Source organism: Passer domesticus, chromosome 9, assembly GCF_036417665.1.
Source record: "Passer domesticus isolate bPasDom1 chromosome 9, bPasDom1.hap1, whole genome shotgun sequence".
Lineage (NCBI taxonomy): Eukaryota > Metazoa > Chordata > Aves > Passeriformes > Passeridae > Passer > Passer domesticus.
Genome location: NC_087482.1, coordinates 30,477,248 through 30,579,523, shown reverse-complemented (window position 1 = coordinate 30,579,523; position 102,276 = coordinate 30,477,248). Strand labels below are relative to the sequence as shown.

The window sequence follows — 102,276 nt, the reverse complement described above, 5'->3', positions numbered from 1 at the left end:
AGATGCCTATAGTCTTGACAACTCAGTTGCTGAGTGAGAGGTTAGAAGATGTTGTTGGCATACTATTAAAGAGAGACAAATAAGGGGAAGAGGTAATTAAGAGTGAGCAAATGATACCAGCTAATGCACATCCTGACTTCAGAAGTTTGCTCTTATTCCAGCTTCTTAAACACTGAGCTCCTCAGCTAATGATGTGTAGTGTTACTTGATGCCAGATGTCATTGTTTCAGAAATAGCAGAAAAGAATACACTTAACATTGATAAAAGCAAAAGAAGTAGTTGTTGCACTTACCACAAGTCATGGAAAGCCACATGGAAATTATTTTCAAAACCCCAAGAAACAAGGAAACAGCATCATGGGTATTTGCAGAGTTTTTGATGTAGAGCAAATAAAAACCTGCAAGTAAGAGCAAAGAGTTGTTCTGTGGATACTAATATGGACAGGAATGGGAAAGAGCACAGGGACAAGGTTAAAACTATTCCAAAATCCTTTCCCAGCTATCTCCATGGGGCACCATGTTCAAGGGCCCTTGCTGGCCTGACATTACAGAGTCCACAAAGTGTACATTTAGAGAAGCACACAGGTACTTTGCCTAAATTTTGCCAAGTCAAAGTCTTGATCTGAGTCCATGACTGGAATCAATTCCTTCAGCACCATCATTTTGTACAATACACCTTTTCTAGACAGTCTATGAAGTACATGCACTTCATGTCAAACTGGCAAGTCTCACAATTACTCTAGGTGATATTCACTTTACAGCAGCCTTAGGCATGACTGGAAGCCTACTCTGGAACTGTAATTGGGATTTGCCTGTTGACTTAACAATTTTTTTTCTTTTTACCATTAGTACAGAGGTGCAAAGTCCAATCCAGGATTGCAGAATTTTCCAGCTCTGTAAAGACGCAGCCTCAATACCTAAGGGCTGATGAATGGCTTGTAAAATGGAGTACAGCCCCACAATCACTTTGGAGGCTGCTGGGACAGCTGAGGACAGAGTTTTCTTCTGGCTTTTACCAGTACCTGTGCAGAAAATAGACCTTGTGTGGCAAAAAATAAAAATGTGAGCATGCATTCAGTCAGTCAATTTAACTCAAGCCCAAGTCACCTGCTGTTGGATCATTTATCTTGGGGATCCAAATGATACTTCTGCACAATGTGAGGGTCAAATAGCTGAGGTCAGCATTGTAACAAGTCACACAGCATTGCACTCAGTTACCTAATGTAGTCACAACTCACTATTGCTTTAATTTAAAACATGGTTACTGCACAACAGGAATCAACACTTGTTTCAGAGTTCAGTACAGGAGATACTCAACCTTGACCCATATTGAACATGAGATGGGTTTTTTTTTTCATTTAGTTGGACAATGATTTAGGATTGTCATCATATTAAGTGCTTCTACAGTGCTCAGCACAGAGATTAATACTGTTCCCCCAGCATTTTACAGGGGAGGAATATGTATTTGTGGTGGATATACACTCATGGTAGTTCCTTCTTGGAGGTGAGCACCTGTGAAACAAAGGACTGAATGACATGCCCAAGGACATGCCAGAAATCTGTGACATACGAGGAGTGAACCCTGGTTTCCAAAAAACTGAGCCCTAAAAACTGTCAACTCCCCAGGGCCTTGCTCTGTGATTGGGACCTGTAAATGCTTCTTCAAAGTAAATACATTTTTCTTATTATTAAATTCAGAAGAAGACCTAAAGGTGATTTGATTAGATATATAAGTACCTTTATCCCAAGAACACAGGGGGTTTTAAAGGGTTTCTTAATCTACTGCAAAAAGATATATTACAAGTGCCAGTGGCTGGAATTTAAAGCCCAAATATTCAAATTAGAAACAAGGTACAGAACTGAGGGATTTCTAACTGTAAGGGTGATTAAATACTGGAAAGACTATCCAGGAATTATTTGCCTTTTGAATTTCTCACATCAAGAGTAGATGTCTCTCTGGAAGATCCAATTTTGTCAAACACAAGTTACTGGGCTCAACACAAGGGTAACTGGATGAAATGTCTGGTTTTTGCTAAGCAGGAGGTCGGATTAGATCATCTTATCATCCTTTACAATCTTAAATTCTATGAATCTATGAATAGTAATGACCATCATTGTACGTTACAGCTTGTAAAACAGCAAAGAGCATGCTGCAACATAGCTGGGAGACAGAATAAAGAAGCACGTTGTAAAAAAAGCACTTTGCTCTGGAACTAAACTTGTGACTGGTAATTATTTAAACTCCATCCATGTGTTTCCAAATTTTTCCCCCAAACAATATTTTAATTAGATTTCAATTATAGGAAAAAAATAATAATCTGATAATCAAATAGGCTCTATGCACTCAGAACAGCATCACCAACATTCCTGCATAATGTTTAAAAGCCCAATTGATACAGAAATAGCTGCCAATTTGCAGGAATTATACATAGGAAATCTGTGAAGGAGGGCTTTTCTATAAAAGGTTTTATAGGTCTGAGCCTGGGATTCCTCTATTATATTTGAGTAGCTATAAAAGATCATAACATTCTGTAGTTGTGAATGCAACAGATTTTACGGAAAATCTGTTTTAGCAATGTCTCAGGGAGTTTTTCAAATAAAGACATTGGCGCTGCTCTGTGCTTCTTTGCCCATAAAGCCAATTCTTTTACTGCCACACTACAGCCTTCATTCTAAACTTCTACATCGTTTTAAAGACCCACTCAGAAATCAGGACTTGTGTCTCCTCCCTTGGGGTTGTGGATGTGATACTTGTTTGCCACATATGGGTCTGAAAAAATCTCCATGAAGTGGGATCTGGAGGCCTCCAGTTTGCATATTTGCCTAACGTTCATCTCCACACCATAACGTCTGAGCTCTCACATCTCTAACAGATTTATCTTCCCACCACTTCCGAGACAACATGAAGTGCAATTCCCACGTTACAGTTAGGAAGCTGGGATGTGGGGCACCTAAGCAATTTTCCGAACATCAAACATCAGTAGCAAAGGAGGGGCTGTACAAAGGTCTTGCAGTTCTGAGGAGGTGTGCCTCATATTCCAGACTGTCTTCTCCCTTCTGCATTTGGCTGGAATGAAAATGATTGAAAGAAAAGCAACAGAAAAAAATCTACCTAGACATGCAAATTTTCCCTACAAAGTCCTGCTTTATTGATGGGGGGAAGGTAGGAGATGGTATGCTTCACAAAATTCCAAAAATTTCGGCTAATATCTTTGTTAAGAATTTCAGTCCTTGATTGGCGTGTGAATTTTGGAAGGAAACACACACACAGACATACACACACAGAAGTCCTTCTTTTGGAACAAGAGCTAAAACTATAAAAGCAACAAAATGTGGAAAGCAGGCCTGCAGCAGTGTGGGTTGATATTCTGTCTTTAAATCATTCTGGCACTTGTTTTTTTCCCCTCGAGGTAGAAGTGGTAAGCATCAAGGCAGAACTGCAGTAGCCCTAAATCAGAACATGCCTCTGTTCCTGGGTTTACAAAGCAGACTCTTTGCATTCCCAAACAGAGGTCTTGGTGGTTCTCTATAGTGCTACAAAGACAGTTTCTGCACAGCTGTTCCCCAGTACAAGCCAGCTTGCTTTCTTTCTCACCATGCATATTTTAGTACCAGTGACACATTCTAACATGGCCATGGCTGTCTTTTCTGGCCACATGCAGGTGGCCCCTAAACATCCAGTGTTTGAATGATCCAAATTCTATCATGCTGCTTATTCTGTAGAAGTCAAAACAGTATAATCCTCCTGACACTGTGATGTAAACTAAACTTTGTGAATTCATTTGTGGTTTAAGATACTTTTTTCTTATGCTTTTCTTTTTTTCTCTGCAGGTGTATCCTTACCCTCTGCATCCTCCATCCAATTACTCATTTTTCTTTCTCTTTTTCACCTCTATCCAATTACTTGTCTTTCTCTTTTCTCACCTGCCCTATTGAGCTCTTTAGTCCAAAGATGTGGTGACAGTGCTGTCTTTCCTCAAATCCCCATGATCTTTCCTGCAGTCTACCTGATTCTATCAAGCCAAATTCTCTCTCCTTTTTTCTCTCTCCTCCCCAATGTTGCATTTCTCCCCTCCTCTCTGTTCCTCCATCTAAAATACTCCCTTAAAGCAAGATTCTCTGTCTCTTGTGTCATTTTGATCTTCCCAGTGCTACCAATCAGGCTATTCCAAAATGACAGGAAAATATCTCTGGCCTGTTAATCCCAGTTAGTGTTAGAGCAAAAGCAGGCAGCTGCAGCAAACACTGAAAAATCAAAAAGAGATCGAGGAGCACCCTACTTCCAAGCTAAAGGATGATGAATCATAGTGTGTGCAGCTACGACATCTTGCCATGATGTTCCATGTTAATATTCCAAGGAGAATACTGAAAATTGGTCAGGTCACCTCTGCAGCACACCTTGAAATGTGGGCTAAGCAGGGAGCCCACAAAGGGGTGCTTCCCAGATGATGTGTTCTCTGAAGATGCTGGACATTGTTACAGCTGGAGGAGAGGCACTGCACATGTCTCTAAGGCAATTCTATGCATCTCCCAAGGTTAATTCTTCCATGGGCTGTGGGTGGCTGTGACATTTTTCCAGAAGACAGGCATCTGCCACAGCTCCTGGAATTACGGCCAAGGTAGCTCATGATTCATGCATGCCCATAGGCTTAATGTAGCAAGTGCTTGGCAGGACAGAAGTGTCAAGTATAGCAAAAAGGGCAGTGAGAACAGTGGTGGATCAGGCCCTCCCCCCGTGTCCTGGGGAAGGGGGTCATAAAAGAGAAAAGAAAAACCCAAACACAGATTATCAACACACAGTGGTGAATGTATTCTGCATTTAACCACCTCAGGTACTTTTTTTGCCCCCTAAACACGTTCCACCTTTTGCTGGGTGTCACCCCACCACTGAAAGCAGAGCACCCAAGTGATATTCACTGAAAAACAAGCACAGCCCAATTACATCTTCCCTCTCCAGTGCTCCTGCCACCCACAACCAGCCATGGTCTATGCATCAAACTGACGGGAGAGCCTGCGTGCTGGACACAGGCAAAATTAAGGAATGATGCTGGCAATATAAGGAAAGGTCATGGACATGGAAAAATTTGAAACAAAAAATAAGCATTCAGGTGAGAATATATTTACTACTTTCCTTTAGACAGCTAATTATTTTCTTTCTTTGCCAAATTTCTCTGGCCAGATTCATAGTTTAGTGAAAGCTGTAGGGGTTTCTGTACTGGTAGCAATCTTTTTTGCAGAATCCAGACCATTTTCCTGTGTCATGTGCCAGATCATTCCTGCTTGGGGTTCAGGGAAGCAGAGTGGAGTTTTCAGTGTGATTGGCATATTTTTGCCTTCAAACCAGCCTGAGCTCCCTTTGGCTTGTACTGCAATGGAGGGGGAAAACACAGGATTTGAAAAAGATAAAGGATCTCAATTTCCATTCCATCCTTGATCCTTTAGAGAAGGAACTGGAAGAGACACTCTAGATAGGTGAAGAATAAGATTAAGCTCTGGAAGTGCTCTTTTAGGAAGAATGGGTGTAGCAGTTCGGGTGTGATTATTTTCTCTACACTAGGCTATGAGAGATAATAGGTCTAATGGTTAAGCTAGGAGTATCAGGAGACTTTATTTCTAGCCCTAATTATATCAGAAATTATCTGTCTTTCCTTAGGCAAATCCCTTGGTTACATAGTGCCACAATTTTCCAGTCAGTAAAATATTTAGACACCTCCAAAGCACTGAGATGCACAGATGAAAAACATTACTGTCATTACATGTGTGATTCACAAATGGAAGTTCACATATGTGAAGTTTCTGGCCAAAGTTGATGGCCAAAGTTTGAAAGGCTTTATTATATCCTGAGTTGCCTCTTTATTAGTTCAACCACAATATCTGGGAACACTCCATTTTATACACCCCGTGATACTTTCTGTTGGTATTGGCTTACAGTTTCTCAAGTCTATCAAAGTTTGTAAGTATGTTTATCACAAAATGAAAATCAATAAGGAGGGCTTTTTTCAAAAAATGGCAGTATTATATGCTTAGATAGAAGGGCAGGAATCCTGTGCATCTGAACTGCTTTTAGAACTACCTGACAATGAGGTTTCATCTTTGGCACAGAAATTGAGCTGTTCCACAGGTACCTTGTTTGGGCTACATGCAGTGTGAATCTGTTCCCCCAATCAACCCTCACCCCGGGTCTGTTTGCTGACTGTGGCTATCACCATAGTATTGCAAAGAAAAGGGAATCCAGATATCAACATGATTCAAGAGCCTGGGAGACTGCAAGAGAGAAAAAGGGTATTTTCCGAATCAGTTCCCCATGAAATCACTGGAACTAGCGTTGTCCTGGGGGATAATAGAATGGATCATTAGGTGCCTTAAAAAGTTCACATTGGATTTTGAAGCCACCCTGCAAGATGAAAAATCAGTAGTTTAGGCAAATAAATAAAAGTCAGTGAATCCTCTTTAAGCTATTGAACACAGGGGCAAAAGGGTTGTAAGAAGAAAGAGATTCCACTCTTCACAAATTATTTGCTTTAAAACTCCCCCCTTCTATCTCAAATCCTTTTTTCTCTTCCCTGGTGATTTAATCACATGAGGTACTGTAAATCAAATTGCTTCCTTTTCTCCTCAAGTATGAGTTAGCTCTTAATTAGGCTATTGGGCAAAAATGAAATGCATCCTATTAATAGCTTGGGATATCCTTTGTGTTAATGTAAAGGTTAAAACCTATCTTTGCAATGTTTCTGGAGTGGGATTTTGCTCTTGCAGACAGATGATTTACCTATTGCTGAATTCACTGGAATTCATTCTGATTTACATACTCATAAAAGAGTAATTTGGCCCATGGTATTTAATTTTTCTGTTTCAAGCTTCTGTTCAGATAGGAGAAGAAGATATATGGGATTGAATGCCAAGGTGAGCAATCATTTGGGCTCAATTATTTTAATTCTGTGCCTCCCACGTGTACATCAGAGTGTATAATCTAACATCTATATCCAGGTGAGTCTCAAACCTGACAGAAGGATGCAGTCTACATATGGAGATAGTAGACATTGTCCTGAGATACTGCTCCATCTGATAAACAGGCATTGCTCAGCCACATCCTGAATTAATGTCATCGTGCCAGCACCAGGTGACATGATGACACTACACGGTGCTGTGGTGGCATCTCCTTACAAGAAGAACCTTCCCTGCTCCTTCACTCAGGTCACCAGTCAGAGGAGCAGAGCCTGCTGCAGCTTCCAGCTGACACCAGACTGTGTTGGCTGCCTTGGCTGTGCAGGGTCTTGGATGAGACCCCTGGCATACATCTAAGGCAGACGTGGAACTGATGGGAACTGACTGGATCTGATGAAGCCAGTATCTGAGTGGAACTTGTCCCAAGCTGGCCTGGGATAATGGGAATTTATGTCTTCATTTAACAGCTGATGAAATAAATGCAGAGTTACGGTCAGTATCCAGAAATACAAGCTAAGTATTGGTGCCTCTAGACAATGCTGACTAATATTTACTAGGACATATTTACCAAGATTCATACAAGTCTCAGTTATGAAAACTTCTTCCCAGTCAGAATTTTTCATAGAATGAGTGAAGATGTCTAGGGGAAAGGTGTAAACTTTGCAGATTTCTTTCACAACACAGATTTGGATTGCTTAGTCTTCTGTATCCTGTTTCAAATCAATCACTGCAGTTTAGGTTAACTCTTTGCAATGAAAAGTCAAGCCCTGTCTGAGATAATCTACTACTACAAACTCCCAACAGAGCAAAGTACACCTATCATTTATGCTCAGAAATAGATCCTTTTCCATTGCTAGCTGTTTTTCATGTGAGCAGTATAAAGCAAAATGGAAATGATTCCTGCACTAGCTAGTGTGACTTGGCTTATAACATCAAACAGGATCTCAGAGAACAAAACATTAGTTTCGTGCTAGCTACAGTAAACAACATTAGGCTGCCTGAGAGCTGTAGTCAGGTCCCAGGCAAAACAGGGTCTTTGCTAAACAACATCAACACAGTAACTAAAATGTGAATAACTAAATCATACACTGTGCAAGCTGAACTACCAAATGAAAGTAAAGCGCTGAATTATTTGAATGCTCTTCAAACCTAATTTAAATTTCACCCACTACTGAGACCTCCATTTACTGGCATCATAACTAATAATGGGAATGCTGTTGAAACGTCAGTTTCAGCAAGAAGCCCATTAAGAGAATGAGAAAAAAAAGGAGACATCATACAAGAAAACCAGCCATTTACAACATGGCATATAAGCTCCTTGCATAGAAATACAAAATAGCTGGAAATAAAGCCCAGGCAGTAAACTGTCCTTTTCCCAACACATTCAGCAATCACATCCATCCAGAGCTTCATACAGGAAGCTCTGAATATAAATATTATACAGCAGATGCTGCACTGGTATTAAAGTTCCCTTTTGGGGGGACTGGATGATTCAAAGGCTGTAGAAAACCTGTACGCCTTTAAGATATACTGTTCTGAAACCAGACCAGGTTAATTTTGCTATGAAAGTCAATTCCATCTGAGAGGATATTTTAGCCATCTGGAAATGAACTAGAGGTCTGCTACATCCCAGTCTCATCTGGCAGCTCTACAGAGACACTGATATATCAGAGACACTAATCTGTTCCTAAATCTTACCCAGGTTTGTGACTTGTATAAGAATGGAGTGGGTTAGAAAGCAGACATTCTTCTTCAATGCTGTGCATGCATGCTCTTACTCCAAATTAAAGGTTATGGAGACTAAACAAACCCCTGCATGTCTGAGTTGTATGCACATTCCTATTCTCTGCCCCCAGCTGCAAGATAAAATATGCCAGCAGAAGTCACCAGCAAGAGAAAAGCTGGTGCCACAGAATCAAGTGGCACATGGGTGTTTGCACACGCCCTCTTAGCCAGGGAAAATTATCCCTTTTGCTCTCAATGTCCAAGTTTTCTCAATCATTGAACCAAAGTGAGTATGAAAGGTTGCACACAAGGCTAAGATTAGGCTTCACAACATCATGGCTGAACATTTATATAAATATGTTTTCTTCTTTTCTTGAGCTGTTCTAGTTCCTGCCAACAAGAATCCCAAGAGAGAGCTGGAACACTCTAAACACTGCCATCTGTGTGATCTCAGGGTTTTTAAGGATTCCATTTCACCTTTTCCCATTTTACCCCCCATCAATAATTTTCTAGCCCATTCCCCTCACATATGTCATGTTTTTTGAAGGAATTACCTAGCAGGTTCTTTGAAAGTAGCAGTATTTTTTATATAAGTATCAGAAAACCCACTGTTTCTTTGCATGCAGCCTTGCTCTTAGTCACTGGGAGCTGGGAAACTGTGCTGAGGATCTTGCCAAGTGACCTACCCCTGTAAGAACCTGGTGGCCACAAGAACAACCTCCTCATTGCTCGTCTCTGCTCAACACACAAGCAGCTTGAGCAGCCAAAGAGTCCAACCTTTTGAAAGGGGATTTTTTTTATCAGCAGCTTTCAAATGTCTAAACAGATAGAAATGTCATCCACATTCATTTTATCAGCTCTCTAACTGACCTCACCATAGGGAGCAATTAGGTTAGTTTGGTCTGGGCTGTTTTATGTACAGTTGTCTTGATTCTGTTTTATTTATAAATCTTGCTATTTCAGCTTATTCCATCAAACTGTCTTTTTTAATAGGCTCCACAGGGCTCAGCTCTCATCTCACAGAAGTGGAAGTCAGGAATGTTTGTATTCAGTGAATGCTGCCACCCTGGTTTGAAGCCGTGGTCCTATTGATTAGTCAGTCCTCATAATTTTATCAAATACTGAAACTAAACTAAATGTGTGATTCTTACATGGTTGGTAAATGTTGGTTTTGATTTTTTTAAGCTGGTTTCACATTAGATAGCTTCTAACAGGAAAAGTTGCAAGCAACAAAACCTTACGCTCACACTGGCTGGTCTGGTGCTCCTCATCTACTGTGTGCCTAAAAATATGCCACATTTCACACAATGTGCTTATTAACACAGTTAAGAGCCATGAGAAAGAACTAGAAGAAGTCTTGTTAAAAGGCCTGATGATATAAAAAATTCTGGTGTCACTCAAGAAATGGAAATACTCTGTTGTAGATAACACAAAGAGACTGGGCTTACTCCCATTAGTGATACTGCAGGAAGGAAGAATTTGGTATCAGCATCCAGCAAATTGGGAGCTTCTTTACCCCACTGGCATGCAAATTATTTGAACCTGGTAATTTATTAGGTCCACATTTTTTAAACATAGTCAGCATGAAACTGATTTCTCAGCTTGTAAACTCATCAGGGCAAGGACAGCCTGCAGAGCTGAGTTCAGGGCATCCTGATCCCAACCGGTGTTACTGAACAACAATGAAAAGCTGGTGACACCTTCATCCACCATGCATCTTTGTAGCTTATTTGTTTAGTGAATATCACCATCCTCCTTAAGAAAACTTTACTCAGTTTCTGCCTCTCATACAGTGATCCTTCTTGCACCAAAAAAACTTCCACAGATTCCCTCCAATGGGGCTATGGCATTTTTCTGCATATTCTCAGTTACAGGGTTTTTATCGATTAACTGTACTTGCACAATTCTACATTTATGAATGGCTGACAAGAGGAGGCTACACTCTGCTCTGCTTCAGCTGTGTGAGCAGCAATGCTGGAGATGAGTGAAGAGATTAGCTTAAAGCTGGGTGGGGATGCTCATCCTGAATAAAATCAAAGACACAAAGCATTGTCTCTCTGGATGTGGCTTGGCAGGCTGAGGTTAAGGTACAAAACTTACACTGGGGTTCTCTCCAGGGACATGAGGACATCTCACTCCAGAGCTCTGTGAACTGTGCACGGCTCACAGACAGCAGTTGGCCTCTGTCTGCAAATTAGCTCAGACCCATCAGTTTCCTTCTTCCCCGCTTCCCTGACAAAACTCTACTCAAACAGTAATTAACAGGTGTCATTACTGCTCACTCTCTCTTAAACTGTTGGAAAATTATCTGTTCTTTGGCAATTATTTTATTGGTCTGTCAATGACTTCCTACAGGAACATGGCCTGCATGGAGGCAGCCCTCTGGGAGCTGGATATGGACAAGGCTTGGCAGGAAGCAGAGAGACCTTTAGTGCTTGCATCCTGGGATTTGAAAGTCTGAAGAAAACAAATGTGCGCATGGAGGAATGACATGAGAAAGATCTTAGCTGGAGGGTCACTCTCATGTCACTCTTCTGGGCCACCTCTCTTGGCAGGGAAAAAACAGCCACAGTGATGGATAAATATACTTTGGTTTTGGGATTCAAACCTCTTTGGTTTTACTGCCTTCACAGGGGAATACTGGCATGAGAAAATCTGCCTTAAACCTGTCAGGTGGGTGCTCAGAACACTTCCACAGGCATGCAGAGATCACTGTGTTCTGACCACTTGATAAATTGTGAAGGGAAGTTTGATGAGGCAAAACCCTCACAGTCATTTTGGTAGATGTTAGATACAAAAACTTACATCTCTTTACCACTTCACTGGCATGGATCTCAAGAGGTTTGCTTTACACACCAACAGTAGTGGTAATTTTTCTTGTATTTATTGAGGTATCTAGAGACTCCGGGAAAAATAGAATTTCATTGTCTTCAGGGTTCCTATGCAGTCATGTGAACTGGTTAGTTTCATAACCCAGAAGGCAAACCTGAAGAAATGGGGATTTGTCATTTTTAACTCAAGCTGCTGAAAATCAGAGCTCTAACATTATTTGTATAGCTAGACTTCATGATATTACTTGATTTAGCTTCTTGATATACACCTAAGAAATGTAAATAATATTATGCAATGTTCATTGCTGTAAAAACTCAAGGAAGCTCCCATTGTAAAGTCACTGACATTACTGAGTCTTGAAAAGTAAAACTGGAAGAGAACTTGGGAGATCATCTGGCATATTCCCTCACCCCAAAGCAGGAATAGTCATGTCTAAACCTAATCTTCTCCAGTCACTAACTCTAACTGAGACTGTTTTAATGATGGCTTGGACAGAGTAGTTTTGGATAGCAGTTTTCTTATGTAAAAGAAGCCAGTATTTATAATCAGGTGAAATTATAACATACATAATATATGCTATAAAATGTTAATAGGATCCACACTGCCCAACTATTAATGTTCTGATCTAACCTTAGACTATACTTTTATTCCTTCAGTATTTATTAGAGTTTATTTTCTTAGCAAATGTGCTCTTCTTTTATTCTACTTGGCATTGAAAGAGTGTTAGTCTGCTACTTCTGTGTGCACTCCTGGCACTGTGAAGGAGACTGTTCCTTTTTCTAGTGAGAAGCAACCTGAATATGCTTCAATGCCTGCCCCAATGCTCTGCCCACAGACTGACTGCTTCAATTAAATCTCAAGTAGTAACTTGAAGCAAAAAGAAGTAGACAAATGCTGGACAGCAGTATGAGAGACTGAAATACTAAAGGCCAGTATAAATTCTGCTAACTATGTAAAATTAGTTATTTAAATAAAAGGGGTTCCCCTTCTCAGAGATGAGTAAAAATACCTGCATGTTTCTGTTCACTCTCACCAGATCCATCTGCAATTTAATGAAAACTGCACTGTCTCAATGGGTTTGTATGACATATATTGTTGTCCAGTCTGCAGTAATCAGAACTCATATCTAAATTTTCTGCTATCCTTACTGATATTTTCTACAGAGAAGTAAGGAAAGCACACAGACCAGGTCCTTGTGCAGCTGAGTTGGTCTCTCTATTTTTATATAAGCAGAACATGTGCAGTTTATGTTATTTATACCCATTCAGTGAACTATCCAAAGTGTATTGCCCACATCTTTCCTGAGTAAAAAACTGCTTATGACTGCAGTCAAAAAACCCCCAACAAACAAACCCAGAGTATCCCTGCCCTGGTGGATTATACTCTCCTACTGACAGAAATAATTTGATTCAATCCTCATTCTTGCATTCCTAAGAAAAAGAGGCTTCAGAGTGTGTGGGAATCTGGCCCAGTAGTTAAAACATAAGTTTTAGAGACATACAAAAGCTAAAATCTCTGCTTTGCTTAGCTATTATATTCTCTGTGATGCTTCCTTTCCCTGGAATGGTTCAGCTCTGCCCTATTTTTCGTCTGGCCACCATGGCTCTAATGTAGTAGTCCTAAAAAAAGCAACACAGTAGGTACAGCGACTGCAGGCTCATCTTTGCTCAGCAGTGCAATAGTTTCTTGGAAGCCAGCAGAGGTGCAAAATATAACTAACTACCTTTCCTATCAAAATCAGCAGGAGAAGCCAAAGCTAGAGTGTCATCCCACTTAACGCAGATGAGTCCTGGAGCAACACCCTCCTGCAGCAGTGTGATCAGCACTGCTGTCTCTGCCTCAGAACACTGAAAAAGCTGAGGACCTTGACACTGAGTGATCAGTCCAGGATACAACAGGAGTCTGTATCACACCTGGATTAGAGAGTTCTCAGAACCCAGTCTTTTGGTCAGAGCACATCTTGTTCTTTATGTTCTTTGACTACATAACAGTAAGGTAAAAAATAACCCTCTAAAATCACAGTATAGTAGTCACAGAGAAATTAGAAGCATTTTCTGGAAGAAAACAAATAATGTATGCCTGTTCAATAAGAAAGGGCCCACAATAGAGTTCTTTTGAGGGGTTTGGATAGGACTGCACAAAAATGGCATCCAATCTGCCTGCATCATGCTGTGATTTATTTTTGTCTTTGTTGTTTGTTTTTTCCCCCTACAGCATTTGCCTCTTATTCAATACATCTTCTATTTCCTTATCATCAGATTAAACTTTTCAGTTATTTAATGTCCCATAATCTTTAGATCTAATTCTTCTGAAAGAATATTTTTATGCCTAAATTAAATATTAATATGTATTACTGGTAGCAATGCCCACCATTATGGTTGCTCAGCTCTGTCTCATGTAATACACTGCGAATGGGAATCTTTTGTCATCTTCAGGAGAAAATATAGCAAAGTTATAGAAGGGACCAAAATTAGAGTGAGGAACTAAAAAAGCACAAAGAGGGTGGGAGGAAGAGTCCCAGGACTAGCAGAGAGCGCAGAGGGAAGAAGTCAGATTATAGGCCAAGCAGATGGCAGAAGATGAGGTTTGTAGGATCAAAAGAAGGCTCTGAGGGAAAGAAAGCAGAGGGTGATTATAAACTGAAAGGAAAGGAGATGGAAATTTGGAAGAGTGAGTTGGAACTGATGAAACTTTGCTTGTTGATGGAATAAGTGAAAAAAAGAGATCAGGAGAAAAGCTGGGGGGTGGAGAGTGAAAACTCAGGAAGAGAAACAACTGACCAAGAGCAAGAGAACGACAGCACAGACTTGAAACTGAGCCCACCCCTCCTGCATCATCTCTTACCAGCTAGGATTAAAAAACTTCCTGACAGTGTGCATCTGGTTATTTCTTTATTCTGTATCCTTTAATGTCAGGATCTCATGACATATAGCAGTATAACAATGTACCCAGCTAGCTGAAGTGATAGAAATCTATGCTGCAGATCTGAACAAAGCAACATTAAACCCTTGATACAAGAGCTCCTACAAGCCTTGCTACACTGTGGATCTAAACATCAAAATCTTGCTGACTGGAGAAAACCATCTCTTTGCTCTAATGAAGATAATTACACTACAAAAGGTTTTAAAGGCTGTTAATTCTGCAACACCAGTGATTGTTAAGATGTGTGTCAATTAGGTCCCAAAGATTAAAAAAAGAGGACAAGTTTGTCCAACAGACTATGGCTGAGACCTGAACGCATGCACATGTCCATAAAAGTAGAGACAGAGGCATGGGTGCTATTCTGAGGTCTGCCAAAAGAATGGCATGACCTTGAGCAATGTATTAACCTTTCCACACCTCAACCTCCCCATCTATATAACAGGGTGAGAATGACATTTTTTGCACTTGACAGGTTTGTAGATCACTAAGACCTACGAGATACACCCAAGGGTAGCTCACATTAACTGGCTGGTCCTGCATCTCTTGGTGGCAGAGCCGCTGTTGCCATTTTATGCGGCACCCATTGCAGTCAGAATTATGGTCAGAAGTCATCTCCTGTGGTCCATTAATACACACCCTGGCATCCCTCAATGCAGCAGTCGAGAACTAATCTGCCTCCAGTCTCGACTAATTGGAAAAGGTTTTTTTCCTCTCTGTTATGTGGATTTCCAAAGTTAAATCTTGAGTGATAGACAGTGCTGTCACAGCAGCATTAAGTGTTTAGAGAGTGATTATTCTTGAAAGACTTCCATTTTTCAAACTTGTGCTTTCAGAAAAAGCCGTGGAAATAAATGAGAACACCAAGGGCTAAACAACACTTTGAGCTTTACAACAATGATCTCCAGAAAGGAGATGCAATAGCCCAAAGCCTTGCCTATTGCATTTACAATTACAAGAATCTGCAGGTTTCCTCATATCACTGTAGGCATTTAGGGGCTTGCATCATGTGAAATCCTATTCATAACAGTCAATGTGCTCCTGGGAAGAATCACTCTCAAAACGTCAATATACTTTTTTGTAACCTTTCTATTTAATAAAAAAGAGACAGCTTCAATTAGTGAGGAATGTTCCATATAAATTAGATTATTTTAAAAGTTCCAGCAATATTAAAAGATGTTTTCAGTAAATGAACACTTGTCACTTCAACAATATTTGTAGCCTTTTAGTTTTTCCTTTGTTTTTTCTTTAATTTTTATACCTGGTCACTTATTCTGTATGAGTCAAACCCACACTCATAATTTCTCACTGCACTAACAGAAACTATGCCTGCTGAGAAGATGAATAAGAAGCTGTGTGGAGGCTTAAACTTGCCCCACAGAGTCCATACGTTGTTGATCCCCAGATCAGTATAAACAGGAGTGACTCCATGGAAGGGCAGAGAAAGGCTCAGTTTAGAAAGACAATTCACCTCACTGTCTTGCCAGAGGAAATCAGCACATTGTTCCCTGGTGATGCACAGACAGCCCATGCTCCAAGAACTGAATGGCCAGCCCAGCCAGGATGAACCGTGCTACCTGTTTGGGGATGAAATCCCAAACCTTGCTGTCAGCAGAGAAGGAAAAGCAGATTCTTTCCTAGAAGCTTCCTCTCCTCTTCCATTCTCCTGGCCTCCAATCAGTACCAGGACATGAACATTTCCTTTCCTCTTTTTCCCTAAAGGAATATTTAACTTGCATTTTAGCAAAAAGCTTTTATTATTAATATTATTATTATATACAGATTTATCAGTGAAGCTCTTCAGGGGGAAAGCTTTTGTCATCCGTGAAAGTGCAGCACAAAGAAACCTGCCCTTATCTTACTAATTACTCCAGTGTCTCCCCAAATCCTATCAAGCTGCTTGTTATTAATCAGTCAGAACAGTGTTGCCTGCATGGCAATATGATATATGCCAGGATGAGATCTGTTTACAGAACTGCAGCTTTGGCACTCAGCAGGGAGGTGCTGATGCCAAGAGAAGCAGGCTTGCTAGAGTCTATCAGCCAGATCAGGGCCCAGCAGACACCTGAGATTTCAGGCCTTGGATCCAGAGGGCTGTGGATGTCTTGGCCACATCTACCTTTCCCACATTGTCCCTAAAATAACAGCATATTTTGAATAGAAGAAAAGGCTTTGGGATAGATGTGGGTATAAGTCTCTTGGAGGTATCAAACACTATGGTGCATACTTAATATCACAAGAAAAGAAAGAGGCTCTTCTACCTGCACCCTGACTTCATGCTTGTATCCCAGCATGCAGCAAAACTGAGAAAATCTTATCACCAAGCTCTTTTACTGTCACCACTCTGAAGTATCTCCATGACAATATATGGACAATGTATGGGACAAAAGTTATTCAGTCAACCCTATTCAACCAGCATCTTCTCTGGTGGAAGCTGAGAAATTCACTGAAGAACTTACTGATCCAAGGCACACATTACTGCTAATGCAGTAACCAGGGGCATGGCCGCCCTTCTCAGAGGAGTATGAGCAAGATCCTCTCAGATGGGTTAGTGCCAGGGTCTTGACTTAACTCTTCAAGAAACTCCTGCTTAAGGCAAGTGAGAATTTTGCTCTGAGAAAAGCTGCTGCAATGAAAACAGAGAGCAAAGCAAATCTGCATCATTCCTCTGAAAGTCAAGTGTCTACTAAGGAAAAAGCTGCACACATTGATGAAGAAAGTTGAATGATAAAGTTTTGCTACAAAGTAATTGTGATTTTTTTTGCCAAGGATAAAAATAACAGTCTAAACCCGAACTGCTTTCTTGGGGTGCAGGTGAGGAGATATATAAGAAACAAGAGAAGTGTTATGTGATCTTTCTCTTGAGACATCCTTCTACTTTGTGGCAATCAGCAGCTCTGAGTGAAGATGCAGCTGAACCTATTCCTCTTTCCACAAGAATGTCAAAACACTCTGTTAACTGTGGCAGGTCAAGTTTCATAGCCAGGCTGAAAAACAGCAAATTATTACTATTGCTCTTTACAGGCCATGAAACTGAGACACAGAGAGATGAAAGAACTTGCCTACAGTCTATTAGGGGCAACACTGAGGAGGAAATCCAGGAAACCTTGTGGCTCATCATCTGCTTTGTGCATCATTTCATTTTCTTTCCCCAAAAGGCAATGCAGTGTTACAGGTACACTGCACTTAATGAATACGTTTCAAGCAATAGCCCACAGTAATCTCACCACAGTCTTTGGCCTTATTTTCTTCAATGATCAACATTGCCTCTTTCATTTTATACATTACTCCTTTCCCATTTTAGCTTCAGTATTTCCAGTCTGAAAAGATACTGATTTTCGAAGAAAAAAAAAATAGAAGTAATTCTGCTGACTTCAAATACAAGCTGGTCTGAGTCTATTTCAATGAAGGAATACTATTGGCTAGATATGTAGATTTATCCTCTATTCAAGGTGTGCTGTGGGATCTTAAATATCCATCTGGACAGGACGTGGAGAGAGCAGATGGGATTTCAGTTTAGCATTTATTCTAGCAGCAGCATTCAGGGAGGCAGTGAGATTCTGAGTCCAAGCCCCAGCCCTAGCTTACTAAAACCTAAGCTGACCTTCTAGCCAAGGAGCAAAAGTACTGTTGAGTCAGCTGTATAACAATGCAGAGGGAGATGGCAATGGCTCATAAACCTGTTTTGTATTTTAGCATGCCATTAAACTGCTCATAATTAGGACAAAGCACAGGATGAAACCCTAGGCAGGCACTGATGCTGCCCTCATTACCTGTGGATTGATTCTCCTCTCACTCATGCTGGCGTTACATCCGTGATTTGCTGGTTCCTCTGGTTTACTTTGCTGCAGTGAGGGTATGAATCCAGCCCAGAGCTCTAATATCCGTTCTAATTTAATTCGTGTCTCTGTCTCCACATGGGAATTCTCATCTAGACACAGCCCCCTCTGGGCCCTGTGCTATTTCCAAATATAGGACCCTTTCCCATTTGTGCTGGATTGGGTGGGAAACCCACCTACCTCTATTCATTCACATGACTTGCATTATGTTTTAAGGTTAGATTGAAGATCTTTCCTCTGCCCACAGTTAATGTTAGGTACACTGCATGTTTTATTATTTTGTGTAGTTTTCTTGCACATAAATAAATATATGATGAAGCTAAGCACTTTTACACTTGCTAAAGGCATTGTGCAGACATTAACTCTTCTAGGCCCCTGGAGGTGAGTAAAATAGAGAGCATTACTTGCTTCTCTATCTAGGTCTATCGAGTGCATTCCACAGACAAATAGGTACACATTGGATTTTACAAACAGACAAAATGAGTCTGGAAGATTAAAGGGCAAACTCTACTAGGACAAGGAAGAATATGACCCAGAGAAATCTGCATGCACTTCTTGCAGCTGAAAAGTGCAGAGAGCCCACACCCCTGTGTATCATGAAACTGAGCTCTCAGCATCCAACTTTGGATACAAGTTAGATGCAGAGCCAAGGCAAATGGATTTATGATCCATGATGATCACTTCCTAATTTTACCCCACCAGGGATATGCCTTCAGAAGGCAGACAGCTCAGAAGATTTATGGAGATGATTGCTTTTCTTTGGGGCCTATGCCAAATGTTCTGGTATGTGAGGCTAGAGATGGAGATGTAGTGATTTGCCCAAGGTAAAGCAACAGAATGGGCCAAGGAACTGCATCCCAGAGGTGCTCCAAGTGCAATTCTGCAGGGCAGCACTATTGCAGTGGTGTTCTCAGCTACAATCTGATTGACAGATTCACCTCATGTATGTCCTTAAACTCCAGAAACTAAAAACCTCTGAAATGAACCATTCCAGCAACCCCAGCTGTCACAGATGATACCCCAGAACATCATTCCATGAGTAAACAGCTTGGAATATCTAAGGAACAGCCCTGTGGGGGAAGGAGGAAACAAAGGGTCATGGCATAACCTTGGGTGAGCGTTTGTCACCAAACCCTTTTGTGCCCTGCCAGAGAGCATGGGTTTGCTAGAGCCTGAAGCTCGCTGTTGTTAATTCCAGAGAACCAAGCTCAGTCCCTGCTGTGTTGGCCAGGATGGAGGCCAATCACAACACAAGGCAAATCCTTTTAATATGCTGCATATTATTGCAGTAATCCAAGACAAATCTCAGAAAATAATGTGACTTTTGCAAGAGTATTTTTGTCAGTGTGAAAATTAGTCCAGCAAAGAAACAGCAAAATTATCTTAGCAGCATTGAAGTTGCCTGTCAGCCTTGGAGTGAGAATCCCCGAACAGGAGTCTGAGGAGGTCACAGTATCCACGTGGATTCCAAGGAGTGCTGCAGATCCTGCTGTCTTTTGCACACAAAGGCAGACAACTACAACTACACCACTCAACATCAATGCAGAGTTTACTTTTCTGTTCCAGGAGACCAACTCCATTTGTTGTAAAACCCTTACACACATGTGTGCACACACCACAGCTTCTTTATAGCTCCATCTGACTTCTAAGGTCTAATGGCACATGCTGAAATTGTGTGCAAGCTTTTCATTTTGCTATCATCAAGTTTAGAAATACACTCTCTTAAAACATAAAAGCTGAGGTTCAAATTACTCCAGATTATACCAATTCAAGAAAAACATTAAATACTTCCAGGCATAATAAAATGCAGTTTGGTGACAAGAAGAAGTCCCTGCAGCATTACCACTAAGGGCAGAATGACTGGAAGGTGGCCTAGTGGGAAAAAACCAGGGAGTGCTGGGTGACAGTAGCTGAACATGAGCCCAGGTGTGCCCAGGTGGCCAAGAAGGCCAATGGCATCCAAGAGTGTATCATAAACAGTGCTGCTAGCAGGACCAAGGAAGTGATAACCCTCTGTAAATGGCACTGGTGAACCCTCTGCCACACCTTGAGCCCTGCGTCCAGTTCTGGGCCCCGTACTGTAAGAAAGATATCAAGGTGCTGGAGCCTGTCCAGAGAAGTGCAAAGGAACTGGGGAAGAGTTTAGAGAGTAAGTCTTACAAGGAGCAGGTGAGGGAGATGGGGTGTTTAGTCTGGAGAAAAGGAGGCTTTGGGGGGGCTCTCTACAACTCCCTCAAAAGAAGTTGTAGCCAGGTGGGAGTTGGCCTCTTCTCCCTGGTAACAAGCAACAGGAGCAGGGACCATGGCCTCAAGCTGTTGCCAGGGGAGGTCCAGGCTGGACATCAGGAAGAACTTCTTCACAGGAAGGGTTGTCAGGTATTGGAAAGGGCTGCCTAGAGATGGAGCCACCATCCCTGGAGGTGGTCAAGAAACAAGTGGATGTGGCAGTTTGTGACATGGTGATTGGTCATGAGGTGATTGGTCAAAGGTCAGACTTGATGACCTTGGAGGTCTTTCCTAACCTAAATGACTTTGTGATTCTGTGTGAAAATTTGAGAAGTCAATGATTATGACTGCTCGTTCAATAACTTACACCAAATCCTGACTCAGTTGCCAAGAAAGTGCTATAGATACAATCAGAAATTTCCACTTACCTAGTGAAGGTAGGAGAATCAGCCCTCTTTCACCTGGGAATCCACACCATTCTCGGGGTTTCTCCATTTCCATTACACAGCAGAGGACTATTCCAATGGAATAGGTAGATTCTGGCTCCTTTAAACGTGCTCTCAGGGTATTAAAGTTCAAAAGCTGGGGGAAAAAAGTGATTTAAAAACATACTAAATAAAATGCTGCTTGCAAAAATCTCTGAATTAGAAGAATGTCTTACACAATGAAAATATGCAGATGAAATCTGTAATGAACAAAAAGTAATTTAAATTGTTCCCTGAGGAAAATAACCCAAAGCATATCTACTTAAAACAGCAAAGAAATTCCCAGAAACAAAGAACAATTTACCTTTTTCTCTTTTTTTGGAAAACAAAACTGCAATTCACACACTGTAGAATGGTTTACTCTGTAAGCCACTCTGGAAAATAAAAACAGTGCTTGATACAGAATCTGAAGTTACCAGTACAGCCCTAATTTCTAATGTCCAATCTTTTATCTTTTGTAATTCTAAATGAAAAGTTTGAACACCCTTAATAGTATCTAACACTTCTACAACAGTTTTCACCATTAAGTCTTAAAATACCTTACAAAGGTTGGAGATGTTATTTCCATTTTAAGAAAAGGTAAACAAGCATGGAGAGCCCAGACCCACCAAGCAGACTGGGAGCAGACACAGAGCAATGATCCATCCTCCTGTGTGTTCTAGTCCTGAGGAAATTAGCATTCCCTCTAATTGCATTTTTATTTCCTTTTATAGAGCACATAGGAATATCTGGAAATTTAGCAGCAATTTTTAAAAGTGCTTTTGGGGAAAAGGAAGATTTTAGTCACTCATTATGTGACTAAATTAATGCACATAGAAGCACACTCTTATGAATATAAAACATGGCATACATCCACATTCTAGGCTATTTAATATTTGCTCTGAAACTCTGAATCAGATCAAATCCCTCAACTCAGTATTGTTTACAATTTATTTCAACTTCAATTTATGAGACAACACAGAGGTTCTCTTATGTTTATAAGTGGCTGTGCCATGCTGATGCCACCTTCAACACAACTTTTGTAGTCCTCTGCCACACAAAGCTCCTGATACTTTCTGAATATGAGTACCAACCATCCCAGCTCTGAAGGGATAGCTGAATCAGTTTCACAGTATGTTTCAAGGCATGTATTTAACACAACAATAATTTCAGAGCTTTTCCTTACCACTTTAATTCTGTCTCAAGCTTAATTCAGGAACTTAACAACACCCATTGATTATCTGGTTACAGAGTCACTTTCCATACATTCATATATGCAGGTGTTATTATATACATATTGAGCTACAAATCAATTTCACAAACATTTCTAGGCTTAGAACATAAACTCTCCTGCGAATTAGAAAGAACTTTGGTCATCTTGATAAGGCAATGTTGAAGGAGAAGACTACTCATCACACGAATTAAAATTGCCCACAGCTAATTGACCCTTCTATTTCCCATTGAGTCACAGACATGGGAAACACATGCTCCCTGAAACATTCCCAGCTTGAGCACTGGCACGTTACTGACAAGGGAAACAGCTAACCCATGTATTAGTGTCTGGGGTAATAGTAGATATTTAACACCTCGTACCAGAAGAAAACAAAAACATTTTACCAGGTGGGAGAGCTGGGGTAGGTAGACGAGGTATAATTATACTCACTGGAACTTAGCCAGAAAACTTGATCAAATACATGCAACTGCCTCATTACAGCTTTAAACAATTGCAGGCACTTTACTTTTTGGTCTTAAGTAAAGACAGTGCCTTGTCTGTGTGTATATTAACACATCAACGGGGTCACTGCAGCTTTCAGGGGAGTTTTTAGGGTGTTTTATAGGTATAAGTATACACTTACCAATATTTGAAGCCAGAGCATCAGTAGAATCTACTTAACACACATTTGCATAAATATACATCCATTTGCATCAGATTATACAAACACATGGTCATTTTCCCTGAGCATTCAGTGCTTGGGCCTCACATCTCATCTCTCCCCAGGGCTCTTCCTTCTCCATCAGCCCAGCGGGAATGGCCCTCGGAGGAGGGGAGAGCTGCACCGTGAAGCAGGCAGCCCCTCAGAGAGGGGAAGAGGGTCCCGGCACTGTGAGGGGAGCAGAGCCCCTCAGAGATGGCAAAAGGGTCCCAGCACTGTGAGGGGAGCAGAGCTCCTCAGAGATGGCGAAAGGGTCCCGGCACTGTGAGGGGAGCAGAGCTCCTCAGAGAGGGGAAGAGGGTCCCGGCACTGTGAGGGGAGCAGAGCCCCTCAGAGATGGCGAAAGGGTCCCAGCACTGTGAGGGGAGCAGAGCCCCTCAGAGATGGCGAAAGGGTCCCGGCACTGTGAGGGGAGCAGAGCCCCTCAGAGATGGCGAAAGGGTCCCGGCACTGTGAGGGGAGCTGAGCCCCTCAGAGATGGCAAAAGGGTCCCGGCACTGTGAGGGGAGCTGAGCCTCTCAGAAACAGAGTCCTGGCACTGTCAGGGGAGCAGCCCCTGAGATGGTGAGTCTTGGCACCATGAGGGGAACAGAGCCTGAGGGGAGTCAGTCCCAAGAGCATGAGGGGAAAGGCTCTTGAAGGGGGAGAGCCCCAAGGCTGCAAGTACAGTAGGTTCTCAGAGCAGGATCTCTGAGGTAAGCAGGTTTCAGTCCTGTAAAGAGCAACTGCCCTGGGACCATCCGAAGAGAAGATGGAGTGGAGGTACCTGTGGTAGAAGGGGAGTTGGTCAGACTTGTTTGGGTTTTGCAGTGCTGGGAGGAAGAAGGGCCAGAGAAGGGCAGGTAGCACAGCCAGGGTGCCCTTTTGGAAGAGCAGGGAGCATATCCAGGTGTAGTCCTTGGAAGGGCAGCCCCATATCCTCAGGTGGCGCTTTTCAAGGCTCCTTTTCAGGGCCTTTGGAAGTGGAAAGGCAGGGATCTGCCTGAGGGAAGGAACGACAGTGCACCCCTCCTGAGGGGTAGCTCCACATTTCTCCTGTGGAATTTGACAGCAATCCCACCACAGTGTCTGCTGAGGTTGTCACCTGCAGACAAGCCAGCTACTCTGTGAACCCTGCCCTGCCTGAGGGTGTTCCTGTAGCCCAGGTGGCCAAGTCATGCTCTGTCTGGTCTAACTCTGGGTTTGTGGGGCAGGTGGGAGGTCAAGAGAGGCCTTGCCATGCACCTGGATCTCAGGGCAAGTACCTGTCACTGAGAAGCATTCCTGTTCGAAATACAGGGCCAGTGAGAAATCCCAGCACTTTGCTCCTGAGAAAGCTGTTCTGGAGGCCAGCAGATGGGAAATGTCATGACCAAGAGGAAAATGAATGAGGTAGGCTGTGGTCAGCAGGATGCTGATCATTCTGAGCAAAATTATCTTTAGGACTACAGCGGTATCTCTGGGGATGCTGCACTGAGACAATAAAGTAGTTCTGGGCTTGTTCCAGTGTGATTAAGATCTAAATCTCAAAAACAATGGTTTTGTGGTTAAGGCATGGGACAGTGGCTCAGCAACTGTGGCTTCAATCTTTTCTCCCTGATTGGCACTTTAGACAAACTGGAGCAAGTCTGTTAATTTATCTGTGTTTGACTTGCATATCTGCAATTTTTTTTACTATGCCAGTTAAATCAGTGATGTTTCTTCCTTTCTAATTGTACAGCACCCAGTGCAGTGTTGTTCAGCTGTTCTCAGTGTGCTTCCAAGGGGGCTAAATATCCTGAGAAAAGTCACTTGGGCAAACAAGGCTTTATGAATTATAATTTTGTTTAATTGTAAATGTTTATGGTATAAGAGATGAAGGTGAGAAAATGGGAAAAATATACATATATAGAAATTCTTAAAATTGAAAGGTTCCCAAAACCTTGTACTAGGGGCAATAGATGTTTAAATGGCACTGTTGAGTAATATTAAAAATAGTTTCAGTACTCATGGCTTGTAGAAGTCTCTCACGACCCTGCAAATGATTTCTCTCTGTACTGATTTTGTCCTTTTCCCATTCACTGAGCAATGATTATTTCCCATGCTTTTAAATGGAGCTGAAATTAGCTTGGTTATTTTTGTTTAACAACAACAACCTCAATGCATGTTGTGCTTTTTATCCTGCTAAAAGAGCTTTGTTTGTTCCCTGGCATTGGAGATGATGTCAGCAAAGCTCCTGGAAGAGCAACTGCTGTTTGCTAATTGCTGTCTGCTTCACAACTAGCAAAGGTAGGAATAAAGCCAAGGAACCTTTGTGGCCCCACAGAATGTAACCTGTGTTTACATTCAGTGGTGTGACTTCATCACAATGGAGTAGCATGAAGTAGGCATGAGTACTTAAGATAGTTTTCAGAATTAAGTTATTCTTCTGCTCAGTAATAATAGTAGTAATACGGAGGCAATTCCTGCTTTTTGTGTTCAGAGGTCCAACTTTTGAGTAAAATGGGAATATCTGAAAGGATAAGCTCATTTACACAGTCTGGCAGGGGTTTGCACTTGGGGTTGATTTTTTTTCACTTCACATAAGGGCAAGAAACTGCATCTTTGTTTGTTTTGTTGGGAGCATCATTCATCCATTTAGGACATTATCAATCCGATACATACATCCCATTTCTACTAAAATCAATGAGACAGGGCCTGAGAAATGAGGGCAGAAGATAAATACTGTGAAGACAGAAGAAAATGTCTTCTTTAATTCCTGCTGGCAGCAGTTCATTGTGTCATGCAGAGTGCTAAGGTCTAATTGCATAGAGATGGGCAGCCCTCATACAGGAGTTTATCTCTTTTGGCAGATGAGTAACTGGGAGAACGGTGACTCCTCAACCCTGCAGTCCCATGAGCCAAAGGGTTAATTTTTATTCCTGCTGTGGATTCTCAGGCTCTCTCCTTTGATGGAATCCGCATTCAGATTCTCCAGCAGTGAAGAAGAGGGCAGGTTTTTCCCTTCCAGGCTTTCATTATGTTGCAGTTTTCATGATTTTCCAGGGCTGCTGGGTTCATGAAAATTAATGCAATTCTGCTAGACTGTTTCCTTCGCTTGTGATGTGCCCTGATGCATTATGAAACCATTCAAGGGACTGAAATTTCCCTTCCACTGAGTTCGAACCAGCAGCATTTGATTTGTGCTGTTTCTGGAGACTTCCTTATGACTCTGGTATTCTTCTACGGAACCCAAGAGAATGATTTGGAGAAGCCTTCTATGTTTGGGACCCTCCCCTCCAAAGCTTCTTCCCATTTGATGGCATCAGTTTACTTTGCTGGGATGTGTTGCATGTACTCAACAGGCAGATTTTGCAGATACCTCCGTTCTGTAAGATTTCAAAACCATATGTTGTCCTTTCTCTTGCTGGGTAAGGAGATGGCAACAGACAGTGAACAGGGAATACTCACCAGACTGGAGTTTTCAAAGGCAACCAGAGACAAAGGTAATTGGTGCAATGATAACAGAACAGTTTCTTCTCTGATGAGTACTGTTAAGTCCTCCAGTGATGGTACCTTAGCTGATGCTAAGCTCAATTTTAGCTGGAGGAATTTCCACTGAAGGCATGGGTTTACTCTAGTGCTTTATTGATTGCTATAAAGTAGTTCTGTATTTCAGAGAAAATCTTCTGTCAGGCACCTAGAGTTTGGATTTCTTGATTATGTCATGCCTGTGTCTCATAGAAAAAAGTAAACCTTGAGGAAGAGAGAAGTTGACTTTGAATGTAAAGGAACATGAAAAATCAGGATGGAGTTTGATCACATTTACTAGAGAGGAATAGAAGTTTCACTCAGAGCTGGCAGGTAAACCCATGTGAAGAGATGTTCATCCTTAATAGGAGGGTGATTGGGAGCTGTGAGCTATTTTCAAAATGAGCCAGTGTCTATGTATATGTATGGCAAGCCAGGATGACCAATCCTGGAGGGCCAAATGAGCATGATGACAAGGTTTTATTTTTAGAATTTCAATGTATGCTTTGAATATATGGGCTCCATCCAGAATTCCTTCCCTGCCTTGTGACAGTGGTGTCTAGGTGTTCAACCAGATGGCAGTAAAAATGGGGGTACAATGCTTTTCACAGGGGCTCCTGTCTTTAATAAATAAAGATATGTTGCACAGGATAAAGCATTGCTCTCTAAATCTGAAGTAGCTGAAGGATGCCAGTATGTGCCACAATCACATTCCTGATTGCAGTGTAGTCATACCTGCAGAGAGGAATGTTCTCAGGAGTGCCCCAACTCCATCATTCACATTTCAACATCAGGTGGATAAAGGGCTCTTCCAAGGATTTCTCCCCTGCCTGACTCTTCTACATTACTGGATTTCTACCTACTGGTTCAGTAACCTACAAAGATGGCCAAGGGGCAACTTACCTCCCTTCCCCTCTCCTAATCAATTTGCTGAAAGGACAGATAAAAATTCCAGCGAGTGTCTCCTTATAAATTTGGAGATAAATATGTAAGTGGGTAAGGGACCTCTTCCAGCACCCTCTTCATCTTTTAGTGGTTTCTTCAACAGTCCCAAAACACTCTTGTGACTTTTCAAGTATGTAAATGAACTAATTCCTGTCTCTTCAGGTATTCCCAAGTAAAAGTCAGGCAAGAACCACCTATTCCAGTGATTATATGCCTGTTCTCCATTGTGTTCCCCTTCTCATCTGCTGGGACGCTTCATACTGTTTAGCCGTGTGTGAATAGCAGGGTGCTTATGACATGCTGACATATACTTAGATCTTGCAGCTGAAAACTCTGGTTCTACAGAGAAAATTGCTGTAATTTCAGGTATAAATGCATGGAAATTCTTGGTATCAGTACTGTACTGTCTTTATAATGGTGTCTGATGCTTTTTTTTGGAGGAATGGGGTGACACTGTGTGACTAGGAAGTTGGAAGGGTTATTTGGTGGTTGAGTAAGTGGCCATTGGATAAACTGTAGCTGAAGTGTCTCAGATATGCATTTCTGCTGCATGCACAAATAAAAATATCCCAGTGTACGTGGCAGGAAATGAATGGGTGGATAGAACTACACTTGTAAAGCTTGGCCTCAGCTTCTCTATTTCCTGGGACATGGTGGCAGTGTCTCAGTGGGCTGCCGTGACAGTGAGCTGCACCTCCATCAGCTGCTCTGATGAATCTTCCAGAGGATATTGCCCAGAGCTGTTGGACTGCAGGCTGAGCACAAACAACCTGAGCTGCCTGTAGTCCTGACCCAGCAATGGAACACTGACACTCTGGTATGTGAGCACAACTTCATAGCAAAGTCTGAACTTGAATGAAAAAGTCCATTAGCAGCACCCTTCCTTCCTTCCTTCCTTCCTTCCTTCCTTCCTTCCTTCCTTCCTTCCTTCCTTCCTTCCTTCCTTCCTTCCTTCCTTCCTTCCTTCCTTCCTTCCTTCCTTCCTTCCTTCCTTCCTTCCTTCCTTCCTTCCTTCCTTCCTTCCTTCCTTCCTTCCTTCCTTCCTTCCTTCCTTCCTTCCTTCCTTCCTTCCTTCCTTCCTTCCTTCCTTCCTTCCTTCCTTCCTTCCTTCCTTCCTTCCTTCCTTCCTTCCTTCCTTCCTTCCTTCCTTCCTTCCTTCCTTCCTTCCTTCCTTCCTTCCTTCCTTCCTTCCCTGCATTTTCCTTTCTTCACAATTCTAACTGCTTCACATTTTTCAATGTGAAAGGATCAATAGGGAACCATCAAAGAAATGGTTTAAGGACTCATTTATTTCCAAAGTTTTTTCTTTCTTTTGTCATTGTTAATTGGATTGCTTGTAGCCAGTGGGCTTTTGATCCACTTAGCTGCCCCGATGGCAGGGGAATGGAGAGGAAAGGAGAGAGTATTTAAAATGCTATAAATCATGTAGAGATGCTGAATGGTTTATAATGATCAATAAAACAAACAATTATCCTGTCATTACCCAATACACTGTCATGATGGCTTCAAGCGCTGGCAAGGAAAATATAAATAATAGTACCATGTATAAAAAGGAAAAATCTGAAGCCACATTTGTGATGGTAAAATCTACAGCCCAGTAAAATAAGACTCCCATCTTAGAGCATGCCTGAGGTAGAACTCACCTGCAATTAGTTAATAATGGTTTTCCTTTTGTTCTAGTAACAGCTTTACACTTTTAGTAGAATCATGGTTCTGAGAACACCTATCACTGTATAGAGTGAGAGCCAGACCTGGCTCCAGAGTGTTTCAATTAAAGCAGAAGCAACAAGAAGTCAATATTCTTCACTATCTCTTCACTATGGGAGGTACTGGTGATTGAGGAGTACAGTAGTTTCTGCTTCCACAGAATGCACAAGTTCAGGCTGAGGTTTTCCTCTCCTTGGATTTCTAAAAGAGACTCCATGAGTGCTTTTCAGACTTGAAGTGTCTTTCCCAAATTTAAATTGGTGGCAAAACTTCTGTTGCTTTCAAATAATGCATATTTAATTCATCATTTTATAGACGCTGTTTGAACCAGCATACCCAAAACAGAAACAAAAGAGCAAGCTTTTAACACAAGCATCACTGTAAACAAGCTGATTGCCAAGTGATGAGGCAGTCCCAACTCCCTGCCCTCGTAGTGCCTGTGCACTCCTTCGGTAAGAATTGGACCTGTGACACTGTATAGTCTCTGCCTCTTCCCCTGCTTCAGTGAAGGCATGTCCAACCTACAGCTACACCTGTGGTGAAGGTTTGTCCCACCTAACAACTGATAAAATTAAAGATTTCTGGTGGGATTAAGTGCTTTGCTGAGAACTTTGTTTGGGCATAAAGTGAAGTTATAGAAAATAGCCACAGCACCAGTCCCTTTTCTCTGCAGGTAGGAAGAAACTCTACCAGTGACTATTGTCCCATCTCACAGTATCATGATGAATTCCACTTCTACAAGTCCAATGCCAATGGCCCTGGATCTGGTCAGATGGCATGTACACATCATGTTGGCAAACAAGCTAGATGCATCCTTTTACTAAAGGTTCACCTCCACTGGACATCTCTCACAGTAAAATAGTTGCTTTGTACCAGCAAACAGCCTGTGTGAATCTCGAGCGTTCCCTGGTTTCCGTGGAAATCTGCCAGCCCAGCAGTGGGTCTGGAAGACCAGCAGGGAAAAAGTTAATACAATTGAATGCAGAGAAGAAAAAGCATTGAACTTTTCAGTGGTATTTTTCTGTTTCGTTTTTTCAAATGCAAGTGCTTTAAACGATATATTTATAACAGCTGGAGGAGTTTTATAGTGCTGTAAAATGCAGAGTTTTACAGACTTATAACCTGTTGTGTAAGGGGTGGGGGGGATGTTGCTATGGAACAAAAGTAATGATGTCACATTATTAGTACTTTTGTCTTCAATGTACCTGGCTGCTGGAAAATTACAGTGTTTGCAACAGACCTTGCAAGGATAAACACCCAAAATTTGAAGCAATAGCCACATAGTAACTTGTTAAAAAATTAAACCCACCCACAGAAGCCATTTCTTTGTTCTTGTGTCTCTTGTGCTAGAGGAATAGAATGGCATGATGTTCACAATCAACCCTGTGCTCATACAGGATGTGTTTCAACCTTCACCTTCTTTCTCTTCACGAAGCCCCTCTTTGGGAAATGGATGGGCTGATCTTGAATCCATTGTGCAGTTGTAGCTCCTTAGCTCTATATGGTCTTTAGCAAATATTCCTTGAGCTCTGCTACCTCTTCCCATCAGAGGAGAGGGATCTGGAAGAGTCTCTGGGAGACAGAAAGAAGGTGAGAATAGAATATTTGGGTGATGTGTATCTCAATACTGGCATCAGACTGAGATTAACCCTGCCTGTGGGAGTTCCTCTACAGTCACTGTTACTTTTATTTTGACATTTCCTGAACATCCTGCTTGAGGTTCTGTCCTCAGACTCTGCATACATGTAATCAGATCTCCTTCATCAGGAGAAAGAGAGGGCTAGAGTGCTCCAGACATTTGAAATTACTTAATAACACCATTGCTTCTGGATATGATCTGACTTGCACAGAGCTGCTCCAGCACTGCTGCACTCAGTGACCTCTCAAGTACATCTGTATCCAGGGGTTCCCATTTAGCAGGGCACAGCTCTATGCAAATATGCAGGGACAATCTACTGCTGAAGTGATCTTGCTTTCTTAATATAGCACTCTGCTGTGCCTGTGTCAGGGTCCACTGGAGCTTATTGGCTGTGCTCAGTGTGCATGGCTATTCCAGACCCAGGCTAGACTGTTTACAAACAGTAGAGATATTCTCTATCTCAAACAGTTTTTCTGCAATTTAGAGAAACATTTCATGGCTGATGTAGAGTTGTCAACAATAAGTGGAAACCTCAGCCCCAAGAGCTTACACTTTAAATAGAAAGCAAGGGCAAGGGAATGATTATTCATCCTCAGTTTGCAGATGAGTAGCTGGTGCATACTGAAACTAAATGTCTCATCAAAGATTATGCAGACAATCTGTGAATGAGCTGAGACCTGAACTCAAACCTCTGTTGTCCCAGATTGGTATTGTATTTCCTCCACTTGCTTCTTGCATCTTATTTTACCCTCTTGATATAGCTAGCCTCAAAGCTGTCAGTGATTGAGAGCTTTCCTACATTTTAAAATGTGTGTTGGGAAGAGCAAAGTGCAAGGGACAACAAAACAACAACCCAGCAAACATTTCTTGGCTTTACAGGCAATGAAGACACCACCTGCTCTCTCACAGGGGGTTAAGCACTGCCTGCTGAAATTCACAGACATCAATTTATTGATTTCATCAGGTGCTCCATAAAGCCTTTATTAGTCTGTCTAAGTTGCTTAAGCTAGAACACATCAATGTAGCTTAGTATATCTGAGTGCTTGCATTGTTTATCATACTTATTCTCATAATACTTCATTTGGCAGGAGAGTTTTGCTGTTTCATTTAACAGAGGGAGGACTGAAGCTCAGAGAGACCAAATGACTTGTACCAAAGTAGATACAGGCAGAGGTAGAGGAGGGAGTTTGGTCTGGGATTCTGAAGTTCCGGGCTTGTACCTTTAGCAGTGACTGATCCCTCAGCCTGCTTGGATACCTCTTTGAGCAGTTCCACTTCACTGGGAGAATTGGTCAAAAGACAGCAGAGCAAATAGTTATCTGCAGAGGGAGGGAAGGACAACTGCAGATATGGATGCCTGGATATGTTCTCTGAGATGTTTATAACCTGCACAACCTAAATGTAGTGTTTCTATCTATATATGCAAGTATAAAGACTTGGTAGGGGAAGACAGGCATTGGTTTTGTGCCCTGGGAATGGGCTGCCCATTGTCACAGCCTGCCAGTCCTTCAGCCTGCAAGCTCTGTAATTTATCATTTCCTTCAGCTGATGAAGAGATATTGGTTTTCATGAACTGTACATGTTGAGTGATACACAAATATGATCCATTTGACACATCGCTGCATGATCTTGCCTTTTGTGCAGAGTAGATGTGACTTGTCATGCATGTTATGTGGTAATTCTCCTGTGACACTGACTGTGGCAGCTTGAGAACAGCTACCTACAGTAGGGAGCAGCTGAAAGGGTGAACAAGTCCAAGTCTGGGCCAGGAGTGAGCCAGCTGGGTGTGAGAAAGTGAAGGAGCCATTGTGAAAAGTCTCTCCCAGCTACTGTATTTCACACTGGACCTCTGTCACATGAAACAGGTTACCAGTCAATCTCTACCAGCTTGGGTGCCTCAAGGCTCTGAAGATCCTGTGTACAGAAAGGCAGAACTACAGCAAGAGGGGTGCTTGCCTGATGCTGCAAAAGTGCCAAGTCAGACTGTGCTACACCTGCAACACACGCTTTGTCTGGGCTTCATCCAGTAGAGGGGGGTGTTGGATACTGACCTGGAGATGGCATTTCATTCTAGGTGTGATCATGCATGCCCCCATTCTCTTTTTTTCTGACATTTATAGGCGATATGAAAGTTTTTTTCACAGAGGTGTCATGAACAGGTTACTCTGCTTGTTATTTACTAAGGAAACTTGCTGTTGATGTTTAAACGAGTGATAGTTTTAGTGATTGTACCCCTTTAAGCTGTAATCTGAGATGACCTTGCAAATGGGAAAGGTTGGGCTGTGGCATACCACGAGTGCAGGGGAAAAAGCACTTTATAGTGGAATTGGGGATGATAATGCACGATTAGGCTTGCATGAACCTGTATGGAATAGAAACTAAAGCAGATCTGTAGAGGGTGATCTCTTATTGAAGAGATATCTCATACCTGAGAAATAAGGTACTTCCATTCATTCTTGGAGCAGTGTATGCCTGGATATGCTCTGAATATTTCTTTTGTCTACTTAGGTGCACACTTTGGTTTTGGTCAGGTGGCTCATTTCTTCTTTCTAAACCTAACCTGCTGTGTACTGCTATGTGCTGCTACACAAATGTCATGCTCTACTACAAAGCACCCTGCCTATCAGCTCTAGGTAAAGTCCTTCTTGTATATTAAAAAAAAAAAAAATCTGTGGAAATACTATGGCCTAAAAGCAGAGATTTAACTGGTTTTATTCCTGAGGATCACTACTAACTGTGTATAGTGCATTGACAACTCATGGAAAAGGGAGGGTTCTCAGATGTCCTACTGTCAGGAGAAAGAACTGGAGACCATTCACCATTACCAATCAAAAGACAGATATACCATGAATTGTGCTCCAGAGAAGTCAGCAAGAATCACACAGACCTTTGAACTTTCCATATGAATTGAATCAAATTGGCTAAGAAAAGTTATGCATTTGAGTCCAGCAGCAGAGCCTCCTCCATGTGAATGTATTTGAGGTCATAAGCACTGTGGAAATATTGCTTTTTTGAACATGTCTTTTGGTCTCAAAAGAATTCCCAAGAAGGGAAGCTGAAGCCAAGATCAAAGAAAAGTATTCTTCATTGATGTATTGACTAAACCCACAGGAATAGATTCTGTTGTGGTTTGGCAGTGTAAACCAGAATTAACTCACCTATAAAGTGAAAAAGAGTCAGACTAAATCATGCCTATGGAGTCAAGTCCAAATGAAATCAGCACAGAGAGGATGTTCTAGCAGCAGACAATGAAAGCAGCAGGATGATAATGCCCAGCAACAAGCCTGTTTTGGACACCTCATGAGTGTACCTGGATAAGAGTCAAGATATCAACGTACTTGCTTTCATTTTGGTTCCTTTCCTAAAAGGAAAAGGAACTAAGAAAAATATTATTTAGAAGAAGTAAAATAGACCTATAGCAGCTGGGCAATCCAACTTCCTCCTGAGATTTGAGTTTTTCCTTGCAATTCAATTAAGAGAGCTTTGGATTAAGTCTGTTGGCAGTGAACTTGATTCTGATCCAGGCTCAGGCATCTCACTGCCTGTCGTGTGGCCTTGGCCGTGCCAATGTATCTCCCTGTGCCTTGGCTTGTCCAGCTACAGAATGTGGATTGCACTGCCCAGTGAAAAGGGCCTGGAGCCCCTTTCAGCATTAGTGTGTCTAAGGCACCAAAAGACATGGAAGAAAAGGGTAGAGAAAAACTCTCTGGAAGTGCACAGGTCTACTGAAATAAATGGTGGTGGAAGATGCAAAATCAGAGTTTTAGGGGCCAACGTATTTTGGCGAGCTGGCATCCTACGAGAAGCTGCCTTTTGCCTGATAATTATTTGGACCTATCCCTGAGGCTTTGTCACAAGATGAAATGCTCCTTTATAATGCACAGCTGGAAATACTTTATCCCCTCATAGTTTTCTTCTATTGCCTGGTATTTCCTACAGCATCATGCACTACACTGTATAGTAAATCTCTCCTCCATCAGACAGACAGATACAAAACAGAAAGTGACTTATTATTCAGTCCCATTATGCCTGTTTTCATAGAAACTAATTATTCTGCATTGTTGTATTAGATACTTTAAGAAAGATTACATTTTTCTTACTTTTGGCTGATAAAAAAAATTAAATCCATCAGTTTTCCTAAACACATTACAGTAAAGACAGAATTTCTTGTTCTAATTATTAATCAGTCGGATTTGAGGACACAGAATATTTGACTTAAGCTCAATATATGCACGAACAATGTCCCAATATCACATTTTGTATTGAAACAATTTTTCACTTTATTAAAGTCTTTAGGAGAGGAACCCAAGCTGCAGCTCTTGCTCAAGGTCGTGGGAGCTTAACGCAGCCTCATTGGTGTAACAAAGCTTAAATGTTATCTTCAACTTTCCAGGCACTACAGGCATCTTCTTCCCTCCCTCCAAGCCCCTCCTCATGCCTTAGTGTTGTAGGGATGAGATAAGGCAGAGAGAAGCTGTCCATCATGCCTGGAGCCTGGGTGGGAATGTTCTGTAGAAGGAAGAGAAGCCAGGGGCTTGAGGCAGAGTTAAGGTAGGTGCTAGAAATCTTGATAGAACGGTGATTTTTATAGATTTGAATCTGGAATTCAGCCGTGATTTGGCAATTAGAATTAGGGGAGCTCTTAAACCTGAGCACCTACTTCTTCATGCAGCAGGTACAGGAACAGGGAAAGTGAAGAGCATCTTTTCCCAAATCTGATCTGCTGTCAAGGACAAGCAGGTAGCTTGGAGAATGGCTCTGATTCTGTAGCCATGTCACCACTTCCTCATGGAGCACAGCAGAGCTATCAGGATGTGTGTTAAGCAGGATACACTGATGGAGCCTGATGGACCTGGCCCATCAAGCCTCTGTACATGAGATCTAGCAGCTCTGTGAGGCAACTTGCCTAGAAGAGCACAGCACTCAGCCTTTACAGTTGTATTTCTCCCTCATGAAGTTGTCATGGACCAGATTTGTTACTGCCTTTTGCTGTGCAAGCAAAACTTCAGCCCAAAGTGGTTGAATTTTATTTTAGTTTTAGCCTGAACTGCCTTGTAGTCTGTTTTGTTGGTTTTGGTCTTTGTTTTTTTTTAAGAAAAATTTTCATCATCAATGTAAGACCTGGAAGAGGTGGTAATTTCAGGAAAACCAGAAATAATTTAAACATTTTGCACTCCTTATTCTGTGGTTCTGTGGGAGGACCAAGGATACTTGACTTGAAGAGACAGGTCAGACACAGGCACTAATCTAAGGCAGGATAAATTTTGGCTGCTCCAGTTCTGTAGGGGAGGATGGATAACCTCCCCACTAAAGGATTTTTGAGCTTTTAAAGTATCTGCCTCTCCTAAAAGGGGTGTTTATGGTGTTATTCAAAGAAAGGAACTTCCAACACAACTCAATAAGGAAGCAGACCACAGAAGAAAGGATCTGTTGTGGATGTCCCATCCTGGAAATGTTCAAGGCCAGGTTGGAGAGGTTTTGAGCAACCTGGTCTGGTGGAAGGTGTACCTGCTCATGGCAGGGAGTTGGAACAAGATTATCTTGAAGCTCCCTTCCAACCCAAACCATTCTGTGATTCTAGCTTCTTGGCCTGCCTTTGAGGCTTAGATGTAAACTAGTGGGTGGGCACTGCCAAACTCAGTCAAAAGGGCTTGTGTCATTGCTAGAGCATTCCTCAGACATCCCAGGATGTGTAATGTGAATTAACCCTTCGACAGGCTTGAAACAGTGCTCTATGCAAAGTACACCTTTCCCTAAATGTGAACTTCTCCATTCAGCCACTCCACTACAGTTAGGAAGAATCTCATCTCGTAGGGCTCATTTTCTAATCAACCATGCTCCATTTGTGAACACCACTTGTGTACACAATTATGGTACAGTCAGTTAACAGCATAAGGTAGCTACATGATTTGCAGGCACCTGCATTAAATATTTGAATAAACTCATGCTAATGTCACATCAGATTTCCATTTTAGTGGCAAAAATTTACTGTGCACACAGTCAGACACATATTTTCTAAAGCTGGACTCGCTGTCTGACAAGTGGCAATATAAAGATCTTGTCTTCTTTCAGAGATACCAAGAGCCTGTAATTCACTGTGTTATGCTCATGTTAAGAATCACATTTGCTTCTTTAATAACAACTACAAAAAAACCCCAGCTCTACAACCCTGTGTCTTTAGGCTCCCCCCGCAAAAGCCCACTGTCAACATAAAACGTAGGGCATCAAGATTAATAGCAGAGTAATGCACATAGATGTCATTTCCATTTTAATTCTAATCAGCGTTTAGCATGGCAAGTGTCACTGTAACACCAGCAGATGGAAGCTGACACTGTCACTGCTGTCAGATGCAGAGGGTTGTGGGTAGCTAGGGCTACTGTTCTGCTGTTTTGTGGTTAAATACCACATTGCAGCCAATTTACTTTGTTTTGTTGTCACATGCTCTCCTGTAGCTGCTTTCTTAACATTGCTGACTATGCAGGCTTGAGAGTAAGTGCTGGTGGTTGGAGGGAGGGGGTTTCAGGCTCCTTCAGCTTGCCCATGGCACTGAAACCCATGTCATGGGCATGCCTTAGAAGGAAATGGAAAGAGCAGGGATAGAACTGGGAGATGGAGAGGCAATAAACATTTCTAAGTCTGTGCAAAATATTTTTCTGTTTCTTTCTTTTTTTAGTATTTCAGTGACTCAGAAGTATGCTGGGAAGCAACAAGCCTCTGGCCTTTCCTGCTAGAGCACTCTACAGTGGGTGCCTCAGCCTGAACTAGGCTCCTCTAGGAGCCTTGTCTGGGGTTCTCTAGGCTAAACTTGGCTGCCTTTTTTTTCTCTAAAACACTGCACTGCACAAGTGTCAGGGCACACATGTTGTGTGTGCCACTCGTTTGACCTTCTCATGTGCTGCAGTCATTGAATCTGCATCTCCTGCATTTGCAGCACAACATCTTTGTGCTCTGTGGCAGGTTTGCCAAATTGTTGAAATTCTTCAATGAGGTCATAGAATAGAAAACAGAGCAAGGGGTCATGCTGCTTTTGAGGTGTGCAGCCTAATGGGGCACCACTTCTACAGGAATTCTGCTGAAATTACCTCATCTTAGGTGAAAACTTTTTCCCAGCACTACTGGAGGATGGGATCCTCCCATCCCTTAACATTCAGGACTTTGTTTATTATTGTAAATGCAAGCAACTGCAGAAGAGATAGCTGATGGTATCTGTAATTTTTCTTCCCTTCTGCAGGCTCCCAGTTTTGACTAAGTATTCTTTTAAAAAGAATAAATAGCCCTTGGGAACATGTGAACTGGAAACTGAGATCTCATGGCAGTGAAATGTGCCTATGCAGCTCATATATACTTCCTTGATAATCCTTTTCCTGACTGCTGTTCTCCAGGGCAGATAATGATTTTATCTGAAGATGTCACCCCTAGAATATCCACAAGTTGTATTCTTAAATGAATTTTCAAAATAATCCCATTGCCTCATCTTGGCTCTGCAGAGTACTTGACCTTGGTCTGTCATTTCCTGCCTTAGGATGGTCCTTCTGCACCTTTTTCAAAGCAGAAAGAAGAAGAGGAGCCACTGGTCTCTAGGCAGGGCTGCCAGGACTGGGGAGGCTCCACAGGGACCTATCTTACATAGTTACACAGGACTTTCTCAAATATTGACATCAGGCCTGCTACATCAAAGTCACCACTGCTCAGGCTCACTCCATTCTCCATCAGGAGCCTGACCCAGTAGGACAAAGTCACTGCTGGCAGCTGTGATGAGTCCCCATCATGACACACCCTGCTCCCTTCTGGCTGCACTCCTGTCCCTGCCTCTCACCAGGCCTCCCACGCAGGTCCCCTGCTTCTCATGAATGCAGGAAAGGGGCCAGGAGGTCAAATACTGTGTGGGGTTTGTGGACAGAGCTTACAAATATAATTTGTCCTCTTCTACTATTTTGTTATTCAAGGGGAGGCAGCCTACTATTTCTAGTTTAAAAAAAAAAGAAATTACAACAGAATCCTCTCCTGGCCACAAAGCAGCATATCCAGGAGATTATAGTTTCCACTTTGTCATCCCTGTTGTAAAAAGCTTATCAATTGGCTTTTTGCACTACACTTAGATTACAGGCAATATGTTCTAATGGATGGGACTGGGACTCAGGAAGCTTGAATTTTAACTCCATCTCTGCTTCTGGTTTGCTGTGCCCTTGCAAAAATCACTTCATGGCTGTTTCCCTTCTACTAAGTTCATCAGCCTTTCTAGGAAAAAACCCATTCTTCTTGTAGATACAGAATCCAGTGTGGTGAATGGGAGTGGCCCCATTTGCCAAAAAAAGTAATCTGTGGAGACAGAATGTGTATGATATAGCATCAAATTTTAATTTTTAAACATCAAAACCTGCTTCTAGTACTGCTGCTCCTCAAAGCCCCAATCACCATGTCCCATAGAATTGCATCGCTGTTGCTGTACTGTAACAAAGCAAATATCAGCAAGTTTAGAAATGGCAAAAATCTCAAAATAAGAACAAGGAATTCACAGACAAGAGCTGGACAACCCTGTGTCCTGCCACTTCTCCATGTAGAACTCCTTGCTATTCAGGTCAGATTGGAGGGATCACTTCTTTCAAACAGATCTTCAGTTCCCTTTACTGCAAATCAGGCCTTGCAGAAGCAAACTTTGTTTTTAGTGGCTTTCTTAGAGGGCTGATGCACCAATGTTAGATGGTTTAAAAATACAGAATGATGTTGAGTCTGTATGTAGACACATAGCAGAAAGGTAGAGAGATGAATTTTAAACTCAAAAGGGAGTCCCCTATATTTGAGCTTTCAGACATATTACTGGTTTTCCTGACAAAGATAGAGGAACACCATCAAAATCTTCTAAGAAACATTTCTACAGCACACATCTCTCTGTCTGTCTTCTCTATTTCTTTTACTCCCTTTCCCCCTGTAGATGCCTGTCTACTATATATAGACTCATTGCTCTCAGTATTTATATTGTTACTTGACATCTTCAAGAGAAGTGCTGGCTTGTAGCATACATGGCTTGGGATGTGTTTTAGAAAGACCAAATTTGAAAGCACTTCACTCTTCCACTCCTGCAGCAGTCCCTGAGCTCCCTATGTTTTTGTATGTCAACATAGGACTGATCAGTGCTTTGGACAGAGCAACTTTAGGGATGGGTTTATTTCACCCAGTGCCACCTTCAGCTGAGCCTCCATCATGTGCAGGGGAGATGGAAGGAAGCTGAGCCTTCATGGCTGAGGTGTTCGTTGGCATCTCTGCCAAGGATGACAGCAAAGAAGCTGTGCTGATTTGGCTGGGACTGTTCTGAATTTTGACAAACTTCACTGGAAGACGAATGCCTTGGCCACTGTCCCAGACCCAAACTAGAGTCCTTTCCTCAGCTCCCTGCTTGTCTGCTTCTCTCCCCAGAGACTCCAATACTTCCCTCTGTAAATAGGCACAGTTCCAGCTGCATGTTGGGAGTCAAGAACAAATAAAACTAAAGCATGCTGGAGTGGCAGCTGTAAAAGGGAGGTGCAGCTTGCAGGGAGGAGTGGAGCTTGCTTGCAGGGAGATATGCAGGTGTCTGTTCAGGACTAGTGCCTGAACACTGGGAAAGGAAGGGCTGCAGGGTGTGGGGCTGGGTAGGAGAGGGCTGAAGCCAGGGAGCTGCAGGGAGAGAGCCCATGGCTGAAGCAGAGTGGTGGTGATAGAGGACCCTCACAGGAGGCCAGTGCTTGCTGGCATCGTGGGATGAGGTAGCAGTGCCTGATTGCTCTTCCCCCTTACCAGCACTGCTGATCTAGCAAAATGACATTGTTTCCCCACAACAGGAAAGGAATTGAGGCAGAAACCTCATCAGTATACCACAGAAGACAACTGATACAAAGCATTCCCCTGTTAGTACCATTCTAAAGAATCTTTAAAAGATATTTCTTTTCTGTTTTGTAGCAATCTCTTCAGCTCTTGCTGATCCCTAGGGAAAAAACCAACAAACCACAACCTAGCTTAGAAAACAAAAACAAAAAATAACACCCAGCAGACATCACAGGACTGGGATCAGGAGATAACAACAGAGAATTCCTCTCCTGCATGCAGGTTAATTAAATGACACAGATAACCTTGTGCATGCCCAGAAAAACTGCATTTTCTTTCTGAAATCATATCAATCATTTAATTATCCCACTTCTCACGCTGCCATTATCTAGAGCTAAAGGCTGCACAATTATTTTTTGATTTAGTTTTTTTTAACTCACCTTTTTTCTTTCAAAGTCTGTGTTATCACTCAGTTAAAGATACATGTAAGCACTCTAGCTCAGATCTGACCTCCCAGCATATTTTTCCAAAGTTCTTGCATTTCATTTCTCATCACTGTGTATGCTAACATCTTCTTAGTGGAGTATGCAGCAACTTAATTGCTATTTGTCACGCATGGTAAAGTAAGATGCTCAAAGTCACAGAGTAGGTCAGTGTCAGAGAAGGGGTTCATTCCCAAGCTAATGAACTCTTTCTGGAGCCTGCTTCTGTCTCACCTTGATGGCTTTAGGAAACAAAGATGGTCTTTTGGCTCTGAATGCCCCCAATCTCAATAAAAATAGTTTTAATTAGTATCTCAAATCAAAGGGAGGAAAAGCTGCTCATCTTCTCTAGTGATAAATATGCTGTGAAGGCATCAGTACAGGTGTACTGCAAACAACACACAACAGAGTTTGGCCACAGCTGACTGACTTTGATAAAAATAAAATGACTTCTAGAACACTTGAGGGTGTTGCAGGGAAGAACCAGATTTACATCATCTCTGCGGTGCAGAACTGAAAACTGGGAAGCTTCAGGGCAGAACTGAGTGAAATCTGCTAAGTTGCATCAGATTGCAGGGCAGAAATGGCAGCTGGACTGTGTGGAATACCTTTGCAGACCTTGATGGAGCCTGAGGCTGCCATTGCAGTGGGGGTCTGCAGGACAGGATCACATGCATTTTTCTGGTCTATAAGCTGCTTTCACAGGATACTGCTTGCCAAATCCCAAACCTTGCACGAACCACCAAATGTGCAAACCTGCAGTGTGTGGCAGAGCCCACTCTCCACTTCTCACCCCATTGTTGTATTCCAGGCCAAGGAGTATGGGCAGCTTGTCTCCCAAGATTTTCAATCCTCAGATATCTGCATTTGCACTACTAAAGCAGGGTGGTGGAAGGCCAAGGAGTGTGTGGGGAAGCTGGAGCAATGGAGAGAATTTTCTGTGCATTAGAAGAGAATTCTTATTGGCTTTGACTGTAATTTGTGCCTCCACAGCCTGGGTCCCTCACCAGCTGTTTTTCCTGTGCTGAGTGCTCTGCTTGCTCTTGTTCACATTGCAATCTCCAGGACTGTATTTTTTTTTTCTTAACCAAAGAGCTGCCAGCTGGTGTTGTTGATCACACCCCCAGCAGCATGCACAAAGGCCAGCACACACTTTACACAACACTCCTTCTCTTTCCCATTCTATTTCATCCCTAATAAAAACATTGTCATTTTAAACAAGCAGCTGGGAGTGTCACTAATTTCAGTCCTTTCATTAAGGTGGTTTGGCAGAGCTTTTTTCTGTACAGCTCTTCTTGCCCCAGAGCTCTGGTTGGGCAAAGGTTGGTCAGAGTCCAGGTGCCACACTCTCAGTCTGCAGCAGTCAGTAACCCTAATCCATTCAGGCAGCCCAGGCAGCTCTCCTCAGCTGTGTGCTCCCCTTCTTCAAGCTCCCCACATGACCCTCTGCTCGGGAGTCCTTGACCATACTATTCATTCTCCAGAGTTTCTGAGCCCTTCGTCCCTCCACCAGCAGCCACTGCTGTCGCTCCACTAAAGGCACAAAACCCTAACCCACCCCTCTTTCTCATTCAGAGACAGCCAACAGCAGTCACCCTACCGGAGGGCAGAATCTGCTTGTCAGAAGTGCCAGAGAGGGCAGCCTGCAAAGTGAAACCACTCGAGTCATCCCACTTGAAGTTAGGCACTTAACTGAGATGCTTCAGCTAGGATGTGCTTGTCCTAGCTTCTTTGTATGTATGGTCTGTGGAAAGCTAGAGGCTATTGAAGATCTGCTTTCCACTCTGGATGTGTTTCTTTCTCCCCTGACTGCAGAGAGAGCCTAGAATGATAACACATCCATCACAGATGCTGAATTTCAGTAGCTGAAGTTGGATGCAATGGATCTCTGTTCCGGAAATCTTCTACTGCAAATAGTGCCAGACTCATGAATGTCTCCTACCTTGTCTTACAGAAGGCTTTTTTTTTTTTTTCATCCAGTACCTGTCTATTACAAAGAGGTTGAGTATGCATATTGTTCTAGGAGTGACCTCATGAAGTGCTGATATTCAAAGTTATGCACCTACCACTGACTTTTCCAAGATACAAGATTAACCTGAGTCACTGACTTTCCCTCTCTCTGATGGATACCCTTTCCATACCCCTTCTATTTCCATTATATCTGTATCAGCATGCATGACAAAGAGAAAGTGTAAATAGAGGCAGGGTACACGATAAAGAGCAGGGTAATACATTTTTTCCCCACCACTTAGGGATGACAGCATCACATATTTACTCTCTGTGAGCTGTGGTTGTTTGCTTCTAACAAATGTAAATCAGGAGTGTGGTACTGCACCATCCATCACTCCGTATTTTTAGACCATTCCAGAGTTGTTGAGGTTGTACCTGAAGTCACTGATATTATTAATAGCAGTGGCAATGATAACAAGATGCTCTGATACCTTATTTCCCAGTGGGATTCAGTCCTGCACAGTGCATATCTGTATTTTTCCAGCCTTGACTTGTCTTCTTGCCCCTCAGGATTTGAGTGACAGCCTTTGTTGTAAAAATCTAAAAAGAAACAATGATCGTTTTCACCATTTTCAGCTGCATTTGCAGTTGCCCACTTTGCGTTCAGCCTTGCTAAGGATCCAGGTAGGAAGCATCACATGGCTTCGAGTGGCTCTGAACAAGCAGGCAGAGCAGCACCCCTGGCTAAGGTGCACTAACACAGCAGGGGAAAGGCAGCCCCTGAAGGTCTCTGTCACACAGTGTGCTGGGCACTGCTGTGTACTAGCAGCAGGTGGGAGGGGAATAAGGAACAAGAATGCAGATGATTGATTTAGAGAAACGGCTGTCTCCTGTCAGAAGCCTGTCACTGCAGAGCTGGCACAGGATGACGAAAGCAGCCTGAAGGACTACTCACCTTCTCTCTCTCTTTCTCTCCATTCCTCCCACTTGGAGGGCAGGGGCAATGGGGTCCATGGCCTTGCAACCAGCCTCTTTTGGCATTCACAGCTAGTTGCTCTTCAGCATGATAAAAAGAAGGTGGAATGTCTCCATATTTGCTCATATTTTTAAACAAGAGTAGAAAAAATCCACCCTAAACAATTACTGGTCTCTCCACCTACTCTCCTACTCCTCTTTGTTCCTGCACAGAACTTGTCAGCTTTCCATCCATAAGAGAGAGGTACTGCAGGCAGGGAGGAGGGGTGAGGGAAGGCTGGGGGCTGGAGCCATTTAAGCTGTCACCAACTCTATCAGAGCATTTAAATCACTGACACGGAATCACAATGCCACATATTGCAGTTCAAAAACAACCAGCACCCAAATTCCCTTTATCGTAGCATCCTTCCCCCAGGATAATGCATTTTCTAACTTTATAGTATATTGGTATACAAAGAGCACAAAAAACTCATGGACTGGATAGTGTTGCGAGGATCTATACATGGGACTTTTTTCTGCTGATGGGTAAATCAAATTCAAACAGCACAAGCCATTTATGCTCTCCTCTTTCTTTCTATTTAAATGGGTTACTGCTGGTAAGCGCCATAATAGTTAAGGATCTGTCAGCAATTCCAATACAAAGAAGAGCAATCACACCTTTAAGCAGACTTCCAGTGATGGGCTATAGACTATCAAAGTTAAATAGATTCTTAAAATCCTAGCCGTTAGGGCTGGGAAATCTTTCAGCACTAATAGTGCATGACTGTTCCCTGCAATGAAACCATCATGATAAGTGGTTTAGCCCGTGCTTCTCAAGAACAGCTCAGCGTGCCCTTGTGGCCACCCCCCCTCAGGTCAGATATCCCATCAGCTAATCTGCATCAGTTTGAGAACTTGTCCCCTCAAGGCACTTTCTACAGAGATGTCTACAGAGATGCCCCTACTCTTTCAGGACCTGTGGACTTGTGGGGTTAGTGCTGATGCTGACCTATCTGTCTCAGTACTTACCAGTTTTTGCCCTGCCAAATGTCTCTCTTTGCCTGTGATCACAGCAGCTGACGCTCAGAGAGGTGAGGGACTGTGGTAGGTGCCAGCTAGCAGAGGTCTCCTTTAACTGTGATTTATAGAGTAATTGCCTGTCTGCAGCACATGGGTACACTGTCGGCCATGCCTTTGTTCCCCTTCAGTTCCTCTTGAATGCACTATATACTAAGCATTATCCTCTCTCCCTGGGTTGCCCTTCTCAAAGATACACTCTGCCGTTCACTGAAACTCATATCAAAGCCAGGAGCTCTGAATTTTTGCAACAACTCTGCTGCACCTTTTCTGAATTCTTTGCAGTTTATTTACATCTCTCTTGTGTGTCACCTAATGTGACTTCTGTGTGTGTCTGATACTGGCTTTTCTACAGTAGTCTGTAGCAATTTGCCAGGGAATAATACAGGAAACAGGGCATATACTGAGTGTGTCTCTTGGTAAATTCTCCCAATTCTCAAGCATTTTCAATGTAAACACTTTTTGAGAAAGAGTTTGGGACAGGAACAGTAAGACTGGGGGAAATAGCACATCTTCATGGCTTGACAGCCTTTTTGGAGGTGAGACAGGGATTTTTTTTCCCCTGACAGTCATTTGATGAGATGCTGTAGGAGAACAGTCTGTTCTGATGTGTAGAACTCTGTTTTCTCTAGATATTCCTTTGAGAACATATAAAGGAAAATCTAAGGAGCCACTTGATTTTAGGTCAAGTGCTATATTTGTTTAAAAGTGGAAGACAAAATAAACAGAGTTTTGCTTCTTACTAGAACACTGATAAAATGGCATGGCATTTTGTACTTTTGGAGACTTGAAAATAAAACCACAAAAACTTTGGGTTCATTGAGAAGAGATTGACTGGAGCAAGGTGATTCAGTATATGTAAACAGAAACTCCCTCAAATGTGCTAAAACCTCATTTTGACATGAGTGGAGCAAAGATATGAATGTTGGTCCTTCCAACTTGTCTCCAGGATTCCTTTTCCAATAATTATTCCCACTGCAGTTTAGAGGGCTAATTTCTGCAGTTTTGCCTAGGAGTTGCCTAAAGTATACAAAGTCAATGGTTTTGCTCTGAAACAGACTAAGCAGCTCCCAGCAATTCTGGTCCAAACCTTGCCTCCTTTGGGAGACAGGAGAGTGACAAACAGCTTGAGAATAGAAACCTCTCACAACAGTCCAGCCATTTCCCAAGTGCACCAAACCACCCTAAAGCTGTGCCCTGAAGGTGTTCCCTTGATCTTATCCTATAAAAGAATAAGATCACTGGCACCCTCCATCCCACAGCCAGTGAAATAGCTGTTGCTGCAGCTGCAGATTAAATGTCTTTGGCCTCACAGAAAGTGAAGAATTGGAGAGCTCCCTGCCTGATACTCCTTTACTTCTGGCTGCTTTGTATATTGCTTTTTACTCGACCCTTGACACATTCTGGTCGTTTTCATTTAGCAAAGGTAATTGTCCTCCAACATGACCATTACAAGCAGGCAAAGACGGTGCTTAAGAGAGAATAATGCAGAACAAAATGCATCAATGCCATGATGTACCCAGATTCCTTTCACCAAAACTCAACCCTCTCACCCTCTGCAGCACCAGAGGCACTCACAGCCTTGCACAAATACCTGTGTGGGTTAGGTATGTCCAAACACAGGAATTTGAAGTTGTGTGCTCTGTCCATCCAGGCCTTAGGGCAGATTTGTCTCACATCCACCAAAGTTATTCTTTCTTTGAGTCCTGCAGAATTACTTCAAATCAAAGCAGCCCTTATCTTACTTCTTTTCTGCTTTTGTTTTCCATAGGCCAGACCCATTGGGACTTGTCTCCTTAGTGGAAAACCCAGCAGGAGCTATACTTGTAATATCCTCTGTATAGTGGTTACTCAGCAGATTATGAGTTGTGAATTTAGTCATCTTGCATTGGTTGCTAGCAAGGCAGGGCCCTGCTGAAGTCACTAAACACCTTGTCTTTGTCACAAAATGGTGCTGGAAATCATCTTGCACACCCGAGGACATCCTTTCTGAATACTAATGACTCACAAAAAATGCAGTATGAACTAAAACCCAGACCAGGAATCTTCTTCTCTCATCTCCTTTCTAAGGGTGTTAGTTTAGGTAATCAAGTCTTCCTGAGCAAAGAGAAGCATAGACTTCCCTCATTCAATATGACTGTAAAATACTGCATGTGTTTGTGGGAACAGGTATTTGCTGTTCCACAAGCAGGATTGTAATTCTTCTGTAGAGCATGAGAGCCATGATTAGAAAGCCAGGATTGCTCTGCTCACAGGAATCCTGCCATTGTCTTTGATTGCATGGTATTAACTGTAAATTATAGCCTTTTGGAGACTGCCTGTAAAAATAAAATATAAAAAAAATTGTCAAAAGACCGAGAAAATATTGATTCCAGAGGCAGTGGAAACGATGGCTTGGTTGAATTAGAACCTTAAAAAATAATAACAAATGAGCTTTTGTGAGGGTGAAAGTGGGACTAGGAGAAGAAAGCTGTGATTCTCCCCTTACAGGTATGCAAATTTCAAGTAGCCCCATTGCAATGAGATATCACTGGTTTAACCAAGAGTCTGGCTTAAAGCATAAGGAGAAGGCACAGAACATGGATTACAGAGGTGTTACTGAGGTGCTGGTGAACTGTAAGTACAACATATGAAAGTGCAAAATGGAAGAAGCTACAGCCTGAGACTGCTGTTAAGATCTCTCAGATTTCTAATGCCTTTCCTAGCTCTTAGTGACACAGATTTCCAGGTCAGCTTGCTCTCAGGAATCAACTCTCTCTGTTGTTCTGTGCTGATGACAGATACCATTGCAATCAGTCAGCCTACAGTTGAACTGGTAAACTGGAATTGCAACTGGACTTTGCCTCACTCCAACTCTTGGAGGATTCCCTGCGAAACCTTTGAAGGTGCAAAATGGTGGTAGAATTATAGTTGCTAAAAGCCTTCAAGCCTGAGGCTGCTGAAAGCTGAATATAGATACCCTAGAGAGATAATGGATTTGCAGAAAAAGCCAAGCATAGGACAGATGGCTTTTTTTTCCCATAGATACATTGATTTAAATACCCAGAAATTACTATTAGGTCACGGAGTCTGGCTTGTTGTATGGCATAAGCCAGAGATTTTCACCCAAAAATTCCTGTTTCAGGCCCATAACTTCTGGCTGAGCTCAAGTGTATATCTCTAGAGCACTCATGCTGTGGATGCAATTCAGACCAAACAATTCTATGAATCTATTTATCTTTGCCAGTTACAGCATATATACCTGGCTGTCCCAGCCTTGGCTTTTAAAAAGGCTAAATAAAAGGTCACTGGACAAAACACGAAAATAAGAAAAACAGCTTAGCAAATCTTTGAACAAATACCTGGGACAACCGCTATAATTTAATATCTGTTGGTGAACTTCTTCCACTCCCAGACTCCCCACTGAGTGACCACAGTATTCATCTGTAGATTTCCCCTCCTTCATCCTTCTTGGAGTCTGGTTTTGTTACAAACTCAGCACACAAATACCACAAACGCCCTCTTCTCATTCCTCTGCCACACTTTGCTGTTTCTAGAGTTCCCCTCTAAGATCCCACCAGTCCTACATATGTGACCAAACCAATATTTCACTCAAAGTTTGATTGGAAACCTTTGTCCAACCACAGCACATTGACTTTGTAGTAATTGCTCAGATTTTTTATGAGGAGTTCTAGCAGGAGATCACTCCTTTCTTCTGAGCAGCATCTGACATCATTTCTGTCCAATATGGATTGGCACTTGCATCCTCTTCCCTCAAGAATCCATTAGTAAATCTGTATGTCTTTCACTATGCCCCAAGCCCGTACATATTAATTCCATGAAGATTATTTTCTTTCACCTTTCTAAGTTCCCTTGTCCCAGTACAAATCCAGATCAGCCATTCTATTCCCCTGAATTTTCCCCATCCAAATCTTCTTAACTGCCTGATTGTTGCTGATATTTCAGGAAAGGGACACTAGAGAGATCATTCAAGAGGGAAAGTGCAGTGGTTTCTACGGTGGTAGACATAGAATTTTAAGAAGATTTATATGACATATTACTTATGATTTGAGAGAGTCATTACCTAGAAGATCCATCTCTTGTTCATAACTTTTTTTTTGGCGGGGAAAAGTAGGCCAGGGACCTTTAGAGACTTTCTCTCTTCTCTTTGAGTGATGTTGTCTCCTTTTGCAGAGCTCGCCTCACTGGAAATCATTACATATCCATAGAAGGCAGGGTTAGACTTCCTTTTGCACTTTTCCCTGTACACTTTGAAAAGCAAGAGGATCCCTGTAGAAGAGGGGAAGCAAGACTGTGAGATTAGCTAGTGCCTCTGAGGTAGGGGATGAACCAGGCTGTTATTTCAGCCCTTGTCAAAGGAAGAGAACACATGGATCATGTGACAGTTCAGCCAAGTCCCCTTACTATAAGCAGCTATCCACTGTCTGCTTCTGCTAAGAGATATGCTCCTAGAAAGGTTATAATAAAAGAGTTGGGAAGGAAGAGAAGGAACTACAGGGGATGGTGAAAATGAGAGAGGCACAAGTAACCTGATTATGAAGCCTGTCTTTTATTTCCTATGTTTAGAGAAAACAGTTCTCACTTTATGGCTTTTGTTCAATCAAAGAGAAAATGAGCTATAAAAACAAAGATAGGAAGGAGTTAACCAATTTCCAATTCAGTGTGTTACAATTTGCTTCAGTAATAATAATAAAAAAAAGAACAATACTGAGAAACATAATTTTTAAAATGAAGACTACTAAATCAATAGGCACTACATGACTAATCATTTTCTATTTTCTTGGGGGAGGAAGGTAGAGCTGTGATCAGAAATCAAAAGCAGAAGTGCCCAGTTTCTCTGCAATCTGACAAATTCTGCTTAACTGTAATATGCAAGAAAGGAGATTTTTACATAGAGCAGAAACTAATGCTGGTAAATGGCATTAAAAACATTGCACACTAACATAATCTCATTTTGTGGAAAGATAATGAAATTCATTTGATGCTAGATGAGTTAATTCCCTAATACCTGCATTTCTTGGCAACTGAGTGTTTCAACCTGAGACCAGAAGTCAGGGGTGACTGCTTCACTTACACAATCTTCAGTTGTGGTGGGACTTCACAGAATAACTATTTAAGTCTGTGTTTGCCTTGCAGCAAGTGAGTAGTCCTGTCAGCTTCAGTAGGACTACAGTCTGTAAGAAAGGCAGGTGTTTGAGTGCTTCTTGAACCTGCCACTCCAGCAGTAATTTGTAAAATCCTATTTGTACAAATAGTTCCCAAAGTAGTGAACAAAGGTGAGCAAATATTCTCTCTTTCAGCACCGAATATCCAGAAGCCCTCAGCATCAGTGGAAGACTGGGAGGAGATACTCAAGGAGGAGATTTCAGTGTGCATTGCAGTTCCTCAAATTACTTTAAAAATTTCAACCCAGGTTTCATAACATACCATCATAGTCCTCTGGCACTTAACCACCCCTTTGCTCTTCTTGGGGTTGATGGGAGATGTCTTTGCTTTTTAGAAGTGAACAAATGAGTGCTGGCTCCTGCCTGGAGCATTTTACTGTACAGAATCTTACATCCTAAAGGACTCAGCACAGCTGTCATAGATGAACACATCCCAGTAAAAGGTAGCATTGCAAAAGCTTTTAACAGGACAAAGCAACTGACTCAGAAGTTTGAAATTCCACCAGTTTTAACATAATATCCACAAATGAAACACAATGAAGTGTGGTGTAGGACAGGCAAAGGGACTCAGATCACGGGGCATTCTGGTGCAGGAATTCTGCCAAGGTCTGTGTGACAGGGACACTGCCCCCAGGCTGTGATGGGTGGGTCACAGCAAACTGAGCAGAATTAAATGTATGAGTGATGTCATCTGAACAGATCAAACCCCGCCACTGCTTCTGAACAGGGGTGGAGGGACTGGCACAATTTACATAAACAAAAGGAATTTTGATTTGACAGAAGGTCCCAGGATGCATTTTTCAGCACATACTCACATGCCAACTCAATTGGGTAATAGGCAAGAAAAAAGCAACTTTGATTTAGCAAAATTCCTTTTGCAGTGGAACCTGTGTTTAGAAGGTGCCTGCTTTAGTATACAAGTGTTTGTGGGAGATTAGTACTTATTAACTAATAACCTTTGATGATGTTTACTCCCACAGTTGATTTGCTCAGGTGTTTGTCACACAAGTAGAAAAAAGCTTCAATGACACAGTTTGTTCATGGTTCAGTCTGCAGAGTTTTGTGATTTCTTGGCAACTAAGTGATGGATTACTATTTTCTGTGAAATTTTCCTCTTTCCTGAAAGGCCTTTCATGCAAGGACTCTGGGGTAATTAGAAAAATAATAACCTTGCAATACCCTCTTGATCTGTTTTTAATGAAATGAAGTTGGAGAGGGTAGGTGCTTTGTCCATAGTCAAATAGTGAGTAAGTGGCAGAAATGAAAATAGAACCCAGGAGCCCTAGTTTCTGCTCTTTGCCTCTAAGAAGCACTTCCACTGACATAGGGCTATCCAGTGTTACAAGACCTTTTTTTTTTCTTTTCTTTTTTTGTTTGTTTGTTTGGGGTTTTTTTGGGTTTTTTTTTTTTTTTTTTTTTTATGTTCGTACAGGACTGAAAAAGAGTATTTAGTGCACAAGGAAATCTTGCAATGGCAAAAGCTAGACCAGATTAATTAGCAGAATTATGCTGGGTTCTCAGTCAGTTTTTTGCAGCTCAATCATGGTTTATTGAGCACATAAGTCATTTGTGAATGTTACCCTTAAAAGAGTCTGGTGAAGTATCACCTTCATTTCAAAAGCAGGGAATGAAAAGCACAGAGAAGAAGTTACTTCCCCAAATTCACAGAGGGAATTTTGGACACACCTGTCCAGTTTTACTGCCAGCTTCCTTTTTTGCTCAGAAAAGTCTTTTCTCTGTTAGACTGCATTGTTTCCAGAGTTAGGAATATGCATCCCTGGTTAGGCTTTAAAACACAAGTGGAATTTCTAGGCACATGTATGAACAGCTTCCAGGGTCTCAGCCTTTAATTGAACCTAACTGAGTTCCTAAAACAACAGCACAAAACTTACCATTGCCAGAAGCTGCCAATCCAACATGAACCTTTCAAAAAGGTGATGTTACCTCTTCAAAACTTGGTGGGGGCTGAATACAGTGCCACTGAAGCCCTTGAAAGTTCAGACCTGTCCTGTTCACTTCCCTGTGGATCAGAATGTATTAGGAAGGAGACGTAATAAAAAATTCTGCTCCACCACAGCTAAGTTTCTGGAGAAGCTTGCAAGATGAGGGACATAATTGTGGTCTGTTTGTAGTGATATTCTCTGGCAGGTCACATTCTGAGGAGGAAAAAATCAGAACCTCTGATTTAAAATCAAAAGACTTTGCTCCAACCAAAGACCAGATAATTTGCTAATGGAATAATTTTCCTGTACAGAACCTGACTTCACTGTCATTTCCTGAACATTAAATGTAAGTTTAATGAAAAGATGTGTCTGTTAGTAACTGGAGTGATACTGTCAGTTCTTTACAAATGTGCCTTTGGCTCATAAGTCAGGTATCAATACTCTCAGAATCCTGCTGGTCTGTGTTGATTTTTCACCAAATAGTACAATGTCTTCATCCCATTCCCATCTCATCCATCTCTAATTGGGTCAATATGAAAAAACATCACTTATGTATGGAGGGAAAAAGAAATTCTTCCCAGACAGCTCAGATCCCATCTGTTGAAGGTAAATGAGGATGTCCATCCCTACATTTTGGAGTGAGGTTGCATTTAGGATGTTGGAGAGGTGCTATATTACAGGGTGATGAAGCACTGTTTACCTCCGAGTGTGAACAGCCTTGTGGCTGAACTGGGGAGTAGCAACACAGCCCTTGGCAGAGCCAATGTGCCATCATGTGACACTGGGTGACATGCAGCACCTCTGAGGCCAGTCAGTGTCTGTGCCTGCCTCAGAGACATGCACACCCATACACAGGCATGGAGTCATACACACACATCATACCACAGCAACTGCCTTCTGCAAAGAGAGCTAAAAAAGGCTGAAAGAATGATAAGAAGATCCAAACGTCCTGCCTAGGTGTGCTGTGAGTGGCAGAATAAATCTACTTCCCCTCTGGGAGCAGCTGCCTGCTGGAGAGACCTAGGCAGAGTATTAGCACCACATGGCAGTTTATTAGCAGAGGGATTCTGGACAATGGTGTTTCTTACCAAGCTGATCAGAGCCATAAAACAGCCATTCCAGCTCTGGAAGCAGCTTTAGTGTGGCTTGGCCATATAACAACATCCTCACTCAAGGTCCCTAAGTCTGGTACCATCTGACTGCGCAGCAGGTCTTGCTCTCACATCTTGCCATGCTGCCTTTTATCCAGCTGCACATGACAGTCTACTACCTCATAAAGTAGACTGTGAATAAAAATGGGCATTTGCTCTGCTCAGGAACATCCTCACCTATATGGGGAAGGTTTAATGACATTGGAAAGGGAGGAGAACTGAGTTTCCATCATAGGTCCCGTTCCTGTCCTACAAAGCATCTCAGCAGAGTCCAGCACTTTGCAGTGACCTCATGAGAATTAAAAGTATCCATCAATCCATGCAGGCTTTGGGTAAAGCTGAGTCAAGCTCTGACAATTGCTCTGGCAGTGAGTGTATCTCAGTAGAGTGAGTCAAGAGCATGTTATGCAAAGGTTTCCCAATCAAAACAACTTATTAAAAAAGAAAAGCCTTCTATTAAACATCAGTGCCTCAAGGTTTATTAAGCTTCATATTTCTTATGACTCTTCCTATGTAATCTTAGTAAACTTTTTAAAAATTAAAGTACCTATGAAATAATATCAAAATGACTATCAAGTAGTCTGTACTCTGTGAGTGTACTCTGTTCAAGTAAACAAAATGTGATTATGTTATGTATCAGTTTTTATTTACTGAATGTATAGTATTCAGCAAATAAAAGGTCAGGTGTGTTTTCAAGACCAAAAAAAGGTAGAAAAGTATTGACAAAAATGTTATAGTCACTCTCCTGACAAAGAAGAAATTACTTTATTTCAAACCCAATGAGAAGAAAAGAGTTGAAATGTCATTCAAGATGGTCTTACGTGCCCAAAAGCTTTGCTTTTTTTTCCTCCTTTTCAGTTGTACTGATTGGTCTTTTAAAAGACATTAGCTTTATTGACATCCTTAGATGTTCACAGCATAACAACTTGCTGCACAATCTTCTCTCTGAATTTGTAGCAGCATATTCTGAGTGTGTTTGGCTGGAGTCTCTGTGCCTTGTCCTCGGGGTGGCTGCTGGAGATGAACCTTGTCTGCCTGTGCTGGAGCACTCCACCAGTGCAGGGGCAGCCCTCCCCAGGCCCTGTGAATTCACAGCTCTTTCTTAACCCTTTTGCAGAGCTTCCTCACACTTGATATTTTCCTCACTTATCGAGCTTTGGGATGGCCTTTAATAATATTAACCCTTAGAGCTTTAGTCTTGGTGACCCTTAGAGTAAAACGTGATTGATAGCCAAATTTTATACAGAGATATGCTAATTTCTGTTTAATTTTCTCCCTTTTATTACTAATCATATCACTGCAAAACGTAGTTTCCAGCAATATAAATAGGATCCATTGCTGGAGGGAATTGTGCAGCTTCTGTCAATTTTTCAGCACCCAAATGTGAAACAGAAGCAATTAAACTCTGAGGGGAAAAAAGTAACAGTGTGGAACACATCAGAAATCGGGTCATGAATTCACACAGATGGGAAAGCCAGGAAGCAGTGGGAAAGCAGGATTTTGATTGACTCACCGTCAACAGTAAATGAGCCATTGGCAGTTTACTGTCAATTTTTTGCCTTTTAATCTGCAAGTTCCAGAGGTGATGGCACCCCCCTCAACCTACTGCTTGGAGATGGGAGGGGAGAGGAAAGGGGGACAGAGAAAGCAATGGCAGGAGTTGAAGTGAGAACAGGGATGGGCCGGCATCACAGAAGGAGGAAGGCAATTTTATAATTCTCTAGATCTGATGTGTGGAGCTAAAATTAAACAATATCCAGGCAATAGTCATGGGTGTTAAAAATATGCCACCCAAAAGGGATCATGAGGTCTTTGCAGATTAATTAATAATAACAACGTTGTGGTAGTAATTAGAGGCACTGACCATACTCAAACCCTGTGGTGGGAATTGTTATACAAATATAGTTAAGGATAGCTCTTGCTCCAAAAAAACATCTAAAGCAAAGGGAAAAGATGAAGGAGCAGAAGCCTCCCAGGTGAAGATAGAGGCACCATGACCCCAACAGGGCTTTGGTGCTACTTGGAACACGCAAGGTGCAGACAGGGAGGGCTCCTTTGTTTGCTTGTACAGAGCATCTGCTGAACAGGCTGAGAGGAGGAGAGATGATGTTTCAATCCTGTGCTGCTCCAGCTTTTTCCAGTGAAAACCCAAGACCCAGCCACAAGCCTGGGGGGCACACCAGGATACCTCACAGGCTACCAAAAGACCAGTTTGTCCCTGCTAGCTAGGATGTGCCTGTGGCCTGAACTAAACTCAGCGGGGTTTGTGGGATTTTCATACCACCCAAAAAATCACAAGACCTCGGAAAACACGGGGTATTTTAGCATGCAGGAGCTCAGTATATTTTTCTTTTCAAGCAGCAGCGCAGCACTTCTGAGAATGAAACAATCAGTTATAAAAGTAACCTTGCAGCAGAGCTTCAAGGGGGAGTTATATATGCTGGCAAATTTTCACTGTTTATTCATTCTAGACATACTTATAGACTAATTCTCCTCTTACTCTGATTTTATATCAATTATTCACCATTGATTGAGTGGAGTTAATTTAAATTTACAGCAGTGTAAGTGAGGAAAAGCGGCTCGTAATCAGTAGCAAGTTGATTCTGCCACCTTTACTCACCATGAATAGTACCTTACTCATTGAATAATCCTATAAATTCCTCTTGGGGTTTCTCACAGAATAGGACAGTATGTGATCTGAGTAAGGATGGCAAATACTTCTCATACTTTTCAATTACCCTACTGGACTGGACTAGGTGACATTTGTTCAGCTGTGCATTTTTAATAATTTTCTAATGCATATATTGAAATGACATTTTCTTCATACCATATTGTTTGGAGTTTGGGAGAGGTGTGATGCAAGAAAAGAGCAAAAATGTAACAGCACTGTTGGACAGACAGCACTAGAAAACTCTTCCCCAAGAGACACAATCCCCTTTTAAATTGCTTATTTTTTCGTGCTTTTGAAGAGATTTTCTCTCACTGGTAGTTAATGAATATGAAATGATATTAGAGTAGGGTAATAGCTTACTAAATTTTTCACTAAGAAACCAAGTTTCCTATTGCAATCCTTGTTCAGCCTATGCACGTGCTGAAGGGATTTGCTAGATCAGGACTAGCCTTGATAGGTGTGGCCTATTGACATTGTGAACTAGAACAAAAAATTAGTGATTAAACTTGGTGACTGCTGAGGGTAACTTTATTTAAAAGACTCCTAATATTTTAAGTCCAAAGCAGTAATTTATAACACTGCCAGAGAGAAATTCAGGATGTCTCAGTGGTGGCTCAGCTCTGTATTCCCAGTTTAGCACAGCTGTCAAATTAAAGGTCAGAAAATTTTTTAAAAACAATAATAATTTTAAAATTACTTGGTTCCTTTTTTTTCCTTACCAAAACCAATTGAATCCAGTTATCCCTCAACACATAGATAAAATTAAAATATAATTATGTATTTATTAATATTTTTAAAATTATTTCTCTTGGAGACAAGCATTCAGCAACCAAAAATTATATTAAATTGTTTACCAAACAAAATAGAGGATTCAAATGAAAACCCTTCTTTGGGGTTCTCTGCCGTGGTCTGTACCAGGAGACAGGAACAGGACCTGTGCCCCTGCACAGGCCCAATTCTCTCCATTGAGCCAACCATTTTGCCAGTGGATAGGCCTGTGCTTGAAATTAGACACTTTTATTTCTTTTCTTTTCCCCCAATTAAAGGAGACAAGAGAGGAAAGAAAGAGGAAGAAGCAGCAGAGGAGATATGAAGGACAAGTTTGAGAGAGTGGCATTAACAAGCAGGACAGACCCCACAAAAGGGATACATTAGGCCTGTGATCCAGAGGGGGTGTATGTCCAGCACTTTGTTTTATTTTTGCAGCGTTACAAGAGGAAGTTCTCACTCAAATCTGCTTTGTCAGTTTTGCCAAAATGATTTGGGTGAATGACAAGGAGATAAACAAGGAATCTCCTATCCTACAGAGTTGGTGGATGTGGGTCAGGCAGGAAGCACCCCTGCCCCAGGCCCTGAGGGCAGAAATCAGCAGAGGCTGCTTGCCAGGATTTCACAGCCTCCACAAAGCTGGATATTGTGTGACAAATCAAAATTGCTTGTTTCTACCTGACTACATGCATTTCCACTTGATGGGTTTTGTGTTTACATGTCTCCAGTGGAGGAATGTGCAAGTATGGCAGTGCTGAAATGTTCAGGACATCTAAGTAAATGTGGCTTCTATTAATAAAAAAGAACTTTGTGTTTCATTTTATGACAGCAAAAATACATTTTGTCACCCAGTCTCCATGAGTAAGAGAGGTGCAAGGACGTTTCAGTGAGTGGGATGGCTACATGTTGATGAGACCACTGGAACCTCATTTGTCTTAGTGGTGATAACTGGTAACCCCACAAATTGGCAGTGGGAGGCAGAGCCAGCCCTAATGCTGATTCAAACCCAGGTAATCTTTGAAAATTCTTGGGTGACTTCTGTGTGCTGAAGCCAAAGCACAGGTTTGGTCTGTGTGAAAACACAGTGATGTGACTGACACAGAGCCACACATCTTTGTGTGGCTTGTGGCAAGCAACTGGAGACACTGCAGATAGAAATTGTTTGCATTTGGAAGCAGTGTAAATGCAGTGGATGTTGGGGACCTGCTGGAAAACCAGGGATTCTGGCACTGCTATTGATCAGTTATACGGTTTACTTGACCTTCTGCTTTCTTGCAGTGTCACTCATTGTCTTGCCTACTTATGCTGTAAACCTTTCAGAAAAGAAATTATTCCTAGCCCAGAGGATCATTGGTATGACTTGAATCTCTAGATGCTTCTGTGATAATAATAGTAAAGAAACTAGAAAACCTGTTTTAAATACGTGGTGTGTACCTGGGAGAGAAAAGGTTTGTGAACACCAGAGAAATGGGGTGACCTTACTGGGAATACTTCTAAGCTGAAAACACACCAGTTTTGAGAGAATAATTGGGGAACAGCTGAATAAAGAACGGGGGCAAATAATCTAACTGAATTCAAGTTGACACTTGTTAAAAAGAAATGTCTAAAAGGGTGTTTAATTCTGGTTGTGGGCAACAATGAGAACTGTACTCAGTGGCCAGTGGATGTGATCTTGCATCCAGTGAGCACAGGGAAAGGATATAAAGTCAGTGAATGATGATAGTGGAAACATTTGAACTTATTCTTTTATGTAACACTACTATTGCATTCTTACTTAGCTGAAAACTAAATAGATTGACTGAAGCAACAAATAAAATCAGTGTTATAAATTTTGCAGGGGAGAGAAGTTTGACAGAGATGAAGTAACCTCATCGTGCAAAGAAAAGCTATGTTTCAACTTACCAACCACATTTTCATTTTCCTGTCTGCATAAGTGAAGCAAGAGAAAATCAAGTAACATAGTGTACCTGTGTATTCAAAAAAAAAAAAAAAATTAAGGTGCAGAAATGAAGGGGTAAACATTAAATTTAAAACATTACAGGTTAATAATTTTCAACATAGAAAAGTTTCCAGAAGCAGGGATCTGCCAGGCTGTGTAGTAGAAATGATGTTATTCTGTGTTTCTCAGTGAGCTGCAGGCCAGGTGATCAATAGAGTCCAAATTTGCAGCAAACAATTCAGAGTTGAGAAGACCACAGGTGATAAAGAGGAATGTTGAAGTTATGTAACCAAAGAAATAAATAAGCAGCCAGCAGCAGCTGAAAGTTATGTGAAGGGAAGTTTCAGGGTAGTGGATGATTAGAGCTACCACCACTAACTGCTGTTTGCAATCCTACAGGTAACAAATTACCTGTAAACCTGGATTATTACAAATTCGAGTTCCACTGAGTAAGAACTATGCTGCATACAACCCATATATAAGAGATATAAATCTGGGTGCTTCAAAACATGAAGCATGGCTACTGGTCCAACATCATGAGGAGTTAGTAGATATACGTTGTAGGTGTTTTTCTATAAATGTCTTCTGAAAGGAATGGCCATCTTTCTCTGAGCCAAGAAACAATTCTGGTAGCCCTCCCAGTGTATACATTATCCACTTACATAACCTTGGTTTCCAAGGCATAAGAAAAGTAACTTCTATAGAGCTTTAAAAAAGACCCCTAATTTCTTCTTTCCCTTATCTGGCTATTCGATTCTGCTTCATTCAGAACATCTTTTTAAAGACAATTTACTTGTTCTTCACAATCAGCACTTCAGTCCAGTTCAGAGGCCTCCCAGATCTTTTTTGTTTGAACACTTCAGCTCTTCCGAATTCTAAAGTCAGCATTTTAGGTCTTCCTTTTCTTGACAGAAGACATAGTCACTTTGGAGATGATTAACACTTTTGTCACAGAAATGTTTTCCCATCAGACAACGTGATTTCACCTAAACTGAAATTTGCAATGATAAAATGTCATTTCTGACAAAAAAAAAAACTCCCTAAAAATATAGGGCTTTCCAGCTGGGGGAAGCATAACAAAATATTTTGTTTGGGGTTGACATTTCAACATAAAATGACTTATTTTTTGTTTCAATGTGTTGGTTCAAAATTAAAAATGCCGTAACAGAATGACATGTTGGATCATTCTGTTTTGATATAAAATGTCTAGATCTTAACATTTATACTTTTCCTCAGACATTTTACTTTTTGTTTAAGTTTGAAAAGAAGAATAAATTTGAAATTCCCTGTGGGAGGAAAAAATCTATTTCCTCCTCTGCCCTCACGTTAGGAGGAGAGACTGGTCTGAAATTGAAGGAGTAGGTAGGAGAGCAGGGCAGCCTCAGTTTGACATCCTGTGTTGCATGTCACAGTTAATCTGCATACATTTGGCCAAAGTGCTTCACTCCTTAAGAAGCTGGGTGGGTTGTGGGGGTTTTTTTTGTTTTGTTGGGTTTTTTTAATGCGGCAGAATGCTTGCCTACATCTCTGGCAACGCTTGGGAAAATCATCAAATCTAGCTTGTAAATTAGGAATACCAGTACTTGCCTGTCTCACATGCTAGGATGTGAGTCCTAATTGGTGATTATGAAATTCTCTCAGATTCTTGAAAGATGCTGTAGAAATCTAAAATCATATTTACTGAAATGAGTTATTCAGGTGACTTAGAAATGCTGAGCAAACATGGCTGTTATTTGTAACAAGTACGAATTATTCGTTTTGAACAGTACCTCTAATCCTCTCTGCCAGGTTCTGAACTTGCTTCTTTAGGTTCTTTTCCTTGCTCTGCACTTTTATGCACAGGAGTAAAGCAGCACTTTTCAGTAAACTGAACAGTAATGCCAATTACAAGGATAGTTTCTTCTGCAGTTGACAACAGAGACCCATGAGAAGTTTAGATGTTTCACTTCCAGACAGATAATCCTGCCTCTGTTCCTCTCCTTTATTGTTTTCATTTTGGCTTTGGTTTTTTGGGGTTTTTGGGGTTTTTTTTTGGGTTTTAGTGGGTTTTTTGGTTTTTTTTTTTTTTTGGTTTTTTGTTTTGTTGTTTGTTTGTTTGTTTGTTTGTTTTTGTGGGGTTTGTTGTTGTTGTTGTTGTTGTGGTTTTTGGTGGTGTTTTTTTTTTTTTTTTGGTTTTTTGTATTCTTGACATAATCTCTAACTCATGAACATAGACATGGAATGATAAAAGTTGTTGGATCAGGATGATAGAAAGTGCTACAAACCAAAGTGGATAAAGTAAGAGCTTTTATCCAAGGGTCCTTTTGCCAAGTTTCTCTCCTGCTTTGCTTGACATTCAGACATTTAAAGTGATTTTCCACAAAGAGTTAAAATATCAACTGTATTGGTTCAAGGGGAAGAAGATGAGCCAGGATTCTTGATTGCTTTTACTGTAGTTTCTTATTCTCTCCAGTTCAAGGCTCTTCATGCTAATAGCTTGTACTGAGACTAAGACAGTTCTTTAGACCCCAGTATCAGGTGTACTGATGTCTTCAGTCCATGTCTGCAGTCAAATAAGATGAATGACACTCCTATCAAATGCAGCAGGATCTGGATAAAGTCTTGTTTTCCATATTCCTCTTTCGTTTTATCTTGCTATCTCTCCTCTTCATCTCCTTCAGCATCTCTTGCCCTTTCTGAGTTTTCATCTGGATTCCACCACTCATGGGACAAGCATGCTCTGTTCTGCAGCACCTGCCACTCAGCCACACCCCCAAGTACCCTCCTCCCACCTGAAAACTAATCTCTCAGAATCTCTCCTCTTTCATATTCCCAGCTCTTTTTCGACTGCCATTTGTCAGGTAAGCTTCAGTCTGCCTGCTGTTTAATCTGTTTATTGCTCTGTCTGATCTTCACCATCTGCATCCTTATTTTCTGTATTCTCCTGAGACTTTGAGCTTCTTTACTTCCAGGCCCAGAAGGACAGCAGTGCAGTTTTTCTTGCATTTGGGCTGTAGGAGCTGTTAGAAAACATCATGCATGTGCAATGTGCCAACACATCCATGATTATGTAGGGACAGGCAAAAGAGTCCCAAAGGGCCTTGTAACTCTTTACCAAATTACATTCACATGAAAGAGGGCACAAGCATTTTTGTTTAATTTTTTTCCTTCATTCTGTTTCCTTTCTTGCTAGTGCAATGGTCTTCATAAACAGGCTTAAGCTAGTACACAAAAATCATATTAATCACTAACTGGTATTATTTTACAGGTTTCTAGCACAGAACCAGCAATGTCTGGTTTGAGTGGGTGTCTGGTAATGGCATCTCCAGTAGGGTGGTGCAGGAGTTAAGAAAGAGTGTGTGTACAGCTTGCTTTTGCACTCTCATTCTCCCCAACTAACAAGTGGCTTTGCTGTTCCTGGTAGCTGCTCTTTGCTTTTCTGGTGGTTTTGTTGACACAGGAGCCACCACCCTTGGTCATAGTGGCAGTCAGTCAGCTGTTGTTGCACAAAATGTGATGCTTACATGCACAATGAGTACTTAGCAGGGTCTGTGGCTGATGGCACACATCAGCTCCAACAAATCTGCTTTAGGAGTGAGTGAAAAACACAGAGAGAGGAAAGAAAGGAGGATACTGTCTTTTCAGAGATCAGCCAGGAAGGCTGAGGTCCCAGACTCACAGAGCAGGTGCAAGACCATGAGAGCAAAAGTACAAGAGCATGAGGACAACAAAGGAAAAAAAGAATGAGAATAGCAGCATGGGAACAACAGAGGAAAAATGCTGCCAGTGACACTTTGGAAAAGCACTGACTCAACAGCTTATGTGAAGGGTTATAGAGCTGCAAAGAGGAAGCCCTTGGCATTATTAAGGCTAGAGCACTAATGTACCTGAGGCTTTCTATAGCACTCTGAATTCTCTGCTTAGTTTTCTCATCCTTTTGCCATCATGCCTACAACCCATCTTTTCTGAATTCCTGCCTGGGGAATCCCCAGGTAAGCAGGGCAAGGTGAACCATTTCTTAAATCTGATGTCTGGGCAGGATAAGCCTTGTGGCAAGAGCTTCAGTTTAGATGTACAAAAATAAAATCCCAACAATGTTACCTCTGCTATAAAACAGCACATTCCAGATTTATCCCATAACCAGTAGTCTATAATTTCTTTAGCATTTCTTTAGCATTTCTAAAGCACCAGTAAGTGTGTCACACCACGTCACTAATAATCGCTGCCAGGAACATGGAACCCAGGCAGCTATTCATTTCTTCAATCCATTTCCATGGGTTAGTTCCTCCCTGTGGTATTCACAGGGAAAGTGTCCCTATTATACATTATATGGGGACATGGGAAAGTAAGAACTTGTAGCGAGGATTTTAAAAGGAAACTAAGTGGATTAAGTACTCAAATACCCTAGAATTTCAGTGGCTTAGTCACTTTTAACAGCTCAAGACAAAACTATTGAGGACCAACTGGAAGATTCATTATAATAATGATATTTAACATGATTCATTCTTATTTATATTCGTGTCTCTGAGCCTACCAGTCCCAAGAACTAGATTCCCTGTCCTACTTCCCTCTGTGTCCTTCCATATTACCTTCTTAGTGTCTGATCACATTTGTCTCCTTATGCTTGGTGTCAGTCTCTCCAGTGACTAATTTATTTTCTCTGGCACCTTCACCTTTCCTTAGGAAGGCCAGAAATGTCTGTTTGCATGTGGCATCCAGGGCTCTTGCACTGAGCATTTCCTTTGCACAGTAACATCTCTGTTTCCCCATCAAGAAGCATAATATCCTCCTTGTGTTCAGGTCGGGAGGAAAAGCAAACCCGGTAAACAGGCACAGTTATTAGATCTGATGACTTGGCTGTGGAGAGGAAATTGGGAGATAAATTAAAAGTTGGTCCCATTGGAAGGTTCCCCAAAGGATATTGATCAGGCTCAGGTGAACTAGAAACAGTCCAAGGAGAATTTATTGATTAGAAGCTGACAACCAATTGTTTCTTCCTCTCTCTGTTTCGAGGTTGTAGTTTTTGTCTGCCTGCTTCTCTGATAGAGGCCGCAGGTAAATTCCTTTAACTGTACTCCTTTGTCTATGTCCAAGGGGCAGCAGAGTGGAAGCACAAAGGCTGGCAAAGCTCATTAAAGTCAGAAGCACAAAAATGGAGCTCAGGTCTTGCCATTGCCTTCCCCAGAGATGCTCCAGGTTGTTCTCTATTCCCTTCTGAGACCCTGACCTCTTGTCCTTCAGATTACACAGTTGCTTACCTGAAACCTTTGCTATTGGATTTCTAACTCTGGCACAGCAGCATTCCCGTGAAAAACACACATATCTCAGTCAAGGAGAGGCGAGGAGAGAGGCAAAGAGGCATAGAGGCCCAGGCAACCCTCAGAGGCATTTATCTGCCTTGTCAGCAGATCTAGCTAAGGATTCAGAAGGAGAAAGGGTACTTTTCACTGACTGCAGGAGCCACTTGTGATTTTAAAGTGAGTTATCAGTTTGTCTCATCATTGTTTTAACAGTTTACTACTGTTAATAGATTTCAGTACCACTGAACCTAAAGGAATTAGGGACTCAAATTTGAATATAATCCTCCTAGGGGAAACACAGAAACACTCCTGCACATAGGTACATACTCTTCTATGAACATCTTTAAAACTGCAAAACTAGCTTCAAATCTTAAAGAATGTCAAATACAAAGTTAGCAAACACAAACCTGAGTCTTTTCTGGGGTATACAATAAATCTTAACCTGCATCTCCTCACACTACTTTTTATCCAGCAGTTCTGTCTCGGGACAGTGCACAGAATAGATGGAGCTTTATTAGTAAGCAGCTAGTCAATATTTTATTTGCTTCTTATTGTTTGGCATATGGCTCCAGGCTCTATTTTCTGGATACAATTCAAACCCTACTCTGGAGGGAAAATGATTAACTTTTTACCAGACGTTTTTGGAGGCACTGTAGTGGCTAACTGCTGTACAGACCTTAACCAACTTCGTGCTACATCAGTTCTGGCTGATGAGGGCATTCTATTGTTTTGGGTTCCTGCTTGGAAAAATTAGGCAGAGACATTGGATTGTTTTGAAGTTTTTTGTATATTTGAACAGCTCCCATCTTTCTTCATTGTAGATAGCTATGTTCAGGATGTCCTGTAAATCACAGTCCAGACCCCAAGTCAGGAATCAAGAACATGGCATCTTCAGAGAGTGACCTCTCATGGTACTTGGCTTAAGTGTCTCGCTTAAACCAAGACATGCATACAAATGACATTTATACTGGCAGGTAGAGAAAACCCATCCCTCGAGACATTCAGATACAATTATCTTGAAATGCACCTCTTCTTTCAGTTCCTTGCCTCGTTTACTGTATATTTTTCCATCTTGGCAATAAATGAGTAGAGATCCTAAAGACAACATCCTCTTTCAGTATAGCCTCCTGTTCTGCTGTAATATGCAATATGTAAGTCAGTCTTCGATCAGCAAATAGTCTGTGACAGGATAAGAAAGAACCAGATAATCAGAAATATGTTCCAAGGAACTGGATTTACTAGGTCTTCATGTTCAATTTGCTCCTGCTATTTCCTATGTTCCAAATACATAACTTACCACTATCAGGATGTTTTTCAGTGCCTTGCTTTTCTTATAGATGTCTGTGCATGTGTTTGAAAAAACAAGCAAATGAAAACTTCAGAAATTCCATCATGTGAGTTCGGATTCATTCCTAGGTGATTCATCAGCATCGTGGGAACATTTATACATGCTGTATAGACCTCTGCTACCCAGGCTGTGGGAGGAACTGATAGAAGAAGTACACAGTTATCTTCCTTGTAGGTCAGCTCACAGAGGGGAATAAGGCGAGCGTTTTGCATCTGGGTTTTACAGTTGCTTGCTAACAACAAGAGATAGTGAAACTCTTGAATCCTGGATTATACTGTGGGCTCTGAAAGGGAATTTAAGATAGTGGGCCAAGACATTTCTGTCTTTTTTCCCCAAAGTGGTCCTAGGTGCCCTCTTCTCTACTGTTTATCTCATATTCTATCTTCTCTAACTTTGCTGAGCTCATACCCTTAGGAGGTGTGAATGCAAACCCAGACAATACAAGGTTGCTATTGAAATGTCAAAATTCTGTAACAGCTTTACAGCTTAAAATAAAGGATACAATATTTTATTTCATGGTTTACTGATTTTAGAAAACATGTATTGTAGAGATGTTATAATACTGACTGGATTTTGTTGTTGTAATGCCAAGAGGATTTTTTTTGCCTTTTCTTTTATATACCTATATATAACTTTTATGTGTCCTCAGTATTCTTAGCATTCATACTTGTAATTCCTTGAGTCTGATAACTTAGCATAGTCCCAGTATTTTGTTAGGCCAGGAGACCAAATATCCTAAAGGCCTCGTAGAAGGAGGCTGGAAAACCTTATGCTATCTTGGGAAACCAAGATCCTCTCTAGAACATATCCTGTAAACTAGAGATTTGGCCCATCAAGGGGGGAATTCCTTAGATGGGAGAATATCACACCATTCATCCAGGCCTTCCATTGGGTCATCCTTCTTAGATATGCTAATTTGAAGGTCTATAAATTGCATATGCAATTTATCGTGTGTGTGCATTGCAACACATTCCACCTTGGCGAAAGGGTGCACCATAAGGATCTCTATTAAATACTGAGGTAAAAAACCCTTATCCCTTAACTGTGTCTGGCTCTCAATTTTTTAAGACCAGAAAAAGGCATCAGCCGAATTTGCAGCAAAAACAGTAAATAAACTTCTTTCCCCTATTTCTTCTCTTTTAAAATAAAATCTGCAAAACTCCAGGAAGATTTTTTCCTAGATTTATCTCCATTGGGTTAGTAGCCGCTAGGCCAAGATGTTTTCCTATGTGATTTATATGCCTTTTCACTGGTCCTTGGAGTTAATGTTTCCCCCCTAGGTGCTGGCCATTTGTAGCACAGCTTGAAAGAATAAAATAGTGTTTTAAACTCTCCTTCCCATCTCAAAGTTGGGCTTTCAAATTTAAAAATTGATTCACTTTGGGTGAAAGGTCCTGGCTTGAAGGGTTCTGGGGAATGAGGTTCTTTATTAAGTGACAGAACTTGTGCATGACAGACAGGATCAGGAGACACTTCCCGATCACCGTCTCTCCTTCCAACGTGACTTGCTCCTGAACTAGAGGTATCTGCTGGAAGGGTGAACTATTTTAAAGGTGTGGTCAGTCTCTCTACTCTCTGCTCTCTAGTTTTGATGGTAATTTTCTTTGATATGGACACTTTTCTATGAAGATCTAGATGGAGATTGCTTGCATATTGCACACAAACCATTCAGCCATTTGAAAAAGTTGAGCTGAGGTTACACGGACACATAGAGCCTGGATTAAATGAGATTCAGCCATTTGGCAGATTGATTCTCTTAGGAATTTGTTTTTCAGCTTGACAAAATATAAAGCTTGATGAAATGCATTTTTAAAATATATGTATTTGGTAAATTAATGAACTGGCACTGACTAAATGAAATTATCAAGAGCAATCAAACTCAGACATTTTTTGTGATTATAACTAGCTTCTCTCTTCCCATGGACAGAAAGTTATATGTGAAATCACTGTTATGTAGCAGAAAGGTTCACTTTTAGCATCTTTAATAAGAAAACACTCGATAAAAGAAGGTGCATAAGAAAATCCAGAGTGTTCAGATCCATTTCATTGGTTTCAAATTTTTTGAGTTCACATTAATATTGGAAGAACAGGATCAGACAGGTTTTATCAATGTCCCCATGCTCCTTTTACAGTTACAAAGGTCTGCTTCTAGGAATTCAGCTTATCTGCAGCAGTTTATTATCCAGTGAAAATCTTTCTACCCCATGTGTATTGACAGAATATAACAGTGAAGAACAGAAACCAGGTGGGAGACATGAAATTCTGGAGTAACTGGAACCAATACCCAAGCTTCCACTGTCTTCAGTAGAGACAAGGTTTCTCTCTGGGACTTTGGTTTAAGACAACTTATATTAGCAATTTCCTGTAGTAAAGGAGTACATCCTGCTGATGACTTGGGCCTGGGTGAATGTTGAGGATGTGCTCCATTTTGGTAAGATGGCTTTGTGGAAACATAGCCTCTGCCTGTGGAAAACAGTGATCTGGGGTGTCTTTCTCAAGCAGACTGTTTTTTATCCTTTACTTCTCAAATTTCTTGTTCCAACCGATGCATTTCCTTACAGCGAGGAAAATGTGTCCCCATCCACGCCTGTTCTCCATTTTTTTGGAGAGGACATGGTAAGGGCACATCAGACAAATGGGCTGATCCAAATAATCTTGAAATGCTGGCAGAGTTTTGACTTCACTCCTCTCCTGATTGTGGCCTCATGCTTTCAGCATGTTCAGTGGAAATATGCCTGAGCATATGTTTGAATTTCTGCTGTAGAGCTCAGTAAAAGCAGACTGCCAAATTCATCTCTGATGTAAGCCCTGTTTGACTTCAGCAAATTTACTCCGGGGAGAGATTTGGTTCTGTGTACTTATGTGCACTAAATGGAAAAGTGAATTTTTCTGTTAATACTCTCTGCTAGGGTTAGGCTAGGAAAAATGCTATAGCACTGTGTTTTTGGTGGAACAAGAATGCATATTTATGCATCTATGTCTGTACAGCTTTTTCTATATCTACTTATTTGTAAAATTAAAATACTAGATAATGAAAGTGGTCTTAGAACCGGAAGTGATTAGCATGCAGGCTTTTTACTCATTAACAGGCAAGCCTGCATTCAGATTTTGAGGGAGAAGGATTGGCAAATCTGGGTATAGATGTGCAGGAGCAGGTCTAGATTAGGACATGGAGTGCAGGGCCTTGGCATAGCCCCAGGGAGATGAAGGCAGGCCCAGCCATGGGGTGGTGCAGGCCAGGACCATGGTGTGTGGGCAGGGGTCACAGTGCCTGCACTGAACTGCTCCAGGTAAAGTCATCAGTTCCTTCACATCACAAAAACAAAGTTTACCTGGCAAACAATTTCAGTGCTGAAGTGGATACCACTCCTGATTTTTAAAAGAATTATAGGAGAACTGAAATGGAAGCTGACAGCCAGCTTCTCTTCCTTTGTCTGTCATTTAGGAAGACTTGAGGAGTAGAGTCAGGCCACCAGGGCCAAGAGCCTCCCATCACTGCTACGTCGTGCAGAGTTTGCCCCAGGGGTGTGAGTTGCAGGGTGTCCCCCAGCACCATTGGGCTCCCTTTGGGGCTGCAGTGGTGTCAGACTGCACAAGCCATCCTCTCCTCAGGGAAGATGAGCAGAGATGGGTATGGTTCAGTCTCTCTTTTTTGAATTATGTGTTCCCACCTTGGTGGAAACACAGTAGACAAACATGGGGTTTAATCAGCCACACCAGGGCTCCTGAGGGGTGACAGCTCTGTGGCACTCCTGGGCTGTTCCTCTGCAAAATAACCACTAAGAAAAAAGGAAGAAATAAGGAATATGGACAAGCTCCGTCTCCTCTGTGTAGCATCCTGCAAGTTTGTATAATGACATTTACTAATGCTGCCCACATAGTTCTGTCTCACCAGAGTCTGGAACAGAGGTTAGATTTTGTAGGTCACCATTATAAAACCAAGGTCCTGCTCCAAAGCTCTTCACTGACTGCCCTATGTTGCAGGGCAAAAAACTTCCACCCTTCTGTAGCTCATTCTGCTCCAGTGATTCCAGCTCTCCTCCAGGAATGGATGGCTGGGAGCCATAGCATTCCTGCAGGAGAAAGGCTTCCTGTGTTTGTTCAGTGGCTGCTCTCTCTGAGTGAATCCATACTATCACACCCTAAAGCAGGCACAGTTCCCACTCAGAATCCCTCTCTGCCCCTTACTGAGAGTCATCCTTGAGTTTCCTTGTGCTTCCTGGTAAAAACACAAGGTGGCACTGAGTCAGCAGGACCTTAGCTGACAGTTGCCTCTGCATTTCTTTCTATTTATATACAATTAGGGCAATTTGCAGATCTCCTGTGGGTAGGCTGCAATCTCCCATTTCTCCAATCATTTTGTGAGGATAGTGCCAGTGACCATCCTGACTCATTTATTGCAGAAGTTATTGTTTAGTCACTTTATGTAATGTACTGACAATTCCATTAGGAAGTGCCAGAGTAACCTAGCAAATGAACACTCTCAAGGCCTATATTCTTGCATCTGCAAGAAAAAAAATAACAGTTGAGAAAATTAAAGAGAAGCTATCTCAAGGGATCCGGGGATCACCTGAATGGTGATCTACCATCAGGCCTAGATTTCTCACCACTGACAATATATCTGCTGGAGAGAGAGGCCTGAATTGCAAAACCCCACCTCAGCTCCACCTCAGCTCCCTGAAGGATGGATGTGCCTTATGAGTTCTACTTTTTGCTAGCAGCAAGCAATTTCCAAATATGAAATAGCAGTGGCATGATTACAGCTATATGAAAATACAGACTTGCCCAATCCCTACTGATGGCTTAAAAGAGCAGTGTCAAAACCACAGCTACACAGTGCCCCTTTCCTCTTTGCTCTCCAACTGGAGCTACATGACTGATAACACAATTGAAACTGGGATTTGCCTTCCTCTAGGATCTGGGCCTGGTAAACAGAGATAAGTGCACTGTTTACCATGGAAGTACGTTTGCCACCTAGAGGGGAGAATTGGGCAGCAACCCCTAAGGTCCATTCCAAGACATTTTGTAGCACACCATGGGCAATGTGCTTATTCCCTCCAGAATGTCCTCATGTGTGACGTGAGGGTGATAAGCTCTCTTCCTCTGGACAGCAGTGTGATGACAGAGTTGTGGGTGATACCAAGTTCTAATAGATGTGCCATGCAAATAGGAGAAATGTGTAATGCCATTGCATTTGGGTGGTTTGATTGAAATGGTTTGTTTGCCTCCCTGCAGGGTAAATGTCATTTTGTGTGACAAAGCCTGTGCAAATATATTACAGAGAAGACATCCCCTCACACAGGAATTTCTCTGATTCTCTTTTTGGCATCACTAGCATGATAGGACTAATGCACAGCCAGTTTTTGACTGGAAGATGCTATGAAAGTATATATATTAAAAAAATTAAAAAATACCTTTCACTTATTACAGTACTGCCCAGCCAAAAATTCTGTTTTCCCTCATACAAGGCCCAACAGCAATGACAAAAAATAGTGAGTTATTTGTGGGTCATGTCTGCAAGCCTTCTGTTTGCTGTTGTCTCAGACAAGTATCTCTGGGTTCAGGGAAGTGTTTCCATCCTGCCCATTTTGCACTGCCTGTGCTTCCCCACCTTGCTCCTTGGCTCTGTGGAGATCCTTCCTCAATCCCCTGCCCACAAAACAGTTTATTTAACCTTGAAGTTCCCTTATCAGCTGCATCACCCTGCTGTAGCTGCGAGACCTAAATTGTTTTCCATCTCCGTGAGCTGAATGGGGCCAGGCCTTCAGAGAGCACAGGCTTGGAAGCACTTTAAATTAGGCAGCCTGAGATGGAAATGCTCCAGGTAACAAGGAAAAACAAACAAACCCTATCCTTCTTCTGAGGCCCTTTGCTCCTTAAATGCCTGGTGGCTCTGTGGGAGCTCCAGCCCATCTCTCAAGAGAGTTGTGCATAGCATATGACTCTTAATTAAAGACATATTTCTGTGCATTGTGGAATGAGAGGAAGCTGGTACACAGACCAGCAAGCCTGTCACCAATAATGCTCAAGTTCTCTCCTCATTGCTGGGTCATTGCTCGGCAGCATCCCTTGTGGAACTGCACACACAGCGTGGGCACAGTCCCACTGCATCCCAAACACTGTGGGTTTTCCCTGCTCTGATTCTGTGTGTCAGCAGTCCCTTCCAAACCTGAATGGGACAGAGCCTGCTGGCCAGGCTGTGGGGAGTTGGGGCTCAGGAAGCACAGGACAGCCTGAATGCCAGGTGCAATGACCACCAGACATGGCTATTCTGGACACAGAGGGATGGGAGCAATGCAACTTGGCAGGGGTGTCTGAACAAGTGGTGCCACCAAGGTGCCACTTGGAGCTGTGTCTGCAATGTGATTGCAGCATATGCAAACATAGGTGAGCTTGCTTGAGTGCCAGCAGGGCAGGGTTCAAAGTAGGGCAGCTGCCCAAACTTATATTTAGAACTTGTGCAATGGCTGTGTGCAGTCACATCTTCACCTGGGTTATTTCTAACCAGGGCAGGAAACTGTGCTTTGCACAAAACCAGTTTGCCTTGAATTTGGAAAAAGCACAAAGAAGGGATTGCTGCTTGTCCTGAACATTTCCCTTACCTCTGTGTCTTACCCTCAGTCACAGGAGCACAAACCTGCTCCTCCAAGGGGAACTGCATACCTTTACTCTCCCTTGCACTGCAGTCTTGTATGGCAATTAATGACTGGGATCCTCTGGAACTGCAGACTGAATACAAAGACAGATCATGTCTTTTATGTGTTTTATTATCTTTTCTGCATTTGGATTGCAAGTTTCCATTCATTTTGCAAATGGCTTTTCAGCACAAGTGTGGTTTTGGTGTCAGTTATCACCAAGTTTGACACAGCCCATGAGAAAGCAGGAGGAATTACGTGAGAAGAGTTTACCTGGCTGCACAGATGTTCTTGGACATCAGAAGGAGCTGCCTTCCATCTTACCATGTGTTTATTCAACAGGTGAGCTGCAGGTGAAAAATGATTATTTAATTAATACTAGAAAATATTAATTCCTCACAGCACAGGAGGCCCATGAAAAAACTGGAGGCAGAACTGTGCTCACAAGAACTCCGATGTTCCAACCACAGCTTTGCCCCTGGAGTTACAGGGTATGTAATGATGTGGAGCTGACAACACCATCTCTCCAATGGAGGGCACATGGCTTTAAACGTCAGGAGCAGGGTTGGGAAGATGATGAATTTATATATTTTGTGGCTCAACCAAAAAACACTAAAATTGAAATTCTGTATTTGTGGGAGTCAAACAATATTTTTTATTAGTTCTCAGCTTATTTGTCTATTTCTCCTGCATTATTATTTTTCCAGCCTTTACTCCAAATCAATTCTTTTAGCAAAGAATATTTTAAAGCAATAAGGAAACATTTTGTACAAAAATGAGCTGTTTTGACATTTTGAAAACTCTCCCCTGATTTCCTGCAAATACTGCTCAGCAAATTCAGGGCAGCCTCATCAACAGCTTTATTCTCATAATCTTATGCTAAAATACTATTTTGTGCAAACTTACTGTCTGACAGGAAAAATAGCAATATATTTCTTCTGTGAAGACAGAAATTTGGACTCAGTGAGAACTTTGGATACTTTGGCCCCTTCCCCTGTCTGCCAGTGGCATTTGTGTTCTCCTAGGTCACAGCACTTCTCTACTTGTTTCCTCTTTCTCTGAATGACAAGTTCTTAGTCACGTTACTCTACTCAGTGTGTATCCATCCAGCACAGATTAGCAAGGGGAGATTGTGATTCTGGGTGTCATTTTGATAAAAATTTCTATTACAACTTCTCTTTGTGCAGTGAACAGGTTGTGACATGTGGTTCCAGGTCAAGGAGATAGATTTCATTTTATAAAACATAGCGGGATTTCATCTGTATGAAATCCTAATTGCATTATTTGGCTTTACTTTAACCAAGAAAAGCAAATTAGAACCAAAGCAAGTGCTATCTATACTTTGCAAAAACCTCTCCATTGGGAAGCTTTTGTTCATCTTCTTTTATCACTGTGTCTCTCAGTACATAAAGGAGACCATGTTGGACCTCTCACCTTCATGTCCAGCCCAGTGCAGCCTGCCTTATCCTGCCCTTCATTCTCTCTGGGGGCAGCCAGGCAGTTTGGACTCCTGCTTTTGCACTAGCACAGCAATCTTTTCCAGCTATCTGAAAGTACTGGATAACGAGGGGCAATACTACCAACCCTATTTCACACAGTATCTTGACCCCAGAGAGAAGTGGTTTGAAGAAGATCATGCTGGGAATCAGAGTCAGACCCAGATTCCTGGGCTCAAATCTTCTGTTGCACAGCTGCCCTTCATTGACAGCAACATGAGTCAGAAAGCGCCTGTGCATATGGTTCCTAAAATAACTGGTAATCAGCAAAATTCAGACCTTTTACTCAGTCACTTCTCTTGAAAAAGCCTTGTTAGGCCAAATTTCTTTTTCTCCCTCCACCAAGTGCTGCTCCATTGAAGATAATGGACTTGTTTGCATATATCAGAGAACAAGATAACCATTGTGCTGTTCAGGAGGTATTTTATCCATGTAAGGATTTGGCCAATTACTATTATTTAGTTATAGGCATGTTGGTGGTTTGCTAACCATAAAAGAAAGCAAATCTTTTAAGTTCAATCTAATCAACACACAAAGCTGGCTTAAAAGAGAGGTGAGAGAAGAAGTTTCAAGCTGGAAATGCAGTGTGGGAACCTTTGGATATTTCTTTGTGCAGCTCCACCATGGCAGCCACACAACTTGAGCCAGTTCTGTGTAAGCCAGTTCTGTGTAAGCCAGTTTTACAGAGGGGAAGCAGTGCAACAAAGGTAATTCCACTGAGAGTCACAGTCCTGCTGAGATGCTGTGTTTGGCCCAGGCAGACTCTAACCTTGCCACCTTAGCAGAGCTTTCTTTTCTCTGTAACACCTCAGCAAACACAAACACCTACAATTTTGGTATTTTCATCTTTTTTTTCCCTCCTGTTGTTCACCCAACATAAGGGTTTTGCTGATGTTGTTTGAAAAGGACAGTCATATGACTAAACTGACCAATTAGAAATTTATTAAATAATCCATAAAGCTGGATGATTTTAAAACATGTTTTTTTTTGTTCATAAGAATTTTTTCCATTATGGAAGGAAACCAAATCAAGCATGTAAGTTGTACCACAGTGTGCATAAAGCAGAAAGCATTTGGCATCAGCCAAGCCTGTCTTGCACCATTCCTGTACGATCTACAAGCTGTTGAATTACGAAGTTCCTGCTTTGTCAACTGCCCATGGCTTGACCTTTTGATTTAATCTGGTAGTTGTTAAGGGAGCTTTCTGTCTAGTGTTCTCAAAAGATGGCAGGGAAAGTCTGCCTTCTATCCAGCATTTATTCAGCTCTGAGTAAATTGCTCCTGCTCCAGCACTTCACCTGTGCTACCACTTCACTCTGAGTATCACATTCATCATCCATTAGCTTGACTTGCTGTATCATGACTCTGCTGCAGTGTTATACAGACATTTTTCAGTGCAGCGACAATGTGGAGGGAATCAGACACCGAAGGAGCAACCCTTGCCCAAATTGTCACATCCTAGGTCAGTCTCTGACCTTAAGAACAATGCTTCCTCCGGGAGCCTGACTTATGGACAGGCCCTTGCCTTTTGTTGCCAGAGAGATCACTATATGACCTTTCAGAACCTTTGCTTGACTTGTTACTTTATCTACTCTGTTTTTAGGAAAAGTGTGGAGAAAATGCTGAAGGAAAGATCATCTGTGATGTTGACTGACAAAAATACAATAATTCTTACTTTGATGTCTTTCTTTAAACAGTTTTTCTGGGTTAGGGACAGCAGACATGCTTTTAATTCATTTATTTGAGCAGGTGATCAGCCAGAATGCAGAACCACCTGGTGCATATGACCAGCCTTAACATAGCCTTTAGGTGCTAGTGTTTATCATGGGAGGAGTTCAATTCCAGTAGTCTCACCTGCCCCCTTCCAATAAGGGTCAGAAATTTCCTGGGGAGCTTCACCCCAGGGTGCAGCACAGCACAGGTGACTCAGCACCGTTTCCTCCCTGAGGCCTCCAGCTGAGTCCAGGGATGATCCCCAGGCTTTCAACAATAGCTTCTGCCCAAAGCATCTACCTTTATTCCCATGAAACCAGGCTCCCCTATCTTGTAGCCAAACTTCCAGGCTACTATTTCCACGTTTTCTTCTCTGCTGCTCTTCACATGTGAGGAATCCCTCCTGTAGGCATTCAGAGTGCCGTGTCATTATCCACCTCTGTTCCCCACCTTACAATTTCTTATCTCCTGCAGTGATGCAGTGCTGACATCTTTGACTGCCTTGCTCTAAATGTTTTATCCTACCACTACATGTCATTGTCCAGATTTTGTCTTTCATCTTCAGACTACAAGGGGTTTTTTTGGGCAGGCTGTCATGTCTTGCTTGGTAGAGGGCAATGGGGTCTATGGTTCTGTTCCTATAAACTGTGTAAGATAACAAAGTATAGCACAATAGTCTTTTTAGCACAGCCCTCCTACTGGTCTGGTCCACCTGAGTAATGAAAGCTATGAGTTCCCCTACAAAACAAGCAGAAGATCTAATATTTGAGGAATGCAAACTACCTGTGCATCAGCCCAGGGAGCATGGGCATTGCTAGCAGAAAAGGGGTTAATCCAGTCTTTTATTCCCTGCAGTCCCTGCCGGGTGGATGAAAATGAATCACATTTCATTCTGCTCTCAGTCAGCTGAGATTGCTCTATAATTTTGTTTTTAGTCATTCGTGACTGAGACCTTCTCTGGCAAATTTAGTCACCGAATGTTTTTTTGCTGTTTAGCCCCAGTCGTTTGAAATCTCGGGGGAAAGTGGGTTTCATATTGCGACATCTGAGAGATGAGCAAGGGTAAAGCTGATGGATGTTGATAGTTCGGGCTGATGATATTCAGCATCGTTTCCATATCCCACATTGCTGGGCAGAGATACTCAATTCATTTATTCATGATCATATACAAAGCATTTTAGTCTTCAACTCATAATAGCTTGTGACCTTAAAGAGACACAGTCAAGTACTTTTTGGGCCAGAATTTAACCTACTGTAGAAATTGCTATCTGCTGAAAGTGATATATAATAATAGCTGCTACCATTGCCATTCATCCTGCCATCTCTACATACTATACACGCATTACAGGGAAATTAATTTCATGACCATTAGAAGAGATAAAAGTGTATAATTTTCCTTTTTAAGAGCAGGAGAAACTGAGGCACAAAAGTTAAACCACTGTCCACATATAAAATCAAGGACAAAATTACACACAGGATTGAGGTCTTCTGTTCCTGTTATGAATAGGCAAGCAGTGTCTTACACATGCTAAACAGTTAATTTGTGTTAGTCCAGCCCTAGGTCTTGAAGAAAGTTTCCAGAAAGAATTTGAGAAAGAGTAAAAAAAATCCTAAAATGCAAAAGGTCCCTTTGCTGTCTGTGTTTTAGCAGCGTTAGCAAGGAACTATTCCCACAATTTCCAGTGGTTTCACAATGGCATTGACAAAGCTTCTGAGGCACAAACAGGACACCAAATACAACTGAGACATGAAAGTATTCCTGCTTTGCTCAGAGAAAGATGGATGAGCCTGGAAGGCAGAGGGGCAGGGCAGAGATATGCATCTACCCATGAGCTTATGTGTGCAGGACACAATGGCAATCAGTCTGATGAGAGACGTTTTGTTCCCCATTTTCCAGGGGGAAGTTAGGAGCACCGCAGAGTCCTGCAGCCTCTCTAAATGGAGTCCCGGTTCACTTGTCATGATCAGGAAATAAGTCTGCAGCAGGATTGCAAAGGGCTGTGGCACAGCTGAGACGTCCAGTCGTGTTAGCATGGTGAGACCCTATGGTTTCTGTGGAATGGTGCTGGCTGTTGACAATAGGGGCTGATGGAGAAGGCATTTCCATGAAGTTAATGGCTGGCTGGTGGAGGTTAGGGCCTGAGGCCATTATTACCATTGTAAGTTCTGGAAATATAAAAATGCAGGGAGAAAAAATAAAGAAAATTGCCTTTTTATATATCAGAGGGTTTAAAGTTGAGCTGGCTGTTGCCATGGCTACAATATTCAGTTTGCAGTCTTTAGTTATTTAAGACCAAGGGCTCGATCTTGCTGAATCAGTGAACTCAATGGAAACATGTCACCCAGCCTCAGCAGGGGAAGAATGAAACCACGGTGGGGTGGTAGGAAAGGAGAACCCATTCCCATCCCATTAGAGCTCACATCCCCTGTGTTCAAGGAGGCTTTCTGAGGTGCAGAAGCAGTGCCTCTGTGAGGAGATGGGAATGGCTGCAGGCTTCTGTGAACTCCTGAACTTCACAGGATGAGGCCAGGATGCTCACACCAGTTCTGAGTTCCTTACAGTACAACACGGGCATCTTTGGAATGGAAAGGACTGGGAGTACTTACTATTTGTAAACTCTAGCAACTACATAAATATTTGCACTATATCAATAATTTTTAAGATCAAGATTTCTTAAAAGGAGACACAATTTCTCAGTGGCAATTGCACATGTTTTGGATCATAGAATTGGTAAGACTGGAAAAGACCCCTAACATCCTTGAAATGTTCACCTTATTCCCAGAATGGGCTTTTCATGGTTCATCTAGCAATGACATAGTTTGTGTTTATGATGGAAAACTGAAGTTTTCCCAGTGTGAATTTTCAAGTTCTTGTTAAAATGGATTAGAATCCCTTAAAGATTGCTGTCTATTTGGATTAAACTGTGAAGCCAAATGAGACTGTGGTAGAGTACCAAGAAAATGCAACCAGCAGGGGTTTGTTCCCCATCTCTACTTCTCTTCCAGGGGATTCCCAAGGAGACATGCTACAAAACAATCTCTTGGGTTGTAAAGCCCTGTCTTACAAAAAAGGGGGTCCCAAGTATGTGCCTTGATATCATTCTTCTGTTTCTACACTTGCCAGAGAAAAGCCAGAAGGATTTCACAATCTTAAGAGAAGAAATAAGAAGTACAAAATCTCCAGGTCAGAGACAGCCCAGCATGTGTTTCCTCTGTAGCAGGTTGCCCCAGTGGCACAAAGTAGCTGCTTTTCTGAATGTTTTAACAAGTATGTTATAGGCTTAGATGCAATACTGAGAAACATAAATGCCTTATATTTGCAGAACTGACTACCACATCAGAATCTGAGGTGAAAATGTATGGATATGATTCTCTGAGTTGTGCCTCTCTCCTAAAGTCTATCTATCTGTCAGTATAAACACATTATCTCAGAAATGAACACAGTAGTTCTGTATTTACTATAATGCTGCCATGTCCCAAAGCTGCACTGCAATGCCTGGGATTTTTCTGTGGATCCCTGTCCCCCAATTTTTTCTTGCAGTTTCATCCTAGGATATTCAAATTGTTCCCTACATGTGTAAGTTGGCTGTTTCCCTGCTTTTCTGATCTATTATGCACACGCCTCAAGAATAATGGTGGTCCTGTGTCCCTTTTGAAGCATCTGGTTCAGCTGTGCTGTAGTTGCTGGCTTTTCCTCCTCACCAGACAGGAGGTACAGCACTCCCCAGATCAGCCTCAGAGCTCCTGCAACCCCCAAGTGAGACTAGATAACAGTGCTCCATATTGAGACAGAGACAGGGGAGTTTTATCAGGGAGGAACATGAACCAAATGAAAGCTTTGGGATTTCACTTCAAACTAAAGATGCCATTAGCAGCCCTCTTTGTGTTTGGCTGCATGGGTGGGCAGGCATTTCATTAATGCCCTGAGCAAGCTGAGGGAATAGCTGCCGGTATGTGGTTAGTAAACAGCACAGAGACACTGCATTAGTATGAAATTAAAGAATTCAGGAGGCAAAAGGGAGATTTTCAGAAAAATTAAACACACCCAGATGACCAAGGAAAGATCATATTTCCTTGGGCAGAGCTACACCAGTTTCATCAAAAACTCTGGAAGATGAGAAGTGAAAGGTCTCTCCAAGAGCTGGCCATAACCTATTCACCACTCCATGCTTCCTCCCAGCTCCTCTGCCACCCAAAGACACCATACACACCTCTGGCCTTTTTCCACTGTGAAAACTCTGCTGAGTTTCCCCTTTATGATAAAAAGAAATGTGATCTAAATTTCCAGTTTAGAGCTGAAAGCCAGATGCAGATTACAAGCAGACCCCACACCTTGTGGAAGGACAGGGGGTTGCTCACATTTCCTTCCTTCTCCCATGAGGATCCTTTTCCAGGGTATGTTAGCAGCAGTTCCCAGCATTTCTGTTAACATTTCTCTGTCTGCTTTCCAATGATGCAGGATTCATTTGAATACATAAGCATGCTAGGAAGTAGGAAAGGGATGATTTCCCTATTCATTAAATCAAAACAACTTGTATTGGGAAATATTGAATTTTTACTGAAGATGGATGATACAATTGAATTTTCTTTTATAAATGAGTTATATTTTGTTGACTGCTGCTGCCATTGTGTGTGAATCTTAAGACTTAGAAATTGCTGGATCATATTGTTTAGGCCTATATATGGTAGTGAGAAAGGCTGTAAAGAGTCCCTGGGAGAGGTGCTTTTCCTGCATCAGCTCTGCCTCTCTCCTGGAGGTTTTCCAGCAGGGAAGAGAAGATTCAGTACTGATCACTGCTGTATGGTCTGATGTTTGACTCAGCTGTTCTGTGGGTCTCAAGCATGAGCACAGCTATCCCTTCATCACCATTATTCACACCATGTAAATCTGGATTTGACATTCCAGAGTCACCTCCAGGCCTCCCACTGAGCAGGATGAGGCCTGGAATATTGGCCCATGTAATTTCCTGTCCCTGATGCACAACTTAATTGCACTGCCTTAGTATATCTTCTAATATCTATACTGGAATTTTATACAATTTACATGGTGATAGGTAATTTCTTCTCTCCTCATATCCCAAACCTGTATTCCTTTTCCTCTATCTCTCCCTCTTCTTCCCTCCTTCCTTCTCTTTCCCTGAGCTGTCAGTACTGATGAACAAAGAAACATCTTTATTTAACCCCTCGTGACATCCTCTGCATCTGAAATCCTTGGTAATGACTTATGGGAACCTTCCATTGATTGGGTTAATAGAGAATAAAATTGCTTCATAACTATATTTCTCTTTGATTTTAAAATTATGTCCCCTATCCCCAACACTGGGAAGGAGTTCTTAACCCTTTCATTGTACTAATCCTGCTGGGGCCTTCTCTGGATGCTACCCAGTGTAGAGCTGGAGAGGATGGGTGGAAATTAGTAAAATCCCTAAAGGAAATATGTGGTATTTCTGTGAAGATAATGAAAATTATCTGAATAGAAGAAATACCATGAAGGAAACTATGCATAGATTGTAAATGTTATTGCAAGAGGGGGAGAGTGCAGATTACTGGGTTGCTGTATTTCAGCCCCTCACATTAGAAACTCAGCTCCTTTTCCATCAGTCTCATATTCTTCACCTGTGTTAAAGGAAATGGAGGCCATTGTCTTCTTATGCTTTCTCTATTGCCAAAGATTTATCAAAATGCTACAGAAATGTAAATGTTGCCTGGCTCTGCTGCCACCCATTGGAGTTTCACTTTTCTGTGTGCATGCCTTATGCAGCGTTTTGTGGATATTTATCTTGGTTTGAAGTTTTTTCAAGATGTTCATAAAGTGCAGAGACAGGATTTCCTTCTGTCTTTGTACTGCCTGTGGCCATTGCAACAGTGGATGAATATGAACTTATACTGGCCACCAAAACAAACTGCCAAAGAGCAATTCAGCTGGAAAATTAGTCTGCAGCACGTGTTAGCATTTTACATATCTTCAATATCTCCTTCCTCTATCTAATGACATTACTGCCTTCATTTCTAGTCTTTAACAACTTGTCACAATAGGAGATGAAAACAGTGACATAATTTCTTATAGTAAACATATGTTATTTCAGCCCAAAGGGTCCAAGTGTGCTTTGCCAATATGTGTGGCAATAACCACAACTCCCTGGCTATGGAACAGCTATTTGAAAGCACAGGGAAATCTATGGGGAAGCATGGAGAAGAGAACAGCCCAGTTTTGCTTTGGAGTTGTTGTATTGATAGATGAAGGGGGGATGTTTCAGAGGGGTGGAAAGGAATTCTCAAATATTAATTCAATCAGGACAAACAGAATAAATACCCCATCATGGCCCAAAGATCTTCAGGGAGGACAGTAATTAAGAATTTCTTTTTAATCATTGCAAGAAGCACAGGTCCTTTTAATTTTGTTGAGGGATTCATTCAGCACCAACTCTGAAAGAAGAGCTTTCCTTCAGAATAATAAATACTGTTTTCTCAGGCTCTGCCTCTCCTGCAGGTCTCTTCCATGGCCCAGCAAGGCCTGTCAGTAATTAGGTGATGAGATTTGACAAGATCACAACACAGGCAGATATGGCTGCAGGTTTCTGCCTCAGTTTTCAATTAGTATTTATCTGAGCAAAACAGCTCCTCTGCTACATTGTAGTGGCTCACAGGGTAATTTTTCAAATGAGCATTTTAGTTAATATCCCATAATGGCTCAGATATGCAGACTGAACCTCCTAAAAGATTTAGATGTTTATGGTATTTACCGTAACAGCTCCAGCTCTTGGACTGATTCCACAGTAATGCCTCTTCCCAGACTGGTTCAGAGCAGTCTATGACAACCACCACAACGTTCGTTCTTTCCATCTCAGGAATGGGTTCCCACAGCTGATACAGATGCTTTTCCTGTCTGCTGTTGATTTGCTACAGATGGAGACCCTTCTTAGCAAGCAGAGGCCCTGCTCTAGTGACAGCACTCAAAGCCCAAGCAGCACAGTGTCCTTGCAAAAACAATTTGTGCACATCTTTTGTCATTATTCGTTGTACCAGACTTGCCCAAAAATACAGTTTGAAACCAATCTCAAACCTTTTCTCTTGCAGCTTGGGGCATTCCCACCTGCTGCGGTGAGAGAAAACAGATTCTGAGATCAGAACTGCTCCTTCCTGAAAGCCTGGCAGAGACATCAATACAAGCACCAAAGATGATACCACTACAGTCCTGATTTGGGCTATACTGCTCAGGATTTTCTCCTGCATGTCATTTACGCTCTTCTTATCCACTGCTGGCGATGATGGGGGTATGAATCACATTCCTGCAGCTGGTAATTTTAGAAACACTGCATGGGAATGCTGCTAAATATAGAGAGGGGTGAGTAAAAGGCCTTCCTCTTATCAGGCATCTGTGTAGGTTCTTGGCATCTCACAGGTACAGGTTGTATTGTTGCTGATTTAAGGCTCTGGAGAACCTTTGATGAAGCCATGCCTGTCCATCACAGAGAAGAAAGCTGCCTGGGGCCAGCAGAACATTACAGAGGCTGAGAGGTCTCCCAGGGCCCAGCAGCATATTGGCATTTTGTCAGGTAGGACTCTGCCCATGAGCACTAACACTGAAGGTTTAATTTGAGATCTGCTCTGTGTCGTTTACACGGATCTCCAGGCTAAGCAGGAAGGAAGAAACACTTGTGTTTGCATCCACAAGCTGAGGGGTAAAACACACAAGCTGCAGTGGGTGGAGGAGAAGAAGTAGACAGTGTAGACCTCTAGGCAGCACATGAGAGTACAAGGCTGCCCAACAGGGAGAATTTAAAACACCATTAAAGGCCAAGTGAATGAACCTATTATGCAGCTCATGCCTCACAGCTTGACTGTGAGGACTTAGGTTGCCATCAAGACATGATGCTGCAAAGATCCTTTGGGACATCAGCAGTTGTAACTCATCTCAAATCATAGGGAACAAGGAGGAATTCTGCCACTACTATGTCTTTGAAGAAAACCAGGACTCCATTAAGATGGTCTCTCTATAAGTGAAGGGTTTCTGCCCTGTTAGCCCACTGAAAGGCCTTGCAGAGCTGTATGGGGGCAGGAGAGACAGCAGGAAGGTGAAGGCAGGGCAGCAGGAAGGTGAAGGCAGGATCTTCCAGTCAGTAGGACTGAACAGAAAGGGAGTGAGAGTAAGAATAAACTTCCATGTGTCCCTGCAGTGCCAAGTCATGCAGCTTTATTGCTGCAAAGCCACAGCCCACTTTTGCCGGCAATTGAAGAGAAATTCCAAAGTTTCCATGTTCAACAGCTTTGGTTTTCTTCAGGAGCAAGAAGTCACCCTGGGGTGAGCTCCCACAAGGGTTTCTTCATCTCTCTACATGTAAAGGGAGTTGGAGAATTATTGTTTTCCCTTGTATTTTTTACCTAGATTTTTTGTTTTCACTTTTTCAGATTTTCCCCTGAAGACCCAAAGTACATTCCTTTGCCAAGTACAACCAAGCAAATGTCAGCGTTTTCCTAAAAAATGTCCTTTCCCAAAATGGTTTTCTGCCCCCAAAACGTCAGTGGAATTATTTGAACCAGTTCCATTTATACTGGCAGAAAAAACCCCAACAAGATGCCAATATACATCTCCATGCAAATGACATCTTGCAGCCCTGTGATAACCAAGACTTGGAACATTCTTGTACATGGAAAGAGAAAAGAAATGGTGCGTGTGCCTGTGTTCCAAGGGTGACAGAAAGGAGACCCCATACAGAACAGGCCTTACAAGCCAGAGCAGAAGAGAGCTTTCATCTTTTTCCAAACAGAAAAGAGTCTGCATATCAACTGTAGAACAGAGGTACAATTTCTATGCCAATATCAAATGAATCCTGCATGCCAGTGTAGAAGGAAATTTACAGGTCAATATAAGAGAGCATTTCTGTGAATCACACTACAAAAAAAGGTGCTTAGACTGCCCTAAAAGCAAGTGGTTTTTTTCCCAAATTAGCCCAGAAGAGAGTCTACCAATGAAAAAGAGCCTGCATAAAAAAATCTCTTGTAGCTGCCATTGAAGAAAAAGAATGACAGAACCAGTCTTTTCAAACCTAAACCAATTAACAAGGCAAAAGAAAAAGTCTTATGATAATTAAAAATTAAAACCAACAAGACAACACTGTAAAAAATGAAAGAAATTAATAAAAACAATTAGCAGAGATGAAAAAAACCAGGGATGGGAGTGATATAAATTGAACCTATTATAAGGCACTAATGACATTTGAAAACCTAATTTTTACATTGTCAAACCATTTTGATTAAGTGTTAAATGCTGCTCTTACGAACTTGGCATATATTGTGCAAGAGCAGTAATTTCTGGCTTTATCTTTTTCATTTTCTCTGAAAAGCTGCTTGTGTGCTGAAAGAGGCAGCAAGCACTCAGGACTTATCAGTGCTCCTTTCCCTTGCTTTCCTCATGCAGGAAGCGCCAGCCCTGCCTGACAATGGCTATTTTCATGTTCACAGGGAGTAGGACCTATGTAGAATTGGGGGGCAATAAGGAGAAGTCATGAAGACATTGGGTGCTGATGAGAAAAACAGACATCTTTCTAATGAGGAAACTTCTCTCCTTTTTTTCCTATTTTTTCCTCCTTTTTTTTTATTTTCAAAAACGGAATAAGCAAAATAATTGAAAGAAAGAAAATTGACTTTTTATGGCTTTTTAAGTGCTTAACATGAAGTTTCATCTAGTAAAATTATTGTTATTTTTATCTTTAGCTGCGTCGTTCATGCTTCTCCTTAAAGAAGATATTTCTCCAGTCAGGATGCCAGCTGCAAGGAGCCGCGCTGGGAATGACAATGGCCTATGCAAATACAAAGCATCAGCCATAAAGGCGCTCCAGAACAGCCGCCCCACTCAAAGAGCTGCGGGCAGCACAGCAGGAGGCAGGCGAGGCCAGCGAGTGACCCAGGGCCAGGGAATGACCAGGGCCAGGGAGTGACCCAGGGTCATGGAGTGACCGGGACCAGGGAGTGACCCAGGGCCAGGGAATGACCCAGGGCTATGGAGTGACCCAGGGCCAGGGAATGACCCAGGGCTATGGAGTGACCCAGGGCCGGGGAGTGACCCAGGGCCAGGGAGTGACCCAGGGCTATGGAGTGACCCAGGGCTATGGAGTGACCCAGGGCCAGGGAGTGACCCAGGGCTGGGGAGTGACCCAGGCCAGAGAGTGACCCAGGGCCAGGGAGTGACCCAGGGCCAGGGGGTGACCCAGGCCAGGGAGTGACCCAGGGCTATGGAGTGACCCAGGGCCAGGGAGTGACCCAGGAGCAGGGAGTGACCCAGGGCCGGGGAGTGACCCAGGGCCAGGGAGTGACCCAGGGCTATGGAGTGACCCAGGGCTATGGAGTGACCCAGGGCCAGGGAGTGACCCAGGGCTGGGGAGTGACCCAGGCCAGAGAGTGACCCAGGGCCAGGGAGTGACCCAGGGCCAGGGGGTGACCCAGGCCAGGGAGTGACCCAGGGCTATGGAGTGACCCAGGGCCAGGGAGTGACCCAGGAGCAGGGAGTGACCCAGGGCCGGGGAGTGACCCAGGGCCAGGGAGTGACCCAGGGCTGGGGAGTGACCCAGGCCAGAGAGTGACCCAGGGCCAGGGAGTGACCCAGGGCCAGGGGGTGACCCAGGCCAGGGAGTGACCCAGGGCTATGGAGTGACCCAGGGCCAGGGAGTGACCCAGGAGCAGGGAGTGACCCAGGGCCGGGGAGTGACCCAGGAGCAGGGAGTGACCCAGGGCTATGGAGTGACCCAGGGCCATGGAGTGACCCAGGGCCAGGGAGTGACCCAGGGCCAGGGAGTGACCCAGGGCTATGGAGTGACCCAGGGCCGGGGAGTGACCCAGGGCCATGGAGTGACCCAGGGCCAGGGAGTGACCCAGGCCATGGAGTGACCCAGGGCCAGGGGGTGACCCAGGGCGGGGGAGTGACCCAGGGCTATGGAGTGACCCAGGGCCAGGGAGTGACCCAGGGCTATGGAGTGACCCAGGGCCAGGGAGTGACCCAGGGCTATGGAGTGACCCAGGGCTATGGAGTGACCCAGGGCCAGGGAGTGACCCAGGGCCATGGAGTGACCCAGGCCAGGGAGTGACCCAGGGCCAGGGAGTGACCCAGGCCATGGAGTGACCCAGGGCCGGGGAGTGACCCAGGGCCATGGAATGACCCAGGGCCAGGGAGTGACCCAGGACCATGGAATGACCCAGGGGCAGGGAGTGACTCCAGCTCTGCTGCTGCAAAAGGAGGTGAGGATGCTCCACACCGGGGATGAGTCCCTCAGTATGGGCAGTAGCAGGGAGTGCCCAGCCAGGAGAGTGTTGGATCCACTCACACACTGGGGAGGCTCAGGGAGACCAAATGTGGTTATTGATTTGGGATTCCTGACTCCTGTCACCCAGGTCTTGGTTTCCTGGAGTCACTTCAGTACCCCAGGCCCCATCACATCAGCCCTTGAGAAGGTGAAAGTCTGTGGGATTGCCTTGTTTCAGAGCAGGGACTTGTTTCTTCTGGCCTCACCTGCAAACTCTCACTGAGCAAAATTCAGCAACATAGCATACCAGTACTGGTAGACTTGTGCTAGGGCTTGCTGCTCCAGAATTGTCCAGAAAAGAATGTAGGGAAATTACCATTGAGAAATTATGAATTTTCAGCAGGAAAAAGAATTGCAATTTTTTAATTTTTTTTTTTTATTTGAGAACTGAGAAAGGCCAGGAAAGCACTTTGCAGGCAGGAGAGAGCATATGACAGTTTGGACTGTTCCTGGGTGCTGTACACTCCTCAGCTCTGTCCATAAGAGAGTGACAGACTTGTAAATGACAAATCTGGTCTTGGTGACAGAACGGAGGAGCCCCAGTCCAGCATGACAGCCCACATGCAGCACTAGGTAACAACGTGCTTCTCCCCAGCACATCTAGATCAGCAAGTTACAGTACCTAGGACAGGGACATGCAGGTATTGTCACCAAGAACAGCAATCAGATGAAGGGTGATTACAGAGAGAGCAAATTGGGCTCAAGAAGCTGGCACGTCTGGAAATGATGGTGCAGAGAGAATCTTTCTGCTCTGGCAGGGCACAAAGTCTTTTTGCAGAGACATTGCATCCCTCAGGATAAAAGATTTGATCACAACTCTGTTGGTGCCAACCTGACATAGAAGAAAAATTATACATTGCAAAATGCTAAAAGACAGCTAAAGGGAAGGAGTCAGACGAGGGGATGGAGAAACAAAAATAAATCAGAATCACCGCAGAGAAAAAAGACTGAAGGTAGAATTAAAATACAGAACTTTTGGAAGGTAAAGATTTTAGAAAGAAACAAATATTGAAGAAAATAGGAGAGGGTGTATAAAAAGACAGGACATAAAGCCAGGCAGCATGGCCAGTGTCATTTATATCAATTTTTAGTGCTCCTTTTCCTCTGCCCTAGGAATAGTTCATAAACCACAGCATTTATTATAGGGGTGGTGTCACACACTGCAAACCTATTTGTGAATGTTACCACTGGGGGATCACATGTGGAACTGGCTTCCATTGCAGCTGACAGGCTCAATAAATTCAAAAAGATCAAGAAGAACACAGGTGACAGGGGGTATTTGGAGTGTGCATGCTCTTCTCTTTTTGTTGCACAAAGAAAGGAACGTGAATCCCCCATGCTACCAGTCACCACGTTTTTATTGTAAGCCTTGTAAAATCTGATGTTAAAGTCTAAGCTCTCAGGTCATGCAATTATGTGAGTCTCTGCTTTCATTTTTTAAAATGTCAGTTTCTAACCTGTCTACCTGTGAAGAAAGACATGGAAGCACAAACATGTACAGACTCTAAGCAAACTAAATATTGATTTTTTTTAAAAAAATGTCTTGATGCTGAGTACTTTATTTTGAATTTCCAGGGTACACAGAAAGGGCACAATGGCTTTCCTGCAGCCGGCACACGTGAAGTTCTTACCATATTCCTCCAGTTTTGAGGTCTGGTGTCTTCATGAACTGTCTTTTGAAAAAACTGTAGATGTTGATGCAAGCTGTAGAGACTTGACTAGCCTTCAATTTAAAGAAAGTGCCTCATAGGAGTGAATACAACTAAAGCCTACAAAGGTTAGCCAGCTTTTTTTTACATGGAGATACATTCCTCATGTTTAATATTTATTGTATTTATCTGCTCCTTTTATTTAATGGCAGATATCTGGGAACAAGTATCCATTAAATTCTGTCAAAACTTGATACAGCTCCATGGTGCTGAGAAGAACCGTGATGATGAGGATTCTGGAGTGAAAAAGCCATGCTGGGGGGCCATTGAAAACTTAATTTCATGATGTGAGAGAAGGAGCAGCAATTCAGTAGGTGAGAAAGGGGGAATGCAGGCAGCTGGATCATTCATGCATTGCATGAAAAAGAGTAGCAAGACAGCTGAAAACCCTCTCTGGTCTGTTTCCAGGTGCTGCAGCCACCTTTGATGACGTAGTGTAGACGTAGTAAAATATATTATTTGAAAAAAGAGGTGTACACAGTCAGAAAGAGCTGATTGCTTTAAGCAAGGCCACTACAGCATAGCCAGGATTTCTGCTGGCTCTCCTCTCAGCAGGGGCAATGTAGTCCTGTTGTCTCATGACAAAGACCAGTGGAAGTGAGGATTCACTGAGAGTTTTGTCTTCATCTCCCCTTTCTAGCTACCTCCAGCTTCTGTATTTCTGCCTTGCTGCAGAACTGGCTGTTTGATTCTCCAGTGTGTGCTACAGCTTGTCTCCAGCTGTGCACTAGGAATATAAATCATGCCAGTGCTGCAGCAGGGCAGGAGAGATGGGAGCATTTGCCTTGCTAAGGCTCCTCCAGGTGCTTATGTGGATTCTCCACTCTGGCCCCAGGAGAAGCTTCCCTTGGCAGGCACAGCTGCCAAAGCCATGGTGCCACTTCCCTCAGGACTGTGCTAGGGACAGGGCTGTGACAGAGCTCTGTGCCAGCACAGCCACTGTGCAGCCTGCTCTCCAGGGAGCATGCAACCTCTAATCCATGCATGGCTTCTGTTTGTGGAGAAACAGGGAACTGAGGCTGCAGCTTCTTCTGCCAATGTGCCCCTTCCATTTACACTTTAAACACTGTGGAAAAGAGAATGACAGACAAGCAGAGGCTGAGAGGTTGAATTGTTTACAGAGTCAGACCTTGGGAAGAAGCAGATTTCAGACAGTTACTCAGGTCTGTGTGATCCACGTAATGGCTCAATTTATTTGTGGGATCTGGTGGCCAAAGAACCTGCATTTAGGAAGGTTGTAGAGTTGAGCTGATGGACATACAGATGCCCAGCTTTAGCAGACAGGAGTGTGAGTACATGTTCCCATCTTGTCTATATGTGTGTATGCTTGCAGGACAGAACAAGTCAGCAGACCACTTGTCCCATCATTTCCCACCATCCTGGTTCTTGTAAACTTAGTTTCAATTTTTGGCTTTCTTCCCTTTCCACGTTCCTATTTGTGTGATTAGCTCCCTTCTAGTTGTAGTGCAAGCAATCTAATTCCATTCAGTGCTTTGGCAATGCCAATCACTGCTCCAGGTTAGAGAGAGTGAAGTGGCAGCTGGCTGCTAAATTCATCCTCAGCCTTGCCACGGCAGCTACCTGTGGGTCCTGAAAGAGCCAGGAATTTGTGCTCTGCTTCATGGACCTCATGGCCTGAGGAACAACAACTGTCAGGACTGTATGGGACTAAAAGAATTTGTAACCACTAAAAGGAGAGTGCCAGCTGTGGAGATGGACTGGAAGAGGGAGAAAAAACAAGGTTTAAAAAATAGAAGAAAAAATAAGAAAATTACCAGAAGAAAACGAAATAAACACCATGGTCACATTCTGCCTTTTATGACAAACTGGTGCTAGATATTCTCAGACTCAGAAACTTCATTCTTTTCTTGCAAAGAGAGAAGCCAAAGGTGGTAGAAAAAAGGCATTTCTAATCTGCTGACCTTGAGGTGTGAAGCAGCGCATTCCAGCTAGGATTTCCCAACTGGTTACCTATTGCCTGGTCATCCCTAATGTTGGATTGAATGTGCTTGGCTCCTCTGTTTAAGCAGAAACTAAAGTATTTACTCTTCCTAGATTTATTTTTCAAAATCTGTCACAGGACAGTTGAAAGAGCACAAGAAAGGCAGCATTGTCTACCTAATAAGAAGGAAAAAGCCAGCAAAGAGTCTGGGTTTATCACCATCTCTGGCACTGACTCATTGCATGGTTTGGTTTGGTTTTGTCTTTTACTTCTTCACAGCACTCTTGTAAATATGGTGGGTGTATGTAAATAGCCTCGATGGGCTTGGAGAGAAGCCATGCAAGAAGAAAATTTATAAGAGCATAGAATGGTACTACAGAGCCTTAGCAGAAAAACTGGAAAGACATAGCTTCCCTGGAGTCACTGTGAGATATTTTCATTTGTCCTTTGGCACAGCAGCTTCAAGGCCTGACATTTAGATGCCCCTCCTGTGGCTGGCTCCTGCTGAGCTGTAAAGGGAGGGTGAGAAGCGCACCCCTAGGATGGGGCAGAGTCCTGCAGAGCAGCAGCACGGGGTTTGGCAGCAGGGACAGAGGGTTTTGTACTGCTCCCAGCTGAGGAGGAAGGGCAAACAGAGACATCCTGCAAGAGGCTGCTTCTCTTGAAGGGAGTCTGACAGGATGAAGGTCATACAGTGAAAAGTCCTTGTGTGTTGTGGACTCTCAAACCTTCTCTGGGTCCCCTAATTAGAGTGTTCTCCCTCTCCCCAAGATTTTCATCTTTGATCATGTAAATCACAGACAGTTTTTTGTTTGTTTATTTGGGTTGGGGGGTTTTGGTTTGTTTCTGGTTTTGTTTATTTTTGGTTTTGTTTTTTTAATAAAGGAAAACCAAGAACCATGTGACTTTTCAAAAGAAAAGACTCAGATTTTTGGTACTTTACTCCTGACTCTTGAAGGCCTGTGACTAGCATTACTAAGTGGGTTAGTACTACCAGTATTATTAAAGATAGAAACTGAAAACTAATTAGGAGTTCACGTTGCTTTTTCCTTAGTGTTCCACTCAGCTGTCTGGAGTGATACCAGCTTGTTTAATTTCCTTTCCTTCTGCTTGTCAGTACCACTGTCTGTTTTCATATTGGTACCAGGAAGCTCCTGAGTTTATGGCATATTTCAGGGAGAGAAGTCCTCTATCAGTATCCAGTGATTCTCCATCAGTTTAAATAAAGTGCATAGGATATTACAAATATATATTTTTTGCTGATGGTTCCAAATTCATAAAGTGTACATTTTTGCAGATTCAGATAGGCAGTTGAGGCCATTCCCTGCTGCTGCTGTGTTCATCATCCCACCCTTTCCAGTCTCATTTTTCTCTGTCTTGTTCTTGCCTTCCCTTAGATGCACTCTCTCTTTCCTATGTCTTCTCCCAAATGCTGTCTTTCTCATGCTGCCTCTGCCAGCCATGTCCCTTTTCCCCTGAATGCCTCCTCCCCTGCAGCTGTGCTTTCACACCACCTTGTGCGTGGCCCTTTCTGCCTGCTGTGTTTCCATCTTGGCTCTTCTGCTCTCCTCCTTCTCTCCTGTACCTCTCAATTTTTCTTTTTGCCTTTGTCTCCTGCTGCCTCATTCTTCTGTCTCCCAAGGGCTGCTTTCCCAAGAGAAGCTAAGTCGAATTGATCTGCCATTTAATTGCCTGATGTGTTCATTGCCTGTGCCTGCTGTTTGAAATAGGCCTGCCTGAAAGTCCCTGGGGGAGGCAAGGTTGTGTGGCAATGGGGGAGGCGGATAGATGGGCTGGCAGCAGCTCAGCCAGAAGGCAGCTTCCTCAGAAACAAAACACCTGCCAGGAACACCTGTGCTTGTAAATGTTTGCTGCCATCCTTGGGCAGGTCCCAGCACTGGGAGAATGAACATGTCTATTCCATGGCATCAAACCAAGGCAGCTTCCTGGCTTCTGTGAAAGCTTCCAGCTAGCACTTATCCTGAGCACTCCGTGTTCAGGGGGAGAAATGCAAGCCAAGAGTCAAGCACCTCTGCAGCTATGGCTTCAGGCAAATTGGGAGTCCTCCTGACAGCCCAGCAGCTCCAGCTCCAATGGACCTTGTCATTGCACCCCCTGTGGGATGGGTGAGTTGCACAGTGGTGCAGATGATGGAGGACCATGACCTTGTCTTATTCTGAAACCTTTCCCTCCAGAATGTCAAAGGACTTGGACAGAATACCTGGCTCCAGCCTTATGGTCCCTCATGTAGGCAAGGCTCCCTCCTCCCTACAGGCTCCAGGAAGCATTGACTCATCCAAGGTCATTGCAATGATTTCTAGTTGCAGTTAAAATGAAATCACTGTCTTCTGCTTCTAGACTGCAGACTCAGTCTTCCTTTTCCAAGGGATTTAAAGAGGGACTATGGTATGAATAGAAGCAAACCCATTTAAGCAGACCCATTGTCTTTGCAGAAATCCCACCTATGAATTGAGCTAGCTTGGATTTAACACCACTGGGTTGATTAAAAGTCACATAAAGATTAAACACCAGGACAATTGGTCTTGCCAGGGAGGCAGAACTAAGGATTTTTGCACTGAGCATGGTGGAGATATCCTTCCCCTCCCCTGTGTTTGTGCAAATTTACGTAACTTGTTTGTTACAAAGGAAAAACACGAGCTCCATGTATATCTACAAACACACCGGAGGCTTCACTTCACCTCAGTGTAGTAGCTGGATGAAAGCCCTAGGCTCCAAAGGCTTTGCCAATTAATGACATTTTCTCCTCTCTTTAAACACCCCATGTGGCTTCTTAAGCTTTAGGCAGCAAAGCATTCATGGGAGAGCAGGCCATTCAGTAGCACCCATCACACTGATTTTTGCTGCTTTCCTAAACCCTGTCCACAGAGACCCTCATTGTTAAGGGAATAGGAACAGATTACAGCCTGTGTGTGGAGGAGAACGTTACTTCTGCTTCGCCTGACCAGACACTGGCAAAAAAAAACCCGGAATAATAATAATAGATGAGAAACACAGAGCCAATTGGAATTAAGTACAGCAAGAGCCGGCCAGTTGTCTTTACTGCTTTTATGAAGCAATTTCATTATTTGCTCTGCAGCATCTAGCTAATGACACGGCAGACATAATTAATATGGTATGGGCCTTTCCGGTGGGCAGGGCTGCATGCACAAATCCATATCCTTGTATTGTTTCTGCTGGGGTTTAGGTGCATGTATTCACCAGACAAAATATTATCCGTCTGTTTTTACTATCTCCCTTTCTCAGACTCTCTTTCTGTCCTTCAAGACCTTGAGATTTCTCATGTTTATTCCTCTGTTTTCCTTCTCTCAGCATTCATTAAGTCAGCAAGCTCCTTGAGAAATAATCTAGTTTTTCATTCCATGTATAAAGTGTGGCTCTGGTCCTGTTTGGATCCTGGAATTGGTACAGATTACCTGCAAGTGTGCATGTGCTGCAGGGAGCACAAGGTGACCGTGCTGGGACATTCTGTGAGCTGTCCCCATGCAGGCAGGGAGTCAGGACACACACTTGGTTCCAGGCAAAGTTGGATCCTTGTACTGAGAATAGGGAAAAAGACAATGTGTGGCACAGGCCAAGATTTAGGAGGTGTATCTTAGGGAAGGTTGAAGAGACACAGAGCTATGACTGCATATATCCATCAGCACAGAGCTGGACAGCCCCATCCTGCCAGGTGCTCTTGCTTCTGACTTTGAGCTTTTTGCACAGAATATTCTTCAGTTTAGCAAAGGGCCTTGATTAAAAAAAAACTTTTAATCTTGTATCTCTGTCTCACTGAATCAATGGGATTTAAACACGTGCTTGACCTTAATCATGTTCTTGAGTATTCTCTAGAACTGGGCCTTTTACAAGGATACAAGTTTCAGGGAACTTGTAGGAGTTTTGCCTTCTTGCATGCTGCTCCTCATATACTATTGATGGAATGATCTGTTACTCATTAATGCTGCAAAATAAGCCATTTTGCCTGAATCTTTTTTTTTCCGTAGACATTTGAACTGCTTGTCTTATGATATATTTATTTGATTTCAAGTGCTTAGTTACAATATGACAGCAAATCTAGAGTACGTTTAATAACTATTTATTCTGTCTCCTCAGGCATATATTGACTGAAGAAGGTGGCATGAACTCAGTGTTGGCATTGAGCTACAGCACTGATGGCCATCCTACAAAAAGAAACAGAGAATGAGAAATTTGCAGCTGGAAATTGTTGTCATATAGAATGTGAAAGATGGGAATCAGTTCCACTGGAGTCTCAAGGACAGATTCCACAAAAACCTGTCAGGAAGGTTCAGGACCCTTGCTGCTGGTAAGTAGACTGTTCTTTGTATCTTTCTGAGGAGAAAGGGTACAATCTCATGATTAGGGGAATTTGTTTAGCACTGAATAGTAGCCCCAGCTGTAGAACACACATCCCCCAGGGAAAACAAATGATGTGGATGTGTATGTCACCCCAGAGTTACTGACCTGTCTGTCTGGGATGTGGCTTTGTGATTGATGAATATATGGAAAGGGTACTGGACACCATGGAGGTGACAGCTTTGGTGGAGGTGTTTGTTCTTCAGTTCCTTGTGGGGATTAGGGGGTTTTGGAGCATTACCAACAAATCAGTCCCTGCTGTGAGGCATTCCACACTTGTCACTCCACACTTGTCACTCCACACTTGTCACACTGTCGGTAAGGGTGTCATTCCTTTTCATGCCCTGGCAGAAAGTTAGGAGGGTTTCCTTTGGCAGATGTTTTTCATGCTGGCTCCCTGGGGAGCAGTGATCCTTCTATGTATCTGCTCACCACCCACTGCCCAGAGTCTGTCTGTCATCTCGGAAGCTGGACCTCTATATGCTCAGTTGTGCACTGGGGCACATATCCGGTGTGTAAAAAGTATAAAAGTGTGTTCTTCACATTAGACCAAGGTCTGCAAGGCCAGGGGATTACTGCCTACCAGAGAACCCTTCACTGAACTGAGAAAGAAAGATGTCTGTACAGTTGATGCAGAGAAGTTCTGCTAGTGGACAAAGGGTAGTGGTAGCCTTCAAAAGAGGTTTACTGAGAGGTCATAAGAAAAACTGAACAACATAAACAAATTTGTCACAGGACCACATCCCAGTATTACAGCTTTTCTTGGGGTCTGGGTCAGTACATCACTGTGAAAGGACCATGTTCCTTGGTCCTTCCCATGTCCAAGTGCATTCAGAGCCTGCTGCATGTGAGCTGGGGGACTCTGCCAGCCCCATGGCACGCCTGCCCTCTTTCCTGCAAGGCATTTAAAAGCAGCCATAGAGCTGTGAATCCAACTGCAAATCCCTTGCTGCATTGCATGCCAAGCCAGCCTTCTCCAAGGCAGATCTCCCTGATTCTAATCAGCAGAGAGGTTCAGGCGTGGCTCAGGGCAGCAAGGATGCAACCTTCCTGTGGATCACAGATGGCAAAGGCTGCCATTCACACTGTGGCTTAGGCAAAATCCACCCCTCTGCATGCTCAGGAACTGTTACAGGAACAGCTGCTCTGGGCACTGTGCGAGAGGAAGGGCCAGAGAGCTTCAAGTGTTTTATCACACTCTCATCAATCCTATCCCCCGTGGAGACAAAGCTCTGACAGTTTTGTATTCATTGTCTAGTACAAAGAAAGTTCACAATAGGAAGGTGGCTGTTTGCAAGGGCTCAAGAATTAATTAGTGGTTTTCTTAGCACTGTTTAGATGCTAAAACAAATCAAGTCTATGGCAAGAGCTACCTTGTGAAGAGACCATTAGCTGTTTCAGTAAGTGGTGACACTATGTATTCTTAATATTTTTTTCTCTACTGAGCCTTGCTAAGGTGCAGAGAATTCAAACACATTGGTAATTTCTTGACTGTAAAATAAAATTAGTGATATTAGCATGGCTCACTGCAAGCTCCTCTTCACTTTGCTTTAGTTGTGGTGTTGATTTTGCTTCATCTAGCTCTGAGGCTGACTGGGAGACTGTTTCACCACCAAATATTGTTGGTCTAGTGTTTATGGTACAGAAGGTTTTAGGAGATAGGCAGCATCAAATTTTGCATTCTTCATTTGGACTGAATCTGTGATGGACACAAAAAAAAAAAAATCCAGTCGCTTTTGATCCTGAATAAAGATGAGAGTTTATCTGACACTTTGCTCTGCGTCTTAAGATAACCGAAATTCCAGTGTTGTGAGCTCTGATTTGGATTTCTGGCAGCACAACACATGAATTAGATAACTTGTTCTTGTTCCTAATACAATTAGATAATTTTGTGCTGTTTCACCAACCTGTTCTTGTGTGACTTAGGTGATGAGTCTGTGTGTCTGAGACAGGTTTAATGCCTACCCACCCACAGGTTCCTCTTAAGCTATCATTCTACACTGTCATTTTACCAGAGTTCCCACCTGAGACTGTGACTTCAGTGGAGTTCATTTAGTCTGACTTTCAGCTTGAGCTGTTTCCAACACTGCTGCTTTCCCTGATTTTTTATGCCAGCTTACAGGTGATCTCACAAATATTAGAGACTGAAAGGAGGCTGTATGAGCAGCTGGCCCTGACCCATTATGTTTAACCTTCAGGGAAGCTGATGTGAAAAATCTGCTTTTACAGAGGGGGAGGGATGTTTTACCAAAACCAAGAGCTGTTTCCATGCTGTTCCCAAACTGCAAATCTGTGCTTAACACTGCAGGGAGAGGGGGAAGGATATTTCCTTTGGCCTGCCTGTGTCACCATTTCAACACACCCAAAAGTCAGGTCTGCAGGTGACCCACCAAATTTTCAACATATAAAATTTAGAAGCAGTAATTTGCTAAGCTCTATTTTCCTGAAGGTCATGTGGTTCTCAAAGCAGGAGAGTCACTGAGAGATACAGTTCTAATTGTACATGATGGTGGTCTGATTAATTGAATTTAAATGAGTCTTCCAATCTAAAAAGTAATAGTAGTCCTTCTTAGTTGGACTGCATAATTTTCTATGCCCTGTAATGATTCTGCTGTTTAATTTACACTTTCTCTGAGTATTAGCCTGGCTGTTTCAGAAGACTTTAGACTGGGGCCAGTTTCCTTGAGAAGCTGCTGGAACATGCAGCATTGTTTCCATTACTGAATTACTTATTAACAGGGATAAAAATCCACTATTTCTTTTTGATCTTTTCCTGCAAAGACAGTTTGAAATTACCTTTTCCAAGTACTTTCCAAGGAACTCTCACCCCTTTTCTCTCTGAAGAAGCTCTTACTCTGATTACCTGTTGTAATGGAGGCTCTGTATGGGACTGCCTTAAAAGACAGCTCAATAGTTTCAGAAACCACAATTCTCTGTAGACAGTTTCAGCTGCTGGTTTCCTGTAGAATGCAGTTCAAAGCAACAGATTTGGAGTCCACAGCAACACCTGATGTGAGCCCAGGTTTTGTCAGTCTGTCTGTCACACATCACATTTCCCTGCTGCTCAGAACTGACAGCAGGCTGTTACCAAAACATCTTACTGGAGCCCTCACAACTCTGCTCCTCACTTTGACCATAAAATTTTGATTTTTAAACAATGCAATATTTACTCAGCTGTAGGCTCTTCTTAGAGGGGGAGTCTCAATAACATAAGGTATAGTGGATTGCCTAATGGAAGTTCGGGCTAGAAAGAATCTGAATATTATCATATACATGGTTTATAAACTCCAAACCAATCCTTACATTTTCATTGTAACCAGAATTTTGATGTTTTGACCAGACATTCTGACCCAATTTTCAGATCGAAGAGATCTGGACAAATAACCAGACCTTTTTTTGGGTATTCATATAAGTAGTTACCATGACATTAATTACAACTTCTTGTTTTGTTCCAAACTAAAGAGGACTTAACCTTCCTGGTATCACTGGAAACTTTCTACCTTGCAGCTCTCTTCAAATACTAACTTCATTTTTTGGGGTCTACCTTGAGGATAACCATTTAGTGACTTCTATCACTCATTTCAAGGGGAAAATCTTGGAAGCCTTTTCCAACCTTTATGATTCTAAACATGGGGCCCTACACAAGTGCTTAAGTTGAAGTTACTGCTATACAATATTGTCCCAAGTTACAACCCTCGAAAAGCTAATTTTGGGACAGCCCAACCAGTAAATCCACCTGACTTTCCATGGTTGCTGAAGTTGTTATTTAGGCTGTACTCTGATGCTTCTCCTCCCCCAGTGACCTTTTCCTAACCAGTGCCCCTGGGTATTTAGTGAGAATGTTCCAGAGCTCTAAGTTTTATAGAATTTTAGTGTGTGGCAAGTACAGAAATGAACAAATAAATGTATATGATAGACATAGAAATCAGTCTTCTCTTTAATTTGCACATTTACAGCAAAAGCTCTAAGTTCCTTCTCCCCATACATTGCCAGTTTGCCTCAGTCCTGAACCAGTGGATCTCTAAGGAGGCAGCTAAGATACCTCAGCCCTCACGGTCAGTCTACAGCTCCAGGCTGAATGTCCACAAATTTGGAAGCATGAGCTGACAGCCTGTTTCTTTAGTGGTGTAGGTGGCAATCCAGTAAAAGAAGGGCAGAGAACATCAGCTAGTTTCAGGTAATAAATGTCCATCAGGCCTTCAATCTAACACTGATTTCTGTCAGCTTAAAATCAGGGGTACACATGCAAAGACTTTGTATCACAGCCCTCTGAGATTTGTCTCATAGGCAGCCTTGAGGCTTTTACAGAGCTCCCTGATCATCTTTGCTGTCTTAGAAATCTGTATTTCTACTAATTAGCCACCAATGGAAAACATGGCTGGACACTGCCATTGGCAGAATTAGGCTGGCTTTCCCCAGTGTGTCATTGTCCTGCATGGCTCTAGAGATGGCAATTTGCTGTTGCTGGCTTATATGGTAGCAAGACACTGAGGAACTTATAGCTCATTTTTTATATACTTAGAAAGGAATGTCAAGATGATGCAGTGTTGTCTCTCACTCCCCCTTTTCTTATTTTATGTAGAATTAAAGCCCACGAATGTGAGGAAAAACAGCCATGGCTGCAGTCAAGGCATTGTGCAAGTCTTCCTCCCACAGCAGTGCTGGTGTAACTTATTCTAGTTGGTTTTTTTTTTTTCCAAATGTGGCCTCCCACACTTTGTGCTAAAGTCCCTTCCAAACCAGTTTTCAGATGTTGCCTTCTCAGCTCTGACACATGACAGCACCTGAGGTGTGCTCTCACAGGCACTCTCAGTTAATGCTGCAGCAATCCAGGTATGTTTTCATCTTTGTGAATGCACTTCTGCACCTCCTCATTCACAGACCTGGATCTTTGCTAAAAGATAGTTATAACCCCAGCAGAGTGTGTAACAGCAACTCTCACCTTGGCTCATTGAGCCAGGCTGGCAGGTTGAGCTAATCAGCCTGGTTTATACCTGTGGTGAAGGCAGGACAGAAAATTTGCTCAGGACAGAACAAACAGCCTTTGTTCTTTTCTTACTAATGACTAATCTGCTATTGTCCCTTAGCCCTTCCTTTCTGCTTGCTTGGGACATATTTCCTGCAGAAGGAGACCACAGAGAGGTGATCTGACTAAAGCAATTTTCTGTGCTTCTGGAACAAGTCTAAAAGCAGCAATAGCAAGTACGCTAAAGTTCCTTACTGAAGTGACCCTGCTGTACGTTAGGATGTACCAAAAGAGATGGACTAAAGCAATCAGATGTCCACAGGTATCTCATCATTTTCCGTCCAGTCAAGCCTTGTAATTCTTTTTTGTTAACTAACTATAACCAGATAAAATACGAGGGCCTCTTTGAAAAGCAGTTGCTGTAGCAGACAAGATGACTTCTGAGGGGACAGTTTCAGCAGTGTTATTGAAGCCATGCTTTTTTGCATTGTTCTGAAGTGAAACAGGAAAGCTACAACATCATTCTTGTGGTTTGACAGAACTGCAGGCATGGTGACAGCTTCATGTAATAGTGATCATTTAACACCTTGTTAGTCCTTGGGGACCTGTGCAGAATTAAAGTTGTGTTTCACCAGCAATACACACACAGGCAGCGGCGTGAACAACTTCCAGGATAATAGTTGTACTGCTAGCACTGGCTTTAAATGTTAAGGGAATTGTGTGTCTCTATTAAGGTAAATATTGAGTATCTATCACTATGGCACTTCTGGAATTGAGGTCTGTGTTAATCAGGAGGCCATTATTAAACAACCACAAATCACAGGCACAAGAAAGCAACCTTTCACTCAGCTTTGCTTCCTGCTTTCCTGTATTTAGCCAGGCTTACACTGGGTCTGCACAGGCACACTGAGGTATCTAGCACAGAATCACAGGCAGGAACTACACATGCCATTTCAGTATCTAAGGATTAGAGCAGTAGAGGGGACAGAGGGACATGAAAGGATGGGAAAGGGAAAAAAACCTGAGGTGCACCAGTTAAAAGAGAATAGCTAATCACCTAGAGGAAGAAGTAAAACAGAGAATGAATGTTTATATGAGGCAGGAAAAGAAGGATGGATGAAGAAGGATCAGAAGGTAAAAAATGGGAATGGAGAATTTCCAGAGGTAAAGTTAAAATAGAAAAGCATGCAACAAAAGGAGAGTTCCATTAAAAAGAAAGAAAGGAAATACCACAAAGCAGGCACAGAAATGAGCATCTGCTCTAAAGAAAGCCTGTGACTGGAATATTGCAAAGAGAACAATGAGGTGACCATGGCCAAAAATTTGCACTGTTTCTTATTAATACTGAGATGCTAATGGCTACCTTCCCCAAATCTCCTCTTTCCTGGGGTACCCTTTCTTTTTGAAATGTTCTGCTTCAAATACAAAATTGAGGCAGTTTCCAACAGGGAATCCAACCCTGCTGTGTTGAGCTTTCAGGTTGAGTTGGCTGTTCCAGACAAGTCTGAGTCTTTATCAGTCAACACCAGGCTCTTCCTTTAATGTATGTTACCTGCTTTCCTATTACTGTTATTGCTATTATTATTACCACTACCATTTTGTTCCAAAAGTTCACTCAGACCTTGATCATGGTCAAATTCAACTGTGATAATCATTATTAAAAAATTTCAAGTAGTAATAAGCAAAGGAAATAATGTTATCACTCAGTCCAACAAAAAGATTATTTGAACAAAGTACTTTTCATTAGGAAACTTCCATTTACTGAAGCTGTTCCTGGAAATTTTTGAATCAGCTAAGGATACAAGATGGACACGTAGCAGTTCAGTAAACTGAACTGCTATCTGGAAGACTGTGCTGTTGCAGTGTCAGACAATCATGCAGTCTGATGGCTACAGGCAAAAAGAAAATTGGGCTTGTATCCCTCAAGAAGGATCATCTCTGATAGCACAGTGTTTCCTGACACACTGTGGAGGCATTAAAGGAGAAGTGCCTCCTATGGATTTCCTGCCTCCACGTCTCCAGGGGGTTTTGAGGACTGGCTTGAAAGGCTGATCTGCCTCAGACCTACAGCCCTGTCACATCTCAGCCACGTCCCAGGGCTGCAGTCCATGGGCAGAGCAAGCAGCCCCTGATGATGCCAGCAGACAGAGAGCCCATGTGTGCATGGAGGTGAGACTGAATATGCTCTCTTGGGGTGTGTATTGTCTTGGGTTTTGGATGTAGGTTGCTACTGCAATTTTTATTTAAGTTTTTCTGGTTGTTAGGCCTCTGCTCTTTTCAGTTCTTATTGCCCTCCCCTCACCCACCCATGACATAGTCAAACAAGGCCTCGGGTTCAGCTTCCCAAATCAGCCTCCACAAACTTGACTAGCCAGATCTCCACAGGGAACAAAGTCACATAGATTTCTGTGACAAAACCCATTGATCTGACAGGGGTTGAGATAAATCTGCCTCAAAAAGTTAAAGCAACAGAAATACGGATCCACAATGCAAGATTTCAGTGACAAAACCAGGGAGCTGACAGGGACTCAGACAAATCCATCCATGCTGAGTGACTGTGCATTCATTCCACACACAACTGCCTGCTTAAAGAGATAGTGATGAGAGATCCCCACACAGCATCTAACACGGCATCGGCATTTGTTAGGAGATTAGTGTCGGGAGGGAGAAATACCCAATTAAAGAGGTATTACTCTGCCATTGGGGGATTGGGAGTAAGTAGCAATAATCATGCCAGCCACTGCCACAATAACAGTGCTGTGAAGGAAAAAAATGGAATGTAAAAGAGTCTGAAGAAGAAAGAGAAAAGCAAAGTGTATTCACAGGTTTGGAACTGTGGCAATGAAACAGCTCCAAAGAAGATAACCAGCTCAGACTCTAATTTAAAAATGTGTGGGATCAGGACAAAAAGCAGTCTACAGAGCAAAATGCCAAGTAGATCATTCAAGGTCCATGAGTTCCTGTCCAGCTGGGAG

General features: G+C 42.5%; 2 long non-coding RNA genes across 5 annotated transcripts; both read left to right on the top strand.

The window, feature by feature from the left end:
- Nucleotides 1-23,346: 23,346 nt before the first annotated feature.
- Nucleotides 23,347-84,890, top strand: LOC135307846 (uncharacterized). Of its 3 annotated transcripts, none has more exons than XR_010368465.1 (5): nt 23,347-23,447; nt 24,162-24,254; nt 71,995-72,147; nt 82,091-83,813; nt 84,728-84,890. It is a non-coding gene; the product is annotated as an uncharacterized LOC135307846 (long non-coding RNA). The 3 variants fall into 3 exon arrangements; XR_010368464.1 differs by lacking the exon at nt 23,347-23,447 and adding an exon at nt 23,486-23,645; XR_010368466.1 differs by lacking the exons at nt 23,347-23,447; nt 71,995-72,147 and adding an exon at nt 23,486-23,645.
- A 1,258-nt stretch (nt 84,891-86,148) lies between these two features.
- LOC135307843 (uncharacterized) lies at nt 86,149-99,636 on the top strand. Of its 2 annotated transcripts, none has more exons than XR_010368461.1 (5): nt 86,149-86,245; nt 87,886-88,087; nt 88,172-88,333; nt 94,075-94,285; nt 99,423-99,636. It is a non-coding gene; the product is annotated as an uncharacterized LOC135307843 (long non-coding RNA). The 2 variants fall into 2 exon arrangements; XR_010368460.1 differs by lacking the exon at nt 99,423-99,636 and adding an exon at nt 98,329-99,398.
- The last annotated feature ends 2,640 nt before the right edge of the window (nt 99,637-102,276 follow it).